Consider the following 144,179-nt stretch of genomic DNA (forward strand, 5'->3'; position numbering starts at 1 on the left):
TTATGGAAGGTGCGGGAATCGCTTCCCTTTAGGTGGTTGTAGATTTAAACGTCTATTTTCTGGAGTTAAACAATTAGAGGGTATCGGATGTGTCACGTTCTGACCTTAATTTTCCTTTGTTTTGTCTTTATTTAGTATGGTCAGGGCGTGAGTTGGGGTGGGCAGTCTATGTTTTGTGTTTCTATGTTTTTCTATTTCTGAGTTCGGCCTAGTATGGTTCTCAATCAGAGGCAGGTGTCGTTAGTTGTCTCTGATTGAGAATCATACTTAGGTAGCCTGGGTTTCACTGTTGGTTTGTGGGTGTTTGTTTCCGTGTCTGTGTTTGTCACCACTCGGGACTGTTTCGGTTTGGTTTACTGCCAAGTTCACATTTATTGTTTTGTATTTCTTAGTGTTCAGTTTATGTTTTATAATAAACGATATGGACACTTACCACGCTGCGTTTTGGTCCCTGCTACACCTCCTCTTCCGACGAAGAGGAGGAAATCTGCCGTTACATGATGATATTTCTGCAGAATTCTGCATGCAGAGTCTCAATTTGGTGTTTGTTGCATTTTGTGAATTATGCATGCATTGTACACAGAGGATATTTTGGAATAATTCTGCTTGTAGAGTCTTAATTTGGTGTTTGTCCCATTTCGTGAATTCTTGGTTGGGGGACCACATACCTCACAACCATAAAGAGAATGGGTTCTATAGCTGATTCAAGTATTTTTAGCCAAATCCTAATTGGTATGTCGAATTTAATGTTCCGTTTGATGGCATAGAAGGCCCTTCTTGCCTTGTCTCTCAGATCGTTCACAGCTTTGTGGAAGTTACCTGTGGTGCTGATGTTTAGGCCGATGTACAGTGCCTTGCGAAAGTATTCGGCCCCTTTGAACTTTGCGACCTTTTGCCACATTTCAGGCTTCAAACATAAAGATATAAAACTGTATTTTTTTGTGAAGAATCAACAACAAGTGGGACACAATCATGAAGTGGAACGACATTTATTGGATATTTCAAACTTTTTTAACAAATCAAAAACTGAAACATTGGGCGTGCAAAATTGTCTCTATCAGTTTTGCACATCGAGAGACTGACATTTTTTTCCCATTCCTCCTTGCAAAACAGCTCGAGCTCAGTGAGGTTGGATGGAGAGCATTTGTGAACAGCAGTTTTCAGTTCTTTCCACAGATTCTCGATTGGATTCAGGTCTGGACTTTGACTTGGCCATTCTAACACCTGGATATGTTTATTTTTGAACCATTCCATTGTAGATTTTGCTTTATGATTTGGATCATTGTCCTGTTGGAAGACAAATCTCCGTCCCAGTCTCAGGTCTTTTGCAGACTCCATCAGGTTTTCTTCCAGAATGGTCCTGTATTTGGCTCCATCCATCTTCCCATCAATTTTAACCATCGTCCCTGCTGAAGAAAAGCAGGCCCAAACCATGATGCTGCCACCACCATGTTTGACAGTGGGGATGGTCTGTTCAGGGTGTTGAGCTGTGTTGCTTTTACGCCAAACATAACGTTTTGCATTGTTGCCAAAAAGTTCAATTTTGGTTTCATCTGACCAGAGCACCTTCTTCCACATGTTTGGTGTGTCTCCCAGGTGGCTTGTGGCAAACTTTAAACGACACTTTTTTAAAGGCCAGATTTGTGCAATATACGACTGATTGTTGTCCTATGGACAGAGTCTCCCACCTCAGCTGTAGATCTCTGCAGTTCATCCAGAGTGATCATGGGCCTCTTGGCTGCATCTCTGATCTTGTCCTTGTATGAGCTGAAAGTTTAGAGGGACGGCCAGGTCTTGGTAGATTTGCAGTGGTCTGATACTCCTTCCATTTCAATATTATCGCTTGCACAGTGCTCCTTGGGATGTTTAAAGCTTGGGAAATCTTTTTGTATCCAAATCCGGCTTTAAACTTCTTCACAACAGTATCTCGGACCTGCCTGGTGTGTTCCTTGTTCTTCATGATGCTCTCTGCGCTTTTAACGGACCTCTGAGACTATCACAGTGCAGGTGCATTTATACGGAGACTTGATTACACACAGGTGGATTGTATTTATCATCATTAGTCATTTAGGTCAACATTGGATCATTCAGAGATCCTCACTGAACTTCTGGAGAGAGTTTGCTGCACTGAAAGTAAAGGGGCTGAATCATTTTGCACGCCCAATTTTTCAGTTTTTGATTTGTTTATAAAGTTTGAAATATCCAATAAATGTCGTTCCACTTCATGATTGTGTCCCACTTGTTGTTGATTCTTCACAAAAAAATACAGTTTTATATCTTTATGTTTGAAGCCTGAAATGTGGCAAAAGGTCGCAAAATTCAAGGGGGCCGAATACTTTCGCAAGGCACTGTATGTATAGTTTTGTGTGCTCTAGGGCAACAGTGTATTCGTGGTCCTGGTAACTGGTCCTTTTTTGGAAAACAATTATTTTTGTCTTACTGAGATTTACTGTCAGGGCCCAGGTCTGACAGAATCTATTCAGAAGATCTAGGTGATGCTGTAGGCCCTTCTTGGTTGTGGACAGAAGCACCAGATCAACAGCAAACAGTCGACATTTGACGTCAGATTCTAGTAGGGTGATGCCGGGTGCTGCAGACTGTTCTAGTGCCCTTGTTGATATAAATGTTGAAGAGGGTGGTGCGTAAGCTGCATCCCTGTCTCACCCACTGGACCTGTGGAAACAAATATGTGTTTTCTGCCTATTTTAACCGCACACTTGATGTTTGTGTACAGGGATTTTATAATGTTGTATGTTTTCCATCCAACACTACTTTCCATAAATTTGTACAGCAGGCCCTCATGCCAAATTGAGTCAAAAAAAAAATCTTTGTGTTGTTTGTTTACAGTTTTCCAATTTTCCCAGAAGTGGTTAGATGCTAAGGATTCTTCAATTACATTGAGCTGATTTCTGTTGTGCAAATCCTTATTTTTTCCGTAGTGTATATTTCTGTATTGTTTTAGTAATTCACCGTAGTGAAGGCTCAGGTTTTCTGGGTCTCTATGTTTTTGTTTGGATAGGTTTACAAATGTCCTTCTTAGGTTTTTGCATTCTTCCTCAAACCATTTGTCATTGTTGTTAATTGTCTTAAGTTGTCGGCTTGACATTTTCAGATTTGATAGGGAAGCTGAGAGGTCAAATATACTGTTTAGGTTTTCTACTGCCAAGTAAGTCTACACCGTCACTATTACAGTGAAACATTTGGTCCAGGAAATTGTCTAGAAGGTATTGAGTTTGTTGTTGCCTAAATGTTTTTCCTAACACTACTTTCCTTTCATCTTTAGAATGTCTTAACATTATTCAGTTCCTTTGGCTTTGATGCCTCATGACTGAGCATAGCTCTGTTCAAGTAGAGTGGGATTTGCTGTGATCTGATAAGGGTGTCAGTGGACTGACTGTGAACACTCTGAGAGACTCTGGGTTGAGGTCAGTGATAAAGTCATCTACAGTACTACTGCCAAGAGATGAGCTATAGGTGTACCTACCGTAGGAGTCCCCTCGAAGCCTACCATTGACTATGTACATACCCAGGATGTAACAGAGCTATAGGTGTACCTACCGTAGGAGTCCCCTCGAAGCCTACCATTGACTATGTTCATACCCAGTGTCCAACAGAGCTGCAGGAGTTGTGACCCTCTTTTGTTGGTTAGGTTGTTGTAGTGTCTAGGGGGCATGTGGGGGCCCTCTATTTTGTGGACAGTCTGCACATAGCCTGTCTTTTCTTGGGAGCCAAGTCTTGTCTACGGCGGCCTCTCAATAGCAAGGCTATGCTCACTGAGTCTGTACATAGTCAAAGTTGTTTAAGGTCAAATAGCATTCTAGTTTGCTGTGATGTCTTGTTAATTCTTTCCAATTTGTCAAGTATGTATCTCAAATCATATCAAATCAATATTTGTCACATGCGCCGAATACAATAGGTTACCGTGAAATGCTTACTTACAAGCCCAATAGTGCACTTCAAGAAAGAGTTAAGAAAATGTTTACCAAATAAACGAAAGTAAAAAATAATAAAAAGTAACACAAAAATAACAATAGCGTGGCTATATACAGGGGGTACCGGTACCGAGTCAATGTGTACATGTAGGTAAGGGTGAAGGGACTACAGATAATAGACAGCGAGTAGCAGCATTGTAAAAACCAAATGGGGGGGGGGGGGGTTGTCAATGTAAATAGTCCGGTGGCGATTTAATTAATTGTTCAGCAGTCTTATGGCTTGGGGGTAGAAGCTGTTAAGGAGCCTTTTGGTCCTAGTGCGGTAGCAGAGAGAACAGTCTATGATTAGGGTGACTGGAGTCTGACCATTTTTGTGGCCTTTCCTCTGACACTGCCTAGTATACAAGTCCTGGGTGGCAGGAAGCTTGGCCCCAGTGATGTACTGGGCCGTACGCACTACCCTCTGTAGCGCCTTATGGTCAGAGGCCGAGCAGTTGCCATACCAGGCGGGGATGCAAACGGTCAGGATGCTCTCCATGGTGCAGCTGTAAAACTTTTTGAGGATCTGGGGACCCCTGACAAATCTTTTCAGTCTCCTGAGAGGGGAAAGGTGTTGTCGTGCCCTCTTCACGACTTTCTTGGTGTGTTTGGACCATGATAGTTTGATGTGGACACCAAGGAATTTGAAACTCTCTACCCGCTCCACTACAGCCCTGTCGATGTTAATGGGAGCCTGTTCGGCCTGTCTTTTTGTTTTCTCATGATTTGTTGGGTTTAATTGTGTCGTTGTCCTGGGGCTCTCTGTAGGTGATGGCTTTATTGGTTGGTTGTAGAATTTAACATCTCTTTTCTGGATTTTGATAATTAGCAGGTATCGACCTAATTCTGCTCTGCATACATTATTTGGTGTTTGACGTTGTACACCAAGGATATTTTGGGGCAGTTTTGCATTATAAGTTGTCCCCTGCAGACTCTTAATTTGGTGTTTGTCCCATTTTGTGAATTCTTGGTTGGTGAGTGGACCCCAGACCTCACAACCATAAAGGGCAATGGGTGCTATAACTGATTCAAGTATTTTTAGCCAGATCCTAATTGGTATGTCAAATTTGATTTCCTTTTGATGGCGTAGAAAGCCCTTCTTGCCTTGTGTCTCAGATCTTACACAGCTTTGTGGAAGTTACCTGTGGTACTGATGTTTAGGGCGAGGTATGTATAGTTTTTTGTGTTCTCTCTCTCTCTCACACACACTTATCCCGTGCTTGAAGAAGAGAAGGTGTGTGTGACTTTGTGGGGGAAGGGAGGAAGGGGGGTTGAGGTCAAGGCTGTCTGTGAGGAACAGAGGGGGTCAGTCAGGACAGAAATTGTAGTAGGACAGTAGGATGACGTTGCCCCTAGACACTGATCTAAGGTCAGTGTTACGGTCCCCCATAATTATTAAGTGCAGGATTTGAGGAGGGTAAGCTGATCCTAGATCTGTGCCCAGGGGACAACTTATAATGCAAAACTGCCCATAGATTTGTTTCTAAGAGCAAATCCTCCTCTCAGTTTAGAGAGACGGAAGTCAAAGAGCCCAGCAGCCCATTGGCCCTTTCTTCTATGTGTGAGAGCTGCTTCCTGTCGATCTGTCCACACACTGACACATGGTATATGGAGCTAACCCCCCACTCTTCCCTCCTTCTTCCTCTCCTCACTCACCCCCTCACCCTCCACCCCACCCTCCTTCATTTGCTAATAAGGGCATGTTTGTGTGGGGAGGGGGGAGGGGGTAGGGGGGACTAGGAGCAATTTGGACATAAAACTGACCTCCTAAGTGACAATGGGGAACTTTATCCTGGTCCGTATCATAGCTTACACAGCCTAAAGGAGTAACGGAGATACTGACCCATACTGCACAGCAGGGAGGTAGTAGTAGAACACGTTATCATCCTGAACGGGGAAAGTGTTTTTCCAGAATCAGCCACAACCCTCTCCCTCTCTCTCACACACACACCAGAGTCGTGTGATTAATGACAAACTCAGTGAGCCAGTTAACTTCCCTGCTCTGCTTCACAGAAACAGTTTGACAGAGGACAGGAGAAGAGAGAGGAAGAGGAGGGGAGAAAAGGGTGCAAGAGAGGGGGGGGGTGTCCCGACAGCTATGTGCGTGCTGTGTCACTCTTTCAGTTGATTCACAGGGCTAACACTGCCTTCTCTGATTAGGCTCTATCTACCCAGCCTGCCTGGGGAAAACACACTTACTACCAACACGACACACACACACACCATCAACTCCCTCAGTGACTCACCAACTGCTACACAACCAACACACAACACACAATACAATACACCAGAGCACTAAGAGCCGGTAGAGCAGGCAGGCCTTGCAGTTGCCCATGTTGAACTTCTCTCCTCTAACCATCACATCTGCTTCGACCAGACAGAAAGGTTCATATAAATAACCTGTCTAGTAGGATGACCTGGGGTGAGGTATTCAGCGCTCTGTGTGTGTGTGTGTGTGTGTTCACACACTCTGAGACACTGAGCATCTGTTCCGGTCCTGTTCAGCCAGGCTCCTTCTCTCTGAATGTCTGTCGTTTGTCTGTAATTGGGGTTGTGTGAGCAGGCTTTGACACAATCAAACCCTTGTGAGAAAGTGTGCGTTAGAGAATGTGAGGGAGTGTGTGTGTGTGTGCGTGCGTGAGGCCATATGTGTGTGATTATGTATGTATCGTGCACGTGTGTGTCAGGCACTCAGGATCTAATGGCACAGCTGATTCCTAGGCAGGACGAGAGGAATGTTTGTCTGTCCAGGCCTCCCACGTTAAAATAGCACCCGCTGCCCTGTCAGCACACACACACAGACCTGCACAGATGCTCCAACAGCTGCCCTCACTCCAGATTTACAAACAGAGAAAGAGAGAGATAGAGAAGGGAAAGAAGCAGTGTGAGAAAGAAGGAAGAAAAAGAAGCAAATGCATGTGTGAGAGAGAGTAAAGAGATGTACAAAGAGGGCGCGAGACATGATAGGCCCATAGAACAGAGGAAGAGACCAATGCAGTGGAGGGGGAGTCAGGTTACCCCTACTATAGACTTCCTCCTGCTTCACATGACAGAGCTCACCCTCCTCTCCTAAGCCGACATGGCACATACTTTCACCAAATATCTAGGTCAAATAGGGGAGAGGCATTGTGCTGTGAGGTGTTGCTTTATCAGTTTTTTTTAAAACCAGGTTTGCTGGTCATTTGAGCAATATGAGATGGAAGGGAATAGCTCTATATAATGCTACACTCTGATCCGAGACCTGTGGTTAAGCACGTCATCCCTAGTTGAATTGGGTCTGATGGAGGCATACGGGTTCAAGATACATAGATGATACAAATCTACAGATACTTTGCTGTTGATAATGATCCTATCATCAGTGCAGACCTATCTCAAACACACATTTATTTAGACGCGCATTCTAATTCCTATTTCTACATTTACCTTGTGTTGTGGTGAATGTTTAGGCTGGAGATGTGAGTCTGTTTTCCGAAGAGCTCTTTCATTGACTGATGAAAAGCTGAGCACACGTCTACAACAGCTGCTGTGTCACGACTGAGATTCTGCTGGGGAGGAGACTGGAGACCACATCTTCACTAAATTGGCTGTGAGACTAATATATATATATATATATATTTTATTTGACTAGAACAAATTCTTATTTTCAACTAGGAACAGTGGGTTAACTGCCTGTTCAGGGGCAGAATGACAGATTTGTACCTTGTCAGCTCGGGGATTTGAACTTGCAACCTTCCGGTTACTAGTCCACCGCTCTAACCACTAGGCTACCCTGCCGCCCCATTGGGTTTGGTATCTCGAAGTGCAACAACAAAAAAGTGGCAAAGAATCCACACACACATTCTTAGCATCGTAAACCAATTGGATTACTAGGTACGTTAAATGCGTAACTCGATTGAGCCATGAATGTCAGGCAGCACTTTTTTATTGAACCTTTATTTAACTAGGCAAGTCAGTTCAAAACAACTTCTTTACAATAACGGGCTGCCAAACCCTGGGCCAATTGTGATACAGCCTGGATACGAACCAGGGACTGTAGGGACGCCTCTTGCACTGAGATGCAGTGCCTTAGACCGCTGTGCCAATCGGGAGCCCGAGTTTGCTTTTCCATGTACTTACAGTACACTATTTAGTAGTCTTTTCCAAGTACAAAAATAAAACCTAATTGCCTTGATGACAACAGGCAACATAATTAATGGCACAAGTTAAACGGAAGGCAACGTCAAGCTCGGAGTTTAGAATGTGTCATATGAAGGCTCCTACACGTCTATCCAACTAGTCCACATCCAACAAACTACCGGTGATGCGTTGGGCAGTCCCCTCCCCCCATCTCAGACCAATGGCCCTTGGCCGGTTCCACATGTTAAATGGGGAACAACTATGAAAAACAGAGACCAACTGGGACTACACACTGTGTCAATTATTCAAACTGACTGTAGGTTGATAGATGTGTAGGAGCCTAATAACTAATACTTAGAGGAACACTTGAGAGGATGAAGTGTCTGCCCGTTTCAACCTAAGAAGAGTAAGTGAACATTTCAGCAGCTACTGGTTGTGTTGGAGTGGGGAGGAGGGAGAGAAAGAGTTTTCTAAAGTATACAATCACAATATCTGTTGCATTAATATATTTTTTAATCACAGAAGTGTTATTTATTTCACTCTCTGGGAGAAAACCAACAAATGAAAGTGAGAATAAACAAAGAAAAAAACATGGACAATTATGTTTCATAAACCTGCGTTATACTTCTATAATTCATATAATTTTCCTTTTCTTTAAGGTAAAAAATATTGTAAGCTAGTTTTTTATTTATTTTTATCATCTCACTTATAAGCACCATTTTCTTTCAATATAGTTATCTTTGTAAACCATTCATCCTGTTGTTACTGTCCAGAGGTGTAGTGTAACGTCAGTGGTGTGGCAGTGCTGATGCCTGGGCTCAGACAGAGTGTTGGCACCTTATCATTGATGCCCTACACACTCTTGGCTGGCTGGGTGACAGTAGTAGTAGCAGCTCCTCTGGATTTCTCCCAGTGATCAATTCCAATGGCCATATCAGAAGGCTCCCGTGGTGTGTGGGTAAAGGTGTCCGCATGCTTCCCACCCAAAACAGTTTTGTTCATTTTGGCCTATTGGCAAGGGTTTTTCAGCTGTTCGTGCACAGTATGTCATTAATTTAGATGTTTTTTGCAGAGATGTTTTTACATCTAAGACATTTGGTGCAGTATTTCCCAAATAAAGAATTTGACATTAAAGCGATTAGTCTTTCGTTGAATGAAAACAATCACTTAATTGAAAAATCCCTACTGTTGTCCAATCTGTCAAAAGGGGCTACCGACTTCCCCCGGCTTGCATTAGAGAGAGAAAATGTGCACAAACAGCCCGAAAAAAAACCTTGCCAAACGTACAAAAAATTTCAACATTTTGGCATAATATATGTGCAAACTGTTCTGAAGTGGGAAGCAGGCTCCTGCAGCATGGGACGCCCACAGTAGGAAGTTGCCAATTGGTTAATAGGCCTGCCACTCTCTTGATACCAGGCCACATTGTTGTGGGAGGTGACACACTGCTCTGCTCCCATCTGACAAGATAAAATTAAGTTACTTTCAAATAAAATAAGTCCCAGGAAACAGACCTTGTAAATAATGCCAGGCATTTATATGTAAAAACAACAAAAGCATTCACTCATCTGCCATGTTTATGCCTACAGTATTTGTATGGAGGGTGGCATGACACTGTGAGCTAACTACGTTAGCACAAGTCTCCAATGTAGTCTCAGAGGCCTTCAGATAAGCCTGCAGATACAGTTATTCTCTCCGTAACATTTCTCATCATAAAGGCCCTGCTATGGCACAGCCAATGTTATATAGCTTCTTCCCCCCATCAATTAACACACCAAATATTAACCTCCAGAAAAATGACAATTGTTCTAGACATTCCTTTCTACTACTTTCACTAAAACTTGTAAGGTAACACACACTGCCACATAGGAGAGAGCTAGAACAGGGATACAATAATGGATGCTGGTTCTCTCCTTACAAGGAGCAATGGAAATAATAGCTGCATTAATGGTTTCAACTCCTTACTCTTAAATATATATCTATATTTTAAAGGAAACATTATAAAGATTTCATTGGCTTCTTATATTGTTATGAAAACCAAGTTGCTGGTTTTGGGGATATTTCTTTCTTTTTTTACAAAACATAATTTCATTTCTTTTTTTTAACCCATGAGAAAGGTCTCATTTTAGAGACTCTTTGCCCCATAACTTTCATTAAACTCCGAGTTTTAATAATACATCAATAATGGTTCCAATTTCAAACGTACTTTTTATGCCACGATATTTTTTTGTATTAAAGTTCGATTCCTCATGCACTTAAATCTGTAATTTCTGACACATATAATATTGCAAATCTCACTGTGTGAACTGAACTCTTATATCAGCCGTTTCAACTCATCAGTCATCATCCACCTCTCCCTCCGACTCCTCTTTCCTCTCGTACATTTTATCCCGCTGTCGCTCCTGGATCTCTTTCATTTCTTCGGCGTACCGGCTGAAAGCACCTCCGAACTTTCCCCATGCTTTGAACGGGATGGTGATAGAGTTCCTGTAGCTCGGTTTGACCTCGCTCACTCGCAGGAACACGCCGTATTTGTTTGACCCGACGTCAAAAAAGAACCGTTTAGAGTCCACCATGATGGATGTGCCCTCAGGAAGCTCCCCATAGCCCCCAACCGCCGTTCCACAGGCCAATTCCTCGTCGTCTCCACCATAATCATCTATAAGCTTTGCAAGGGCGTCTCTAAACTCTATTAAGCCTTGGGCCGGAAGGGCTATGGTCTGACCAGCCTGCATACCTCCTCCCGGCCCACCTACTCCGTACCCGGGCCCTCGGTTGACGGTCTGTCGGATCCGCAAGAACCTCCCCCGCTGGTTCTCCTTCAGATCAAGGTAGTATTTACGGTTCTCCCGGACCAAGAACTCGCTCTTCAAGGCTCGCCTGGGCCCACCGTCCTCTCCGACCGAGGACTGTGCGATCTGCTCCGGGCTGCTAGGCCCCAGTTGGGCGTAGTGCTCTATGAAATCCCCCAGGTAATCGCGAAACTCCGCCGCAACTGACATGGACAGGGTCAGGCGACTTTTGGAGCCCCCGGCCCCCACCTCGGCAATTTTGATGAACCTGCCCTTGTTGTTCTGCTTGACATCCAGGTAGAATCGCTTGTTCTGGATGTCCAGGCGCTTGGACGCCAGCTCCTGCGTCTCCTGTTCTCTCTGGAAGGGCTGGTGCCCGCTCCCACCTCCCCCTCCGCGGCTGCTGCCACCGCGCTCGCTCCCACTGTCACCATCCGCCATCTTCAGCACCGCCAGCCAGCTTCTCCCTCTTGTGAGTATCTCCCTCTCCGCGTGCACACCCCCTTCATGGTCACCACCAAAACCCTCCCCGAGCGCTCCCACATTGGCCTTGGGTCTGCCAATCACGCCAGGTTCAACGAGTTTGTTTTCTCATTGGTCGTTTTCCGCTGGCTATCACGCCTACGTCTTGACATTCATACATGTCATTGGTTTAGATGTAGGTTCTGTTGACGTAAATATCGTGGACCACATCACCGTCCAATCAACGGGCCACAATATTGTTACAACAATTTTTACTATGGAGTACCAATAAATTGTAGGAGATCCTTTTCTCTGCAGTTGCTATATCATTTAAGGCAAACTGGGCAAGCGTTAAATTCTAGACTGGGGTATACTACATACATAAAAGTAGTAATAAAAGCAACTCCTTATGTCATAACAATGTCACAAAAGAGCACTCATTTACACTGAGATTAATACATTTAACCTTGCACCTTTTCATTAACCTAATTTCCTCAAGTAGGCTACTATGGTTCTAAAATACTTAGCCATGTGACTCCTAATATTTTGCCTGTCACCCAGATATGAATGTGAATATTTGATGTTGCTATTAATTCCACCACAGTGGTGCCCATCACACCAATTATCCCATCAATCAGTCAGACAGTGTTGTAGCGAATTCAGAGGGGTTCTGATTCAGAGGCAAGCATCTTACCAAGATCGCTACACTATATATCACTCCTTCACTATCTCACTTCTGACACCAGTGGAGCGAATTCAGTGATGGGTTGGTTGAGACTCGAACCCAGGGCCCAGTTTTAAAAAAGACATTTAGTCCAGTTTTTTAAAAATCCTGTGCTGTTAAATTCTGTTCCCCCTTCAGATGTTGTCTGCCTCGTCTTTTATGCAGTTTAAGAATCACAGGGGTGCTCAAACCAAATTGACATTTCATTTCCTATGGAGGTGCCCTGATTTGTTATGCCCACCAACCCAGTTCCAACCCATTTCAAATCCCAGCTCACCAAAGCTGCACCGAAAGCAGGGGGAGATTCGTTCCACCACTGAGGGGTCCTGACTGGAATGGGCTTCTCTCACAAGGAAGAGAGGAGATCCAGGGGCTTTCCAAGGAGGGCATTATGGAGGCGGCAGGTAGCCTAGTGGTTAGAGCATTGGACTTGTAACTGAAAGGTTGCTAGATTGAATCGCTGAGCTGACAAGGTAAAAATCGGTCGTACTTTCCTTGAACAAGGCAGTTAACCCACTGTTCCTAGGCTGTCATTGAAAATAAGAATTTGTTCTTAACTGACTTGTCTAGTTAAATAAAGGTTAAAAAGAAAGTTCAGATAGAGGCACCTGCTTCTCTTTGGGTATATAGTCTAGCAATCTTTGGTAAAGTGATTGCCTCTGAATCAGAGACCCATGTTCAAGTGATTCATGATTCTTCAACTAGATACAATTAGAGTAAACCATTTTTCTAACGTTGCATCCTGAATATGCCCCAGGTGAAAGGACAGCAGCCGACAGAGTGCCTAGCCTGCTCACCTATTACACAGGTTGCAAACATCAAGGTCTAGGGCTTTCAGTCTACTGGCAGATGGGTCAAAAAGATATCAACTGTAAAGTAGACTAGTTGATGGGCACTAAATTTACTAGCTTGGATTTTGCACTTTCGGGACTTTTGTCATATTTCTATTGCTTCTATTCTGTCAGCCAAACTAAATTACAGCGCTCAAGTATTTAACCTGGGTTTTGCAGCATCAAAGGTGAACAAGTGAGAGGGGAATAGTGACATAGGATTCAGGGAGGTCAGATTTATTGGTAGTGTGGTGGCTGAAGGGAGTTTTCTTTGTTTAATGTAACACTCTGAGCATCTGGAAAAGCACAATATAAATCCCATCATTATTCATTTAAAAACCTAAGTACAAATGTGGCATACCCATTCTGAATATCACTGGAAAAGAAGACTAAACAATGTAAGACATTATCTCTCACAATTCATATAAACTCATTTACATGGATTATGTAGTTTAAACTTTTCCTTGCAAAATACGTTTTGTTATTTCATCTTAATTTACATGTCATCTACACTACTGTAGGCCTACCAGACTGGCTAACTTCAATTGGGGTTGTTATTTCATCTTAATTTACATGTCATCTACACTACTGTAGGCCTACCAGACTGGCTAATTTCAATTGGGGTTGTTATTTCATCTTAATTTACATGTCATCTACACTACTGTAGGCCTACCAGACTGGCTAACTTCAATTGGGGTTGTTATTTCATCTTAATTTACATGTCATCTACACTACTGTAGGCCTACCAGACTGGCTAACTTCAATTGGGGTTGTTATTTCATCTTAATTTACATGTCATCTACACTACTGTAGGCCTACCAGACTGGCTAACTTCAATTGGGGTTGTTATTTCATCTTAATTTACATGTCATCTACACTACTGTAGGCCTACCAGACTGGCTAACTTCAATTGGGGTTGTTATTTCATCTTAATTTACATGTCATCTACACTACTGTAGGCCTACCAGACTGGCTAACTTCAATTGGGGTTGTTATTTCATCTTCATTTACATGTCATCTACACTACTGTAGGCCTACCAGACTGGCTAACTTCAATTGGGGTTGTTATTTCATCTTAATTTACATGTCATCTACACTACTGTAGGCCTACCAGACTGGCTAACTTCAATTGGGGTTGTTATTTCATCTTCATTTACATGTCATCTACACTACTGTAGGCCTACCAGACTGGCTAACTTCAATTGGGGTTGTTATTTCATCTTAATTTACATGTCATCTACACTACTGTAGGCCTACCAGACTGGCTAACTTCAATGGGGGTTGTTATTTCATCTTAATTTACATGTCATCTACACTACTGTAGGCCTACCAGACTGGCTAACTTCAATTGGGGTTGTTATTTCATCTTAATTTACATGTCATCTACACTACTGTAGGCCTACCAGACTGGCTAACTTCAATTGGGGTTGTTATTTCATCTTAATTTACATGTCATCTACACTACTGTAGGCCTACCAGACTGGCTAACTTCAATGGGGGTTGTTATTTCATCTTCATTTACATGTCATCTACACTACTGTAGGCCTACCAGACTGGCTAACTTCAATTGGGGTTGTTATTTCATCTTCATTTACATGTCATCTACACTACTGTAGGCCTACCAGACTGGCTAACTTCAATTGGGGTTGTTATTTCATCTTAATTTACATGTCATCTACACTACTGTAGGCCTACCAGACTGGCTAACTTCAATTGGGGTTGTTATTTCATCTTAATTTACATGTCATCTACACTACTGTAGGCCTACCAGACTGGCTAACTTCAATTGGGGTTGTTATTTCATCTTAATTTACATGTCATCTACACTACTGTAGGCCTACCAGACTGGCTAACTTCAATGGGGGTTGTTATTTCATCTTCATTTACATGTCATCTACACTACTGTAGGCCTACCAGACTGGCTAACTTCAATTGGGGTTGTTATTTCATCTTCATTTACATGTCATCTACACTACTGTAGGCCTACCAGACTGGCTAACTTCAATTGGGGTTGTTATTTCATCTTAATTTACATGTCATCTACACTACTGTAGGCCTACCAGACTGGCTAACTTCAATTGGGGTTGTTATTTCATCTTAATTTACATGTCATCTACACTACTGTAGGCCTACCAGACTGGCTAACTTCAATGGGGGTTGTTATTTCATCTTCATTTACATGTCATCTACACTACTGTAGGCCTACCAGACTGGCTAACTTCAATTGGGGTTGTTATTTCATCTTCATTTACATGTCATCTACACTACTGTAGGCCTACCAGACTGGCTAACTTCAATTGGGGTTGCAAACACTGAGCTACACTACATGACCAAAAGTATGTGGGCACCTGCTCATCGAACATGGAGTTGGTCCCCCCCCCCCCCCCCCCAAGGGCATTAGTGAGGTTGGGCACTGATGTTGGGCGATTAGGCGTTCCAATTCATCCCAAAGGTGTTTGATGGGGTTGAGGTCAGGGCTCTGTGCAGGCCAGTCAAGTTCATCGATCTCGAAAAAACATTTCTGTATGGACCTCGATTTGTGCACCGGGGCATTGTCATGCTAAAACAGGAAAGAGCCTTCCCCAAACTGTTAACGCAAAGTTGAAGCACATAATTGTCTAAAATGTCATTGTATGCTGAAGCATTAAGATTTCCCTATCTGGAACTAAGGGGCCTAGCCCGAACTGTGAAAAACAGCCCCAGAACATTATTCCTCATCCACCAAACTTTACAGTTGCCACTGTGCGTTCGGGCAGTTAGCATTCTCCTGGCATCCGCCAAACCCAGATTCGTCCTTCGGACTGCCAGATGGTGAAGTGTGATTCATCACTCCAGAGAACTCGTTTCCACTGCTCCAGGGTCCAATGGCAGCAAGCTTTACACCACTCCAGCTGACTCTTGGCATTTGCGCATGGTGATCTTAGCCTTGTGTGCAGTTTTGAACTCAGTAGTGAGTGTTGCAACCAAGGATAGAAGATTTTTCACTAGCTATGTGCTTCCGCTCTCGATGGTCCCACTTCGCAGATGAGCCGCTGTTGCTCCTAGACGATTCCACTTGACAATAACAGCACTTACAGTTGACCAGGGCAGCTCTAGCAGGGCCGACATGCCAAGACGGTACCATTGCATGGCTGTGTGCTCGAATCTATACACCTGTCAGCAACGGGTTTGGCTGAAATAGTCGAATCCACAAATTTGAAGGGGTGTCCACATACTTTTGTATATATAGTATATATTATTATATTAAGAACAGTAGGGACGCACTAAGCATCACGAAAAGCACGGACCGCAGTAGTATTTCTCTGGCATTTATACTATCACAAAGCGTCCAATCCAGTTGCAGAGACAACCTACACTGTACAAACACTATTGCAATTGGTTGAAGAGACTGTTCGAACCAATAAACAGAGACGCTATTGGTTGGCTCTGAAAGCTCTCCTCATTCATTCGCTTGCCTTTTTTTGCTCTTCGGGTTTATTGGTTTTCTCGGTTTGGAAATACAACAGGGAAAACTCAACGGCGACATGGTAACGAGTTTTTTTTAAATAAAATATTTTATGTACGTTGTCTGTATTATAGGACAGATTATCGTAAATGTCATAACATTTTAGCATTGATATGCTAAACTGGCTAGTAAGAGTAACTAGGATTCACGACTGCTTGTTCCGTGCGAAATAGGACGTCGACGAACACTCGAAAACTAACGAAAGAGTGCCATCTAGCTACATCTACGCCACCTGGCATACAACCGACTTGCTTCTCATGCTTTTTCAAACATATATTTATATAATATACGTTAAGTCCCGTCTCTTTCTGATGTAATATTCCAAGATATTCGCAAAGTTTGGATTGTTTATTGAAGTACCTAGCTACGGTAACTAACGTTAGTTACCATCTCCTTACCGTAGCACTGTTAGCTAACTACAGTAACGTGGTAGCAAGCTACAAATGTACCAATATGTATTTCAGTTTTAGCGAGATACCTAAACCATTCTTCCTTCGTATTTGTATTGTAGTTAGCTATAGAAAGGCATATTCAGGCTTTTTTAGTTTTCAAAATTGTAATGAATGGTTTTAGCGAGAACTCAAATGACAGTTTGCCAGTTACATAGAAAACGTTGTGAACCGGAAGTTGTCCTTTATCTTTCAGTTGGTGGAGAGACGTGTGTGTGATGAATCAGATTACTGTAATGACCAGCTGCATGTGCCTTCGGTTTGCTTGTTATATTTACATTTTAGCTAGTCATTTGGCAGACGCTCTTATCCAGAGCGACTTACAGGAACAATTATTAAGTGCCTTGCTCAATGGGATTCGAACCAGAGACCTTCCGGTTACTGGTCCAATGCTCTTAACCACTAGGCTACAAAAATAAATTGGAGATTTATAGTGTATTAATCATTTTTCTTTTGTACACCTACACCATCTTGCATCTCGTTCAGCTTGGTCACAGTTATACATCGCTTTGAGAAGAAAAAAGTCAAAGAAAACACATTTAATCACATTCATGCATCAGCCATTTCACTGAATCTCGTTGTCACTTTCCAGGCAGGAGGAAAAGCTGGAAAGGACAGTGGCAAAGCCAAGGCGAAGGCTGTGTCTCGCTCCCAAAGGGCTGGACTCCAGGCATGTACCTACATCTCTTTCCCCCAGGGTTTCTTTGTTGTATTAGTCACAAGTGAATCCTGCAACACAGATAAATGGGCAACTTCTACCTATAGCATTTATGACTGTCTGTGTTGTAGTTCCCGGTGGGTCGTATCCACAGACACCTGAAGACCCGAACCACCAGCCACGGCAGAGTGGGAGCCACCGCAGCAGTATACAGCGCCGCCATCTTGGAGTACCTCACGGCTGAGGTGAAATGTTTTTATTTAACCATTTATATATATCTTTAAGGAGGCTCATTGAGGGCTCTGATGGAGGTCAATCAAGCAGGTTTTTACTCCAACCCTACCCTAATGGGCAAAGACTGAGACTATTGTGTCACTCTCAGGTGTTGGAGTTGGCAGGGAATGCCTCCAAGGATCTGAAGGTGAAGCGTATCACTCCGCGTCACTTACAGTTGGCCATCCGCGGAGACGAGGAATTGGACTCACTCATCAAGGCCACCATCGCTGGAGGAGGTGAGTTTTAAACCCTTGGATTGGATTCATGTATTGGTCTTCCAGGAACTCACATAGGCGCAAACACCTCTTCACCTACCAATGTGTAGCAATAGCATCACACATTCATAATGTTCCTTTCTCTCCCTCCTGCAGGTGTAATTCCTCACATCCACAAGTCTCTGATTGGAAAGAAGGGCCAGCAGAAGACTGCATAGAGGAAGTGACCTCACACCACCAGGAATTTTATTTATTTAAATAGGCAAGTCCAGAAGGAAAGGGGAGCCATATTGATTTTGTTTTGCATATTTGTTTGGGTAATTTTGTAACCGTAGTTGTAGTCTTTGAGGTATGTGTTGGTTTGTACTGTTTTAAAGGTGAAAGGTGGGATGTTTAGGGAAGTTTTCAGATTTTTTTTTTCTGACAAGAAACTTGTACATTTTGTACATAGACCAACAAATGCTGAAGTTCTTGTCATGTTCTGAAAAAGTTTGAGTTGATTGGATTTAGCTCCAAAAGTGTTTCATACTTAAAAGTTTAAAAATCTTTTAAACAACCTGTGTCTATTATTTTAGTCAAAGTGATTTCTTATTTAGCTTTGACCTTGCTTACCTTCAGAGATACAGTAGTTCTGAGATTATTTCATTGTATTCCATGAAGACAGAAGGTTGTCATTTTGTGGAGGGAAAGGAAAATTCGACAGATTTTTAAAATGTTATTTAACTAGGCAAGCCTGTTAAGAACAAACTCTTATTTACAATGATGGACAAACCTGGACAACACTGGGCCAATTGTGCACCGCCCTATGGGACTCCCAATCACAGCCGGATGTGATACAGCCTGGTTTCAAACCATTGACTGTAGTGGATGCTCTTTGCACTGAGAAGCAGTGCCTTAGACTGCTGCGCCACTCAGGAGCCCAATGAAGTCCATTTGGGTGTATTGCTTGTTCTGTCACCACAAGTTCATGTGTGGACCATCTCTCTCTCTTTTACGGGTTAGCTGCGTACTGACTCATCCACACAGTATGACCAAGTTCATGTGTGGACCATCTCTCTCTCTCTTACGGGTTAGCTGCGTACTGACTCATCCACACAGCACCAAGTTCTTTGTCGGGCACTAGGTGGCCATTTGTTTGAAATGACTACAACAAAAACAGTCCATATTCTGGCAATGGGATTGTTTTTCATTTTATTTTCACACAATACTTACAAATATATAAATCAAGTGGAAGAACTGAGATTATCTGATTTATAATGGGGGGGGGGACTTTCATTTTATCCACACATTTATACAGCAGCCACATGACTTGGAACCGATCCAATAAAACTAACAATTTTATACTTAAATAGAAATTACAGTATGACAAAAGGAGAGCAGAAACACATTCATTATTGCTCTCTACCCTGAGTGGAAAACTTTTTCTATAGTCAATACATTAGATGAGAAGTGGAAGCCAGTGAAAATGTATTGGGATGTGTCTCACTAGTCTAAAGTAGTTTCCTTAAAACCACTTTAGACTATTGAGATATCATCCAAAAGTTTTAATACTGGTGAGTGTACGGCTGGTAGGACCCAGTAGTGGGCATCACCAGGCCTGGGAGGCTGGAGTACTGGTAGAAAGAGTCCAGGGGGAGGTTGGGCAGGGCTGGACTGGCTGTGGATGAGCTGTAGTGTGGGTGGAGGTATGGGGTGGCAGTGCCCCCCTCTGCTCCTGCATGATGGGGGTGGTAGGCATGTAGCTCGGGGTAGTGCAGCAAGTGAGAGGCTACTTTAGCCTGGCACGCTTGGGCAAGAGCGTCCTGGACCATCCTCTTCATCCTCATACGCCTGTTCTGGAACCAGTTACGGATCTGAGGAGAAACAGACAGGCGTTTTAGACACAGCGATCAAAGAAACCTTTGATGACCATTGCAATAGAGTCCCTATATATATTTTTGTCTGCATTGCCTGCCTGTTTGTCTGAGAGGTTGAGTTTCTTGCAGAGCTCAACCTTGCAATAGAGTCCCTATATGTATTTTTGTCTGCATTGCCTACCTGTTTGTCTGAGAGGTTGAGTTTCTTGCAGAGCTCAACCTTGTCCCGAGTTCCCAGGTAAGCATTCCTCTTGAAGGCCCTCTCCAGACTGTTGATCTGTTCCGCTGTGTAGGCTGTACGTGGCCGCCTCCCCGTAGGGGGAGAAGAGGAGACATCCAAGGGGGTGGTTGGGGAGAGGGAGCGCCCGCCCTCACTCTCGTACCCTGACGTCTCCCCCTCTGTTCCACTAATGAAGCCAGTCTCAGCCACTACTGAAGAAAGAGGGAGAAGAGATTCCAAATCCATTCATATGCTACATCAGTGGTTTCCAAAACTTTTCTGTTCTCTGAACCTTTCAAACAACCATGTCTCCAGACATCAACTCAGTCTGAAGTGAGTCCTAACTATAGAGCTTTCAGCACTATAAGAGCAAAATCAGATGTAGCTATTTCTAAAGAATTCTGTTAATTCAATCAACACATAGCTCAAAACACACCCACAAACAACAGACACACTATTTCAATGAATGTATGGTTCCCATGTAAACTCAGATCCTGAGTTGATTTGAGGGAGAGTGAACCTACCTTGGTGCTTGTGGTGGAGGGGGCTACTCCTCTTAGCTGTCTCAGAGCCTGCCAGGCTGGGATTGCTGCGTAGGATCAGCCCATGTCCTCTCCTCACCTTGTTCTCTGTCTGGTTCTCTTTATTCTTAGGTCTCGGTCGGGAGTAGAACCCAGGCAAGCTCTCAGGGTGGGTCCCAGAGGTGCTGGTGGGTCCAGCCGCAACGGATGTCCAGGAAGAGGAGGGAGGTGAGGGGCTCGTGCTGCCCGATGCCCGACTACTCTGGGCCAGCCACTCAATGGAGAAATGTCCCCTCATGTTTGGATGATGGAAATATCCAACAAAATTAACCAAAATCCTGTTGTTGGGGTGGAGAAACTTGTCCTTTTGGATGGATAGAATCTAATGCATCTTATCCTTCAGGTTCCAGAAATGCAGACACAGTTCTCAGAGCTGGGTAAGTTTAGGGAAGAGTGTGTGTTCTTCTCTCTCAGTGGGTCATTGTCCTGATAAATGGAGTAATGATCTGAGTAGAGGCAGTATTTATGCAGGGCATACCTCCTCATTTTACAACTCACTCAGCCCAGGATCAAAGGACACATCCTTCTTCCCTCCCTCCTTCAGTTTTCACAACTGCAGAAATTAAGACGTCTCAATCGGCCTGAATGAGGCCATTACCCGCTGGCTCCAGTGAGTCTGGAGAGCCTCTCCCCCACACACAGTCACATCCTTGCTGTCCTCACCTCCTCTCTCAATCAGGGTTGTGCTCAATTCGAGTGATTTGAATTTGAAATTCAGAAATGTAAAAATGTTTTAAATAAATAGCTTCCACTTTTTACAGTTTATTGAGAAGTCATTGAAAATAAATTCCCTTTTTTCAATTATAGATTTGTAACTGTTAGTTTACTTCCGAATTGAACCCGCTGCTCTCAATATAGGTGTGTGTGTGTGTGTGTGTGTGTGTGTGTGTGTGTGTGTGTGTGTGTGTGTGTGTGTGTGTGTGTGTGTGTGTGTGTGTGTGTGTGTGTGTGTGTGTGTGTGTGTGTGTGTGTGTGTGTGTGTGTGTGTGTGTGAGAGAGAGAGCTCATTACTTAATCCTATTCATGTATTCTCAAAACGCATTGCGTATTCACTTCCTTTAACATGACATATTTCCCTCCTGCTCTCGGCTCTACCCATGGAATGAAAACAATATGAATATCATTAACTCTTCCAATAACACCTATTCTCGTGTATTTCGTAATAAAAAATTATAGGATGACTTCATACATTCTATGATCTGTCCTGTTGATGCTACCCACATGAAAAAAATATTATAGTGTATACTATGGTAGGAATAGCATAGTATTCACAGTCGTATTTTTTGCAGTATTTTTTTCTACTTTAATGTAGTATTTACATTATACTATAGTATAAATATTGTAATGAAATTGTTTTTGCATATACTTTAGTATTTACTGTAGTGTTTTTGCAGATTGTAATATACTTTAGTATTTACTGTAGCGTTTTTGGGGACATTACTAAAGTGTTTTAGTTTTATTATCTTTAACATATAAGTGGAGGGCTTTCTCCTTCAGGAAACCTACTGGAGAAATACTAAAATAGCAAATGTTCCATAATCTAGGTAGGTAGGTGACACTGGGTTCTGAATGGAGAATTCAGCCGTCTGCTCTTTTCTATAACCATAGGGAACACAATATGGTCTATACTTAGCATGGATGTTTCTCACTTATGGGTGGCACAAATTGGGATATAAGGAAGGGTGGTATGGGCAGAGTATACAGTATTTTCTACATTGTGTAAATAATAGTGAAGACATCAAAACTATGAAATAACACATGGAATCATGTAGTAACAAAAAGTGTTAAACAAATCAAAATATATTTTATATTTGAGGTTCTTCAAAGTAGCCACCCTTTGCCTTGATGACAGCTTTGCACAGTCTTGGTATTCTCTTAACCAGCTTCATGAGGAATGCTTTTCCAACAGTCTTGAAGGAGGTCCCACAAAGACACAGCGGTTGGAAACAACAATCTCAAATTTGGACTCATCAGAGCAAAGGACAGATTTCCACCATTTAGTAGTCAATTGCTCATGTTTCTTGATCCAAGCAAGTGTCTTCTTATTATTGGTGTAGTTTAGTAGCTGATTCTTTTCAGCAATTCGACCATGAAGGCCTGATTCACGCAGTCTCCTCTGAACAGTTGATGTTGAGATGTATCTGTTACTTGAACTCAGTGAAGCATTTATTTGGGCTGCAATCTGAGGTGCAGTTAACTATAATGAACATATCTTCTGCAGCAGAGGTAAATCTGGACTTTTACTAAATAGGCATATCTTCTGTATACCTCCCTACCTTCTCACAACTCAACTGATGTGCTCAAATGCATTACGATGGAAAGAAATTCCACAAAATAACTTTTAACAAGGCACACCTGTTAATTTAAATGCATTCCAGGTTGAGAGAATGCCAAGAGTGTAGAAAGCAAAGGGTGGCTACTTTGAAGAATATCAAATATATTTTGATTTGTTTAACACTTTTTGGGTTACCACTTGTTTCAATATGTGTTATTTCATAGTTTTGATGTCTTCACTATTATTCTACAATGTAGAAAATGGTGAAAATAAAGAAAAACCCTTGAATGAGTTGGTGTATCCAAACTTTACGACTGGTATTGTATGCAAATTAAATACTGTAGTATTTACTATAGTTATCAAAAAATGTTTTTGTTGTTTTTTTTGTGTGGATAATACTGTAATATATACTAAAGTATTCTACAGTATCCACTCTAAAAATAAAAGGTTCCTGAAGTATCCTTTAGGGGTTATTCAAATTAAAACTGTGGGGGAACCCCTATAAGTTCTTCAACGAACCCCATTTAATGGATCCTCCAAGAACCTTTTGAAGAACCGTTTGGGGGTTTATTTTTGAACTACCCCCCCCCCCTGTTATTATTATTATTGATAATAATATGCATAACAATAACAACAATAACTCTATTTTAGTTCTCAGTGTTTATTATGATTTTAGTGGCAAAGCAGAATTTAGAAATCCAAATATGAGGTAAACTCCCAGCAGATCCCCAAGTCCAATAGATATATCCTCTGGCGTGTTCATGTTATTGTGTTCTCCGTATCCATAGACAGAATGATTTTACAGTGTATGGTGATCGAGCAGGTTTCCTGTTATATTCATCAGAGGTGTAGGGAGGGTGAAGTCTGTGAATCCCCCAAAAAAAAAAAAAAGTGTTAAACAAATCAAAATATATTTTATATTTGAGGTTCTTCAAAGTAGCCACCCTTTGCCTTGATGACAGCTTTGCACAGTCTTGGTATTCTCTTAACCAGCTTCATGAGGAATGCTTTTCCAACAGTCTTGAAGGAGGTCCCACAAAGACACAGCGGTTGGAAACAACAATCTCAAATTTGGACTCATCAGAGCAAAGGACAGATTTCCACCATTTAGTAGTCAATTGCTCATGTTTCTTGATCCAAGCAAGTGTCTTCTTATTATTGGTGTAGTTTAGTAGCTGATTCTTTTCAGCAATTCGACCATGAAGGCCTGATTCACGCAGTCTCCTCTGAACAGTTGATGTTGAGATGTATCTGTATCTGAAATTAATTATACAGATGATTAACAAAACACATGACAATATTCATACCTTGGTTTTTGTGGTGAATGTGAATAAAAAAATATGTTTTTAGAATGGTGTTCATACACATACCTTGTCCATAATGTAGAGGTCTATTTGATATTCATTGAAGAGGTAAGGGAGGAGGATAGTAAATGTGATCTGCATAACATACCAATAGCAATTGACATACCTTTGTATGCCTCCTTGTCTGTATACCTTCAGACACAAAAGTGAGCTAGCTGTTCATCTACACCCAATACAGCTAGCCTTCAACATATTCTTATAGCCTGCATATTCTTACCTCTTTTTTGATTCACATCCATAGAATTTTATCCAGTCTCTTTTTTAGAAATATTTACACAAATATGAAAAGATAGATCCAGGCTGTTTCACATCCGGCTGTGATTGGGAGTCCCATAGGGCGGCGCACAATTGGCCCAGCGTCGTCCGGGTTGGGCCAGTGTAGGCTGTCATTGTAAATAATAATTTGTTCTTAACTAACTTGCCTAGTTAAAGAAAGGTTAAATAAAAAAATACAAATAAAAAAGATGGTATCATCATAAAACAATGTTAATTTAGATCATACAAGGGACAAACTTACATTGTTCAGTTAAATACCTTCAACTGCTATCCTTTCAAATTCCAATCCAAATGTTTCAGTTGGGCAGTTAGGTTCGTGCAAGAACCTCCACCAAGTAAAGAGGTTCCTCGATGAACTCCACCTCCTATGGGGTTCTTGGAAGAACCTTTTGGGGGCCATTTTCAGTGCCAGGGACCCTAAGGTTCTTCAAAGAACTTTGAGGATCTTAGAAGAACCCTTGTTGAACCCCTAATTTTTTGAGTGTACTACAAAATTATATACTAAGCACTACACATGATCAACATGATAGCCTACTACAGTGTGCATTATAGTATTCTACAGTATACGACACAATTCTAAAGTAAGTGCTGTAGTGTTCTATAGTAAACTGTAGTCTTTTTTATGTGGGTATAGGCCACATTCAACCAGTTGGATGGTGACCAGGATTGATTGGTTTAACATAATGCAATGATGGCTGATCTGCCTGATGATTGTTTAATAATTATCATTCTCATTGGATCTGTCTCTACTGATGAGAGAAAGAGGACTGACAGCTCTGATGATTAGGTTTTTGTCGATTTGTTTGCGCAAAAATGTGACGATCCCCTTGGTCTACGATATACACTACCGGTCAGGTTTTAGAACACCTACTCATTCAAGGGTTTTTCTTTATGATGGACTGTCGTTTCTCTTTGCTTATTTGAGCTGTTCTTGCCATAATATGGACTTGGTCATTTACCAAATAGGGCTATCTTCTGTATACCACCCCTACCTTGTCACAACACAACTGATAGGCTCAAACACATTAAGAAGGAAATAAATTCCACAAATGAACTTTTAACAAAGCATACCAGTTTATTGAAATGCATTACCTCATGAAGCTGGTTGAGAGAATGCCAAGAGTGTGCAAAGCTGTCATCAAGCCAACTGGTGGCTCTCAAATATAAAATAAACACTTTTTTGGTTACTACATGATTCCATTTGTGTTAATTCATAGTTTTGATGACTTCACTATTATTATACAATGTAGAAAATAGTTTTAAAAATGAAGAAAAACCCTTGAATGAGTAGGTGCCTAAAACTTTTGACCGGTAGTGTAGGCTTCTATTGGCCTAGTGTTACAGTCACAAATTAATGACAGTCACAAATATTAGGCTAAATATTAGGCTAATGAACTGCGGTATCGCTAAAAACCTGGAATTATAAAACTGTCCTTCAATCAACCACATCACTGTTTTACATTATAGAAACTATTTCCCATTTAATGGTGTCCCATTATGGAGTTGTGAAAGGCTACTAAACGCGATTTCTGTCTCTTAAGACGGTCGCCTCGAGACTTCCCTGTCAATCGGGAATGTGAGTATCAAAGAACCGCGGCCCTCTGAAGTGACCAGTCTACGTTAATGACCAATTAGCAAGACTACACCGAGCGCCATGGCGCGCGGAGACAGCCGTCTGGCGATGGAGAAGTGGAGAGATAGAACGCAGCAGCCCCCGGATCCATTCCACCCACCGGTCCGAATAACAGCCCGTCATTATCTTATCAATGGGTCGGTTTGTGATTGAGCCGATTAATCCCTAACACAATGTATCACTCACTCAGTCACCCTGCATATTATCCACATGCCACCCACTCCCTCCCCCACCCCTGGCTTGCAAGACGCAGTGGAGGAGATAGGCTAGCCTACTTCACAGCTTTGGTCTTTCAGAAAAGACAGGACCGTTTAGTCTGTTATCCGCCATAAAGGCGAACGATTGACTTGATCCCCTGATCCTTATTGTAACACTGAAAGAAAGACCATGAGGCTGGCAGAAACCCAGCTGAAGCACGAATCCACAGCAGCGCGTCACCGCTCCTGTCTCCAAACCCATCTACACTGCATAGTGCGCATTTGGCCAAATTCGCTCCCTGCCTGGCAGAAAGTGGGGGTTTTGTAAAGTAACCTAATACTGTTTGGAAATAGGTTTGTAATATATACTGGTTCTTACATTTTAAATATATCGTTTTTTAATTAAATGGTATCAGATATTTGACTGCTTTAAATGGATAGATGGCCGTAGGCCTATCCATAGGCAGGCAAGGTCACTATAGGCTTGTTCACCACATGAACATTCTCGAAAACCTCATTCCAAAATCAAGGGCTTTAATATAGAGTTGGTCCCCTCTTTGCTGCTATAACAGTCTCCACTCTTCTGGAAGGCTTTCCCCTAGATGTTGGAACATTGCTGGGGGAATTGCATCCATTCAGCATTAGTGAGGTCAGGCACTGCTCTTGAACGATTCGGCCTGGCTCGCAGTCAGCGCTACAATTAATTCCAAAAGTGTTCGATGGGGTTGACGTCAAGGTTCCGTGCAGGCCAGTCAAGTTCTTCCACATCGCCGAAACAGGAAAGGGCCTTCCACAAACTGTTGCCAAAAGTTGGAAGCACAGAATCGTCTAGAATGTCATTGTCTGCTGTAGCATTAAGATTTCCCTTCACTGAAACTAAGGGTCATAGTCCGAACCATGAAAAACAGCCCCAGACCATTATTCCTTCTCCACCAAACTTTACAGTTGGCACTATGCATTGGGACCGGTATATGCTCCTGGCATCTGCCAAACCCAGATTTGTCCGTCGGACTGCCAGATGGTGAATCGGGATTTGTCCCTGCTCCAGAGTCAAATGGCGGCGAGCTTTACACCACTCCAGCCGACGCTTGGCATTGCATATGGTGATCTTAGGCTTGTGTGTGGCTGCTATGATGGAAACCGATTTCATGAAGCTCCTGATGAGCAGTTCTTGTGCTGAAGTTGCTTCCAGAGGCAATTTGGAACTCGGTAGTGAGTGTTGCAACCGAGGACAGATTATTTTTTACGTGCTTCAGCACTCGGCGATCCCGTTCTATGAGCTTGTGTGGCCTACCAATTCGCTGCCTAGCCGTTGTTGCTCCTAGACATTTCCACTTACAGTTGACCGCAGCAGCTCTAGCAGGGGAGACAGTTTATGAACTGACTTGTTGGAAAGGTTGCATCCTATGAAGGTGCCACATTGAAAGACACTGAGGTCTTTAGTAAAGCCAAACAACTACCAATGTTAGTCTATGAAGATTACATGACTGTCTGCTCAATTTTATTCACCTATCAGCAACAAGTGTGGCTGAAATAGAAATAGAGAAAATAGAAATAGAGAATATAGAAATAGAGAATATAGAAATAGAGAATATAGAAATAGAGAATATAGAAATAGAGAATATAGAAATAGAGAAAATAGAAATAGAGAATATAGAAATAGAGAATATAGAAATAGAGAAAATAGAAATAGAGAATATAGAAATAGAGAATATAGAAATAGAGAATATAGAAATAGAGAATATAGAAATAGAGAATATAGAAATAGAGTTCAGAAAATATTTACTAAATAAACTAGAGTACCTCGTCTCCTCTTCATGGATCACTCACACACACAGGCACACACACAAACCAAGTGAGCTAATACAGTTGAAGACACACACACACACACACACACACACACACACACACACACACACACACACACACACACACACACACACACAGAGAGAATGTTGCAATCAGGGTCTTTGATGGTATCTGTATGGCAGTGGTATGGGAGATGGCCGTTCTGTCTGTTGCAGTACATCTCCCGCCTGTTTAAAACTCCTGTCTCTCTCTTTTCCCTATCTTTCTCCCTCTACCCCCCTCCCCCTCTCTTTCTCGCTCAACAGGTCGACATCAAAGCACAGCACCCAGCCCACTATCACTGATCAGGATGAGAGAGGGGAGACAGACAGGTGGGCTAGGCTGATACCCATCCCGCTCTAGAGAGACTGAGGGCCTAGCAGTGAAAGAGAGGGAGAGAGCGAGAGAGAAAGGGATGGAGATATGGAAGGAGAAAGTAAACAAAAAGATCAGGATCTTTGGAAGTCATAACTGTAATCAATGAGTCTGTGTGTAAGTTCCTCAGTGTCTGTGTGGATGACAGATCACTTGAGGAAATTAATCCTAGTAATGCGTCTCTGCACTACTACTTCTAATCTTAATGTACTTTATTTTATTTACTTCATTTATTGAATTACTATTTTATTCATACAGTCCTTGTGCAGAGTATGGAGGGAGGGAGGGAACTTGGAACTTAAGAATGAGGTCTTATTCTATTGATGGAAGCTCTCGGAACATTCTAATCTACAAAACAAATTATAACATTTTATTCATGACGACGCCCTACTTCCAGAGTCATAAAAATCTTGTATGTGATGATAGCACATTGCATTGAGTTAGTCTATCCAACACCACTCATACATACAGTGTTCAGGCATCTTCCTGGTTCTCATGATTGTTTGTTTTTCGCCTGTTTGCCTTGTTTAAAGGCCCATTCCATTAGGACTCTGTTAGTTTAGTCACTGATTGGTATTTTGTAGTGTGTGTCTTCAACTGTATTAGCTAGCTCACATATTTTGTTTGCTTTGCCATTACAGTTATTTATGAACCACACTGTTTTGAACTGGGTCAAACCCTACTACAATGTGTGTTAGTTTGTGTGTATGTGTCTGTTGGGCCCATAACTAGGCCCTATTGTACCTTCGTGTTAAATTAAACTCCCAATTTGAGATTTATCCCGTTGTCTCCACTTTCGACAAAATTAAATCGACCAACACTCTGCTGTATGTGTGTGTGTGTGTGTGTGTGTGTGTGGTGTGTGTGTGTGTGTGTGTGTGTGTGTGTGTGTGTATGTGTGTGTGTGTGTGTGTGTGTGTGTGTGTGTGTGTGTGTGTGTGTGTGTGTATGTGTGTGTGTGTGTGTGTGTGTGTGTGTGTGTGTGTGTGTGTGTGTGTGTGTGTGTGTATGTGTGTGTGTGTGTGTGTGTGTGTATGTGTGTGTGTGTGTGTGTGTGTGTGTGTGTGTGTGTGTGTGTGTGTGTCTTCAACTGTATTAGCTCACATAGTTTGTGTGTGTGCCTGTGTGTGTGAGTGATCCATGAAGAGGAGACGAGGTCATCCCATCGTGCCCCAGGCCAGGCCAGTCTGTCTGTGGGCTGACGGTCTCCAGCCGTGCCCCTCTTTGATTGGCTCAATTTACAGCCTTTCAACTCTAATAGCCCTGTTTGCTACTCTGTTATGGACACAAACTTTGCTCACGCCCCCCTCAGGACACATACACGCATGCAGAGGTGCACGCACATACGCACGCACCCACAGCCGTGGACGAAACACACGCATGCACACACACACAAACAGAAGTTGCTACTAGTCACTGATCCAGTGGCTGTGTGTGCGTAAAATCACTGAGGAAGCCAAGCCAAGCTAGTTAAAAAGCCATTTCACAACCTATGTTATGATAATTGCATTGTTCGCTCTATAGCCCATTCATTCATATGCCACCGTGATATACAATAAGGCCGTGACAACAAAAAGGCAATAGTCACACGGAGGCGGAATAAATTCAACAACACATACATTTGTTTCATCACAAAACCTGTGTTTAGCAGATGTTATTGCGGGTGTAGTGAAATGCTTGTGCTTCTAGTTCCTACAGTGCAGCAATATCTAACAAGTAATATCTAACAATTTTACAACAAATACCTAATACACACGAATCTAAGTAAAGGAATTAACACTATATAAATATATTGCTCATCCATATATTTAAATATTCTTAATTCCATTCCTTAACTGTGTGTATTAGGTATTTGTTGTGAAATTGTTAGATATTACTTGTTAGATATTGCTGCACTGTCGGAACTAGAAGCACAAGCATTTCACTACACCTGCAATAACATCTGCTAAACACAGGTTTTGTGATGAAACAAATGTATGTGACCAGTTTTGTGATGAAACAAATGTATGTGACCAGTAAAATGTTATTTGATTTGAAACCGGAGAACAACATCTGTATGGTGAAGTCCACAAAGCAAAAATTGCATGTAACACCCCTGACCTGCAGGATGGTCTAGCAAGTTAATGTTTCTGACAGTTCACTAAACAACTACTGATTTAAAACCGCATGTCAGCACAAAGACAAGAGGAGCACTACCTCAATTTAAACATTTAAAACACCATTAAATCAACAAGGCTATATATGCTTAGTATAATTCACTGAAAACAAACAAAGATACCAAAAACATGTGGCTGTCCATGACGTAAGAAGTGCCCATCAAACCAATCCAACTCGTGGGAGGGGCTTCAGGAAGCATGGGGTGAAATCTCTTCAGATTACCTCAACACATTGACAACTAGAACACCAAAGGTCTGCGAGGCTGTAATTGCTGCAAATTGAGGATTCTTTGATGAAAGGACACAATTATTATTCCAATTAAAAATCATAATTTATAACCATGTCAACGTCTTGACTATATTTCCAATTGATTTTTGCAACTAATTTCATGTATGTTTAGGACAAAACTAGGACAATTATAAGTGACCCCAAACTTTCGAACGGTAGTGTATGTCAAAATATCTCACATACAGTGGTGCCTTTTATTTCAATACTTCAAAAACCAAACCGACCAATCAGATGAAGAAAGGAAACACTGCTGATATAAACCCTCTGATTGAAGTTTTACATCAGTGAATCTGTCAGTCATGCCTCGTTTGTTAATGTTAGTGTGTCTGTGATGTAATGATTATTCAACTGTTTGGCTCCTGTTGTCCACTAGTGTCCCGCCCCGTCTGGCCTATGACAGTCAGTCAGGCAGTCAGACAGTCAGACTTCTTCTCCTTGTCTTAGTGATCCCTATCAGATCCTTCAAAGCCTCTTGGGGCTTTGATGAACTGGTCGTGGAGGATAAGCAGGCACCGTGGCTCCCATGATCGAATGGAGAAGGAGAGGAAGCGAGGAGAATGAGGAATAGGAGGAGGAGGAGGGTGGGGGAGCAAGCCTTTGGTTGTGAAATCCCCCCTTACGAAACCATTATTATCTACAGTGGGTAGGCCCCAGTCTCCTTTACCGTATCTGTAGAGGTGAGGCATTGGAGACGTACACTTTCTCTTACATACACACGCACAAGTACATGCATACATGAACCCACACACCAGTAGGCATGTGTTTAGTAGGCAACAAAAGGAAAGAATTCTAGGTTTCGCTACAGTATTCCCTGATGAACACGACCCAGTCCCATAAACCTCCAGTCACCGCTGCTCCCCTAAGAACAGGAAGGTGTTGTTGCTGTGTTCCCCTCCCTCCCAGTCATTAACTTTTGTTTCACACATGGTGACACTGGCGTGGGAACAGGTGACGTGCCAATGGGAAGCAGGTGTCGTGGTGGAAAACTGGTGCTCCGTCTCCCAATTCAATTTCAATTTCAATTCAATTTAAGGGCTTTATTGGCATGGGAAACATATGTTAACATTGCAAAAGCAAGTGAAGTAGATAATAAACAAAAGTGAAATAAACCATACAAATTAACAGTAAACATGGAACTCTCTCTCTCTCACAAACACACACGCACAACAGGAACACACACACACACACACACACACACACACACACACACACACACACACACACACACACACACACACACACACACACATTCTGAGATTAACAAACCCCTTTACATGCTTATCTAAATACATGATTATTTTAAAATGTATTCATGACAACTAGTTTGACAAACAGTCAGAAACACCTTTAGGAGGGGTATAGCCTAGGGGTCTTTCACTCTGTTCCGTTGAGTTTGTTGTGACAGAGAGGTCTGAGGTGAGGTGTTTATATATACGTGTGTGTGTGTGTGTGTGTGTGTATGTGTGTGTGAGAGAGAGAGAGAGAGAGAGAGAGAGAGAGAGAGAGAGAGGGGGGGGTGTAACAGAGGTGTGAGCGGTGACACTGCCTTTGAAGTTAAACCGGCTTTTAGAAGTTAATGAGGCTGTTAGGAAGAGGTGCTGGAATGCCTGTGAACACACACACGCACACACTCACAGACACCTCACACACACACACACACGCACACACTCACAGACACCTCACACACACACACACACACACACACACACACACACACACACACACACACACACACACACACACACACACACACACACACACACACACACACACACACAGGTTACATTTGACAAATTACCCTATGTTTCCAATAAACCTTTAAAATCCCATAGGAAGAGGTGGTGGTTGTGTAAACATTAGACATTATAGATGTTATAGATATTAGGTAGGGTTGCAAAGAGGAAGGAGATTTCAGTTATTTGACCCCTGTGCTAATAGTTTTTTCTCTCTCAAAATAACAGAATATTCACTTGTATATCAGCCGGTTTTGTATCTTGGGTAAATTTGTGTCATATTTAGTTGTGGTAGTTCAGCAGTCTAAGAAAGTAGATACTGTATATACACTACTGGTCAAAAAGTTTTAGAACACCTACTCATCCAAGGGTTTTTCTTAATTTGTGCTATTTTCTACATTGTAGAATAATAGTGAAGCCATCAAAACTATAAAATAACACACATGGAATTATGTAGTAACCAAAAAAGTGTTAAACAAATCATAATATATTTGAGATTCTTCAAATAGCCAACATTTGCCTAGCCAACATTTGCCTTCCAGCTTTACCTGTAATGCTTTTAAAACAGTCTTGAAGGAGTTCCCACATATGCTGAGCATTTGTTGGCTGCTTTTCCTTCACCCTGACTCATAAAAGCATTCCAGGTGAAGCTGGTTGAGAGAATGCCAAGAGTGTGCAAAGCTGTCATCAAGGCAAAGGGTGGCTCCTTTGAAGAATCTCAAATATAAAATACATGATTCCATATGTGTTATATCATAGTTTTGATGTCTTCAATATTATTCTACAATGTAGAAAATAGTGAAAATATAAGAGTAAAACCGTTGAATGAGCAGGTGTGTCCAAACCAAGCGTCGTCCGTGTTCTAAAACAGGGCGTGTTCTAAAACAGGGCGGTGTTCTAAAACAGGGCGTGTTCTAAAACAGGGCGTGTTCTAAAACAGGGCGTGTTCTAAAACAGGGCGTGTTCTAAAACAGGGCGTGTTCTAAAACAGGTCCAAAGTTTTGACTGGTACTGCATTTTGTTTATTTGTTCACATTTAAACTCAGTTTTTCACAATTCCTGACATTTAAGTACAAATTCCCTGTCTTAGGTCAGTTGGCATCACCACTTTATTTTAAGAATGTGAAATGTCAGAATAATAGTAGAGAGAGTGATTTATTTCAGCATTTATTTATTTCATCACATACCCAGTGGGTCAGAAGTTTACATACACTCAATTAGGTTTTAGTGGCATTGCCTTCAAATTGTTTAACTTGGGTCAAACGTATCGGGTAGCCTTCCATAAGCTTCCCAGAATAAGTTGGGCAAATCTTGGCTCATTCCTCCTGACAGAGCTGGTGTAACTGGTCAGGTTTATAGGCCTCCTTGCTCTCGCACGCTTTTCAGTTCTGCCCACAAATTTTCTATAGGATTGAGGTCAGGGCTTTGTGATGGCCACTCCAGTACCTTGACTTTGTTGTCCTTAAGTCTTTTTGCCACAACTTTGGAAGTATGCTTGGGGTCATTGTCCATTTGGAAAACCAATTTGGGACCAAGCTTTAACTTACTGACTGATGCCTTGATATGTTGCTTCAATATATCCACATAATTTATTTTCCTCACGATGCCATCTATTTTGTGAAATGCACCAGTCCCTCCTGCAGCAAAGCACCCCTGCCACCCCCGTGCTTCACGGTTGGGATGGTGTTCTTCGGCTGGCAAGCCTCCCCCTTTTTCCTCCAAACAGAACAATGGTGATTATGGCCAAACAGTTCTATTTTTGTTTCATCAGACCAGAGGACCTTCTCCAACAAGTCCTGGATTCCAAAAAGTCTGGATTTTTTACGTGGTTTTGGAGCAGTGGCTTCTTCCTTGCTGAGCGGCCTTTTAGGTTATGTCGATATAGGACTCGTTTTACTGTGGATATAGATACTTTTGTACCTGTTTCCTTCAGCATCTTCACAAGTTCCTTTGCTGTTGTTCTGGGATTGATTTGCACTTTTCGCACCAAAGTACATTAATCTCTAGGAGACAGAGCACGTCTCCTTCCTGAGCTGTATGACGGCTGTGTGGTCCCATGGTGTTTATACTTGCGTACTATTGTTTGTACAGGTGAACATGATACTACCTACAGGCATTTGGAAATTGCTACCAAGGATGAACCAGACTTGGGAAGGTCTCCAATATTTTGTCTGAAGTCTTGGCTGATTTCTTTTGATTTTCCCATGATGTCAAGCAAAGAGGCACTGAGTTTGAAGGTAGGCCTTGAAATACATCCACAGGTACACCTCCAATTGACTCAAATGATGTCAATTAGCATATCAGAAGCTTCTAAAGCCATGACATATTTTTCTGGAAATTTCCAAGCTGTTTAAAGGCACAGTCAACTTAGTGTATGTAAACTTCTGACCCACTGGAATTGTGATACAGTGAATTATGAGTAAAATAATCTGTCTGTAAACAATTGTTGGAATAATGACTTGTGTCATGCACAACGTAGATGTCCTAACAGACTTGCCAAAACTATAGTTTGCTAACAAGAAATTTGTGGAGTGGTTGAAAAACGAGTTTTAATGACTCCAACCTTTGATAAAACTAGGCAGGCTAGCTAACGTTAGCTAGTGTGTAAACTTCCGACTTCATCTGTATATACTGTATCTTATACCATCTATTGCACCTTGCCTATGCAGCTTGGTCATTGCTCATCCATATATTTATTTGTACATATTCTTATTCCATTCCTTTAGATTTGTGTGTATCAGGTAATTGTTGTGGAATTGTTAGATTTTACTGCACTGTCGGAACTAGAAGCACTCGCATTAACATCTGCTAACCATATGTATGTGACCAAAAAACATTTGATTTGATTTAACCTAAAATATGGCCGAGTTACAGTTTTGACTTGAATCTACTTGAAAATCTATGGCAAGACCTGAAAATGGTTGTTTAGCAATGATCAACAACAAATTTGACAGAGCTTGAAGAATTTTGAAAAGAATAATGGGAAAATGTGGGGTATTATGTGTAGATGGGTGCTGAAAATAATAGATTTAAGCCATTTTGAATTCAGGCTCTAGCACAACAAAATGTGGAGAAAGTCAAGTGGTATGAATACTTTCTGAATGCACTGTAAGGTTACATCTCTTCATGTAGGTAGCAGTATTTTGATAAAACTCGGCAGGCTAGCTAATGTTAGCTAGTGTCAGTGACGCAGACTAGCTAGCGTTTTAGTGAACGTTAGCGTAGCTAGATAACTAGCTTGCTAGCTACCTCATTACAATTTTAGTTCATTCGTAGCTCATACAAGTTGATTTTGTATTGTTTAAATACTGCTGGTTAAGTAACGTTATCATTTGATAATGCTAGCAGCTATATGCTAGCTAGCTAACATTAGCCTACAAGTAAAATTTGCAAGTTAGTTCGAAGCTCATACAAGTGTAGTCTGTATTGCCCATGGCAAAACTAAATAATGGATGCAGCTACCGTGGTAGCTAACTCATGTCTGAGTCTGACTAATACAGTGAACTATTAGAAATACACCGTAACGCTGTCACCTGCCTGAATCTAAACCAATCTGGAGCTACAGCTACAAAGCATAGAATTAGGGGTTTCCACTAGTTACCATAACCACAAAATCAAGATTGGATATATCATAAAAATTAATGAAAATAAAAAATGTGCTTTTTGGTATTAATTTAAGGTTAATATTTGGTACACGGTTAGCAGTGTAGTTAAGGTTAGGTTTAAAATAACATTTTAAGAAAATAAATTGTAGAAATAGGTGGGCTTTATGACTTTGGTAACTAGTGACGACCTAGAATTAGCTTGATTCGTTTATTGTCCTAATGACACAGACGGCTTCATCAATAACGGTAATGTGTGTTACGCCGATGTGAATTTTTAAAATATAAAATACTCGGTTTGATATAAAATGAAATGGATGACCTACGATCAAGATTACACTACCAACAGTGTCACGTTGTTCGTAATAATGGTCGGACCAAGGCGCAGCGTACATAGAGTTCCACATATTTTATTAGAAAGTGAAATGTAGAAAAATCTAAACAATAAAGAATAAACTAACCGTGACGACAATGTAGTGCTAACAGGCAACTAAACATAAACAATATCCCATAACCCACAGGTGGGAAAAAATTCTACTTAAGTATGATCCCCAATTAGGGACAACAATAACCAGCTGCCTCTAATTGGGAATCATACAAATCACCAACATAGAAATTCAAACCAAGAACACCATATAGAAAATATAAACTAGAACAACACGCCAGTCACGCCCTGACCTACTCTACCATAGAAAATAAAAGCTTCTATGGTCAGGACGTGACAAACAGGATATTATAAACTGTAATATCTTATATTTTATCTATTGCTCGCCTGAGGTAGAGTACCTTATGATAAGCTGTAGACCACGCTTTCTACCAAGAGAGTTCTCATCTATATTATTCTTAGCCATCTATTTACCACCACAAACCGATGCTGGCACTAAGACTGCACTCAACCAGCCGTATAAGGCCATAAGCAAACAAGAAAATGCTCATCTAGAAGTGGCGCTCCGAGTGGCCGGGGACTTTAATACAGGCAAACTTAAATCCATGTTACCTCATTTCTACCAGCATGTCACATGTGCAACCAGAGGGGAAAAAAACTCTAGACCACCTTTACTCCACACACAGAGATGCATACAAAGCTCTCTCCGCCCTCCAAATCTGACCATAATTCTATCTTCCGGATTCCTGCTTACAAGCAAAAACTAAAGCAGGAAGTACCAGTGACTTTCTCAATACAGAAGTGGTCAGATGACATGGGTGCTACGCTACAGGGCTGTTTTGGAAGCACAGACTGGAATATATTCCGGGATTCATCAAATGGCATTGGCCTCATAAATAAGTGCATTGATGACGTCGTCCTCACAGTGACCGTACGTACACAGCCAAACCAGATGCAATGGATTACAGGCAACATCCGCATCGAGCTAAAGGCTAGAGCTGCTGCTTTCAAGGAGCGGGACACTAATCCGGACGCTTATAAGAAACGCTATGCCCTCAGACGAACCATCAAACAAGCAAAGCATCAATACAGGACTAAGATTGAATCCTACTACATTGGCTCTGACGCTCGTCAGATGTGGCAGGGCTTGAAAACTATTACGGATTGCAAAGGGAATCCCATCTGCAAACTGCCCAGTGACTGGAACCTACCAGATGAGCTAAATGCCTTTTATGCTCATTTCGAGGCAAGCAACCCTGCAGCATGCATGAGAGCATCAGCTGTTCTGGACAACTGTGTGATAACGCTCTTGGTAGCTAATGTGAGCAAGACCTTTAAACAGGTCAACATTCACAAACTGATTACTAGGATGTATACTCAAAGCATGTGCGGACCAACTGGCAAGTGTCATCACTGACATTTTCATCCTCTCCCCGATCGAGTCCAGACTGACAAAAGGGTTTGATATTGATGTCTCTAAATGGAGAGAGATGTGGCACTTGGCATGACATTTTTACTTGTGTTGACTTTTTTTATTATTTAATTGAATGGTATCAGTAAATATGAGGAAGAAACCCAGTGTATTCTGCACCTGGATCAGGGAATTCCTGTTGTATACTAGACACCACACAGGAAGGCATAGCCCCTGGAAGTAGGGTTGCTGAGGGTGCTGGAGCACCCCCTGAAAAGTCTGAATAATAAAACAAATTTCATTAAAAATGAAACATTTGTGAGAAAACCTTTTTTCCTCATAAAAGTAATGCACTGGGCCTTTACTAGTCCTGTATTAGCGGACCTATATAGCCCTCTACATGCAATATTTCTGCCACAACCCCTCTTTTACTTATGTAAATGAGATATTTCTGTATTTAATTTTCAATCAATTTGCAAAAAATTCAAAAAATATATTTTTACTTTGTCATTATGGCATATTGTGTGTAGATGGGTGAGGAGGAAAATACATGTAATCTATTTAGAATTCATGCTGTAACACAACAAATATGTGGAATAAATCAAGCTGGATGGCTAGCTAGCTAGTTAGCTATGCTATTAGACTGGATCTAGTTTATGGTCATTATACAGACAGGCTTTGTCTCTTAGTGGCTAGGTCTAGATATTTAATATTCAATTAAAATTCAAAGGGCATCTCCATTTGTGTGAATGTGTCTGAAGACGGGGGTAAATTCCTTAGTGAAGACCATAGTCAACCGTAGCTAAATGTTTTGCAAAGTAAACCAGATTATTCTCTCTCTGTTTCAATCCACTTGCACTGTGAAATTAGAGAGAAAATGTTGCCATATTCAAGCTAATATCCTGTAATTTTGCAAATGTTTTCATGGGGCGGAAAGATTTTATTGTTGTTGCAGCTTTCAAGTTAATACCCTGCAATTCTACACATTTCCCCACGAGGCAGAGAAAAAACGTTGCATTTATGTAAATCAAAGAGTATTGAGTTGATATATAAAAAAACATGGTGCAGTACTGTGGATACCAATATCCCTGTGAGACTCCCAGTCCCATGTTGCCCAGGGCTAAGAACATAAATTGTAGATAGGTAATATGACACTCTAAATTTATTCCATGGATCTCTTGGTCAAAATTATTTTAAAGATATGTACCTTTGCAGTACCTCTGACCCCACACCCGAATAGGCTTTCGAGAGGTGTGGCGGGTGCACTCAGTAGCAACGCTGCACGCCCGACATCGACGGAGCTCTCAAACAAACAGCTATTACATTGAATGAAATTCGCAAAGTAAGGCACTCTTTGATAAACTGTACACCTGCATTTCATGCAACAGCAGTAATGGAGTTGTAGAAATGGACATGTTTGTACTTGGCGCATGTGGGGAATTGAGAACGGTAGTTTGAAGTGTTCGTTAGAACAGTAGACGTGAGCTCGCAATCGCATCGTGACATACACCGCAGTGTCTCATCAGTAGACTACTGAGTTCAGAGAGGACATTATTCTATGTTTTCGGAAAAATATTCTGTAGTAGTTTGATTAATCAGGCTGTACACAATTCATTGATATAGGCGCCAACCGTAAACCTATGCCTGTAAAAATGGTGTAAGTGTTCCTTACAAGTAAGAATTTTTTAAATAAAATGACATCTAAGTATACCGGTTGTCCTCTAGGTGCTTAGTTTAATATGGATTCGCTCTGAAAATGATTTTTATGACCTGAATGACAAAATATTCAAGAAATGAAGGTGCTCAAAGTTGACCCATTTTTGCAGAGACATTCATGTCAAATCAAATTTTATTTGTCACATGCGCCAAATGCAACATGTGGAAACTAAGTGAAAGGCTTACCTTTCACTTCAAATTAGAAAATAAAAGTAACAAATACTTAATCAGCAGCAGTAAAAGAACAATAGCAGGTTATGTACTAGTACAGAGTCAATTTGTGGGTTAGTTGAGGTAATATGTAATTTTTTGGGTATTTTTTGTTTAACCTTTAGGCAAATTCTTATTTACAATGATGGCCTAGGAACCTTGTTAACCTTGTTCAGGGGCAGAACGACAGATTTTTACCTTGTCAGCTCGGGGATTTGAGCTCGGGGATTTGATCCAGCAACCTTTCGGTTACTGGCCCAATGCTCTAACCACTAGACTACCTGCCACTCCCTCTACATGTAGGTAGAGTTAAATTGACTATGCATAGATAAAAAACAGAGTAGCAGCATTGTAAAAGAGGCGTCTGGGTAGCCCTTTGATTAGCTGTTCGGGAGTCTTATGGGGTAGAAGCTGTTAAGAAGCCTTTTGAACCTAGACTTGCCGCGCGGCAGCAGAGAGAATTAGGGTGACAAGGGTGGCTAGAGTCTTTGATTATTTTTAGGGCCTTCCTCTGACACCGCCTGGTGTAGAGGTCCTGGATGGCAGGAAGCTTGGCCCCGGTGATGTCCTGGGCCGTACACACTACCCTCTGTAGTGCCTTGCGGTCGGAGGCCGAGCAGTTTCCATACCAGCAGGCAGCATGCTCTCGACGGTGCAGCTGAATAATCTTTTGAGGATCTGAGGACCCATGCTGAATCTTTTCAGTCTCCTGAGGGGGAATAGGTTTTGTTGTGCCCTCTTCACGACTGTCTTGGTGTGTTTAGACCATGATTGTGTGTTGGTGATGTGGATACTAAGGAACTTGAAGCTCTCAACCTGCTCCACTACAGCCTCGTCGATGAGAATGGGGGCGTGCTCGGTCCTCCTTTTCCTGTAGTCAACAATTATCTCCTTTGTTTTGATCACGTTGAGGGAGAGGTTGTTGTCCTGGCACCCCATGGCCTTGTCTCTGACCACCTCCCTATAGGCTGTCTCATCGTTGTTGGTGATCAGGCCTACCACTGACATGATAATTGTGTTGGAGTCGTGCCTCGCCTTGCAGTCATGATTGAACAGGGATTACAGGAGGGGACTGAGCACACATCCTTGAGGGGCCCTTGTGTTGAGGATCAGCGTGGCGGATATGTTGTTAGCTACCCTTACCACCTGGTGACGGCCTGTCAGGAAGTCCAGGATCCAGTTGCAGAGGGAGGTGTTTAGTCCCCATATCGATGTGGTTCTGAATGATGTTTTACAACACTCTTTTACAACTCCTGTGGTGTATGTGTGGCAATGGCGGAATAACATTTAAACTCGTTCAACTATGATCGATGGTGCGGGTTGTCCTTGTTCGCTGTAACTAACAAAGTAGGAAATGGTTCCAGGAGTGGAAATCGTTTTTTTTTTTCTGTGGATGTTGGAGTTTATGGAAGTGCAATGGATGTAATCAAGCCACCAGAGGCTTTGTGCCTGGATGGGAATTCTGACACGAATTGGAAAACATTTCGGCAGAGGTTTTTGTTGTATATGTCTGCCATTGGCGTTACAAAGGAGCCGGAAGAATGTAAAGTTGCTCTCAATATATTCAATTCCTTCAAGTTTGCAAATATGGAGGATAAAGACGAGTTTGCGGAGGTACTGGTTCAGTTTGATGCATGTTGTTTGCCTAAGAAGAACCGGACATATGAACGTCGTGTTTGATGTTGTGTTTGACGTCTTTCCTACTGATTTGAAATTAAAAGCACAGACGTGTAATTTTGTAGACCTAATCTCATCTATGCTTCGAGATCAGATTGCTTTTGTTATAAATGACTCCAGAGCTAGAGAAAAATTGCTGTGGGAAAGTGAGTTACATTTGGACAGTGCAGTAGAAAAAATGTTATTGGACAAATGTGTTTTGCAAAGGACAGATATGGGAGACAAAATGTTCACACCATTGAGATGGAGGAGAATGAACAAAGATGTGTTCACAGGATTTGGAGCATTGCTTCTCATTCACTCTATTACCCTCAGAGAATGCCAAGCCAGTGACTTATGCACCACGCAGATTTCCGGTGCCACTATGGAAGGATCTAAAGAATGAGTTGGGAAGAATGGCAAAACTCTATGTGCTTGTGAAAACAGACAAGCCAACAGACTGGGTCAATTCCATGGTTTGTGTTCGGAAAAGGAATGGAGATCTGAGAGTCTGTATGGACCTCCAAGGACCTTAAATATATCAAAAGGGAGACTGTTCAGATTTCTAAGAGGGAGGAGATGGCGTGTGAAATGGCTGGCGCACATTATTTCTCCAAGTCGGATGCTTCAAATGGATTCTGGCAGGTGAGGTTGGATGCAGCCAGCACCAAGCTTTGTACAGTCAATACCTCCTTTGGAAGATATTCCTTTAAGAGGTTACCATTTGGCGTTCTGCCCCTGAGCTCTTTCACAAGGCCATGGAAAGTGTCCATTGAGGGGTTAGAGGGAGTTTGAGTGTATGTGGATGATTCTGTGGTCTGTGGGTCCACTTCAGGAACACAATGAGCGGTTGGAAAAGACTGCAGATGGTTCAGAAGCATGGTTTGAAGCTAAATCGGGCTAAATGTCAGTTCTGTGTGAAGGAAATCACATTTCTTGGATAAGCTATCCTCGTAGGGTGTGCAGCCTGATCATGCCAAGGTCAACTTAATAACACTCCTTCAGGACAAGAGAGTTCTCGTGGAACAGAGAACACGAACAGGGACAATGTAAAGAACATTTTGGCTGAAGAGCCAGTGTTTTTTTTTCTTTTTTCGAACCTGCCAGGCCTGCTAAGGTGTCCACGGACGCCTCTAAAGATGGCATTGGAGCTGCTTCCGGAGCATCAAGGTGTGTGGAAGCCTGTGGCTTATGTGGCCTGTTCTTTGACTTTGAGTTTCACTGTTACATTTATGGCTTACCAATGGTGATTCTCGAACAGCCCATAAACCCCTTATTCCAATCTCTCTCTAAAAAATCTGAATGGCATGCCTCCTCGTCTCCAAATGATGATGATGAGGTTGCAACGCTACGATTTTGTTCTAACCTATGTACCTGGGTCAACTTTAGTGGTAGCAGATGCCCTCTCAAGGACTCCACCAGTAGTGGCCCAAATCATCCTCAATCAGGAGTCTATTGCGGAGGAGGTTGCCTTACATGTGGATATGGTCATGGAGTCACTTCCTGTTTCTGAGCAGCAACTAAGGAGAATAGCTGAAGAGACCACAATAGATCCCAATCTTCCAATCTTTGCAAGGTGATTCATAATATGGAAAATGGCTGGCAAAAAGGCTCTTGTAAGCAGTACTTCCCACTAAGCGCAGAGCTGTCGATGGTGTGCTGTTGAAGAATAACAGAATGGTGATACCCACTTCAATGCGCCAGGAGATGCTAAAGAGCGTACATGAAGGACATCTGGGAGCTGAGAAATGTAAGGGCCAGAGTCCCTTTAAATATAAATTCTGACATTGAGCAAATGGTGGGAAATTGTGACACGTCTCAAATTTCAGTATAGACAGCCCAAGGAACCCATGGTTATGGGAGAGGTACCCACCTCAGCCTGGGAGAAGGTTGGAGTCGATAGTTTCTGATTTATGCACCTTAGTTTGCTTGCAGTGAGTTTAAGATGTTTGCAGCACATTAGGAGTTCAGACATATAACCTCTAGTCCGCTATATCCTAAAAGTAACCGAAGGCTGAAAAAAGTGTGCAAATCGTGAAGAGACTCTTAATTAAGTAAAAGCAGCACACTGATCCATACTTGGCTTTATTGTCATACAGAGCAGCTCCCTTGGAATGTGGACGGTCACCTGCAGAGATCTTAATGGGATGCAAGTTGTGTTCCTGGTTTCCTAGTTTCTACCTGAATGACTGCCCATTAGCTGTAAAGGATAGTGCCCTACAGCTGAAGGCAAGACAAAAATGATGCTACGACAAAACCGCTAGAGTTGCTGTTGGCAGCTCAGGATGTGGTTAGAATTCTAGGTCCGGATTCATGGGATAGAAAGGCTGCTGTATTAGAGGAGGTTGCGCCTCAGTCATATACAGTCAGGACAGAAGATGGGGCTGTGTATCGGCGCAATAGACAAAACCTTTTGAGAACACAGGAGACGTTTGGGGACACTCAGGACACCGGCATACTGACACTGGACGCACAGAAAAAAAGAAAGGAGAACAAGTGGGGATGTGACAGAAGGTACTGGGAGTGGGACAGAAGCTTCGGACACAGTGCCTCAGGTCTGAGAGGGCCAGCGGGTCTCCAGAAAGATTGAATATTCAGTGGTGATGTTTGTTTGATGGACCAAAGACTGACCAAAGACTGAGTTGTTGGGGTTTGTTACGATATGTTCATGATTGACTATTTGAAAACAGATTAATTGCTATTTGTGAATTGACATTGCTTGTTAATGATATGTGTATGTTTGCAAAAAAAAAAAAAAAGTATATATATATATATATATATATATATATATATATATATATATATATATATATTTAAAAAAAGGAAGATGTATTGATGGGGTTCTGAGTGATGATTTACGACACACTTTTACAACACCTGTGGTATGTGTGGCAATGGGTTGTCCTTGCTCGCTGTAACTAACAAAGTAATACAGGTCCAGGGTCCTTAACTTAGTGATTAGCTTTGAGAGCACTATGGTGTTGAGCTGTAGTCAATGAACAGCATTCAAACATAGAAGTCATTTAGCTTGTCTGGTAGGCTTGTGTCTCAGGGCAGCTCGTGGCTGTGCTTCCCTTTGTTGTCTGTAATAGTTTGCAAGCGAGCGTCGATGTGGTCAGATTCGATTATGCTGAGCACCAGGGGCACAATGATGAGGAACGGGAAAAAGTGATGAGGGAGGAGTGCCCTTTTCAAATCTTCTAGTAAACTGTGCTGCTTGGTGATGTTGTCAACAGAAGGCAGATTAAGTGATTTTGTCAAAAGCAATCACTTTTGCATGCAAACACAGACTCCTATTCATTACTCTTCATGCTTAATTACCTTTTTGTTTTGAGCTGACTTCACCGTGGGCTTTGAACAGGGCACCTGGGAGGTAGCCCGGTTCCAAAACGAATGCAATCAACTTTCACCCGGCGCAAAACACACCTACCCAGGCAGGCTCCCGGGCCGTATTAATCGAAACCCTCATTGTGGAGAACAACCTAACATCCGTGTCCGTAGTGCAAGGCCAGAGCTAGGAGTCTAGGTAGGCAGGCAAATATGTTCTAGCTTAGACCCTATTTCACATAAACTGAGGTTTTTGTGTTGTGCCTGCCATCGGTTGAGACAACATGCCCCTATATATATATAATTCATAGAATGGACCTATCCTTTCAGACAACTGCAATTGAGCTGTTACACCATTGAAGCTTAAATTGAAGTGACTTCTAACTTCTAATTACTACTAAAAAGATGCCGCGGTTGAATGTCAGCTTGTATGTTCTATTATTTGTATTTCTATGATTTCAATAGCTCCCCTGTGGAGGATTGGCAGTATAAGAGAGCATGTTGTCTCGACCGATGGCGGACACAACACAAAAACCTCAGATTATGTGAAATAGGGTCTAAGCTACAATACATGCGAATTTGAATAAAATAAGTGAGTGTTTTTAGATAATGTTTATGGTTAAAAAATGACCAAAAATAAAAACATTTCCCCATAAATTATAAAATAGTTTGCCAAACCTGTTTGTAAGCTTTTACATTTTTATCAATCTCAACCGTTTATCTTTTCCACTAATGAAGACATGGTTGTCTCATGGTATGGTGCGGTATGTAAAATGATTAAACTTTGAGCACCTTTATCACTTTAATGATTTGGCAATCAGGTCCAAAAAGTCACTTTCTGAGCACTTCTAAAATGGACAAATGTGTAAAGAAGGTTTTGTAAAAATCGAAAGGGGTGCTGTCAAAAAGTGATTAAATTCAAATGGATTAACCCTATGTAATAAAGTGAAATAAATATTAGGCTATGCAATCTTCTTACCATCGGCAAAGGCATCTGTTTTATCATTAGGCATTTTAATGTTATTAGCCTACCATTATTTCAATTCCTGTGCATCAAACACCAACAATTCCCACAAAGTAAAAATATTTGCTTGGAATACAGTTGATCAACCACTAGAAGTTGTGCGGAAGCATGGTCTGAGATGCGCAACACTTTCCCGTCAAGTTCAAAATTGACAATTGCCAACCTTTGTGGGAAAACTGATGCACGCAAGGTTTAGTCTTTCTAATAAAGGTTTAGTCTTTTTGATAAATGAGGCCCCTGGCGAGGCACAGTATATTATTCCCCACCAGACACTGGGGTTCAATCCCTGCTTCCACCCTTCCTAAGTGTAGGGCTACCTATTTTTCCTTCCTATTTTTTTTATATATATTTTTTTACTGTTTACGTTTTTAAAGTAGACTAAATGTATACTTCATAGTAATCTCTTGTGACAGATTGAATGCCAAATCGAGAGCTGGCCAGTGCTAGTGCTATTGGGTTCTTGGTTCTGAAATTAACTTTACAGTGAAATTTGATCCATTAGAAAGACGCTCGGAAAGAGGAATGGAGACAAAAAGAAAAAGACAAAAAAAAACTAATATATATATATATATATATATATATACACACACACACACACAGTACCAGTCAAAAGTTTGGACACACCTACTTATTCAAGGGTTTTTCTTTATTTTTTACTATTTTTCCACATTGTAGAATAGTAGTGAAGATATCAGAACTATGAAATAACACATATGGAATCATGTGGTTACCAAAAAAGTGTTAAATAAATCAAAATATATATTTGCGATTCTTCAAAGTAGCTACCCGTTGCCTTGATGACAGCATTGCACAGGAATGCTTTTCCAACCATCTTGAAGGAGTTCCCACATATGCTGAGCACTTGTTGGCTGCTTTTCCTTCACTTTGCGGTCCAACTCATCCCCAAACTATCTCTATTGGGTTGAGGTCGGGTGATTGTGGAGGCCAGGTCATCTGATGCGGCACTCCATCACACACCTTCTTGGTAAAATAGCCCTTACACAGCCTGGAGGTGTGTTGGGTCATTGTCCTGTTGAAAAACAAATAATAGTCCCACTAAGCGCAAACCAGATGGGATGGCATATTGCTGCAGAATGCTGTGGAAGACATGCTTGCTAAGTGTGCCTTGTATTCTAAATAAATCACTGACAGTGTCACCAGCAAAGCACCCCCACACCATCACAACTCCACCTCCATGCTTCATGGTGTGAACCACACATGCAGAGATCACCTCGTGTTGCTCGTGTTTCTTGGCCTAATCAAGTCTCTTCTTCTTATCGGTGTCCTTTAGTAGTGGTTTCTTTGCAGCAATTTGACCATGAAGGCCTGATTCTCACGCAGTCTGCTCTGAACAGTTGATGTGTCTGTTACTTGATCTCTGAAGCACTTGTTTGGGCTGCAATTTGAGGCTGGTAACTCTAATGAACTTATCCTCTGCAGCAGAGGCAACTCTGGGTCTTCCTTTCCTGTGGTGGTCCTCATGAGAGCCAGTTTCATCAAAGCGCTTGATGGGTTTTGCGACTGCACTTGGAGAAACTTTCATAGTCCTTGAAATGTTCCGGCTTGACTGACCTTCATGTCTTAAAGTAATGATGGACTGACCTTCATGTCTTAAAGTAATGATGGACTGACCTTCATGTCTTAAAGTAATGATGGACTGACCTTCATGTCTTAAAGTAATGATGGACTGACCTTCATGTCTTAAAGTAATGATGGACTGACCTTCATGTCTTAAAGTAATGATGGACTGACCTTCATGTCTTAAAGTAATGATGGACTGACCTTCATGTCTTAAAGTAATGATGGACTGACCTTCATGTCTTAAAGTAATGATGGACTGACCTTCATGTCTTAAAGTAATGATGGACTGACCTTCATGTCTTAAAGTAATGATGGACTGACCTTCATGTCTTAAAGTAATGATGGACTGACCTTCATGTCTTAAAGTAATGATGGACTGACCTTCATGTCTTAAAGTAATGATGGACTGACCTTCACGTCTTAAAGTAATGATGGACTGACCTTCACGTCTTAAAGTAATGATGGACTGACCTTCATGTCTTAAAGTAACGATGGACTGACCTTCATGTCTTAAAGTAACGATGGACTGACCTTCATGTCTTAAAGTAACGATGGACTGACCTTCATGTCTTAAAGTAACGATGGACTGACCTTCATGTCTTAAAGTAACGATGGACTGTCGTTTTTCTTTGCTTATTTTAGCTGTTCTTGCCATAATATGGACTTAGCCCTATTTGGTAAAATACCATCTTCTGTATACCACCACTACCATAACACAACTGATTGGCTCAAATGCATTAAAAAGGAAAGAAATTCCACAAATGTACTTTTAACAAGGCACACCTGTTAATTGAACTGCATTCCAGGTGAAGCTGGGTGAGAGAATGACGTGTATGTTAAGCTGTCATCAAGGCAAACGGTGGCTACTTTGAAGAATGTCAAATATATTTTGATTTAACATTTTTGTTTACTACATTATTCCATATGTGTTATTTCATAGTTTTGATGTCTTTACTATTATTCTACAGAAAATAGTAAAATAGTGAAAGAAAATAGTAAAAATAAAGAAAAATGAGTGTAATGAGTAGGTGTGTCCAAACTTTTGACTGGTGGTGTATGTGTGTGCATATAAACTCAGCATAAAAAGAAACATCCCTTTTTCAGGATCCTGCCTTTCAAAGATAATTCGGAAAAATCCAAATAACTTCACAGATCTTCGTAGGAAAGGGTTTAAAAACTGTTTCCCATGCTTGTTCAATGAACCATAAACAATTAATGAACATGCACCTGTGGAATGGTCTTAGGACACTAAAGAGGCCTTTCTACTGACTCTGAAAAACACCAAAGGAAAGATGCCAGGGGTCCCTGTTCATCTGCGTGAAAGTGCCTTAGGCATTCTGCAAAGAGGCACGAGGACTGCAGATGTGGCCAGGGCAGTAAATTGTCCGTAATGTGAGACGCCTAAGGGAGACAGGACGGACAGCTGATCATCCTCGCAGTGGCAGATCACGTGTAACAACACCTGCACAGGATCGGTACATCCGAACATCACACCAGTGGGACAGGTCCAGGATGGCAACAACAACTGCCCGAGTTACACCAGGAACGCACAATTCCACCATCAGTGCTCAGGCTGTCCATAATAGTCTGAGAGAGGTTGGACTGAGGGCTTGTAGGCCTGTTGTAAGGTCCTCACCAGACATCACCGGCAACAACGTCACCTATGGGCACAAACCCACCGTCGCTGGACCAGACAGGACTGGCAAAAAGTGCTCTTCTCTGACGAGTCGCTGTTTTGTCTCACCAGGGGTGATGGTCGGATTGGCATTTATCGTCGAAGGAATGAGCGTTACACCGAGGCCTGTACTCTGGAGCGGCATCGCTTTTTGGAGGTGGAGGGTCCGTCATGTTCTGGGGCGTTGTGTCACAGCATCATCAGACTCAGCTTGTTGTCATTGCAATCTGCAATCTCAATGCTGTGCGTTACAGGGAAGACATCCTCCCTCATGCGGTACCCTTCCTGCAGGCTCATCCTGACCCTCCAGCATGACAATGCTACCAGCCATACTGCTCGTTCTGTGCATGATTTCCTGCAAGACAGGAATGTCAGTGTTCTCACATGGCCAGCGAAGAGCCCGGATCTCAATCCAATTGAGCACGTCTGGGACCTGTTGGATCGGAGGGTGAGGGCCACCCCCCCCACCCAGAAATATCTGGGAACTTACAGGTGCCTTGGTGGAAGAGTGGGGTAACATCGCACAGCAAGAACTGGCAAATCTGGTGCAGTCCATGAGGAGGAGATGCACTGCAGTACTTAATGCAGCTGGTGGCCACACATTAATAATAAATGCAGTTGACAGTGAGAGGATGTTTCTTTTTCAAACCAAATACTTTTTCCACCACTGAACCTTACAAATAATTGTATGTGTGGGGTACAGAGATGAGGTAGTCATTAAAAAATCATGTTAAACACTATTGTTGCACACAAAGTCCAAGCAATTTATAACTGTATGACTTGTTAAGCACATTTTTACTCCTGATCTTATGTAGGCTTGCCATATCAAAGGAGTTGACTCAAAACACAGCTTTAAATGTTTTATTGATTAGTTCAATGTAAAAAAACAACATAATCCCACTTTAAAATTATGGGTTATTGTGTGTAGGCCAGTGACAAACTCTCAATTTAATCCATTATAAATTCAGCCTGTAACACAACAAAATGTGTAGAAAGTCAAGGGGTGTGAATACTTTCTGAATGCACTGCATACCTGTATACATTTCAGAAGGGGATACAGGCCGGTAGGAGAAACGGTGGGAAGAGGGGATGCAGGGATTGAACCCTGGTCTCCGATGGGGAGATCTGTATATGTGACGTGCCAAAAAGGTTCAAATCCACCACGGCTCTGCACGAACGGAGGCCCTCTTAACTGTTTCTGTGGCATTTGTGATGTCATCCCATCCACTATTCTTTCTTTGACTCGGTTGGCTTCCAGAAGGTGGCATCCAGCTTCTCAGTTCCCTGGGCAAGAGGATGGTGCTGGCTGGCGTGCTGCTTTCCTCTGCCCTCGCCCTGTTCGGATGTACCTTCACTCTTGGCATGCGCTACAACAAAGGTGAGAGGCCTGTGGTTACACGCATGCATGCATTCAGTTGACCATGAATTGTTCCTAGCCAGACTCAGTAACATTGGTCTCAGTGAAGGGGCAGTAAGTTGGTTTAGGAACTATCTTTCTGACAGAACACAATGTGTATATACTGACATTCACTGACATTCACAAGCTTGAAAAAAGCTTGTTCAGACACTTTTCTCTCTGTAATTGATTATGGTGACTTGTTGTATATCAATGAAACCTCCTCCGTCTTACAGAGACTGGACTCTGTTTATCATGCATCCTCCTCCGTCTTACAGAGACTGGACTCTGTTTATCATGCATCCTCCTCCGTCTTACAGAGACTGGACTCTGTTTATCATGCAGCCGCCTCTGTCTTACAGAGACTGGACTCTGTTTATCATGCATCCTCCTCTGTCTGACAGAGACTGGACTCTGTTTATCATGCAGCCTCCTCTGTCTTACAGAGGCTGGACTGTTTATCATGCATCCTCCTCCGTCTGACAGACAGGACTCTGTTTATCATGCAGCCTCCTCTGTCTGACAGAGACAGGACTCTGTTTATCATGCATCCTCCTCTGTCTTACAGAGACTGGACTCTGTTTATCATGCATCCTCCTCTGTCTTACAGAGACTGGACTCTGTTTATCATGCAGCCTCCTCTGTCTTACAGAGACTGGACTCTGTTTATCATGCAGCCTCCTCCGTCTTACAGAGACTGGACTCTGTTTATCATGCATCCTTGCACTTTATTACAAATGTCAAGTCACTCACAAATAGGTTGGATCTCAGATCCAGATACATTTTGTATGTGTTCATCTACAAAGCCCTTTTGGGTAAACTCCCTCTTTACCTCTGTAGTCTGGTCTTCTTCACCACCAGCAGTTACCATACCCGGTCTGCTAGGTGGTTGCTACTTAAAGTCCCCAGGACATTCACTGTATTAGGCAAGACTGCCTTCTATACTTGTGCACCAGACGCATGGAATAATCTACAATCCATGCTTCATCTCGATATGTTAGTGCTACTGAATGGAATAGTCTACAATCCATGCTTCATCTCGATATGTTAGTGCTACTGAATGGAATAGTCTACAATCCATGCTTCATCTCGATATGTTAGTGCTACTGAATGGAATAGTCTACAATCCATGCTTCATCTCGATATGTTAGTGCTACTGAATGGAATAGTCTACAATCCATGCTTCATCTCGATATGTTAGTGCTACTGAATGGAATAGTCTACAATCCATGCTTCATCTCGATATGTTAGTGCTACTGAATGGTATAGTCTACAATCCATGCTTCATCTCGATATGTTAGTGCTACTGAATGGAATAGTCTACAATCCATGCTTCATCTCGATATGTTAGTGCTACTGAATGGAATAGTCTACAATCCATGCTTCATCTAGATATGTAGGTGCCTCTGAATGGAATAGTCTACAATCCATGCTTCATCTCGATATGTTAGTGCTACTGAATGGAATAGTCTACAATCCATGCTTCATCTCGATATGTTAGTCTACAATCCATGCTTCATCTCGATATGTTAGTGCTACTGAATGGAATAGTCTACAATCCATGCTTCATCTAGATATGTAGGTGCCTCTGAATGGAATAGTCTACAATCCATGCTTCATCTCGATATGTAGGTGCCTCTGAATGGAATAGTCTACAATCCATGCTTCATCTCGATATGTTAGTGCTACTGAATGGAATAGTCTACAATCCATGCTTCATCTCGATATGTTAGTGCTACTGAATGGAATAGTCTACAATCCATGCTTCATCTCGATATGTTAGTGCTACTGAATGGAATAGTCTACAATCCATGCTTCATCTCGATATGTTAGTGCTACTGAATGGAATAGTCTACAATCCATGCTTCATCTCGATATGTTAGTGCCACTGAATGGAATAGTCTACAATCCATGCTTCATCTCGATATGTTAGTGCTACTGAATGGAATAGTCTACAATCCATGCTTCATCTCGATATGTTAGTGCCACTGAATGAATTTAAAATATTGATGGGAGACTCTGTTACAGAGGAGTGTTAATGCTTTATTTTAGGCTGGATCATGTTGTTGTATGTTTTGATTCTGTAATGTATTGATTGTTGTAGCCTTGGTCAGGTCTGCCTTGAAAAAGAGACTCTGGGTCTCAATAGGCTTTTTCCTGGTTAAACAAAATAAAAATATAATGGGATCATACAAAAGTCTTGTGGCAATCCATTATAACCACACCATTAAGCTTTAAGTAGAGCGTTACAGATTGCTGTTTTTCTACCTTCACACAAGACCAAGCACAGAGCCCGTGCCTGACCAAGGCCTGTTTCACGGTGGCCAGTAAGATCGTAGAGGGCCTGGACCGCAGCGCTGACCCCTGCCAGGACTTCTACCAGTACGCCTGCGGGGGTTGGGTCCGCAAGAACCCTCTCCCCGACGGACGCTCTGGTTGGAGCACCTTCAACAGCGTCTGGGACCAGAACCAGGCTGTCCTCAAACACCTGCTGGGTGAGTTGGAACCAAAGACATGTACACGCACACACGCAAGCATACACATGAAATGTTATTTGCCGAATGTGTAGACCTTACCCTGAAATGCTCACTTACAAGCCCTTAACCAACAATGCACTTTTAAGAAAATATTTACTAAATATACTAAAGTAAATAATTTTTTTGTTTAACTATTGGGGTGGGGGGTGTCAATTGAAATAGTCAGAGTGGCCATTTTGATAAATTTTTCAGTGTTAGCAGTTGATGTTAACGCAGAACACAAAGCAAATCAGGAAATAGGTTTATTCATAGAGAACAAATCATGAGGGGAGGTAAATGTTCATGCTCCCCTGTCCTCAGTGATTCTCTCCACGGAACAAAGAGACAGGATGTAGTTTTATAACCCAGCCCTAGCCTGTGGTTGACCAATTTAGAATTCCTTGATGGGAGGTAAATGTTCATGCTCCCCTGTCCTCAGTGATTCTCTCCACGGAACAAAGAGACAGGATGTAGTTTTATAACCCCGCCCTAGCCTGTGGTTGACCAATTTAGAATTCCTTGAGGGGAGGTAAATGTTCATGCTCCCCTGTCCTCAGTGATTCTCTCCACGGAACAAAGAGACAGGATGTAGTTTTATAACCCCGCCCTAGCCTGTGGTTGACCAATTTAGAATTCCTTGAGGGGAGGTAAATGTTCATGCTCCCCTGTCCTCAGTGATTCTCTCCACGGAACAAAGAGACAGGATGTAGTTTTATAACCCAGCCCTAGCCTGTGGTTGACCAATTTAGAATTCCTTGAGGGGAGGTAAATGTTCATGCTCCCCTGTCCTCAGTGATTCTCTCCACGGAACAAAGAGACAGGATGTAGTTTTATAACCCAGCCCTAGCCTGTGGTTGACCAATTTAGAATTCCTTGAGGGGAGGTAAATGTTCATGCTCCCCTGTCCTCAGTGATTCTTTCCACGGAACAAAGAGACAGGATGTAGTTTTATAACCCAGCCCTAGCCTGTGGTTGACCAATTTAGAATTCCTTGAAATAAAACTGGGCCAATGGCCAAATAACAAGTATCCTGTTTCAGTTCAATGCATAAACAATGTGGACCAATGAGAACTTGCTATCGGTCCCGGACTGTTCTTACAGCAGTTTCTTACAGCGGTTTTATGTCTTGAGGGTAGAAGCTGGAGCCTTTTGGACCTAGACTTGGCGTTCCGGTACCACTTGCTGTGCGGTAGCAGAGAAAACAGTCTGACTTGGGTGACTGGAGTCTTTGACAATTTTTTGGGGCCTTCCTCTGATACAGCCTGGCATAAAGGTCCTGGATGGCAGGAGGCTTGGTCCCAGTGATGTACTTGGCCGTTCACACTACCCTCTGTAGCACCTTACGGTCAGCTGCCGAGCAGTTGCCACACCAGGTGCGGTGATGCAACTGGTCAGGATGCTCTCGATATTGCAGCTGTAGTACTGTTGAGGATCTGAGGACCCATGCCAAATCCTTTCACTTTCCTGAAAAGGCGTTGTCGTGCCCTCTTCACGACTTTCTTGGTGTGTTTGGACCATGATAGTTTGATGTGGACACCAAGGAACTTGAAACTCTCGAAACATGCACGCACACACAGGCATGCATACTGTCAACATATTGTAAACATACACTTGTCATATACCATTTCTCCTGCTTTCGTTGCAACCCAGTCTCCAAATAAAACACCAATCTATGGCTTGACTGCAGTGACAGAATTACGCCATAGCTTGACGTTTTAATTACGCCATGTGGTGCCGTGTCTTAGCTGTCATTCAAACTCTGCAAAAGGGAATTTTAAAATGTAAGTTTAGCCATTCCTTCCGAATGCTCAGGGGTCGAGAAAGGCAGCTTTGATGCACCTGTACTGACCTCGCCTTCTGGATGATAGCGAGGTGAACAGGAAGTGGCTCGGGTGGGTGATGATATTTCTGACCTTCCCGTGAAATCGTGGGGTGTAGGTGTCCTGGAGGGCAGGTATTTTGCTCCCGGTGATGCGTTGGGCAGACCGCACCGCTCTCTGGAGAGCCCTGCGGTTGTGGGCGGTGTAGTTGCCGTACCAGGCGGTGATACAGCCCGACATGATGCTCTCAATTGTGCATCTGTAAAAGTTTGCGGGCGTTAGGGACCAAGATGGATTTCTTCAGCCTCCTGTGGTTAAAGAGGTCGCTGTTGAGCCTTCACCACACTGTCTCTGTGTGGGAGGACCATTTCAGATGGTCAGTGATGTGTATGCAGAGGAACTTGGAAGCTTTTCACCTTCTTCACTGCGGTCCCATCGACGTGGATGGGGTCGGGCTCCCTCTGCTGTCTCCTGAAGTCCACGATCAGCTCCTTCATTTTGTTGATGTTGAGGGAGAGGTTATTTTCCTGGCACCACTCCTCCAGGGCCCTCAACTCCTCTCTGTAGGCTTTCTCATCATTGTTGGTAATCAGGCCTACAACAGTTTTGTCGTCTGCAAACTTGATGATTGAGTTGGAGGTGTGCGTGGCCACGCAATCATGGGTGAACAGGGAGTACAGGATTGGGCTGAGTACGCACCCTTGTGAGGCCCCAGTGTTTAGGATCAGCGTAGTGGTGTCGTTTCCTACCTTCACCACCTGGGGGTGCCATTGGGACTGAGGCTGAGGGCCACTCACGGTGCTGTCCTGATGAATACCTTGTTGCCTCCGGTGCATGCGGAACTTTACGCTTCATTGACTGTTGAATTAAAACTAATCTCTTCTGGGCTGCCAGCCTCCTTCCACTGTACCAGAGGTTATTGTGATCCTGTTCCTTCCCCTTTAGCTGCATGATTTATAACTTCTGTAGGATAATTCTGCAGCGTTGGTCGGTCATACACTACGTGACCAAAAGTATATGGACATCTGCTAGTTGAACATCACGTTCCAAAATCATGGATATTAAGATGGAGTTGGTCCCCCCTTTGCTGCTATAACAGCCTCCACTCTTCTGCGAAGGCTTCCCACTAGATGTTGGAACATTGCAGCAGGGACTTGCTTTCATTCAGCCACAATAGTATTAGTGAGTTTTGGTGCTGATGTTGGGAAATTAGGCCTGGTTCGCAGTTGATGTTCCAATTTCATCCCAAAGGTGTTCGATGGAGTTGAGGTCAGGGCTCTGTGCAGGCCAGTCAAGTTCTTGCACACCGATCTCGACAAACCATTTCTGTATGGACCTCGCTTTGTGCACAGGAAAAGGCCTTCCCCAAACTGTTTCACCAAGTTGGAAGCACAGAATCGTTAAGAATGTCATTGTACTGTATGCTGTTGCGTTAACCATGAAAAACGGCCCCAGACCCTTTATTCCTCCTCTGCCAAACTTTACAGTTGGCACTATGCATTGGGGAAGGTAGTGTTCTCCTGGCATCTGCCAAACCCAGATTTGTCTGCCAGATGGTGAAGTGTGATTCAACACTTCCACTGCTCCAGAGTCCAATGACGGTAAGCTTTACACTTCTCCAGCCGACACTTGGCATTGTGCATGGTGATCTTAGGCTTGTGTGCAGCTGCTTGTGTGCGGCTGCCATGGTAACCCCTTTCATGAAGCTCCCGATGAGTGTTCTTGTGCTGACGTTGCTTGGCTGTGTGCTCGATTTGTAATACACCTGTCAGCAACGGATGTGGCTGAAATAGCAGAATCCACAAAAATGAAGGGGTGTCCACATACTTTTGTATATAGTGTGTGTGTGTATATATGCGTCAGCCTACTAATTATACAGATAGGCCGTATTAAAATCAAATTCTCTGGCCTATAGCTTACTTGTAACCTTATAGGCCTCGTGCTGCACCAGAATCACATGTTCTCTTAGCTTTAGCATGGTTTGAACGAGATGTGTAAATCCAGTCATATAATACAGTCCACACTGTTTAATTCATTTACCCATTTACTGTAGCTAGCTACATCTATGGGCTTTTGTTTTTCTGTCGTGTGTAATGCGCAGTAGTCTACTGTCTCTATCTGATTCAGAGGGGTTAGGTTAAATGCGGAAGACACATTTGAGTTGAATACATTGCTGGACAACTGACTAGGCATCTCCCTTTCCTTTATAATCATATATGTCTTGAATAAAGACACAATCATTTGGGCTTTGATTTCAAATGGTATTTTTAATGTAGGGCTCAATGTATTTAATGTATGGCTCATCAGGCTCGGGTAGCATCAGTTTTTAATTTTCGGTCAACGCTCCTAATCAAATCCTACTCCTCTTTTCTCTCCTCCTTCAGAGAATGTCACTTTCAACTCCAGCAGCGCGGCGGAGAAGAAGACGCAGTTCTACTATCTGTCCTGTCTCAATGAGCAGCACATTGAGGAGCTGGGAGCCACGCCCCTTATTGACCTCATCACAAAGGTCAGTTTCGCTTCAGACCCCGCCCCCAAATACACTCAGGTTACCTCCTAATGATCTCCGCTTTCTGCCAAAGTGTGTACCCTTCACGGATTTGAAAGGAAATGGTAAATAGAAACTCCCTCTTTTATGCATACACCAATCCAGTGCTTTTACATTAGTGGGGAGTAATGAACGAGTGCACACTTCATGAGAAAGGAGATATTCTTGGGAGACAACCACGTACTCCATGATTCAATGTCATTAACACATTATGCTCGTGACCACATGGGTTTGAATCTAGGAGCCCCTCCTACTTTGTCACAAACCCTCTTATCGCATCCCTTCTATACCAGGGGTGGGCAATTCCAGTCCTCGAGGGCCTGATTGGTGTCACAGTTTTGACCCAGCGCCAGCTAACACACCTGACTCCAATAATCACCTGATCTTCACTTTCGAATGCCATTTGATTAATCAGCTGTGTTTGTTAGGGATGGAGAACAAGTGTGCCACCAATCAGGCCCTCGGACTGGAGTTGCCCACCCATGATCTATACTGTTAGCTTAGCTGACACCCATCTCTTTTCGAAACAATATTTCATTTCTCCCTTGTGCTCACCAGAGATGTCGTACATTGTAAACAAGTCTAGCTGTTAGGTCAGTAACTGCTTTGTCAGTGCAACCTGGTATTTAGACTGGTTTATGGAATGAGTAGCTGTGGATGTGTTCCGTGTTATGTTTGGATTAGAGGTCGACCGATTATGATTTTCAACGCCGACACCGATTTATTGGAGGACCAAAAAAAGCCGATGCCAATAAATCTGGACGATTTTTATTTATTTTATTTGTATTTTTTAAAACATTTTATATATTTATATATTTGTAATAATGACAATTACAACAATACTGAATGAACACTTATTTAACTTAATAAAATACAACAAAATCAATTTAGCCTCAAATAAATGATGAAACATGTTTTAATTTGGTTTAAATAATGCAAAAACATAGTGTTGGAGAAGAAAGTAAAAGTGCAAAAAATGCTATGTAAGAAAGCTAACGTTTCAGTTCCTTGCTCAGAACATGAGAACATATGAAAGATGGTGGTTCCTTTTAACATGAGTCTTCAATATTCCCAGGTAAGAAGTTTTAGGTTGTAATTATTATAGGACTATTTCTCTCTATACCATTTGTATTTCATATACCTTTGACTATTGGATGTTCTTATAGGCACTTTAGTATTCCCAGTGTAACAGTATAGCTTCCGTCCCTCTCCATACTCCTACCTGGGCTCGAACCAGGAACACAATGACAACAGCCACCCTCGAAGCAGCGTTATCCATGCAGAGCAAGGGGAACATCTACTCCAAGTCTCAGAGCGAGTGATGTTTGACACGCTATTAGTGCACCCCGCTAACTAGCTAGACATTTCACATCGGTTACACCAGCCTAATCTCGGGAGTTGATAGGCTTGAAGTCATAAACAGCGCAATGCTTGAAGCATCGCACGAAAGTGCTGTTTGAATGAATGCTTACGAGCCTTCTGGTGCCTACCATCGCTCAGTCAGACTGCTCTATCAAATCTTAGACTTAATTATAACATAATAACACACAGAAATACGAGCCGTAGGTCATTAATATGGTCGAATCCGGAAACTATCATCTTGAAAACAAAACATTTATTCTTTCAGTGAAATACGAAACCGTTCCGTGTTTTATCTAACGGTGGCATCCATAAGTCTAAATATTCCTGTTGCATTGCACAACCTTCAATGTTAGGTCATAATAACTGGCAAACTAGTTCGCAACGAGCCAGGCGGCCCAAACTGCTGCATATACCCTGACTCTGTTGCAAGAGAAGTGACACAATTTTTCCTAGTTAAAAGAAATTCATGTTAGCAGGCAATATTAACTAAATATGCAGGTTTAAAAATATTTACTTGTGTATTGATTTTAAGAAAGGCATTGATGTTTATGGTTAGGTACACGTTGGAGCAACGACAGTCCTTTTTCGCGAATGCGCACCGCATCAATTATATGCAACACAGGACACGCTAGATAAACTAGTAATATCATCAACCAAATATGTATTTAACTAGTGATTATGATTGTTTTTTACAAGATAAGTTTAATGCTAGCTAGCAACTTACTTTGGCTTCTTACTGCATTCGCGTAACAGGCAGGCTCCTCGTGGAGTGCAATGAGAGGCAAGTGGTTAGAGCGTTGGACTAGTTAATCGTAAGGTTGCAAGATTGAATCCCAGAGCTGACAAGGTAAAAATCTGTCATCCTCCCCTGAACAAGGCAGTTAACCCACCGTTCCTAGGCCGTCATTGTAAATAAGAATGTGTTCTTAACTGACTTGCCTAGTTAAATAAAGGTGTACATTTAAAAAAAAATTGTTGTGACAACTTGAAATCGGCCCTAATTATTTGGCCATCCGATTAATCGGTCGACCTCTAGTTTGAATGATGAAGTTCGCATTTTTTAAATAAAAGGTGAATTTGAGGAATACATTTGAAGACCTTTCTTCCCCATCAGTACAAAACAGATGCTTTTCCGACAATGCTGTTTAGATACATTTGTGCATCATGCGTGATCGTACGCTGCAGGAACCACTCTTCAATGATCACAAATATGTGATCATACGCATCAAAGGGTTAAACACATTGCTTATATTTACAACAGGAGCCTACACACAAATTAACCACGAGAACGCTTCCTCCATTTTCTAAGTGCATAGATGACATGTCATTTTCCCCGCTGCCCCTGTTTTGATAGTAGTGCATTCTAAATCCGAACAGATGTCACACATAGACGACATGTCATTTTCTAAGTGCATAGACGACATGTCATTTTCTAAGTGCATAGACGACATGTCATTTTCTAAGTGCATAGACGACATGTCATTTTCCCCGCTGCCCCTGTTTTGATAGTAGTGCATTCTAAATCCGAACAGATGTCACACATAGACGACATGTCATTTTCTAAGTGCATAGACGACATGTCATTTTCTAAGTGCATAGACGACATGTCATTTTCTAAGTGCATAGACGACATGTCATTTTCCCCGCTGCCCCTGTTTTGATAGTAGTCCATTCTAAATCCGAACAGATGTCACACATATATTATTTAGTATATGTAAAGACCAAATTAAATCAAGAATAGTCTGATGGGTGACAATATTAGCCTATCACTTCTGAATGATATATTATCACCTGTGGATGATGCCCAGCATAAGAAACAATGTCTTTTTGGGGGGGGGTGACGTTTTTATATCATAGTTTCACACCTCATGTAGCCTAGCCCATGGACCTATATGTTCTGATAAGGATTGTATCAAATCAAAGTTTGTTTGTCACGTGCACCAAATACAACACGAATACAGTGAAATGCTTAGGCTCTAACCAATAGTGCAAAAAAGGTATTAGGTGAACAATGGGTAGGTTAAGAAATAAAACAGTAAAAAGACAGGCTTTATACAGTAGTGACTATGCATATATGATGAACAGAGAGTAGCAGTAGCGTAAAAGAGGGGTTGGCGGGTGGCGGGACACAATGCAGATAGCCCGGTTAGCCAATGTGCGGGAGCACTGGTTGGTCGGCCCAATTGAGGCAGTATGTACATAGTGTATAGTTAAAATAACTATGCATATATGATAAACAGAGAGTAGCAGCAGCGTATCACAACTATAACAACTAAAGTGGCCAAATAACTGCTTAAAATGAATCACCTTAATCCACTTTACAAGGGGTGTAGAGCCTTTTTGATATTAGTGGTTGTATTAATTTGGGATCAATTGCATCCCACAACTGTCCCAGACTATGGTTGGAATATTTATTTCTCACACAGAATAGGTTCACTTTTGCACTATGGGGGATAGTAGATTGGCATGGGCTAGTGCTTTTGCTGTTTGTTAGGCCTACTTATCATGTTGGCTGACCAAAAGTAAATGTGGACAGTTCTTTCAATATGCATCTTGGAATTGGATAAGGACGTGCGCAGTTGTGTCCCCGACGTGTCGGTCTTCACTTGTAGCCTGTGAGAGAGCCATGTGAGTGAGGTGATTGAGTGCAGTGAGAAGGGCACAAGGACCACGGATTCTTTTAGGGTGGATTACAGCCACACAATTTCCCAGGGGATGCTGCTGGGAAATTCTAGGCATTATCAAGTGCTTGTCACATTGTGAATGAGAGACTGATGTAGTGTGTACAGCCTGCGCAAAAAAAGCAGAGCTCATGCCTTTTTAAGCGACTCATTAGTCAGATCATGCAGCCTTATAATGTATTAACAATCAAAACATTGAGCTCAACGTTTGTATCACAACTAAAGTTCCATAAATAACTCTAAATTAAGCATATAGAACTACCTATTTCTTTGTTAACCGCTCAATACAGAATATCTGCATGTGTGCATTCCCTCAGATCGTTTGGAGAAAATATCCTTTCTATTTTATGTATTCTTCATACTATAAAATGCCACGGAATTCTAAGCATATCTTGTCTGCTAAATGAACTAGTGTAGCCCACGGCCATTTAAAATAGCCAGATCGGGACCGAACAGACTACATTTTCTTCATATCATGCTTCTTTTGACCTGTCTAAAATAATGGAATTTTTGTGAAGGTGTAGGCTATAGTACATGGATTTATTAGGCTGTAGATGTTCCAAAGGTCTGGATCAGTGACTTGTAGGCTGTGTGGAAGCCAGGAGATGCTACATGTGTTTGTTAATTAACGGTCAATTACCGTGAGGCCGACAGTTACTTACTTGACAATCACCGGCTGACTACATTTTGTTACCGCCACAGCCCTTGGCAAGATTAACCTGCCATCTTTGTAAATTTAAATATTCTACCCAACTACACTGCTATAATTGCACTCTACTAAGATGCTTCTCAGAATAATGTGTAGGCTTATTTCTCTTATTTCGCTAAGGCAAGATGAACTTGCCATCTTGGTAAATTAAAATCTACACTCCGCCGTAATCACGCCAATGAGATAGCTTCTAATATTGGACTGCACCCCAACATTGTAAAATCCAAATAAGGAGGATGAAGTTGGGCACAAGACATGGGATCATGATAGCTTTGAAGTTATATATAGAACATTGTGAATACAAGTCATATCAGAGATGATGCCTGCTTATTCATGTAACACACTAAAACATTGTTATACTAGCATACATAGCATAGCATATGAATGGGATTATGCTGTTGCTACAGTAATTACTACTGGTAGAACTAACGACTGAGGGATTAGGACTACCTATGTAAAATGCATGAAAAATGAGTAAAAATTGATAAAATGCACAACCCAGGCGAGTTTCAAACACCACTGTGGAACAGAAGCAAACAATTAGAACTAGCAGAACGCAGACAATGGAATAAATGGAACGGAGTCAAACGGTGTTCCCATATGTTTGATGTATTTGATCCCGTTCCATTTATTCCATTCCAGCCATTACAATGAGCCCATCCTCCTATAGCTCCTCCCACCAGCCTCCACTGGTACCGATCTAGGAATCAGTTCCCCTCACCTTAGTGGGGGAAAATGCAAAACTGACCAAAGGTAATACATTTATCTGTGCCTCTGAACTTGTTGTCCCTCTGTTTGGTCTGTGTGTGTTCAGACAGGGGGCTGGAGCATCACTGGGCCCTGGGAGAAGGACAACTTCATGGAGGTGCTGAAGACCGTGTCGGGCCCCTACCGCGCCCATCCCTTCTTCACAGTCAGAGTCCGTGTGGACCCCAAGAATTCCAATAGCAACGTCATCCAGGTCAGTTGCTCTGGGTCTATTTTAAATGAAAAGACATGGGCTAGCACACACACACACACACACACATAGGCATGCATGCATAAGGCTGTTACAATGACCGTATTACTGCCATACTGGCAGTCACAAGTCATAACTATAGTCAAATTCCATGTGACCAATTAGTCACGGTAAATAGGCTTCTCCAAGCTCTGATGCTGCTGGTGGTCATTAGTAGCTTACCAAACGTGCTAACTGCCTGGTCCTCAGCATTCCATTGTAGCTCTAATCAGTCTGACATCAATGAAAATCTAATCGAAAATCTAATCAATCACTTCATGACCTCATGTTACGCTACATTTCTATAGGCTATTGACTTGCCTGAGAAAACAGAGTGATGGCCTTTTAACTTCTTGAACCTACCGATACCGGATCCGGGAGCGTGACTACACCCTCAGGCTCATTACCATAACGCAACGTTAACGATTTCTAAAAATCGCAAATGAAATGAAATAAATATGCCTTTTCTTAACAACACTGTCATCTCAGATTTTCAAAATATGCTTTTGAACCATGTGTTGATGGCTACCTTAGCACTTAGCGTAGCATTTAGCACATAACATTTTCACAAAAACCAGCAAAGGAATCAAATAAAATAATTTACCTTTTGAAGAACTTCAGATGTTTCAATGAGGAGACTCTCAGTTACATAGCAGATGTCCAGTTTTTCCTGAAAGATTCTTTGTGTAGGACAAATCGCTCCGTTTTGTTACTACACATTTGGCTACCGAAACGAACCGAAAATTCAGTCACCAAAACGTCGAACTTTTTTCCGAATTAACTCCATAATATCGACCGAAACATGGCAAACGTTATTTGAATCAATCCTCAAGGTGTTTTTTCACATATCTCTTCATTGATATGCCGTTCGTGGAAGCATGGTTTTTCTCAGAATCCCATGGAAAAATACCAGCAGCTGAGTTTTGCGCACCAATTTCCACGCAGGACACCGTGCGGACACTTGGAAAATGTAGTCTCTTATGGTCAATCTTCCAATGATATGCCTGCAAATACGTCACAATGCTCCAGACCCCTTGGGGAAACGATAGAAAGGGTAGGCTCATTCCTGTCGCATTCACAGCCATATAAGGAGATGATGCAAACCGGAGCCTCAGAAATCATGTTCATTTCCTGGTTGCAGAAACATCTTGGTTTCGCCTGTAGCATGAGTTCTGGGGCACTCACAGTGAAAATCTTTGCAGTTCTGGAAACGTCAGAGTGTCTTCTTTCCAAAGCTACCAATTCCATGCATAGTCGAGCATCTTTTTGTGACGATATATTGTGCTTAAAACGGGAACGTCTTTTTATCCAAAAATGAAATAGCGCCCCCCTAAGCTCAAGAGGTTAATTAAAAGAAGGATCCCATCAGCTTTCTATAGGCTTGGCCTACTACATTTATTTCTCATCTTTCCTAATATTAAGCACATTGTTTATTTTTACAACAGGAGTGTAGCCTACCTGGCTGGCATGAAAATGAACCATGGGGAAAGCATCCTCCAGTTGGATTTTTCCCCCTCTCCCTGTTTCGAGACAGGTGCATTCTAAATCAAAACCAATTTCAGACATATATATATTATTTAGTATATGTAAAGACCAGATTAAATCAAGAATAGTCTGATGGGTGACAATATTAGCCCATCTCCTATTTTATTTAACCTTTATTTAACTAGGCAAATCAGTTAAGAACAAATTCTCATTTTCAATGACGGCCTAGGAACAGTGGGTTAACTGCCTTGTTCAGGGGCAGAACGACCTTGTCAGCTTGGGGATTTGAACTTGCAACCTTTCGGTTACTAGCCCAACGTTCTAACCACTAGGCTACCCCGCCGCCCCTATGAGTATATTATCTCTTGTGAATGATGCCCAGCTTTAAGGCAAGAAAATGCCTTTAAAAAAACCTTTTTCAGATCATAGTCGCACACCTCATGGAGCCTAGCCAATAGGCCTATATGTTTTTATATGGTTTGTATCACAACTGAAGTGGACAAATAACTTCTTAAAATGAAGCATGTTCATCCACTTTACAACCTGTGTAGAGCCTACCTGGCCTACATAAGCAGGGTGTAGAGCCTACCTGGCCTACATAAGCAGGGTGTAGAGCCTACCTGGCCTACATAAGCAGGGTGTAGAGCCTACCTGGCCTACATAAGCAGGGTGTAGAGCCTACCTGGCCTACATAAGCAGGGTGTAGAGCCTACCTGGCCTACATATGCAGTGAGTTTCAAGTTTGGGGAAGATAATTTTCACCATAAAAATGCACCTTTTATAATGAAAGCAATAATCGCATCTGCGGTCACTTTTGAGAACGGTGTTGTCCTGCTAATGGAATATTTGCGTGTATAGCATGTGTGCATTGCTGAGCTTATAATTTGAAGAAATGGCCTAATCGTTTAGCTTAATGTCGATAAACTTTCTGATCTGTTGCGTCATTACTTATATATATTTTTTATGCTAATGGTTGTATTAATTTAGGATCTATTGCATCCCACAGCTGTCCCAGACGGTTTGGAATATTTATTTCTCGCACAGAATAAGTCAACATTTGTACTATGGAAGAGATTAGATTGACATGCTTTTGCTGTTCGTTTGGCCTGCTCATCTTGTTGGCTGACATGAAGTAAATGTGTACAGTTCTTCCAATATCTTCAATATGCACCTTGAAATTGGTTTTAAGGGCGCGCGCAGTTGCATCCCCGGTGTATTGGTCTTCAATTGTAGCCTGTTAGAAAGACCTGTCATATGATGGAGAGCAATATGAGTGCCAGGTGCTTTGGAGCGCCCAGCCGGGAGAAGGGAATTATAATTATTATATTCAGCCCAAGGGCACAATGGCCACTTTCCTGCAAAAGGCATGGATTTTTTTAGTGGGCATTACAGCCACATAAAGGGGATGCCGCTGGGAAATGTGATTATTATTATTATTTTACATTTGTGAATGGGAGTGATAAAGTGTGACAGCCTTTGAAAAAACAAAGCAGAGCCTTTCATGCGACTTTCTTCAAATCATAATTAGTCGGATCATGCAGCCTTATAATGTATTAAAAATCAGAACATATACTCCGTTGGAATCGCAGCTAAAGTTACATTGTTATAGACCTACATCCATCCTGCCCTACCTTTCTAAAATCTTCAAAAGCCAAGTTAACAGATCACCGACCATTTTGAATCCCACCGTACCTTCTCCACTATGCAATCTGGCTTCCGAGCTGGTCATGGGTGCACCTCAACCACGCTCAAGGTCCTAAATTATATCATAACCGGCATCGATAAAAGAAAGTACTGTGCAGCCGTCTTCATCAACCTGGCAAAGGCTTTCGACTCGTCAATCACTGTATTCTTATCGGCAGACTCAAATGACTGCCTCGCCTGGTTCACCAACTACTTCTCAGATAGAGTTCAGTGTGTCAAATCGGAGGGCCTGTTGTCCGGACCTCTGGTAGTCTCTATGGGGGTGCCGCAGGGTTCAATTCTCGGTCCGGCTCTTTTCTCTGTATAGATCAATGATGTCGCTCTTGCTGCTGGTGATTCTCTGATCACCATTCTGTATACATCTGGCCGTTCTTTGGAGACTGTGTTAACAAACCTCCAGGCGAGCTTTAATGCAATACAACACTTCTTCCTTGGCTTCCAACTGTTTTAAAATGCTAGTAAAACTAAATGTGTGCTTTTCAACCGATCGATGCCCGCACCCGACTGCCCGAGTAGCATCACTACTCTGGACTGTTCTGACGTAGAATATGTGGACAACTACAAATACCTAGGTGTCTGGTTAGACTGTAAACTCTCCTTCGACTCACATTAAGCATCTCCAGTCCAAAATGAAATCTAGAATCGGCTTCCTATTTCGCAACAAAGCCTCCTTCACTCATGCTGCCAAACATACCCTCGTAAAACTGACTATCCTACCGATCCTTGACTTTGGTGATGTCATTTACAAAATAGCCTCCAACACTCTACTCAACAAATTGGATGCAGTCTATCACAGTGCCATCTGTTTTGTCACCAAAGCCCCATATACTACCTGCCACTACGACCTGTACGCTCTCGTTGGCTGTCCCTCGCTACATATTTGTCGCCAAACCCACTGGCTCTGGGTCATCTATAAGTCTTTGCTAGGTAAAGCCCCGCCTTATCTCAGCTCACTGGTCACCATGGCAACACCCACCCGTAGCACGCGCTCCAGCAAGTATATCTCGCTGGTCATCCCCACAGCCAATACTTCCATTGGCCGCCTTTCCTTCCAGTTCTCTGCTGCTAACGACTGGAACGAAATGCAAAAAATCACTGAAGCTGGAGACTTATATCTCCCTCTAACTTTAAGCATCAGCTATCTGAGCTCCTTACCGATCACCGTACCTGTACACAGCCAATCTGTAAATAGCACTACCCAACTACCTCATCCCCGTATTGTTATTTATCTTCTTGCTCTTTTGCACCCCAGTATCTCTACTTGCACATCATCATCTGCAAATCTATCACTCCAGTGTTAATGCTAAATTGTAATTATTTCACCTCTATAGCGTGTTTATTGCCTTCCTAATCTTCTACATTTGCACACGCTATATTGACTCTACGTTTGTTTGTAACTCTGTTGTTATTGTTGCACTGGTTTGCTTTATCTTGGTCAGGTCGCAGTCTAAATGAGAACTTGTTCTCAACTGGTTTACCTGGTTAAATAAAGGTAATATGAAGGAAAAAATGTGATTTGTGTTGAACGATTTGTTAATCGCTCAACACAGAATAGCCACATGTGCGCACTCCCTCATAATTTTGGAGAAAATATCCTTTCTATGTTATTCAGCTTTGTTCACTTATATTCTTCATACTATAAAATTCTAAGCAAATCTTGCCAGCTACATGAACTCTTGTAGCCCACATTCAGATCAGGGCCAAACATAAGGACAACTCAGAGTATGCTGTTCTGTTCTTCTGAAATAGACTACATTTTCTTTATATCATGTTTCTTTAGACCTGTCTAAAATAAATATATAATGGATTTATTGTGATGGAGCAGGCTATATTATATAGATGTATGATACGTTGAAATGTAGATGTTCCAAAGTCCTGCATTAGTGACTTGTAGGCTGTGTGTGGAAGCCAGAAGATGCTGAATGTGTTTGTTCATTAATGGTCAATTACCTTGAGACCGGAAGTTAATTGCTTGACAGTCACCGGCTGCAGACGCGGTTATCTGAGCTAGCCACCTGTAAGCCTATATGTATGTGTACTTGATTTACTCTCTGGGCCTGCGGGCTGTGGCACATGTTTCCAGGCTATACAGTGTGGGTCCATACTTGCAAACTTGTGCTTAGACTGGAGGTTTAGACCTTTGGTCTAAAGTGGCTAGCTCCTAGGTTTTCTCATAGGAAATCCTGGCACAAATAGCCACCCTGCTACCACGAGTCATTTTATGTCCAGTAACAAAATAACAAATCAACCTATCGGAGATGTTAAACGGTAGAGCCACCATCAAGTCACATTTAACAGGTCAACTTGGCCAACTTCAAGGTTGACTTTGTTACCCTTGGTCTGTAACAATAGGGTAAGTGTGCCAATATACATGTAGCTGCCAAAATAAAGGAACTCTTTTTTTATTTTTATAAAGCCCTTCTTACATCAGCTGATATCTCAAAGTGCTGTACAGAAACCCAGCCTAAAACCCCAAACAGCAAGCAATGCAGGTGTAGAAGCACGGTGGCTAGGAAAAAGTTCCTAGAAAGCCCGGAACCTAGGAAGAAACCAGGCTCTGAGGGGTGGCCAGTCTTCTTCTGGCTATGCCGGGTGGAGATTAACAGATCATGGCCGAAAATGTTCAAATGTTCATAGATGACCAGCAGGGTCAAATAATAATAATCACAGTGGTTGTAGAGGGTGCGACAGGTCAGCACCTCAGAAGTAAATGTCAGTTGGCTTGTCATAGCTGATCATTCAGAGTATCTCTACAGATCCTGCTGTCTCTAGAGAGTTGAAAACAGCAGGCCTGGGACAGGTAGCACGTCTGGTGAACATGTCAGGGTTCCATAGTCGCAGGCAGAACAGTAGCCAGGTGGACTGGGGACAGCAAGGAGTCATCAGGCCAGGAGAGCGAGAGAGATTCACACAGGAGAAATACTCCAGATATAACAGATTGATCCTAGCCCCCCAACACAAACTACTGCAGCATAAATACTGGAGGCTGAGAGGGGAGGGGTTGGGAGACACTGTGGCCCCGTCTGACGATACCCCCGGACTGGGCCAAACAGGCACGATATAACCCCACCCACGTTGCCAAAGCATAGCCCCTACACCACTAGAGGGATATCTTCAACCACCAATTTATCATCCTGAGACAAGGCCGAGTATAGCCCACGAACATCTCCCCCATGGCACAAACCCAAGGGGGGGGCGCCTAACCGGACAGGAAGATCATGTCAGTGACTCAACCCACTCAAGTGATGCACCCCTCTTAGGGACGGCATGGAATTTCATGAATTTATCACTGCTGAAGTGAAAGCCATCCTTTCTTGGGGAATGCTGCTTTTTAGTTAGCTTTGTGACAGTATCAAAAATACATTTTGGATTGTTCTTATTTTCCTCAATTAAGTTGGAAAAATAGGATGATCGAGCAGCAGTGAGGGCTCTTCGCTATTGCACGTTACTGTCTTTCCAAGCTAGTCAGGAGACTTCCGTTCCAATTTTCTGGAAGCTTGCTTCAAAGCTGGGGTATTTTCTATATTCCAGGGAGCTAGTTTGTTTTTAGGGTTGCGACTGCATCTAGGATATTACGTAAGGTTAAATTGAGTTCCTCAGTTAGGTGGTTAACTGATTTTTGTACTCTGATGTCCTTGGGTAGGTGGAGGGAGTCTGGAAGGGCATCTAGGAATCTTTGGGTTGTCCGAGAATTTATAGCACGGCTTTTGATGATCCTTCGTTGGGGTCTGAGCAGATTATTTGTTGCAATTGCAAAAGTAATGAAATGGTGGTCTGATAGTCCAGGATTATGAGGAAAAACATTAAGATCCACAACATTTATTCCACGGGACAAAACTAGGTCCAGAGTATGACTGTGGCAGTGAGTAGATCCGGAGACATGTTGGACAAAACTCACCGAGTCGATGATGACTCCGAAAGCCTTTTGGAGTGGGTTTGTGGACTTTTCCATGTGAATATTAAAGTCACCAAAAATGTGAATATTATCTGCCATGACCACAAGGTCCGATAGGAATTCAGTGAGGAACGCTGTATATGGCCCAGGAGGCCTGTAAACAGTAACTATAAAAAGTGATTGAATAGGCTGCATAGATTTCATGACTAGAAGCTCAAAAGATGAAAACGCAGTCGTTTTTGTGTGTAAATATAAATTTGCTATAGTAAATGTTAGCAACACCTCTGCCTTTGCGGGATGCACGGGGGATATGGTCACTAGTGTAACCAGGAGGTGAGGCCTCATTTAACACAGTAAATTCATCAGGCTTAAGCCATGTTTCAGTTAGGCCAATCACATCATGATCAGTTCATTGACTATAACTGCCTTGGAAGTGAGGGCTCTAACATTAAGTAGCCCTATTTTGAGATGTGAGAGATCACAATCCCTTTCAATAATGACAGGAATGGAGGAATTCTTTATTCCAGTGAGAAAGCTAAGGCGAACACCGCCATGTTTAGTTTTGCCCAACCTAGATCGAGGCACAGACACGGTCTCAATGGGGGATAGCTGAGCTGACTACACTGACTGTGCTAGTGGCAGACCTCTAAGCTGGCAGGTTTGCTATCTCATTGTGGAGCTAGGGGAGTTAGAGCCCTGTCTATGTCCGTAGATAAGATGAGAGCACCCCTCCAGCTGGGATGGAGTCCTTCACTCCTCAGCAGGCCAGGCTTGATCCTGTTTGTGGGTGAGTCCCAGAAAGAGAGCCAATTATTCACAAATTCTATCTTTTGGGAGGGGCAGAAAACAATTTTCAACCAGCGATTGAGTTGTGAAACTCTGCTGTAGAGCTCATCACTGGCCCTAACTGGGAGGGGGCCAGACACAATTTCTCGATGCCGACACATCTTTCTAGCTGATTTACACACTGAATCTATGTTGCGCTTGGTGACCATTTCATCCTAACATTGTTGGTGCCAACGTGGATAACAATATCCCTATACTCTCGCCAGTTTTAGCCAGCACCATCTTCAGATTAGCCTTAACGTCAGTAGCCCTGCCCCCTGGTAAACAGTGTATGATTGCTGGATGATTCGTTTTAAGTCTAATACTGAGGGTAATGGTGTCGCCAATGACTAGAGTTTTCAATTTGTCAGAGCTAATGGTGGGAGGCTTCGGCGTCTCAGACCTCGGGAGGAGGAGAGACCAGAGAAGGCCCACTTGAGTAAATGAAGGATGCAAAGTATTTTGAAAGCAGGTGCTTCCACACAGGTGTGGTTCCTGAGTTAAGCAATTAACATCCCATCATGCTTAGGGTCATGTATAAAAATGCCCAGTTGCTCATTATTATGGCTAGAAGAAGAGATCTGTGACTTTGAAAAAGGGGTCTAAAGGGAGCATAGGGGTTTAAAGTGTGTGTGTGTGTCACCAGATCTTAACCCATTTGAACACTGAGACGGCGCCTGAGACGGCATTCTCCACCATCAACAAAACACCAAGTTATGGAATTTCTCTTGTAAGAATGGTGCCGCGTCCCCCAATAGAGTTCCAGACACATGTAGAATCTATACCATGGCGCATTGAAGCTGTTCTGGCAGCTTTTGGTGGCCAAAGGCTAGTGCTGAGCGATTAACCAACATTTTTGTTATTGTTCGGTTTTTAAACAACTAATTGACCGACATTTGTTTAAATTATTTAAATTTCATTTAATTCCTTTTTCTTCTGTGAGCTCAATGCACATTTTCTCACTGTAGTTTCTCCATAGATAAATCAGGTCAAGCCTGAACTGTGCGATGTAGTAGGAATTTGTAGTTTCCAACATGCCAATATTCTACATAGTTTAGTGCAGAAAATGTGGTAATTAACAACAATGACCATAATCCATTGCGTGTCTAATTGTCCGGAGACGGAGAGAAGAGAATGCACGATCAAGAAGGATAAAGAACAGCTGCTTTGCAGGGTCTCTCTACCTGAAAACCCATGAGCTACAGTGCCTTCAGAAAGTACTCACACCCCTGGACTTCTTCCACATTTTGTTGTTACAGCCTGAATTGAAAATATATAAAATGTAGATTTAATTTTTGTCAGTGGCCTACACACAATACCCTAGAATGTCAAAGTGAAATTATGTTTTTAAAATGTTGACGAATAGAAAATGTCAAGCTGAACTGTCTTGAGTCAATAACTGTTAATCCCTTCGTTATGGCAAGCCTAAATACAGTTCCTTAAATTTACTTAACTAGTCGCATAAGTTGCATGGACTCATCTCTCATCTCTGTACCCCACACATAGAATTATCTTTCAGCCGATCAGTACATTTCAAACAGATTCAACCACAAAGACCCGGGAGGTTTTCCAATGCCTTGCAAAGAAGGGCACCTATTAGTAGATGGGTAAAAAAGCAGACATTTGAATATCCATTTGAGCATGGTGAAGTTATAATTGACACTTTTGGGATGGTGTATCAATACACTCAGTCACTACAAAGATACAGGCATTATTCCTAACTCAGTTGCCGGTGAGGAAGGAAACAGCTCAGGGATTTCACCACGAGGTGACTTTAAAACAGAGAACTCTAGATGGTTCAACAACATTGTATTTTACTCCACAACACTAATTGAGAGCGAAAAGAAGGAAGCCTGTACAAAACATGCGTCCTGTTTGCAACAAGGCACTAAAGTAATACTTTAAAATAAAAATGTCCTGAATACAAAGTGTTATGTTTGGGGCAAATACAACACATTACTGAATACCACTCCATATTCTCAAATATAGTGGTGGCTACATCCATGTTATGGGTTTTCTTGTAATCGTTAAAGACTGGGGAGTTTTTCCTGATAAAAAATAAACGGGATGGAGCTAAGCACAGACAAAACCCTAGAGGAATACAAATCTAATCAAGATAAACTCAGCAAAATAGAAACTTCCTCTCACTGTCAACTGCGTTTATTTTCAGCAAACTTAACATGTGTAAATATTTATATGAACATAAGATTCAACAACTGAGACATAAACTGAACAAGTTCCACAGATATGTGACTAACAGAAATGGAATAATTTGTCCCTGAACAAAGGGGGGGGGTAAAAATCTAAAGTAACAGTCAGTATCTGGTGTGGCCACCAGCTGCATTAAGTAGTGCAGTGCATCTCCTCCTCATGGACTGCACCACTCTTCCACCAAGGCACATGCAAGTTCCATGACATTTCTAGGGGGAATGGCCCTAGCCCTCACCCTCTGATCCAACAGCTCCCAGACGTGTTCAATGGGATTGAGATCCGGGCTCTTCGCTGGCCATGGCAGAACAATGACATTCCTGTCTTGCAGGAAATCACGAACAGAACGAGCAGTATGGCTGGTGGCATTGTCATGCTGGAGGGTCATGTCAGGATGAGCCTGCAGGAAGGGTACCGCGTGAGGTAGGAGGATGTTTCAACGCTGTCCGTTGCCTGCAATGACAACAAGCTCAGACCGATGATGCTGTGACACACCGCCGCAGACCATGACGGACCCTCCACCTTCAAATCGATCCCCCTCCAGAGCACAGGCCTCGGTGTAACGGTCATTCCTTCGATGATAAATGCAAATCCGACCATCACCCCTGGTGAGAAAAAAACGCGACTTGTCAGAGAAGGGCACTTTTTGTCAGTCCTGTCTGGTCCAGCGACGGTGGGTTTGTGCCTTTAGGCGACGTTGTTGCCAGTACTGTCTAGTGAGGACCTGCCTTACAACAGGCCTACAATCCCTCAGTCCAGCCTCTCTCATTCTATTGCAGACAGTCTGAGCACTGATGGAGGGATTGCGTGTTCCTGGTGTAACTCGGCAGTTATTGTTGACATCTTGTACCTGTCCCGCAGTTGTGATGTTCAGATGTACCGATCCTGTGCAGGTGTTACACGTGATCTGCCACTGCGAGGACGATCAGCTGTCCGTCCTGTCTCCCTGTAGCGCTGTCTTAGGCGTCTCACAGTACGGACATTGCAATTTATTGCCCTGGCCACATCCTCAGTCCTCATGCCTCCTTGCAGCATGCCTAAGGCACGTTCAAGCAGATGAGCAGGGACCCTGGGCCCTCATTTTGTGTTTTACCGAGTCAGTAGAAAGCCCTCTTTAGTGTCCTAAGTTTTCATAACTGTGACCTTAATTGCCTACCATCTGTAAGCTGTTAGTGTCTTAACGACGGTTACACAGGTAATTGTTTATGGTTCATTGAACAAGCATGGGAAACTGTTTTTAAACCCTTTACAAAGAAGTTCTCTGAAGTTATTTGGATTTTTACAAATGATCTTTGAAAGACAGGGTCCTGAAAAAGGGATGTTTCTATTAGTTTTATTTTTCATTAATGTTGCAATTCTCCTTCCACTTTGACAGAATATTCAATGTATTGACCAAAATTGACAAATAATTTTTAATCCTACTTTGTAACACAACAAAATGTGGAATAAGTCAAGGGGTATGAATACTTTCTGAAGGCACTAAGTGATTGATAGTTGGCATTCAGCTTTCATAAAATGATGCCTTATTCTCTGAAGAACTACTAAAATAGTGATTTTTGTCAGTCAGCATAGGCAGCAGCTCTATAGTGATGAGATGATGGAATGAAGTAATGTAGTGCCTTCTGAAAGTATTCACACCTCTTGACTTATTATTTTGCATAAATAATGCATAGTACCCTTTTTAATGTCTAAAACAATTCTCAAAAACAGACCTCTAAAGGTGCTAGAACCCAACGCCCTATTGAAGACGACACTTTGTTGGTGTTTTGGACCTGTATAATAATGCATCCTTGAGTTACCTAGCCGACTAGCGTTACACACATTTCAAAAGATGCATTTTCTCATGTGACCAAAATCATGGCCTTTGCCTATCCGTTCCCGACATGTGCTTTCACAGGAATAAAAATGTAGGAGGATTATACAATGAGAAGTTTATATTTTAACATTTAAATGGCTGTAATTTCCCCCTTACTGCTATAACTGACTGGTGGTGTGATCCACTAAGGTGGTAAGCCTGGAGATGACGAGGTACAAGAACTGTGAGTTTGAATCCCACTTGGGGCTTTTCTTTGTGGACAAAATGCCCCACTGCTGGTCCTCGAGTCCAATAACGCATATGTAACGAAGAAGATGATTATAAAAATGCATGTAAAATGTTGTAGGCCTACATTTAGGTATAATGTAGCCTGTGCATGTGCACAGAGACACATGCACGCTCGCACAACACACTGTCACTTTGTGGTGCTGGGAATAACAGTCTGGTAACACTTTAATGAAGCCAGTTCCTTATGTAAGAACAAAACCATACGTCAACCAAATCAGCAGTTCAGAGGTATGTGCAGGAGTATTTTTTTAATAAGGTGTTATGTTTCCCCTGAGGTCGGGATTCATTTGTTTGAGAATAAATATCCAATGGCTTTTAACAGGTGCCAAATGTGAAAGTGAATGGACTCTGCACACTTCAATTCATTCTCCCTTATGATTAGTGTGTTGGCTCACCTGTTGATGTATTTCGGCCAGGTGGGCCAATCAGGGTTGTTCCTCCCCCCGCGGGACTATGACGGCAACACAGCCAATGAAAAGGTGAGTAAAGTTTGGGTGGTGGCCAGTAAGGGTGGGTTCTTTGCCTATCCATGGCTGTCAAAATTAGGTACTGTAACAAATTAGATTGCAAACGTGATCAATCATATCGTGTGACACAATGCACACAAACGCTGTCAGGGTGGAATAGTCCATTATTATGAACCCGTGGGTGGGTGGAATAGTCCATTATTATGAACCCGTGGGTGGGTGGTTAATGACACTTGTTTCTACTTGCATGAGAAAAAACGTTGATTATATCCTCTCCCATGCGTTGAAGGCGTATCTGGATTACATGGTGGAGCTGGGCCTGCTGTTGGGAGGGGATAAGAACTCCACGCAGAGCCAGATGCAGCAGATCCTGGACTTTGAGACAACGCTCGCCAACATCACCATATCTCAGGACAAATGCTGCGACAAGGAGAAGATCTACCACAAGATCACCATCGCCGAGCTGCAGGTGTGTGTGCATCTGTCAGGTGGGGGTTACAGAGAGAGAGGGAGAGAACGTGAGCTTCCATGTGTGTGGGAGAGCGGGAAGGAGGTACATAAAGTGAGGTGGATTTGAGTGGACACGTCATCGGATCAGGCTGGAAAAACTTTACTCTTTAATCAATTATAGTCTGTTCTCACTTTTCCTCATGTCTCCATTTGTCAAAACATGGGTTTTTCACACATCCCATCCCCTACCAAATCACCACCACCACCATCTGAAACCTGTGACCTCTTCACAACCTTTGTCTGTTTTTTTCCTCCTCTGAGGACTCTTCTCCTCTGCTTCTCCTGCGGTCCTCTTTTTTATGAACACTGTCCAGGTCACCAAGGTGCCTCTTGCCAAGAGCTGTTGTTTATGAACACTGTCCAGGTCGCCAAGGTGCCTCTTGCCAAGAGCTGTTGTTTATGAACACTGTCCAGGTCACCAAGGTGCCTCTTGCCAAGAGCTGTTGTTTATGAACACTGTCCAGGTCGCCAAGGTGCCTCTTGCCAAGAGCTGTTGTTTATGAACACTGTCCAGGTCACCAAGGTGCCTCTTGCCAAGAGCTGTTGTTTATGAACACTGTCCAGGTCGCCAAGGTGCCTCTTGCCAAGAGCTGTTGTTTATGAACACTGTCCAGGTTGCCAAGGTGCCTCTTGCCAAGAGCTGTTGTTTATGAACACTGTCCAGGTCGCCAAGGTGCCTCTTGCCAAGAGCTGTTGTTTATGAACACTGTCCAGGTCGCCAAGGTGCCTCTTGCCAAGAGCTGTTGTTTATGAACACTGTCCAGGTCACCAAGGTGCCTCTTGCCAAGAGCTGTTGCTTATGAACACTGTCCAGGTCACCAAGGTGCCTCTTGCCAAGAGCTGTTGTTTATGAACACTGTCCAGGTCGCCAAGGTGCCTCTTGCCAAGAGCTGTTGCTAGACCTTTCTATCTCCACGGCCGCAGCAGAACTGCACATTGTCATGAAGTTGCCCTGTTGGGGAGGTTTATGACCCTCATAAATACCTTTCCCCTATTTTCTCTCTCAACTTTACATTTGACTCTTGGAAAGCCCTTTGTTAACATAGAGTCTGGTAACATCAAAAGGTTGGGAACGGAACCATATTTTGGTAACCCAACCAGTTGAAAATATCTGTTGGTACTTAAAGAATATGTCAGATCAGTTGTCGTCTGAGACATTATTACTGATGATAGGATGACATAAACTGTATCTTGGAAAGGCTACACATTCTAGTTATCAGGTTCACATGGACATTGTTGTGCAATTTAAATGTTTAAATATGAAACTATTTGTGACCAGATTAAATGTAATTTTAGCTTCTAAATGAGAGAATTGTTTTCATAAAGTAAACTCTGCTCACTCAGTGTCCCCGCCCAGGTGAACAGACATTGGTTGTAAACTCTGCTCACTCAGTGTCCCCACCCAAGTGAACAGGCATTGGTTGTAAACTCTGCTCACTCAGTGTCCCCGCCCAAGTGAACAGGCATTGGTTGTAAACTCTGCTCACTCAGTGTCCCCGCCCAAGTGAACAGGCATTGGTTGTAAACTCTGCTCACTCAGTGTCCCCGCCCAGGTGAACAGACATTGGTTGTAAACTCTGCTCACTCAGTGTCCCCACCCAAGTGAACAGGCATTGGTTGTAAACTCTGCTCACTCAGTGTCCCCGCCCAAGTTAACAGGCATTGGTTGTAAACTCTGCTCACTCGGTGTCCCCACCCAAGTGAACAGGCATTGGTTGTAAACTCTGCTCACTCGGTGTCCCCGCCCAAGTGAACAGGCATTGGTTGTAAACTCTGCTCACTCAGTGTCCCCGCCCAAGTGAACAGGCATTGGTTGTGAACTATGAAACACGCCCTTCTCTCCCCCACTAAAAAAGCCCATTGATGAAAGTCAACCTCTTGTGTTCCCAATAGGTGAGGACTGATATCCATACGTTTAAAAGGGCTAATATCAACTACAGAACTAAGCCAACCTCAGCGTGAACTCTGGTTGCGACTGGTTGAATGACTACAACCTAATTAGCATTGTCTTCACGGTGACGTGAGGACTGATCCATACGTTTAAAAGGGCTAATATCAACTACAGAACTAAGCCAACCTCAGCGTGAACTCTGGTTGCGACTGGTTGAATGACTACAACCTAATTAGCATTGTCTTCCCGGTGACGTGAGGACTGATCCATACGTTTAAAAGGGCTAATATCAACTACAGAACTAAGCCAACCTCAGCGTGAACTCTGGTTGCGACTGGTTGAATGACTACAACCTAATTAGTATTGTCTTCCCGGTGACGTGAGGACTGATATCCATATGTTTAAAAGGGCTAATATCAACTACAGAACTAAGCCAACCTCAGCGTGAACTCTGGTTGTGACTGGTTGAATGACTACAAGCTAATTAGCATGGTCTTCCCGGTGACGTGAGGACTGATATCCATACGTTTAAAAGGGCTAATATCAACTACAGAACTAAGCCAACCTCAGCGTGAACTCTGGTTGTGCAACCTAATTAGCATTGTCTTCCCGGTGACGTGAGGACTGATCCATACGTTTAAAAGGGCTAATATCAACTACAGAACTAAACCAACCTCGGCGTGAACTCTGGTTGCGACTGGTTGAATGACTACAACCTAATTAGCATTGTCTTCCCGGTGACGTGAGGACTGATCCATACGTTTAAAAGGGCAAATTTCAATGTGGAGGTGACGATCGACACGCTGGAAGGATGAATTTCAACTATACCAGCCAGAATATAGCATGAGCTTATAGTAATGGCAACTTGGTATGAACTTTGAACTCTTATTCACTAAAGAAGTGATACATTCTAGATGTTGAGCTAGCAGCAGCAAACACAGAAGCAGCTGTAAACGTGGGCTAGGAATGGACGGACAATCTCTTCAGAAAGACAGGGTACTACAACGTATCCGTTCTACCACACGACGACGGTACTACAACATATACTTTCTACCACAAGACATATTCTTCAAAGGACAAGAGAGATCTCTGCTGGGCAACCCAGCCTTCCATCTACGACCAATCTATCGAAGCACAGCTCAGAGTAAATATTTATTGCATTTTCCTTTTCCAAATGGGCCGTTATTTAGAATTCATTTGATTCTGTATTTACGATAGCATAGCTTCATAAGGTTTGATGGATTTGGCCTCTCTTTGTTCCTCAGTCTTCCCGCGCTTTCATTCAAACCCAACCCCCTTTCTTTGTGTAACCAGCCGTCATATCGGTTCCGTCCTCCAGGGACATTTTCTTGTATGGCATAATTAGTAAACAATGTATGATCCATCCTGTGTATATATAATTCTGTGATTATTTAGTAAATAAATAATTAAACCACATTTTCTATTGCCGATTCAACTTGTTAGCCAGGGTTCGTGAAGATAACCAAGAGTTTCACAATGTTCAGATAAGACTGAATAAGGTGACGATAAATAATTGACTGCTATTGATATAAAAGATATTACCAGGTCTTTAAGAGTTTATTCGGAAGACAACAGATCTATAAACATTCTTCCGTGCTGCCCTGACTTTCTAGTTAATTACATTTACATGATTAGTTAATCAGGTAATATTAATTACAGAGAAATTATTTAATAAAATAGCATGTCATATCACTTAATCTGGCATAGCAAAGACACAACAACAGAGATGGTGAAGGGTAGGAGGAAATGGAGGATCTTTTGTCAACAGAAAGAACGAATGGACAGGCCGTTTGAGAGTCAGGAATTGAAAGTCAGCATTTGTAGGATGGGTTGAATCATTAAAATGGGTGCTAATGGGTAGATTGTGTATACCACTGACAATTTTATGTGTTGTTCCACCTCAAAAAGCACTAGGTGGGTGTGTCAATCCTCTTCCATCTCAGAATGTTCTGAAAATCGTTTATGTTAGAAACTGATAGGATAAGCACTCCTGCAACAATACTTTGTTGAAATATACACTGAACAAAAGTATAAACGCAACATGCAACAATTTCAAAGATGTTACTGAGTTACAGTTCGTATAAGGAAATCAGTCAATACATTTGGTCCTAATCAATGCATTTCACATACACCTTAAGAAAAAGGTAGGGGCGTGGATCAGAACACTAGTCAGTATCTGATGTGACCACCATTTTCCCCATGCAGCGCGACACATCTCGAGCATTCCAAACGTGCTCAATGGGTGACATGTCTGGTGAGTATGCAGGCCATGGAAGAACTGCGACATTTTCGTCTTCCAGGAATTGTGTACAGATCCTTGCGACATGGGGCCATGCATTATCATGCTGAAACATGAGGTGATGGTGGTGGATGAACGGTATCTCTGTGCATTCAAATTGCCATCTATAAAATGCAATTGTGTTTGTTGTCTGTAGCTTATGTCTGCCCATACCATAACCCCACCACCACCATGGGGCACTCTGTTCACAACGTTGACATCCGCAAACCGCTCGCCCACACGATGCCATCTGCCCGGTACAGTTGAAACCGGGATTCATCTGTGAAGAGCACACTTCTCCACTGCAAGTGGCCATAGAAAGTGAGCATTCGCCCACTGAAGTCTGTTTTGATGCCGAACTACAATCGGGTCAAGAGGATGAGCACGCAGATGAGCTACCCTGAGACTGTTTCTGACAGTTTTTGCAGAAATTCTTCAGCTGTGTAAACCCACAGTGTCATCAGCTGTCCGGGTGGCTGGTCTCTAACGATCCCGCAGGTGATTTAAGCCGGATGTGGAGGTCCTGGGCTGGTGTGGTTACACGTGGTCTGTGGTCACGTGGTCTGTGAGGCCATTTGGACGTACTAGAAAATTCTCTAAAATTACATTGGACACGGCTTATGGTAGAGAAATGAATATTACATTCTCTGGCAACAGCTTTGGTGGACATACCAATACATCCATACTCTGTACATCCTTCAAATTGAACATAAAATAGAAATGCATAGTTTTTTAAACATCTGCATATCGATTGATTTCATTACCTTTCTTATTCTTACAGAGCATAGTATTCAATTACGCAAACTGGTTATTTAAATCTACCTTTACAAATATTGAATAGGGTGTTTTTTTCTTATAAAAATAGTTAGGTCGATATGATATTTAGCAATAATTTAATCAAATTCATCACATACTTTTCATTCATGGAGAATCGTGGACTATCAAAAACAAAAAGAACACCACAAGCTTGCAGATGGATGTCCTTACCAAATTGCAGATGGATGTCCTTACCAAGCTTGCAGATGGATGTCCTTACCAAATTGCAGATGGATGTCCTTACCAAGCTTGCAGATGGATGTCCTTACCAAATTGCAGATGGATGTCCTTACCAAATTGCAGATGGATGTCCTTACCAAATTGCAGATGGATGTCCTTACCAAATTCCTTTACCCAAGTCCAGCCTAAGATCCACCCAGAACATAGTCACAGACACACATTGGAAAGACAAATGCTCAAGTGATTGTGTCCCAAGTCGACAAAATTGATATTTCTCAATTTGAGGCATGAAACCTTTAACCCTGGCAATTTGACTGGTACACTCCCCAATGACTGCCTGCTATCATGATGCAATCATTTCCATGGTAATGTAGAATGCTCATTCAAATGATGTCAACTGATGTGGCTCATGCAATAGGAATGTCTTTTTTAAAGTCAGTTGTGTTGAATCAACAAATCACAGTACATATTTTAGCACATACTTTACTTCCTGCTTTGCTCTGTGGGTACACTTGCAATGGCAGCCAGTCCATCCATTATGCCATCATTGACTTGGGGATGCCTGTTCTATTCATTTTATTTCTATGGCAGCACTTAGTCAGGAGCGGAGTAGAAGATTATGGTTTTTTGTTGGTATTTGAACAGTTATTACGGTGACCCTGGTCATTTGGCTGGTCATTTACTGTCATCCAACCATGGCTGAAGGTAGTTTCCACCATATTCCTCACACCAGTCCATTCCTTTTACACTCCCCCTCATGGATTTAAGGGTTAAGGGCACGTTAAGGGAAGAGGGTAGGGATTTGGAATTGTTGCCAAAACCACCCAAAAAATCTACATTCAGACTGTTTCACACTGCTTTAAAAAACTATGTTGAGCTGTCTAATCATATAAAATTACTAGAGGGGCTATATCATGAAACCCACGAAGTTAGAAAATGGTAGCTATTGTGTCCGGGAGAAATCCAAACCATTTTAATTGGAATTGAATGGCAGAGGAGTAGGGGACGGCATTTCCTGATTTTTACTTACGCAGGAAAATAAAAGTAAGGCATGTGATATGTTTAATAAAGTTAATATCAACCTAAAACATCGTCATATACAGTGCCGATTTTAGAATGTAATTCTTGGTGGGCCAAAAAAATGAATAAATGTGGGATGCATGCCAGCAAAGCCACTACACAACACTTAACAATACATTAATTGCACTATAACGGTGACAAACAGTGCCCACAAACTGTTAGTGCCTACATAAAGCTGTCCCAACAGCTGAGTCCCAACACCCCCTACACCTGGCTATCAGCAGAGCCTTGTGTGGCAGTCAAACATTTAATTCAGACTAATTTACCTCCTTTAAAAAAAACATGGCTGATATGGCTGACTTGCTTAAACAAATGTGGTTTCTACTGACAATTGAGATGTACAAACTACGGCATAGGGGGACAACAAGCGGATAAGAGGCAATCTGTAATTTCGATTAAGACACTGAGCGAGCTAGGACGGACGTAGTCAATATAACTATTTGTTCAGCACTTTTGAAATGTACAGCGACAGAATTCAGAACATGGGCTGTTCTTACAGTGTTCTTCCTGTACACCAAGTCATAGCTGTAGGATAAATAAAGGCATATAAGCAGACAATGAAAGCTCTTTACAAAATTAGATGATTACATTTTTCAAAACGGGTTATAGGCTACATGTGCACCACTAAGTCAGAACAGTAGGTGAAATAGACCATTTTAGGGTGAGGCACATTGGCTACTATACATATCTCCCATTTTTGAACTCACCTTGTTGTGCTGTGCTCACTTGAAACGTGGGCAAATTTAGTCATGAAACTGTTATCAAAGTCTGCCATTCTCTGGATTGATAGTGCTTTCAAGACAACTGGGAACCCGAGTTACAGATTTACAATTTCGAGTTGGAGGAAAGTTCTAACGTATTTTCCCATGCATACCTCGTTTTCCCCCGTGTTCTCAGTAGTTTTGAACTCACTAAAGTCAGTTTTCGCAGTTGCGAGTTAAGTTGTTATGAGCGTGACACAGGTCATGCTTCATTTGACAGCATGGCCAATGTTGAATGTTTATAATTTTAAACTAGGAAAGAGACCCTTAGACTTGGGACCACACAGCTACTCCACTGAATAGCAGTCTGATTGCTTTTCAATGCTTGCAGTTAGCCACTGATTCCTTCCAAACCACTCATTGTTGAATTTGCGATTTCCAACTTGTTGTGTAATGTTTATGTCCAATGGCCGTTGAGCACTGATACGTTTAGGTGTAATTTCTCTTAATTATTTATCTTCATATGACAAGGATTAAAAAGGATTTGCCAGTAGATTGTCGATGATGACTGCTAGCTATGATTTTGAAAGTATCAGTCCAATCAAAGCTTCTGTAGATATAACATGATTTGACATAATTGTATTTGTGGCCAATGACCTTGAACCTTCTTGGATGGGCACTTCTAATGTAACTCTATGGCAGCACCCAAGTGGCTTGAATTTTCGAGCTCTACCTTTTAGCCTTGGTGGTGACGTACTGTCCCCATGAGTGACAGAACACTGAGCCAATCACGGCGCAATGCTCTGGATTTTCTGCTGGCTTGCCCCACCACAGAAAGCACTGAGCTAGGCTGAACCTCCTGCATTCTGGAGCTGGCTTACTCAAGGAAACAAAAAGAGGCCGTGTTTGTATGCAGTTTTATTAACGCTCTTATTTATTTGCAAACTGATATGTGACACGTGTTAATGCAAAACAGGCTAAGCCCCCCCAAGTTTTTAATTTGATAAATTAATGGAATAATTTCTCTAAAACTGGCTGGCTTGCTAGCTAAAAAAAACTGTGCAGATAGTTTAAAACAATGAATTTGAATATTATCTTAACACAGCACTGGCAAACCATGATTGACCAACTGCCTTACCAAAATGGCTGACCTTAAGGTTAATGTCCTGTCTATTATTCTAATTCCTAATTCTGTCTGCCTCCTGTTGTGCGGATCCAACAATATGCCTCATGAATTGGATCGATTGACACAATTTTGTGTGTGAAATCATGAAGCTATGTGGGACACAGACTCGACGTGAGGCCACTTTTGGATTCTGAACATGTCTGAAAATGTAGTTTTTGTGGTGAACTTTCCTTTTCACAAAAGTGACCTCTGACCTTTAACCTCTCTCGCCATCAGCTGCTGGCTCCGGCGGTGGACTGGCTGGACTACCTGTCCTTGGTCCTGTCCCCTCTGGACCTGAATGACACGGAGCCCGTGGTGCTCTATGCCAAGGAGTTCCTGCAGCAGGTGTCTGACCTGATCAACAAGACTGATCGCAGGTAAGGACCTGGACGGGAGCCAACCTAGTCGTCCCCCTACAGCCAAAGGTGCCGTCACGTGGTTATGAAGTACTACAGGGCCTTCCATAGCTGCAGGAAATAGGAATAGTGAAGGTGCTGTAGCACCCCCTGATAAGTAAAAAATTATTTTTCAAAAAACATAAAAATATATTTAAAAAATGATTTAACTCTTGTCGTCTGAACAGACATAGAAATAAAATAATTCAAAATACTACACCAGCGAGCATACTTTAGCCGCAGAGGATCAATAGCTGTGGAAGGCCACATTTTGGGCACCATGCAGGCCAAACAGCTTGTTGCCTTGTGGACATAGACATATAATCCATAGAAGGATTTTGGAACCTCGAACCCTGGAAATTTGACCAATGAACTCATGGGTACACTATCAATGGCTGCCGGTCACTATCAATGGCTGCCGGTCACTATCAATGGCTGCCGGTCACTATCAATGGCTGCCGGTCACTATCAATGGCTGCCGGTCACTATCAATGGCTGCCGGTCACTATCAATGGCTGCCGGTCACTATCAATGGCTGCCGGTCACTATCAATGGCTGCCGGTCACTATCAATGGCTGCCGGTCACTATCAATGGCTGCCGGTCACTATCAATGGCTGCCGGTCACTATCAATGGCTGCCGTATTGTATTTATATATATGTATATGTGTGTATATATGGTTGGTCGCGGCTGTCAGTTTGTCTTTGGCAAATTTCAAAATGCAAAAATGTTTTGGGGGAAAGCAAATGCCTACTGCTGAAAAGAGAAAATCTGTCTGTAGAAGCTAAAATAATAATAATTGAGTTTTCAGCGATTCAGAACAAACTGCACTGTTTTTAAAAGTAGCTTATCTTTGGATAGGCTATTGTCACTAGAGCATTTGCCATCCCTGAGTATGCTAGGTTTCATAATTGGGCGAGTCAGTGCCACTGGCGAGTTTATTTAGTAGCCTACTGTAGCCTATACAGGGCATTCAGAAAGTATTCAGACCTGTTGACCTTTTCCACAGTGATTCGAAAAAAATATTCTCATCACATCTACACACAATGCACCTTAATGACAATGCATAACTATTCAGACCCTTTCCTAGAAGACTTGAAATTGAGCTCAGGTGCGTCCTTCCATTGATCACCCTTGAGATGTTTCAACAACTTGATTGGAGTCCTGTGGTAAATTCAATTGATTGGACATGATTTGGAAAGGCACACGCCTGTCTATATAAGGTCCCACAGTTGACAGTGCATTTCAAAGCAAAAACCAAGCCATGGGATTGAAGGGATTGTCTGTAGTGCTCTGAGACAGAATTGTGTCGAGGCACAGATCTGGGGAAGGATACCAAAACATTTCTGCAGCATCGAAGGTCCCCAAGGACACAGTGGCCTCCTTCATTCTTAAATGGAAGAAGTTTGGAACCACCAAGACTCTTCCTAGAGCTGGCCCCCCTGGCCAAACTGAGCAATCGGGGGGGCAAGAGCCTTGGTCAAGGAGGTGACCAATAAGCTGATGGTCACTCTGACAGAGCTCCAGTGTTCATCTAAATTGGAGTTGCTTACCAAGGAGACATTGGATGTTTGCCGAGTTACAGTTTTGACTTAAATCTATTTGAAAATCTCTGCCAAGACTTGAAAATGGCTTTCTAGCAATTATCAACAACCAACTTGACTGAGCTTGAAAAATGTTAAAAATAATAATGGGCAAATATTTTACAGTCCAGGTGTGGAAAGAGAGACTAACCCAAAAACACTCACAGCTGTAATCACTGCCAAAGGTGTTTCTACATGTTCTTTCTCAGGGGGGGTGAATCTAACAAGATATTGTTTTATTTTTAATACATTTTTATTAAATGTTAGATCTTTTCTTCCACTTCAACAGACTATTTTGTGTAGATTGTTGACCAAAAATGACAAATCTATTTTAATCCCATTTAAAAAAAACACATTTTTAAGGTTGTGATACTTTCTGAAGGCACAGTACAACCAATATACAGTCTGACCATAATGTAATGGAAAAACGTCATAATAACATCCTGTTTCCTCTTCCTCCTCATCTCTCCCCGTCTCTTCTGTCTCTCAGCCTGCTCAACAACTACATGATCTGGAACCTGGTGCAGAAGGGAGCGTCCAGTCTGGACCAGCGCTTTGAGAGCGCCCAGGACAAGCTGCTAGAGAGCCTGTATGGAACCAAGAAGGTGTGTTTAAAAAAAAGTCTGAATCCTAAATGGCACCCTAATCCCTATGTAGTGCACTACCCTAGACTAGGGCCCTTAGAGCCTGGTTAAAAGTAGTGCACTACCCTAGACTAGGGCCCTTAGAGCCTGGTTAAAAGTAGTGCACTACCCTAGACTAGGGCCCTTAGAGCCTGGTTAAAAGTAGTGCACTACCCTAGACTAGGGCCCTTAGAGCATGGTTAAAAGTAGTGCACTAGGTAATATGGTGTCATTTGGGACGCAACCATATTCTTACTTATGCCATTGATTAACCCTGCTTTGTGAAATACCTGGTTAGGTCTGGTTTCCCGGACACGTATAAAGCCTAGTCGAGGACTAAAGAGCTATTTCAATGGAGATCCTCTGTTGAGCTGCTGGACAAGGCTTGATCTGTGTCCGGGAGACCAGCACTTGCAATTTGTATGTGAGACTTTTTGGGCTCCTAGCAAGCAATGTGTGCTACCTCCACAAACTTGCAGTACACACACTTTTCACAACCAAAATGATAGATTAAACAGCTGGTGTGAGACTTGTCTGTCTGTCTGTCTGTCTGTCTCTGCGTGTGTTCGCTCAGCCCCGCACACCTCGATGGCAGACCTGTATTGGGAACACAGATGACACGCTCGGCTTCGCCCTGGGAGCGCTCTTTGTAAAAGCGACGTTTGATAAACACAGCAAAAAGATTGTGAGTTTGATAGGCGTACAACTGCATTTATGTCTATTCAAGCCTGTGGTGTTTTTTAAAAACCAGATGAATGATGTATGACTGCCTCCTAGTGGTTACCATGTGTAGTGAAATGTCATGGGGTCTCACTGTAAACACATCCATCATAAAATGACCCTATTTGCTAGCACTGTATTATAATAAGCTATTTTAAATTCTTATCGATGTTTATGAATGCCTATAAATGCTTTGAATGATTTTATAAATGCTTATGAATTGTAACATTAATAATGCTGATCGCTTATGCTAATTTCTTATGTTTACAATGAATTAAATACTAATTTAGTAATAGTTCCCTGTCCTGTAGAGGGGAGGGAGATATATAGGGGAGGGAGATATATAGAGTGATAAAGAAGAGAAAAAGTGGACTATTAAAAGGAGAGATTGTTATTGGGTAGAGAAAAGAGGGGCAAGTAGAAGAGGGAGACATGGAAGCGGAGAGGCACAGTGTGAGGACTGGCAAGGGGGTTATAGACTGTCACTCACAATTGTTCATATTTATAGTGGTTAAATATTTCTATTAAAACTTCCTTATGTTTGAGGGATGGACTGGTTCAGATTGCTGTGGGTATTTCATTACATATCAGAGTCTATTTGTAGAAGAATGATCTTCCTTCTTACATGTAATGTATGTCTCTCACCCCACTATCAGGTAGAGGGGATGATCAATGAGATCCGTACTGCATTCAAAGATGCTCTGGATCACATCAAGTGGATGGACAAACAGACGCGGACGGCAGCCAAAGACAAGGTCAGGGAGGGATGGATACTGGATAGGCTATGCATGGTTGCATGGTTGCCACAGGGTATCGTGTGTCTGCGTTTCTGCGTGTGTGTAAGACGACAGGGAGGGATGGATACTGGATAGGCTATGCATGGTTGCATGGTTGCCACAGGGTATCATGTGTGTCTGCGTTTCTGCGTGTGTGTAAGACGACAGGGAGGGATGGATACTGGATAGGCTATGCATGGTTGCATGGTTGCCACAGGGTATCATGTGTGTCTGCGTTTCTGCGTGTGTGTAAGAGGACAGGGAGGGATGAATACTGGATAGGCTATGCATGGTTGCATGGTTGCCACAGGGTATCATGTGTGTCTGCGTTTCTGCGTGTGTGTAAGACGACAGGGAGGGATGGATACTGGATAGGCTATGCATGGTTGCATGGTTGCCACAGGGTATCGTGTGTCTGCGTTTCTGCGTGTGTGTAAGACGACAGGGAGGGATGGATACTGGATAGGCTATGCATGGTTGCATGGTTGCCACAGGGTATCATGTGTGTCTGCGTTTCTGCGTGTGTGTAAGAGGACAGGGAGGGATGGATACTGGATAGGCTATGCATGGTTGCATGGTTGCCACAGGGTATCATGTGTCTGCGTTTCTGCGTGTGTGTAAGAGGACAGGGAGGGATGGATACTGGATAGGCTATGCATGGTTGCATGGTTGCCACAGGGTATCATGTGTGTCTGCGTTTCTGCGTGTGTGTAAGAGGACAGGGAGGGATGGATACTGGATAGGCTATGCATGGTTGCATGGTTGCCACAGGGTATCATGTGTGTCTGCGTTTCTGCGTGTGTGTAAGAGGACAGGGAGGGATGGATACTGGATAGGCTATGCATGGTTGCATGGTTGTGTGTAAGAGGACAGGGAGGGATGGATACTGGATAGGCTATGCATGGTTGCATGGTTGTGTGTAAGAGGACAGGGAGGGATGGATACTGGATAGGCTATGCATGGTTGCATGGTTGCCACAGGGTATCATGTGTGTCTGCGTTTCTGCGTGTGTGTAAGAGGACAGGGAGGGATGGATACTGGATAGGCTATGCATGGTTGCATGGTTGCCACAGGGTATCATGTGTGTCTGCGTTTCTGCGTGTGTGTAAGAGGACAGGGAGGGATGGATACTGGATAGGCTATGCATGGTTGCATGGTTGTGTGTAAGAGGACAGGGAGGGATGGATACTGGATAGGCTATGCATGGTTGCATGGTTGTGTGTAAGAGGACAGGGAGGGATGGATACTGGATAGGCTATGGTCAGACGACAGGGAGGGAGTATTATAGGGTTACAGGTTATAATACAGTAGTTTGAATAGATAGCCCTCTTTGTTTAGATCTCCAGATAATGGAACTAGGAGGTTTTCCGGCCCCATTCCTCCATCTTGCCCTCTCTCTCTTATCCACTTTGTCCCCCTGATCTTTAGGCGGACACCATCTACAACATGATTGGATTCCCTGACTTTATCCTGGACCCCAAAGAACTGGATGATGTTTACGACGGGGTGAGCGGGTGCATTTTTGTTCAGTTGTCATGATTGACGAGTTGAAGGTCAAACTACAAGGGCCCCGTAGATCAGTGAGTAATTATTTATTTCTCTCTGTCTGTCTTTGTTTGTATATCCATCTCTGTCCACAGTATGACGTCTCAGAAGACAACTTTTTCCAGAACACGCTCAACTTCTATAACTTCTCCGCCAGGGTGATGGCCGATCATCTCCGCAAGCCACCCAACAGTGACCAGTGAGTCTTCATCAGCTACACACATCATCACCACCACCATCACTATACCTCAGTGCATATTTGTACTGTAAATTAACTTGATTCTTGACCTTAACCACGATTGGGTAGGTTACTTTCTAAATGTAATCCTATAGTTACTAGTTACCTGGCAAATTGTAATCAGTATTGTTACTTTCAGTTACTTTTGGATTACTTTCCCCTTGAAGCTTCATTAGAAGAAGACAAATAGGATCCATCAAACGCGTTTGGTGTGTCATCATAATGATCTCTGACTTGTGGTCAGACCTGCTAAGGTGGAACGAATTTAAACTTGCACCTTTTTTCAATACTGAATTGAATGACAGTAGCTAGGTTTCCATCCAATTAGACAGATTTTCATGTGAATATTCTAAAAACAATATGCACATTTTCCCACCAGAGATGTTTCCATCAAATTGACTTGTTGCAGGTAAAAGGCTGTGCGAGATGACGTAGGGCACATGAAATAACATTTGCAGTTAAATTCCCATATACCGTACAGACTCGCATTTTTAACTCTACTGAAGGGTTTTCTAACAAACATTTTTGCGTTATATAGCTCTGGGATTGGCACGTGCACTGTAGCCAATAGCTCTGATTATTATTATGGAAAAAAGGCAGGCAAACATAGATTATACTGTCCCCAGAATAAGGCCATCGATATTTATTGGAAAGGTGCATCAAGCTCATCTTGAACATTCACCACCCTGTGAAGTTCATCATTTAAAGGTGCACTATGCAGGAATCGCTCCGCCATTTCCTGGTTTCTAAAACTGTTAATTGTTCGCCTAGTTTCAGTTTGTGACTAGATAAGCTAGTATAGTGTAGAGAGTCATTGTATCATCTAAACCACGTTGAAATATATTTTCTATAACCAATGATATTGTTGTTTCAGCTGTTTTGACGCTGGTGTACAAAACATCAAGTAAAAGACACAAAAACAAAATGTAAGAATGGGAAGCATAGAAATGGCCCCCCAATAACAGATCTACCTCATTTTAGACTTGCTTTCAAGTAGAATGATAGATCTAAAACTCCCATTTCTATGTGAATTGGGTCAAATCGCCCAAAAAGGTACATATTGCTACTTTAATCCTAATAAGTTGTAGTGGGAGGAGTTTACTTCGATATGATGGTTATTATATCAATATTTGCGCATAAAAGCTTTTCCACTGAAATTTGAGTACTTCATTTTACCAACACATAAAGATCCCACCTTGTCTGGTGTATTTTTTTCCCCATCAGGCCTGTCATTTTTTATCCGACATGTACTTTACTACCATAAAAAACTAAACCTTCCTCGAGAGAACTGAAAGGTGTCCTAATGTATTTTTTTCTCTCGCTAACATCCTTTCTAAATGCAAAAGTAATTTGAAAAGTAAGCATCCAGTTTATCAAAAGTATTTGTAATCTGATTACATTTAAAAAATATATATTGTTTGATATTCTCATGGAGCAAATCCAAATAGCACTCTATTCGCTATAAAAAACAAACACATACTATACCACTCCATACTACATTCCATTCCAGAAATGACTATGAGCTGTCCTCAAGAGCCTCAACTGGTCTGCTCTCTTACACTAGTCTCCGCCACCTCCCCCTAGATGGAGTATGACCCCTCTCACAGTCAACGCCTACTACATGCCCAACAAGAATGGGATTGTCTTCCCAGCTGGAATCCTTCAGGCACCCTTTTACGCCCAGCATCACCCCAAGTGAGTGTGTGCATATGAGTGTGTGCATATGAGTGTGTGCATATGAGTGTGTGCATATGAGTGTGTGCATATGAGTGTGTGCATATGAGTGTGTGCATATGAGTGTGTGCATATGAGTGTGCATGTGTGCTTGCATTTCTGACCTCATGTGAATTCTCTGCAGAGCACTGAACTTCGGGGGGATCGGAGTGGTGATGGGACATGAACTCACTCATGCCTTTGGTGTCCAGGGTTAGTGTCCACCTTTAACTTACACTTCACAGACCTCATAAACACACCCACTGACCAACACACACCGGCATGTATACATATACTGTACATGATCACCAGGTGTGCTTTTAAAAAATATATATATTTGTATTCCTTAATCAGGCAGGGAATACGACAAAGATGGGAACCTTCGGCCATGGTGGCAAAATTCCTCTGTGGACGCATTTAAGAATCGCACGGAATGCATGGTAGAGCAGTACAATGGGTTTACCATCAATGGGACGCATATAAATGGCAAGCAGACGCTGGAAGAGAACATTGCTGACAACGGCGGCCTAAAGGCAGCCTATAATGTGAGTGGGTCTCCCTACTTGATAATACATTACATTTAGTTGCTCACATGTCTGTCTAGTAACTCTGTAATCACTGTAGTGAATCTGAACTGTAGTAATGGACAGTGATGGGCTTGAGTGGTTATTGCCCAAATCCATTACTATGTAATTCTACTGCAATTACATAGTTACTGCTATGTAACATGTTACTTATATGTTACCACACAGGACTCTTATTATACTATTACTATACTTCACCTCAGGACCAGCAGAGTGGTAGTTAATGTTTCTATAGTATCAAATTGATTTATATAGCCCTTCTTACATCAGCTGATATCTAAAAGTGCTGTACAGAAACCCAGCCTAAAACCCCAAACAGCAAGCAATGCAGGTGTAGAAGCACGGTGGCTAGGAAAAACTCCCTAGAAAGGCCAAAACCTAGGAAGAAACCTACAGAGGAACCAGGCTATGAGGGGTGGCCAGTCCTCTTCTGGCTGTGCCGGGTGGAGATCATAACAGAACATGACCAAGTTCATAGATGACCAGCATGGTCAAATAATAATAATCACAGTAGTTGTCGAGGGTGATAAAACATTACAGCACCTCAGGAGTAAGTCAGCACCTCAGGAGTAAGTCAGCACCTCAGGAGTAAGTCAGCACCTCAGGAGTAAGTCAGCACCTCAGGAGTAAGTCAGCACCTCAGGAGTAAGTCAGCACCTCAGGAGTAAGTCAGCACCTCAGGAGTAAGTCAGCACCTCAGGAGTAAATGTCAGTTGGCTTTTCATAGCCGATCATTGAGAGTATCTCTACTGCTCCTGCTGTCTCTAGAGAGTTGAAAACAGCAGGTCTGGGACAGGTAGCACGTCCGGTGAACAGGTCAGGATTCCATAGCCGCAGGCAAAACAGTTGAAACTGGAGCAGCAGCACAACCAGGTGGACTGGGGACAGCAAGGAGTCATCATGCCAGGTAGTCCTGAGGCATGGTCCTAGGGCTCATGTCCTCCGAGAGAGAGAAAGAAAGAGAGAGAATTAGAGAGAGCATACTTAAATTCACACAGGACACCGGATAAGACAGGAGAAGTACTCCAGATATAACAGACTGACCCTAGCCCCCCGGCACATAAGCTGCTGCAGCATAAATACTGGAGTCAGAGACAGGAGGGGTCAGGAGACACTGTGGCCCCATCCGATGATACCCCCGGACAGGGCCAAACGGGCAGGATATAACCCCACCCACTTTACCAAAGCACAGCCCCCACACCACTAGAGGGATATCTTCAACCACCAACTTACCATCCTGAGACAAGGACAAGTATAGCCCACAAAGATCTCTGCCACGGCACAACCCAAGGGGGGGGGGGCAAACCCAGACAGGAAGATCACGTCCATGACTCAACCCACTCAAGTGACGCACCCCTCCTAGGGATAGCATGGAAGAGCACCAGTAAGCCAGTGACTCCAGCCCCAGTGACTCCAGCCCCTGTAATGGGGTTTGAGGAAGAGAATCCCAGTAGAGAGAGGGGAACTGGCCAGGCAGAGACAGCAAGGGCGGTTCGTTGCTTCAGAGCCTTTCTGTTTACCTTCACACTCCTGGGCCAGACTACACTGAATCATATGACCTACTGAAGAGATGAGTCTTCAGTAAAGACTTAAAGGTTGAGACCGAGTTTGCGTCTCTCACATGGGTAGGCAGACCATTCCATAAAAATTGAGCTCTATAGGAGAAAGCCCTGGCTCCAGCTGTTTGCTTAGAAATTATAGGGACAATTAGGAGGCTTGCGTCTTGTGACAGTGGCGTGCGTGTAGGTATGTACGGCAGGACCAAATCGAAAAGATCGGTAGGAGTAAGCCCATGTAATGCTTTGTCGGTTAGCAGTAAAACCTTGAAATCAGCCCTTGCCTTAACAAGAAGCCAGTGTAGGGAGGCTAGCACTGGAGTAATATGATCACATTTCTTGGTTCTAATCAGGATTCTAGCAGCCATATTTAGTACTAACTAAAGTTTATTTAGTGCTTTATCCGGGTAGCCGGAAAGTAGAGTATTGCAGTAGTCTAACCTAGATGTGGATACATTTTTCTGCATCATTTTTGGACAAAGTTTCAGATTTTTGCAATGTTACATAGATGGAAAAAAGCTGTCCTTGAAACAGTCTTGATATGTTCTTCAAAAGAGAGATCAGGGTCCAGAGTAATGCCGAGGTCCTTCACAGTTTTATTTGAGTCGACTGTACAACCATCAAGATGAATTGTCAGATTCAACAGAAGATCTCTTTGTTTCTTCGGACCTAGAACAAGCATCTCTGTTTTGTCCGAGTTTAAAAGTAGAAAGTTTGTCAGAAGACAAACCATTCACAGAGACAAACGGATATCTTTCCGACAGATAAGATCTAAACCAGGCCAGAACTTATCCGTGTAGACCAATTTGGGTTTCCAATCTCTCCAAAAGGATGTGGTGATCGATTGTATCAAAAAAAGCACTAAGATCTAGGAGCACGAGGACAGATGCAGAGCCTTGGTCTGACACCATTTAAAGGTCATTTACCATCTTCACAAGTGCAGTCTCAGTGCTATGATGGGGTCTAAAACCAGACTGAAGCATTTCGTATCCATCGTTTGTCTTCAGGAAGGCAGTGAGATGCTGCACAACAGCTTTTTCTAAACATTTTGAGAGAAATGGAAGATTCGATATAGGCCGATTTTAGTTTTTTATATTTTCTGGGTCAATGTTTGGCTTTTTCAAGAGAGGCTTTATTACTACCACTTTTAGTGTGTTTGGTACACATCCGGTGGATAGAGAGCCATTTATTATGTTCAACATAGGAGGGCCAAGCACAGGAAGCAGCTCTTTCAGTAGTTTAGTTGGAATAGGGTCCAGTATGCAGCTTGACGGTTTAGAGGCCATGATTATTTTCATCATTGTGTCAAGAGATATAGTACTAAAACACTTGAGTGTGTCTCTTGATCCTAGGTTCTGGCAGAGTTGTGCAGACTCAGGACAACTGAAATTTGGAGGAATACGCAGATTTAAAGAGGAGTCTGTAATTTGCTTTCTAATGATCATGATCCTTTCCTCAAAGAAGTTCATGAATTTATTACTGCTGAAGTGAAAGCCATCCTCTCTTGGGGAATGCTGCTTTTTAGTTAGCTTTGCGAAAGTATCAAAAATTAATTTAGGATTGATCTTATTTTCCTCAAATAAGTTGGAAAAATAGAATGATCGAGCAGCAGTGAGGTGATGGTGTTTTCTGTTCTGTTCAGGCGTACCAATCATGGGTGCAGGAGAACGGTGAGGAGAAGAGGCTGCCGGCGGTCAACCTGACCAATGACCAACTGTTCTTTGTGGGATTCGCCCAGGTGGGTCATGGGACTGTCAACAGAATGCATTACACGCATCCTGTTAGAGTTCAAGTCAAATACACTACATGACCAAAATTTATGTGGACACCTTCTTGTCGAACATCTCATTCCAAAATCATGGGCATTAATATGGCGTTTGTCCCCCCATTGCTGCTATAACAGCCTCCACTCTTCTGGGACGGCTTTTCACTAGATGTTGGAACACACACTGCTGCGCCACTGACGCTGGGCGATTAGGCTTTGCTTGCAGTAGGTGCTCCAATTCATATCAATGGTGTTTGAAGGGGTTGAGCAGGCCAGTCAAGTTCTTCCACACTGATCTCGACAAACCATTTCTGTATGGACCTCGCTTTGCATGGGAGCCTTGTCATGCTGAAACAGGATCTTCCCCAAACTGTTGCCACAAAGTTGGAAGCACAGAATTGTTTAGAATGTCATTGTATGCTGTAGCATTAAGATTTCCCTTCACTGGAAGTAAGGGGCCGAGCCAGAACCATGAAAAACAGTCCCAGACAATTATTATTCATCCACCAAACTTTACAGTTGGCACTATGCGTTCGGGCATGTAGAATTCTCTTGGCATCCACCAAACCCAGATTCGTCCGTCAGATTGCCAGATGGTGAAGCGTGATTCATCACTCCAGAGGACACGTTTCCACTGCTCCATAGTCCAATGGCAGCGAGCTTTACTCCAGCCAACGCTTGGCATTGCGCATGGTGATCTTAAACTTGTGTGTGGCTGCTCGTCCACTGAAACCCATTTTCATGAAGCGCCAGATGAACAATTCTTGTGCTGACATTGATCCAGAGACGGTTTGGAACTCTGTGGTAAAGACAGACTACTTGTACCCACTTCAGCACTCGGCAGTCCCATTCTGTGAGCTTGTGTGGCCTACCTCTTCGCGGCTGAGCCGTTGTTCCTCCTAGACGTTTCCACTTCACAACAACAGCACTTACAGTTGACCGGGGCAGCTCTAGCAGGGTAGAAATTTTACAAACTGACTTGTTGGAAAGGTGGCATCCTATGACAGACATTGAAAGTCACTGAGCTCTTCAGCAAGGCCATTCTACTGCCAATGTTTGTCTATGGAGATTGCATGGCGGTGTGCTCGATTTTTTTTACACCTGTCAGCAATAGGTGTGGCTGAAATAGTCTAATCCGTTAATTTGAAGGCGTGTCCACATACGTGTATGCAGGCATATACATATGTATAATGTACTTGCAAGGATTTTGCCTGACCACATCATAGGTTGTAAAAGTTTTTCCTAGTCAGGCCCTGCTCAGGATGAATTTATGGCCCTGCTTCATGGAATAAGACACGGGGGTGAATGTGTTCTGGGGTGGTAGTAAGAGTGGACTATTACAACTACTGTTTGAGAGAAGTGTCAACCAAACTGAGTCCAAGTGGATGAATTACACACAACAGTTGGAAGTCCAGAGAGGAGAACACTAGCTACGGTCTGACTTATCGGGGGACCCTCTCTTCTCTCAGGTGTGGTGTTCCGTGCGAACCCCAGAGAGTGCCCACCAGGGACTCATGACAGACCTCCACAGCCCCCCAAAGTACCGCGTCATCGGCACCCTCTCCAACTCGCCAGCCTTTGCAGAGCACTTCCAGTGCCCCACTGGCTCCCCGATGAACACTGGTCACCGCTGCACAGTGTGGTAGGGCCTGGCAAAACCACAGGGGGGCGCTGTCTGTGGAGTCTGCATGGAGAACCAAGAGGAGGAGTTGATCTCTGCATTGGACCTTTTTTTCTATTTGTATTCTTTGTACATAATGATGGACTACTAAGTGGTGAGTAGAGCAGCACAGACTCCAGGTTAGCGAGAGGGAGGCGTGTTGAGAGAAAAGTTGTCGTCTGCTGATGCATGTGTAATTCCAGAGCCCTCTTTTGACTGAGGGATCTCCCTGAAACCACTATGACCTCACAGGAAGTGGTCATCACCCTCTGACCTCGCAGGAAGTGCAGGAACTTCACTCTGACATCCCATGATGGAGGTTCAGGTGCCTTTGTGACCTCACAGGAAATGCAGAACCGTCGCTGTGTTTGGACATTGCACATGGTTTCATCTCGATTGACATCTATATTCCCTATATAGTATACACAAATGTACTATTAGGGCCGGGATGACACCAGTATTTCAATACTCGTTAATATTGTGGCAAGGAAACAAAACACAAAGCGGATTTAACTTCTTTAGGGAAACAGCCCTGATGGAAACAAACATCATTATGTTATCCAGAGTGAAATGTTTTTATTTTCCAAGCTATAGCGCACAATATTTTACATACAGATTGGTTTTAAAGGACCAAAGAGTTGGGTCTGTTTTGTGTTTTCATTTTTGCCAGTATCGTCCCGGCCCTATGCAGTATATGTGTGGCTCTGGTAAATAGTAGTTCCCTATATGGGGTGTCATTTAAATAGGGTGTAATTTGAGATGGAGCCATATACTCGCTTCTCCTTTTTCTCATTGAACTATGCTACTGTTTTCTATGACTCTCCAGACTGCCAGTCTGCAGAGCCATAGAAAGAGAACTCAGCTGTTCAATTTCACAACAATAACGAACACCATGATGATGCATTCGGCTAGTTCATTATAACGGTCTCGTTCGGCACATTTTGTGAAATCAAATATCTAACAGAGTTCTAAATGTGTTGTGTACAATAGACATAGCTAACTATCTGAGCGTTGTGCCCATAGAAATGCAGTGAGCTCCAAAACAGTGAAATAGTTTTGGTTGTTTTGGCTCTGTACTTCAGCACTTTGGATTCGAAATGACACAATGACTGTGCCTTACGTCTGTCAGCTTTAATTTGAGGGTGTTTTCATCCATGTCGGATGAACCGTTTAGAAATTACAACACTTTTTGTACGTAGTCCCTCAATTTTAGGAGACCAAAGGTATTGGGACAAATTCTCTTGTGTATTAAAGTAGAAAAAAATGAAGTATTTGGTCTCTCATTCATACGATGACTACATCAAGCTTGTGATTCTACAAACTTGTTGGATGCATTTGCTGTTTTTGTTGTGTTTCAGATTATTTTGTGCTCAATAGAAATTAATGGAAATTTGTGCGTCTAACTTTCTCACAAATCATTATTCACGATTCATTCAGGACTATCTGTATTCTGTAATTGTGGAAGCACCCACATTAATGTAGAATTGTTTAGAAACACATATTCTTATTTATAGTAAAAGTGACTCCAAAATGACACAACATACATTATTTACCCTAAATTTATATTGGCCACAAAATAATCTGAAATGCAACCAAAACAAACAGCAAATGCATCCATCAAGCTTTTAGAGTCACAATCTTGATGTAGTCAATGTGTGCTGTGAATATGGGACCAAATACTTCTCCCAATACTTTTGGTCTCCTAAAATTGGGGTACAATAAGTGCTGTAATTTCTAAACGGTTCACCCGATATGGTTGACAATACCCTCAAATTAAAGTTGAGGGTCTGCACTTTATCCTCATTCAAATCAGAAGTGCTGGCATAGAGCCAAAACAACAAAGAAGGTGTCACTGTCCCAATACTTTTGGAGCTCGCTGTAGATAGAGGACTCGTCTTTGTATCTGTGCCATTATCGCATCTGTGACAGCTTTGGAAGCATCTCCATTTTGAAGTGGTCACTTTTCTTCTTCACGATTGGCTGATGACCCAGTTGGACATGACTCCGACAGGGTCACTAGGAAGGATCACCAATGAAGTTGGAAGCCCCACCAAGTTGACTACATTAAAATGGTGGAAGCCCTCAATGGTGCTACCCATGCTAATATGGCCATTTGACCAGAAGTGTGAAAAGGGTATGACAGCCTGGCGAGAGCGATATCATTTATCTTACTTACTTAGTCCTTTTCATTCCTATGTGGAACATGCTTCATCAAGAAAAGTCCACCTCTACAAGCTACTGGCTTAGCGGAACAACATTTGTGGGAGATAATTGAAAAGTCAGCATAACTTAACTTTAGAGACTTTTAAGGCACATTGTTGAGCTCTGATTAGTAGAAACCGGGCTGATTAACTAAACACCAGGGTTGTGTTCATTGGGTCATGCAACAGAAAAAGTTTAATAAAATGTTTTACAACTGAAAATGAGCATTTCTTATTGACACGTCAAAAATCAACAACGCCCTCCTTGTTTTTTTGTCCATTTTGTTCCATTTGGTGCCTAATGAACACTGTCCTATCAGTCAGCACCTGCCTAGCAACCTGCTACCACCTCTCCCCATTTCTGTGAGCAACAAATAAGGCAGTCTGCTAACCTTTCAAGCGATCTCTGTAGGAAAAAACCTCTAAGGACAGGGAGCGTACATGCATACAGCTGGCGGTCACTTTTGTGCCTTAAGTATGTCATTGTGCAGTGTTCTAGATGCCAGACTCCTATTCGCCTGTGGCTGTGGAGCAGACTGGCCTCTCAGCTCCTCATGTCACTGTACTCCAGCCAGGGTTGGGGTAGATTCCATTTAAATTACATTGAATCAGGAAGTAGACTGAAATTGAACATTTTCCCCATAGAAAAGCATTGAGGAGAATTGGAATTAGAATTTCACTTTATTGACTGACTTGAAATGGAATTGACTCAGACCCTGCTATACAATGGAATGGAAATGACCCCAACCATTCTGCAGTATTTATTTTGACCCATCCATCAGACTTCTGAACTTTCTTGATTAGCTACATTTATTGATTTATTTTCTTTTCTTGATGTAGGTGCTGCTAACACCTTTGCATCCTCCACTGTCCAACTGCCCCATACTGGGCTCGAACCAGTGATCCTCTGCTTCGCAACAAGTGACCGCCCTCCTTGACAAACTGATTGGATGGCTCCTTTAGCATTTGTGGCGCAAATCCCACCCCGAACCAGTGATCCTCTGCTTCACAAACAAACGTGACCCCACCCTCCTTGACAAACTGATTGGATGGCTCCTTTAGCATTTGTGGCGCAAATTCCACCCCGAACCAGTGATCCTCTGCTTCACAAACAAACGTGACCCCACCCTCCTTGACAACATGCCAATTGATTTTACCACACCAAAGGTAGCGACTGGATGGCTCCATCAGCTAGCTGTGAAGTGAGAATATGGCACGTTCTGAAATAAAACTCAAGTCAATTTATATCTGTAAAAACAAGAATGTTCAACTTGACCTTGACTTTACAAATTTCAGTATTCCCCCCCCCCCCCTCAAAATATATAATTTTGAAAAGATAAACTCTTGCATCTTGTGTGCTGTGTGTGCATGCATGTAACGGTATGTCTCAGGGGGTGTGGGGTGAAAGTAACTCAAGCTTCACAGCCAACAGCCTTCTCCTTCCCTCGCCCCCCTCCCTTCCTTGTTAATGTTTCTTCTCTCCCTCCCCCTGTATCCTGCAGTGCCTCTGGCAGTAGGGACAGTTCGGGCAGTTAATAACAACTACTATGGTAGAGGAGTAGAGTACAGTAGTTGCTGCTGCTGGAGAGACACCACAGGAACCAAGCCTGTTATTCTGGGGAGAACATTAACAGAGTAGGACTGCTGAGGAGATCCTTCACTTCCCATCTATAGTATCTGGACTGAGGAGGGACACCACCTGTGATGGTAATCGAGTGAAGGTTCTAACCTGGTTGTGCACCATGTGAAACTGGATGAACACAAGTGAGAGGAGAGAAAGAAGCAGTAGCTTCATCTGTCCGGTGAAGTCCCACAAAGCATATTGCATGTAACAACCAGTTACATGACCTACAGTCAAGCAAGTTAAGGTTTCCAACATTATTAGACTAAGCATGGGGCGGCAGGGTAGCCTAGTGGTTAGAGCGTTGGACTAGTACCCGGAAGGTTGCAAGTTCAAATCCCCGAGCTGACAAGGTACAAATCTGTTGTTCTGCCCCTGAACAGGCAGTTAACCCACTGTTCCCAGGCCGTCATTGAAAATAATAAATTGTTCTTAACTGACCTGCCTAGTTAAATAAAGGTAACATAAAATAAACCCATCAGACTATTCTTGATTTAATCTGGTCTTTACATATACTAAATAATATATATATGTCTGAAATTGGTTTTGATTTAGAATGCACCTGTCTCGAAACAGGGAGAGGGGGAAAAATGCAACTGGAGGATGCTTTCCCCATGGTTCATTTTCATGCCAGCCAGGTAGGCTACACTCCTGTTGTAAAAATAAACAATGTGCTTAATATTAGGAAAGATGAGAAATAAATGTAGTAGGCCAAGCCTATAGAAGGCTGATAGAAGTATGTGTTATTTTACTGTTTCCTTGATTTTTTTGAGCAGGGTATATTTTATATTTGAGATTCTTCAACGTAGCCACCCTTTACCTTGACAGCTTTGCACACTCTTCGCATTCTCTCAACCAGCTTCATGAGGTAGTCACATGGAATACATTTAACAGCTGTGCCCTGTTAAAAATTAATTTGTGGAATTTCTTTCCTTAATGCGTTTGAGCCAATCAGTTGTGTTGTGACAAGGTAGGGGTGGTATACAGAAGATGGCCCTATTTGGTAAAAGACCAAGTCCATATTATGGCAAGAACAGCTCAAATAAGCAAAGAGAAATTACAGTCCATCATTACTTTAAGACATGAAGGTCAGTCAATACGGAAAATTTCAAGAACTTTGAAAGTTTCTACAAGCGTAGACGTAAAAACCATCAAGCGCTTTGATGAAACTGGCACTCATGAGGACCGCCACAGGAAAGGAAGATCCAGAGTTACCTCTGCTGCAGAGGATAAGTTCATTAGAGTTACCAGCCTCAGAAATTGCAGCCCAAATAAATGCTTCACCGAGTAACAGACACATCTCAACATTAACTGTTCAGAGGAGACTGTGTGAATCAGGCCTTCATGGTCGAATTTCTACCACTAAAGGACACCGATAATAAGAAGAGACTTGCTTGGGCCAAGAAACACGAGCAATAGACATTAGACCGGTGGAAATCTGTCCTTTGGTCTGATGAGTCCAAATTTGATATTTTTGGGTCTAACCGCTGTGTCTTTGTGAGACACAGAGTAGCATGGAGCATGAAGCATGGAGGAAGATGTGTGATGGTGTGGGGGTTCTTTTCTGGTGACAGTGTCAGTGATTTATTTAGAATTCAAGGCACACTTAACCAGCATGGCCACCATACCATTCTGCAGCGATACACCATCTCATCTGGTTTGCGCTTAGTGGGACTATCATTTGTTTTTCAACAGGACAATGACCAAACAGACCTCCAGGCTGTGTAAGGGCTATTTGACCAAGAAGGAGAGTGATGGAGTGCTGCATCAGATGGCCTGGCCTCCACAATCACCCGACCTCAACCAACTTGAGATGGTTTGGTATGAGTTGGACCGCAGAGTGAAGGAAAATCAGCCAACAAGTGCTCAGGATATGTGGGAACTCCTTCAAGCGTGTTGGAAAAGCATTCCAGGTGAAGCTGGTTGAGAGAATGCCAAGAGTGTGCAAAGCTGTCATCAAGCCAAGGGGTGGCTATTTGAAGATTCTCAAATATAATTAGTAGTAGTAGTAAAGCAGCCAAGAAGTGCTCAGCATACAGTTGAAGTCGTAAGTTTACATACACCAAATACATTTAAACTTTTTTTCACAATTCCTGACAATTAATCAGAGTAAAAATGCTCTGTCTTAGGTCAGTTAGGATCCCACTTTATTTTAAGAACGTGAACGGTCAGAATAATAGTAGAGATAATGATTTATTTCAGCTTTTATTTCTTTCATCACATTCCCAGTGCATCAGAAGTTTACATACACTCAATTAATATTTGATAGCATTGCCTTTAAATTGTTTAACTTGGGTCAAACATTTCGGGTAGCCTTCCACAAGCTTCCCGCATTAAGTTGGGTGAATTTTGGCCCATTCCGCCTGACAGAGCTGGTGTAACTGAGTCAGGTTTGTAAGGCCTCCTTGCTCGCACACGCCTGTTCAGTTCTGCCCACACATTTTGTATAGGATTGAGGTCAGGGCTTTGTGATGGCCACTCCAATACCTTGACTTGGTTGTCCTTAAACCATTTTGCCACAAATTTGGAAGGATGCTCGGGGTCATTGTCCATTTGGAAGACCCATTTGTGACACAGCTTTAACTGTTGCTTCAATATATCCACATAATTGTCCCTCCTCATGATGCCATCTATTTTGTGAAGTGCACCAGTACCTCGTCCAGCAAAGCACCCCTACAAGATGATGCTGCCACCCCCGTGCTTCATGGTTGGGATGGTGTTCTTCGGCTTGCAAGCATCCTCCTTTTTACTCCAAACATAGTGATGGTCATTATGGCCAAACAGTTTTATTTTTGTTTCATCAAACCAGAGGACATTTCTCCAAAAAGTACCATCTTTGTCCCCATGTGCAGTTGAAAACTGTAGTCTGGCTTTTTTATGGCAGTTTTGGAGCAGTGACTTCTTCCTTGCTGAGTGGCCTTTCAGGTTATATGTCGATATAGGACTCGTTTTACTGTGGATATAGATATTTTGTCCCTGTATCCTCCAGCATCTTCACAAGGTCCTTTACTGCTGTTCTTTTCGCACCAAAGTACGTTCATCTCTAGGAGACAGAACACGTCTCCTTCTTTAGCGGTATGACAGGTGCGTGGTCCAATGGTGTTTATACTTGTGTACTAATGTTTGTACAGATGTGTGGTACCGTCAGGCGCTTGGAAATTGCTACCAAGGATGAACCAGACTTGGGACGGTCTCCAATATTTTGTCTGATGTCTTGGCTGATTTCTTTTGATTTTCCCATGATGTCAAGCAAAGAGGCACTGAGTTTGAAGATAGGCCTTGAAATACATCCACAGGTACACCTCCAATTGACTCAAATGATGTCAATTAGCCAATCAGAACTTTCTAAAGCCATGACATTATTTTCTGGAATTTTCCAAGCTGTTTAAAGGCACAGTCGACTTAGTGTATGTAAACTTCTGACCCACTGAAATTGTGATACAGTGAATTATGAGTGAAATAATCTGTAAACAATTGTTGGAAAAATAACTTGTCATGCACAAAGTAGATGTCCTAACCGACTTGCCAAAACTATAGTTTGTCAACAAGAAATTTGTAGAGTGGTTGACAAACGAGTTTTAATGACTCCAACCTAAGTGTATGTAAACTTCCGACTTCAACTGTATGTGGGAGTGTGCAAAACTGTCATCAAGGCAAAGGGTGGCTACTGGTACTGTATATTCAGAGCCATATTCCTGTAATGCTTAGAGAGGATCTTATGTCTAATGTTTTTGAGTTGTTGGTTCACCTCATCTAAAGCTTCTTCTTTTGGGGTGCTTCTATAAGGCCACCAAGTACTAATAGTCTGGATAATAAACAAAGCTTCTATAAGGCCACCAAGTACTAATAGTCTGGATAATAAACAAAGCATCTATAAGGCCACCAAGTACTAATAGTCTGGATAATAAACAACAAGTACTAATAGTCTGGATAATAAACAACAAGTACTAATAGTCTGGATGATAAACACCAAGTACTAATAGTCTGGATGATAAACACCAAGTACTAATAGTCTGGATGATAAACACCAAGTACTAATAGTCTGGATGATAAACACCAAGTACTAATAAAGTACTAATAGTCTGGATGATAAACACCAAGTACTAATAGTCTGGATGATAAACACCAAGTACTAATAGTCTGGATAATAAACACCAAGTACTAATAGTCTGGATAATAAACACCAAGTACTAATAGTCTGGATGATAAACACCAAGTACTAATAGTCTGGATGATAAACACCAAGTACTAATAGTCTGGATGATAAACACCAAGTACTAATAGTCTGGATGATAAACACCAAGTACTAATAGTCTGGATGATAAACACCAAGTACTAATAGTCTGGATGATAAACACCAAGTACTAATAGTCTGGATGATAAACACCAAGTACTAATAGTCTGGATGATAAACACCAAGTACTAATAGTCTGGATGATAAACACCAAGTACTAATAGTCTGGATGATAAACACCAAGTACTAATAGTCTGGATGATAAACACCAAGTACTAATAGTCTGGATGATAAACACCAAGTACTAATAGTCTGGATGATAAACACCAAGCACTAATAGTCTGGATGATAAACACCAAGCACTAATAGTCTGGATGATAAACACCAAGCACTAATAGTCTGGATGATAAACACCAAGCACTAATAGTCTGGATGATAAACACCAAGCACTAATAGTCTGGATGATAAACACCAAGCACTAATAGTCTGGATGATAAACACCAAGCACTAATAGTCTGGATGATAAACACCAAGCACTAATAGTCTGGATGATAAACACCAAGCACTAATAGTCTGGATGATAAACACCAAGCACTAATAGTCTGGATGATAAACACCAAGCACTAATAGTCTGGATGATAAACACCAAGCACTAATAGTCTGGATGATAAACACCAAGCACTAATAGTCTGGATGATAAACACCAAGCACTAATAGTCTGGATGATAAACACCAAGCACTAATAGTCTGGATGATAAACACCAAGCACTAATAGTCTGGATGATAAACACCAAGCACTAATAGTCTGGATGATAAACACCAAGCACTAATAGTCTGGATGATAAACACCAAGCACTAATAGTCTGGATGATAAACACCAAGCACTAATAGTCTGGATGATAAACACCAAGCACTAATAGTCTGGATGATAAACACCAAGCACTAATAGTCTGGATGATAAACACCAAGCACTAATAGTCTGGATGATAAACACCAAGCACTAATAGTCTGGATGATAAACACCAAGCACTAATAGTCTGGATGATAAACACCAAGCACTAATAGTCTGGATGATAAACACCAAGCACTAATAGTCTGGATGATAAACACCAAGCACTAATAGTCTGGATGATAAACACCAAGCACTAATAGTCTGGATGATAAACACCAAGCACTAATAGTCTGGATGATAAACACCAAGCACTAATAGTCTGGATGATAAACACCAAGCACTAATAGTCTGGATGATAAACACCAAGCACTAATAGTCTGGATGATAAACACCAAGCACTAATAGTCTGGATGATAAACACCAAGCACTAATAGTCTGGATGATAAACACCAAGCACTAATAGTCTGGATGATAAACACCAAGCACTAATAGTCTGGATGATAAACACCAAGCACTAATAGTCTGGATGATAAACACCAAGCACTAATAGTCTGGATGATAAACACCAAGCACTAATAGTCTGGATGATAAACACCAAGCACTAATAGTCTGGATGATAAACACCAAGCACTAATAGTCTGGATGATAAACACCAAGCACTAATAGTCTGGATGATAAACACCAAGCACTAATAGTCTGGATGATAAACACCAAGCACTAATAGTCTGGATGATAAACACCAAGCACTAATAGTCTGGATGATAAACACCAAGCACTAATAGTCTGGATGATAAACACCAAGCACTAATAGTCTGGATGATAAACACCAAGCACTAATAGTCTGGATGATAAACACCAAGCACTAATAGTCTGGATGATAAACACCAAGCACTAATAGTCTGGATGATAAACACCAAGCACTAATAGTCTGGATGATAAACACCAAGCACTAATAGTCTGGATGATAAACACCAAGCACTAATAGTCTGGATGATAAACACCAAGCACTAATAGTCTGGATGATAAACACCAAGCACTAATAGTCTGGATGATAAACACCAAGCACTAATAGTCTGGATGATAAACACCAAGCACTAATAGTCTGGATGATAAACACCAAGCACTAACAGTCTGGATGATAAACACCAAGCACTAACAGTCTGGATGATAAACACCAAGCACTAACAGTCTGGATGATAAACACCAAGCACTAACAGTCTGGATGATAAACACCAAGCACTAACAGTCTGGATGATAAACACCAAGCACTAACAGTCTGGATGATAAACACCAAGCACTAACAGTCTGGATGATAAACACCAAGCACTAACAGTCTGGATGATAAACACCAAGCACTAACAGTCTGGATGATAAACACCAAGCACCAACAGTCTGGATGATAAACACCAAGCACCAACAGTCTGGATGATAAACACCAAGCACCAACAGTCTGGATGATAAACACCAAGCACCAACAGTCTGGATGATAAACACCAAGCACCAACAGTCTGGATGATAAACACCAAGCACCAACAGTCTGGATGATAAACACCAAGCACCAACAGTCTGGATGATAAACACCAAGCACCAACAGTCTGGATGATAAACACCAAGCACCAACAGTCTGGATGATAAACACCAAGCACCAACAGTCTGGATGATAAACACCAAGCACCAACAGTCTGGATGATAAACACCAAGCACCAACAGTCTGGATGATAAACACCAAGCACCAACAGTCTGGATGATAAACACCAAGCACCAACAGTCTGGATGATAAACACCAAGCACCAACAGTCTGGATGATAAACACCAAGCACCAACAGTCTGGATGATAAACACCAAGCACCAACAGTCTGGATGATAAACACCAAGCACCAACAGTCTGGATGATAAACACCAAGCACCAACAGTCTGGATGATAAACACCAAGCACCAACAGTCTGGATGATAAACACCAAGCACCAACAGTCTGGATGATAAACACCAAGCACCAACAGTCTGGATGATAAACACCAAGCACCAACAGTCTGGATGATAAACACCAAGCACCAACAGTCTGGATGATAAACACCAAGCACCAACAGTCTGGATGATAAACACCAAGCACCAACAGTCTGGATGATAAACACCAAGCACCAACAGTCTGGATGATAAACACCAAGCACCAACAGTCTGGATGATAAACACCAAGCACCAACAGTCTGGATGATAAACACCAAGCACCAACAGTCTGGATGATAAACACCAAGCACCAACAGTCTGGATGATAAACACCAAGCACCAACAGTCTGGATGATAAACACCAAGCACCAACAGTCTGGATGATAAACACCAAGCACCAACAGTCTGGATGATAAACACCAAGCACCAACAGTCTGGATGATAAACACCAAGCACCAACAGTCTGGATGATAAACACCAAGCACCAACAGTCTGGATGATAAACACCAAGCACCAACAGTCTGGATGATAAACACCAAGCACCAACAGTCTGGATGATAAACACCAAGCACCAACAGTCTGGATGATAAACACCAAGCACCAACAGTCTGGATGATAAACACCAAGCACCAACAGTCTGGATGATAAACACCAAGCACCAACAGTCTGGATGATAAACACCAAGCACCAACAGTCTGGATGATAAACACCAAGCACCAACAGTCTGGATGATAAACACCAAGCACCAACAGTCTGGATGATAAACACCAAGCACCAACAGTCTGGATGATAAACACCAAGCACCAACAGTCTGGATGATAAACACCAAGCACCAACAGTCTGGATGATAAACACCAAGCACCAACAGTCTGGATGATAAACACCAAGCACCAACAGTCTGGATGATAAACACCAAGCACCAACAGTCTGGATGATAAACACCAAGCACCAACAGTCTGGATGATAAACACCAAGCACCAACAGTCTGGATGATAAACACCAAGCACCAACAGTCTGGATGATAAACACCAAGCACCAACAGTCTGGATGATAAACACCAAGCACCAACAGTCTGGATGATAAACACCAAGCACCAACAGTCTGGATGATAAACACCAAGCACCAACAGTCTGGATGATAAACACCAAGCACCAACAGTCTGGATGATAAACACCAAGCACCAACAGTCTGGATGATGAACACCAAGCACCAACAGTCTGGATGATGAACACCAAGCACCAACAGTCTGGATGATGAACACCAAGCACCAACAGTCTGGATGATGAACACCAAGCACCAACAGTCTGGATGATGAACACCAAGCACCAACAGTCTGGATGATGAACACCAAGCACCAACAGTCTGGATGATGAACACCAAGCACCAACAGTCTGGATGATGAACACCAAGCACCAACAGTCTGGATGATGAACACCAAGCACCAACAGTCTGGATGATGAACACCAAGCACCAACAGTCTGGATGATGAACACCAAGCACCAACAGTCTGGATGATGAACACCAAGCACCAACAGTCTGGATGATGAACACCAAGCACCAACAGTCTGGATGATGAACACCAAGCACCAACAGTCTGGATGATGAACACCAAGCACCAACAGTCTGGATGATGAACACCAAGCACCAACAGTCTGGATGATGAACACCAAGCACCAACAGTCTGGATGATGAACACCAAGCACCAACAGTCTGGATGATGAACACCAAGCACCAACAGTCTGGATGATGAACACCAAGCACCAACAGTCTGGATGATGAACACCAAGCACCAACAGTCTGGATGATGAACACCAAGCACCAACAGTCTGGATGATGAACACCAAGCACCAACAGTCTGGATGATGAACACCAAGCACCAACAGTCTGGATGATAAACACCAAGCACCAACAGTCTGGATGATAAACACCAAGCACCAACAGTCTGGATGATAAACACCAAGCACCAACAGTCTGGATGATAAACACCAAGCACCAACAGTCTGGATGATAAACACCAAGCACCAACAGTCTGGATGATAAACACCAAGCACCAACAGTCTGGATGATAAACACCAAGCACCAATAGTCTGGATGATAAACACCAAGCACCAATAGTCTGGATGATAAACACCAAGCACCAATAGTCTGGATGATAAACACCAAGCACCAATAGTCTGGATGATAAACACCAAGCACCAATAGTCTGGATGATAAACACCAAGCACGAATAGTCTGGATGATAAACACCAAGCACGAATAGTCTGGATGATAAACACCAAGCACTAATAGTCTGGATGATAAACACCAAGCACTAATAGTCTGGATGATAAACACCAAGCACTAATAGTCTGGATAATAAACACCAAGTACTAATAGTCTGGATAATAAACACCAAGTACTAATAGTCTGGATAATAAACAAAGCAAAAAAAGAAGCGTCACTTTTTCAGGATCTTTCAAAGATAATTCGTAAATAACTTCACAGATCTTCTTCATCTTTGTCAATATACCCAATAACTTCACAGATCTTCTTCATCTTTGTCAATATACCCAATAACTTCACAGATCTTCTTCATCTTTGTCAATATACCCAATAACTTCACAGTTCTTCTTCATCTTTGTCAATATACCCAATAACTTCACAGATCTTCTTCATCTTTGTCAATATACCCAATAACTTCACAGATCTTCTTCATCTTTGTCAATATACCCAATAACTTCACAGATCTTCTTCATCTTTGTCAATATACCCAATAACTTCACAGATCTTCTTCATCTTTGTAAATATACCCAATAACTTCACAGATCTTCTTCATCTTTGTCAATATACCCAATAACTTCACAGATCTTCTTCATCTTTGTAAATATACCCAATAACTTCACAGATCTTCTTCATCTTTGTAAATATACCCAATAACTTCACAGATCTTCATTGTGAAGGGTTTTAACACTGTTTCCCATGCTTGTTCAACTTTTTTAAATTATATTTTTATTTCCCTGTTATTTATCTAGGCAAGTCAATTAAGAACAAATTATTTTATTCAATGACTGCCTAGGAACAGTGGGTTAACTGCGCTGTCCAGGGGCAGAACGACAGATTTTTTACCTTGTCAGCTCTGGGATTCGATCTTGCAACCTTTCAGTTACTAGTCCACTTGGCTACCTGCCACCCCAAATGAACCATAAACAATGAATGAACATACACCTGTGTAACCATCGTTAAGACACTAACAGCTTACAGACGGTAGGCAGACGGTCACAGTTATGAAAACTTAGGACACTAAAGAGGCCATTCTACTGACTCTGAAAACACCAAAAGAAAGATGCCCAGGGTCACTGCTCATCTGCATGAAAGTGCCTTGCATGTTGCAAGGAGGCATGAGGACTGAAGATGTGGCCAGGGAAATAAATTACAATGTTCATACTGTTCATACCTAAGACAGCGCTATAGGGAGACAGGACAGACAGCTGATTGTCTTCGCAGTGGCAGACCATGTGTAACAGCACCTGCACAGGATCGGTACATCCGAACATCACACCTGCGAGACAGGTACAGGATGGCAACAACAACTGCCTGAGTTACTACAGGAACGCACAATCCCTACATCAGTGTTCAGACTGTCCACAATAGGCTGAGAGAGCCTGGACTGAGGGCTTGTAGGCCTGTTGTAAGGCAGGTCCTCACCAGACGTCACTCGCAACAACGTCGTCTTTGAACACAAACCCACCATGGCTGGACCAGACATGACTGGCAAAAAGTGCTCTTTGCTGACGAGTCGCGGTTTTGTCTCACCAGGGGTGATGGTCGGATTTGCGTTTATCGTCGAAAGAATGAGCGTTACCCTGAGGCCTGTACTCTGGAGGGGGATCGATTTGGAGGTGGAGGGTCCATTATGGTCTGGTGCGGTGAGTCACAGCATCATCGGACTGAGCTTGTTGTCATTGCAGGCAATCTCAACGCTGTGCGTTACAGGGAAGACATCCTCCTCCCTCATGTGGTACCCTTCCTGCAGGCTCATCCTGACATGACCCTCCAGCATGACAATGCCACCAGCCATACTGCTCGTTCTGTGTGTGATTTCCTGCAAGACAGGAATGTCAGTGTTCTGCCATGGTCAGCGAAGAGCCCAGATCTCAATCCCATTGAGCATGTCTGGGACCTGTTGAATCGGAGGGTGAGGGCTAGGGCCATTCCCTCCCCAAGACATGTCCGGGAACTTGCAGGTGCCTTGGTGGCAGAGTGGGGTAACATCTCACAGCAAGAACTGGCAAATCTGGTGTAGTCCATGAAGAGGAGATGCACTGCAGTACTTAATGCAGCTGGTGGCCACACCAGATACTGACTGCTACTTTTGATTCCCCCCCCCCCCCCCCTTTGTTCAGGGACACATTATTCCATTCTGTTGGTCACATGTCTGTGGAACTTGTTCAGTTTTTTTCTCAGTTGTTGAATCTTGTTATGTTCATACAAATATTTACACATGTTAAGTTTGCTGAAAATAAACGCAGTTGACAGTGAGAGGACGTTTCTTTTTTTGCTGAGTTTGTGTGAAATGCTTGATTGTGTGTGATTTTAACGTAGATGTCTATATTCTAGGTGCCCCGAATATAGACTGTAGCTGTTTTTCATCAAGCTGTCCATTCAAGAGGAAGCTGACTGTAATCAATGCCTGTAATCTGTGTAAGGTTATCAATCAACGTAACAGTGTTTACAAACAGTAGAGGAACTACATCATTCAAGTGTATTGATCATATCTTTACTAATGCTGCAGAACTTTGTTCTGAAGCTGTATCAACACCCATTGGATATAGTGACCATAATATATCCATAAAAGCAAAGGTTCCAAGGGCTGGGCCTAAAATAGTGTATAAGAGATCATACAGAAGGTTTTCCAGTGATACCTATGTTGAAGATATAAAAAATATATGGCACTGCGCTGCATTTATGAAATTGTTTCTTCCAGTTATCAATAGGCATTGTTAAGAATGTTATTTTCTGAGGATTATTCCCTATTGGAATTTGGTACCCTCTGTAAGGCCAGAGGTCACCATAAAGCAGGTCTCGGTAACTGGTATCTGGGCCCCTGAGCCATAAAATCGGACATGGGTGTCCTTATGCGATTTAAGATGTTTCAAATGTATAGTCTATCCTACCCCAAGGTCGCTACCTTGATTTAATGCTTTGGCACATGGCACAGAAGGGTGAAACAGCGAACATACAAAGAGTATTTAGCTCAGCCCTCCCCTCGATCTGGCCATGAGAGTACATGGCCAGATCGTTCTTCAAGATGTTCAAACGTTCATAGATGACCAGCGGGGTCAAATCATAATCATAGTGGTTAAAGGGGGTGCAACAGTTCACCATAAAGGGGTAGGCAAGAGAATGGTCATGGACAGGCAAAATGTCAAAACCAGATCAGAGTCCAGGAGGTACAGAGTGGCAGGCAGGCTCGAGGTCAGGGCAGGCAGACTGGTCAGGCAGGCAGGTACAGAGTCCAGAAAACAGGCAAGGGTCAAAACCGGGAGGACTAGCAAAAGAGAGAATAGCAAAAGCAGGAGCACAGAAAAAACACGCTGGTTGACTTAAAACAGACAAGACGAACTGACACAGAGAGACAGGAAACACAGGGATAAATACACTGGGGGAAAATAAGAGACACATGGAGAGGGTGGAGACAATCACAAGGACAGGTGAAACAGATCAGGGTGTGACACACCACCTCAGGAGCAAATGTCAGTTGTCTTTTCATAGCCGAGCATTCTGAGGTCAAGACAGCAGGTGCAGTAGAGAGAGAGGGTCGAAACAGCAGGACCGGGATAAGGTAGGAGGTCTGGTGACAGGGTTCCATAGGAAGAACAGCAGAAACTGGATTAGCAGCACGACCAGGTGGGATGGGGACAGCCAGGAGTCGTCAGGCCAGGGAGTCCTGAGGCATGATCCTAGGGCTCAGGTCCTCTGGCAGGGGAGAGAGAGATTGAGAGATGGGAGAATTAGAGGGAGCATACTTAAGATCACACAGGACACCAGATAAGACAGGAGAAATACACCAGATAGGAGAGACTGACACCAGCCCTCCGGCACACATACTATTGCAGCATAGACACTGGGGACAGAGTATAGCCCACGAAGATCTCCCCCACCACACGGGCCTAAGGGGGTGCACGACCAGACTGGAAAATAACGTCAGTGCCTCGACCCACTCAAGTCGAGTATAGCAGAAAAGCCTGGCAAGACATGATGCAGCTCTCCTAGGGACGGCATGGGAGAACACTAGCAAGCCAGTGACTCAACCCCTATAATAGGGTCAGAGGCAGGGAATCCCAGTGGAGAGAGGGGAATAGCAAGGCAAAGACACCAAGGGTAGTGTACACCCCTGGGCAAGAATACCCTCAATCATAGGGCCTACTGAAGAGTTGTCTTCAGTAAAGACTTAAAGGTTGAGACTATGTCTCTTACATGGATCGGCAGGCCATTCCATAATGAATTAAGCTCTATAGGAGATAGCTCTGCCTCACGGTGTTTGCTTAGAAATTCTACTAACAATTAGCAGGCCTGTATCTTGTGGCTGTATAGTACGTGTAAGTATACACCGCAGGACCAAATCGGAGAGATAATGAGTAAACAGATGATGAATTTGATATAGTTGCACCACCTTACATGTAGAGTTAACGTAAGTACAGTCACTTGTATCTGTGTGTGATTCCACCAATTTGGTAGAGAACTTGAAGTGAATCTGATAACTGTGTGTCTCCTTTTTGGGTTGCATGCGCTGCATGATGGTCTGTTGGGTGTAGTGTACTGCAATACAATCACAGTTGCTGAGGTGAAGGATTAAATTGAAGCCTTAGCAGGAGGAAACTATCTGTATGTTGAAAATCATCTCTGTTCATTCATGAGCAGAGTGAGGATGACGGACTTCGGTGAAGCCCTATCTTAGGTTTAGAGTTAGGGCTGGGTTTAGGGTTAGGATAGGGATTAAGGGCTGGGATTAGTAGAGAGTTAGTTGAAATGTTCATGATAGTCTGTAGAGCGTCTTCAGATGGACAATCCAAATGAAGTGTTACTGTTATATTAGACAACATGACTGAAATCCAGTTCCAAGAGGAGAACTGAGGTGGCAAAACCCAATGGGGCCTGTTTTTACTTATTTCATTTAACCTTTTTTTAACTAGGCAAGCCAGGAGGCTGGGATTCAAATATATACAAATATATAGAAAGCACACATCACAACGAGAGACAACACAACACTAGATAAAGAGAGACCTAAGACAACAACAGCAAGGCAGCAACACATGACAACACAGCATGGTAGCAACGCAACATGACAACAACATGGTAACAGCACAACATGGTTTATTTGGCACAGACAACAGCACAATGGGAAAGAAGGTAGAGAGAACAAAACATCACACAAAGCAACCACAACTGTCAGTAAGAGTGTCCATGATTGAGTCTTTGAATGAAGAGATTGAGATAAAACTGTCCAGTTTGAGTGTTTGTTGCAGCTCGTTCCAGTCGCTAGCTGCAGCGAACTGAAAAGAGGAGCGACCCAGGCATGTGTGTTTTTTGGGGACCTTTAACAGAATGTGACTGGCAGAACGGGTGTTGTATGTGGAGGATGAGGGCTATAGTAGATATCTCAGATAGGGAGGAGTGAGGCCTAAGAGGGTTTTATAAATAAGCATCAACCAGTGGGTCTTGCGACGGGTATACAGAGATGACCAGTTTACAGAGGAGTATAGAGTGCAGTGATGTGTCCTATAAGGAGCATTGGTGGCAAATCTGATGGCCGAATGGTAAAGAACATTTGCCACTCGAGAGCACCCTTACCCACCGATCTATAAATTACGTCTCTGTAATCTAGCATGGGTAGGATGGTCATCTGAATCAGGCTTAGTTTGGCAGTCGTTCAGGAGACATAATGTTACAGAACATTCAGAAACAAATGTATTGTTGCCTGGGGTGGTGTGGCGGTCCTTTCCATCACCCAGAGCTCACATGCCTACCAGTGTCTGCATGGATTCGAATCTGACCCAAACCAGTGTCTACATATATGAAAACAGCACGTTAATATGATCTGTGGTTAAAAAGAAAAGGTCCTAAAGAAATGCTTCTTTGTGACATCACAGGCTAGGTTTAAAAGTTTAAAAAAACAATGATCAGGCCTTCCACTGTCATGTTGTTGGCACTGTGTTGGAGTTGTGTGCGGCCACACAATCGTGAAAGAACAGGGAGTACAGGAGCGGACTAAGAATGCACTCCTGAGGGGCCCCGGTGTTGAGGTTCAGTGCGGCGGATGTGTTGTTGCCTACCCTCACCACCTGGGGTTGGCCCGTCAAGTGTTCAGTGTTCAGTCCCGGTCCTAAGTATAGTGATGAGCTCCGAGGGGACCATGGTGTTGAACTCTGAGTTGTAGTCAAGGAACAGCATTCTCTCTGTCCAGGTCGGGAAAGGGCAGTGTGGAGTGCAATGCAGATTGCATCATCTGTGGATCTGTTGGGGCGGTATGTGAATTGGAGTGGGTCCAGGGTGTCTGGGATGATGGTGTTGATGTGAGCCATGACCAGCCTTTCAAAGCATTTCATGGCTACAGATGTGAGTGGTACAGGGTGAAAGTCATTTAGACAGGTTACCTTGGCATTGTCCGGAACAGCTGGTGCTCTCATGCAAAGTTCAGTGTTTCTAGCCTTCAAGCGAGCATAGAAGGCATTTAGCTCTCCTGGTAGTCTCGCACCACTGGGCAGCTGGAGGCTGGGTTTCCCTTTGTAATCCGTGATAGTTTGCAAGCCCTGCCCCATCAGATGAGCGTTAGATCCGATGTAGAAGGATTCAATCTTAGTCCTGTATTGGCACTTTGCCTGTTTGATGGTTCGTCAGAGTAGCGGGATTTCTTATAAGCGTCCGGATTAGTGTCCCGCTCCTTGAAAGAGGCAGTTCTAGCCTTTAGCTCAGTCCCGAAGTTGCCTGTAATCCATGGCTTTTGTTTGGGATATGTACGTATGGTCACAGTGGGGACAACGTCGTCAATGCACTTTTTAATGAAGCCGATGACTGATGTGGTGCCCCTTCTCAATGCCATCGGATGAATCCTGCAACTTATTCCAGTCTGTGCTAGCGAAACAGACCTGTAGTTTAGCAGCCGCTTCATTGGACCACTCCTTTATTGAGTGCATCACTGGTAATTCCTGTTATTAGGAGGATAGAGTTATGGTAAAATTTGTCTAATTTTGTATGCGTATCTGTGTGTGGAGTAAAGGTGATCAAGTTTAGTTGCACAGGTGACATGCTAGTATAAATGAGGTAAGCCTGATTTCAGTTTTCCGGCATTAAAATAACTGGCTACCAGGAGAGCGTCCTTTGGGTGAGCATTTTCTTGTTTGCCTATGGCCCTATACAGCTCGTCGAGTGCGATCTTAGTGCCAGCATCGGTTTGTGGTGGTAAGTAGACATCTAAGAAAAATATAGAAAACTTTCTTAGTAAATAGTATGGTCTACAGTTTATCATTAGGTATTCTAATTCAGGCGAGCAGAACCTTGAGGCTTCCTTTATGTTAGAGATTGCGCGCCAGCTGTTGTTGACAAAGAGACGCAGACCACCCCCCCTGAGTTTACCCGACGCTGCCTTTCTGTCCTGCCGATGTATAGAACAACCAGAGATGTATATTTTCCATGTCCTTGTTCAGCCATGACACGGAGAAACAGGATATTACAGTTCTTCATATCACGTTGATAGTCTCAAACGGAGCTCGTCCAGTTTAGAACTTGAGATCAGTGCACAAAAACACACAAAATAGCACAATTGGTCAGGAGCCCGTAAAACGTCTGCTTTTCCCTCCAGCACCAACTCAATGTAGTCAAGCGGGTCGAGAGCTTCAAGTTCCTCGGTGTCCACATCACCAAAGACCTATCATGGTCCAAACACACCAACACAATTGTGAAAAGGGCACGACAACACCTCTTTCCCCTCAGGAGGCTGACAAGATTTGGCCCTCAGATCCTCAGAAAGTTCTATAGCTGCACCATTGAGAGCATCACTGTTTATCCCAGTACATCACTGGGGCCGACCTCCCTGCCATCCAGGACTTCTATACCAGGCGGTGTCAGAGGAAGGCCCGAAAATTTGTCAAAGTCTCCAACCCAAGTCATATACTGTTGTCTCTGCTACCGCACGGCAAGCGGTACCAGAGTGCCAAATCTGGGACCAAAAAGCTCCTGAACAGCTTCTACCCCCAAGCTATAAGACTGCTGAACAATTAATCAAATGGTTTCTCTTATTTGCATTGACCCCTTTTTTATTCACACTCACTGGACTCTATCAACCGACCAACACATATTACACCCACACTCCAACACACTCTGTTCACACTCACTGGACTCTATCAACCGACCAACACATATTACACCCACACTCCAACACACTACATACGACTACATATCCTCACACACACTTTCACTCTACACATACAGTATGCTGCTGCTAATCTGTTTATTATATCATGTTTGCCTAGTCACATTTACCCCTACCTACAGCACATGTACATAATTACCTCAACTACCTCGAACCCCTGCACATTGACTCAGTACCGGTACTCCTTGTATATAGTCTCGTTATTTGTTACAATTTTTTTGGGGGGTCATACTTTTTAACTGTGCTTTGTTGGGAAAGGGCTCGCAAATAAGCTTTTCACAGCAAAGTCTACACCTCTTGTATTTGGTGACCAATATCATTAGACTTTCAGAACATCCAATGAGTTTCCAAGGGAGGGTATTTTCTTGCTCCCTACGTAACTCAAATCAAATCCAATTTTATTGGTCACATACACATGATTAGCAGATGTTAATGCGAGTGTAGCGAAATGCTTGTGCTTCTAGTTCCGACAATGCAGTAATATCTAACAAGTAATCTAACAATTTCACAACAACTACCTAATACACACAAATGTAAAAGGAATGAATAAGAATATGTACTGTACATGTAAATATATGGATGAGCGATAGCCGAACGGCATAGGCAAGATGCAGTAGATGGTATACAGTATCGTATATACATATGAGATGAGTAATGTAGGGTATGTGAACATTATATAAAGTGACTAGTGATACATTTATTACATCACATTTTTTATTATTATAGTGGCTAGAGATTTGAGTCAGTGTGTTGGCAGCAGCCACTCAATGTTAGTGATGGCTGTTTAACAGTCTGATGGCCTTGAGATGGAAGCTGTTTTTCAGGCTCTCAGTCCCAGCTTTGATGCACCTGTACTGACTTTGCCTTCTGGATGATAGCGGGATGAACAGGCAGTGGCTCGGGTGGTTGTTGTCCTTGATGATCTTTTTGGCCTTCCTGTGACATCGGGTGCTGTAGGTGTCCTGGAGGGCAGGAAGTTGGCCCCCGGTGATGCGTTGTGCAGACCTCACTGCCCTCTGGAGAGCCTTAAGGTTGTGGGTGGAGCAGTTACTGTACCAGGTGGTGAAACAGCCCAACAGGATGCTCTCGATTGTGCATCTGTAGAAGTTTGTGTGTTTTTGTTGACAAGCCAAATTTCTTCAGCCTCCTGAGGTTGAAGAGGCGCTGTTGCGCCTTCATCACCACACTGTCTGTGTGGATGGACCATTTCAGTTTGTCTGTGATGTGTACGCCAAGGAACTTAACTTACTACCCTCTCCACTACTGTCCCATCGATGTGGATAGGGGGGTGCTCCCTGTGCTGTTTCCTGAAGTCCACGATCATCTCCTTTGTTTTGTTGACATTGTGTGAGGTTATTTTTCTGACACCACACTCCGAGGGCCCTCACCTCCTCCCTGTAGGCCGTCTCGTTGTTGTTGGTAATCAAGCCTACCACTGTAGTGTCGTCTGCAAACTTGATGATTGACTGCGAGCGAATCTTATAAGTGTTTGATGTCATCGGCTAGAACTTATTTTCTACAAAACTTAGAAATGGGAACATTTTCACATATGCTGACATTGGTATTGTGCTGGAGATCATGAAATGTTGAAAAGTGGAGGAGTTGCGCATTAACTCAATTTGTATTTAAAGAAATGTATTGTGTTGCACCATAGAGAATATAAAAGACTGATATGATTGCCTGCCATGTAGAATAGAGAAGCATATCTGTTTCTACACATTAATATGCTAAGTTCTGAACGTTTCACCAGAATGAATACATCCAATAACACTATCTGGTACAGTCTCCATAGACGGGTTGGTTGATTAGCAACAAAACCATTGTGTGTGAAACTATGGGGCAAACCGGACAGGGTTGGCTTAGATTTTTAACATGTAAACTATATTTCGTCTCCAATGTTTATTGAAAACATAAGTACATTTGCACAGTGAGCATTTCTCTCAAATACATTGTTGCAGTTGTTGGTTAGCTAACTAGCAGATTTGAGCCATATTAGCATAGGCATGACAGTCAAAACAAGACATGGTATAAAGAACAAGATAAAATAGCCACCTACAATTCCCCAATCACCACTTCTTGTCATTGTTGCTAGCCATCTGCCCATCCAGAATAAGACTTCTGCCCCATTAAATTGCGTGCATCGTTTGTGACGTTGTCAGCTAACCCGCCTATTCCTTCCTACTGTGAACAGCCAGCGCTGAGGCAGTTGTTTAACACACACAAGGTAAATAAATGCAAGGCATTCCATGTGAAAACAGATTTCAATAGACACGTTCAAATATTCTTTATTCAAAGGTTTTTCACCCAGGGTAAAGCTAGTCTGGGAATCTGGTCATTTAAAGTCTTGACACTTACAAGTTATAAGATACCCATTGACTCTTGAAGAATATATAGCCTCATGAGCCTATCCCAAAATATAAGGTTTTATTCACTGGTTACAAACAAGGACATAAACCCCTCACAATATGTTTAAAATTATCATGTGGATGTCATGGACTGTCAGTGAGTCAGTCCATGCATCTAGGGTGTGATTTATGAATTTGAGAAATGTTAGTTTCCTAATCTCATCCCTCAGCTATTTACCAAAACAAGTAGTGTGGTGGCCATTTTGTTGTGTTCGGTTCCCAGAATGTAGCTTTAACAATGGTAACTATTGTGTCTAAGTCCTTCCACAAAGTCCTACATGACCAGTCTCCTGTCAGCAGTTCCTGTTCCTCCTCAGAGGTACTTGTAGACAGCCTTGTCCGCTAAGGTCTGGACCTCCATCTTGACGGGACACTTGTAGAAGTGGGAGAGCAGCGTCTCTGTGTAGCCAATAAGGAAGTAGAACTTCTGAGGAGGGAGTTTCTGCACCATCAGGGCACACACCACCAGCATGTTCCCTCGCCGCTTTATCACAACCTCATTGGCTAGGCAGTTATGGAAGGTGCCAAAGATGAAACGCCGCACAAACATGTCCTCTACTGTACGATCGGATGCTCCTGCCTCTCCCTGTAAGTTGCCTAGTAGATAAAGAGGGACGAATAGAGGATGGAGGGAGAAGAGACCAACATTAGGAATACTTGAACAATTATGAAGTTTACTTAGCTGCATAATTAACTGATGAGTTGAAGGCTAGCCCCTAGGACAGCATATTTGCTAATACGGTTGGGGTTGTCTTTACATATAAGATCAGATAACTCAGTGTGTAGGATTGTTTTTAAACTCACCAGTGTGCTGGGAAAGCCAACCTTTGCGGTGGCCTATGTGGTGGGGGTGGAGGGCTTGCTCGTAGGTCAGTGGTCGGTCTCCTTTCCCCACTCGGATACGGGCTGCCCGATTCTAAGACAAAAGAAAGGTACAGATGTTTAGTTGAAAGCAGCCTTGTCAGCAGCAAGTGAGTGACTAGGTAATGTCCAATGTGGAGGAGGGAAATGCTGTAACGTTTGTCTTCGAATTAAAGATACCTTGCAGCATATTGCAGTGGCATGAAGTGTTCGTGTTCCAGAGTTGGCGCATATCGAAGTACCGACTCTGGCAAGCGCGATCTGTGAGGCAAAGACATGAATGCAAAGACACCGAGAAACAGACAAGTAACATTGACAGCTAACGTTAGCTACATCGGCTAGCCAGCCAGAAACACACTTTCTCCAAGCCCACACACGTATCTAAACAAAAACGGTTCATAGTTCAAATGTAACAATACTTTAAAGTATAATGTTGTCAAATTATGGACTAAATGTAAACATGCTTCTCACCGATAATTTCACACCCCGACAGCTCAAAGACGCAGCCATTTTGACTAACGAAAGTGTTTGTGGGAAGGGCCAATGGCATGGCTAGAAGGGGTACAGCTTTTGTCAAATGAACGTTAGATTAGACTTTTCGTAGCAGTTTAGGATAATTAGGTTAGTTTAAGGGTTAGCCAAAATGCTAAACGTTTCAAATTTGGACAAAAGTGGTTAATCCATCAAGCCCAGTGACCAGTGGCGATTTCATCATATAAATCTTGGTGAGGCAAAAAAAATTTAAAGTAGAGGGATGCATGCCAGCAAACCACTACGCAACACAAAACTAAACAATGCATTAATTGCATTATAACGGTGACAAACGGTGCCCACAAACTGTTTGGGTCTACATAAAGCTGTGCCAGCAGCAGTCCCAACATCTTACCACTGCTACACCAGACTATCAGTGGAGCCTTGTCTGGCAGCGAAACAGTTCATCCAGCCTCATTTACTGCCTTAAAATTTTTTTAACCGCTGTAATGGCTTACTTGCTTAAACAAATGTGGTTTCTAATGGCAATTGATATGTACAAACTATTGCATTAGGAGACAACAAGCGGATAAGAGGCTATATGCAATTTCAATTAAGACAATGAGAGAGCTAGGACGTAAGTAGTCAATATAACTATTTGTTCAGCACTTTTGAAATGTACAGCGACAGAATTCAGAACATGGGCCGTTCTTACAGTGTTCTCCCTGTACACCAAATCAGAACCATAGGATATATAATGGGGGCATATAAGCAGACAATGAAGGCTCTTACAAAATGTGATGATTACATTTCTCTAAAACAAGTTATAGGCTACATGTGCACCACCAAATCAGAACAGTAGGTGAAATTAAGAGGGGTAAATAGACCAAATTATTAGGGTGAGGCACATGGGCTACTAACAGCTTACTACACAACATAGTGTTACTTTCTTAGCTACAGTATACATATCTCCCTGGCATATTACATCATTTATGCAGCAGCATACAATACATTTTTGGACTGACCTTGTTGTGCTGTGCTCACTTGAACAGGAAGGTGACGCGGCGGTCCTTCGTGGGCAAATTTTGTCATCAAAGTCTGGTATTCTCTGGATTTATGGTGCTTTCAAGACAACTGGGAACTCTGAAAAAAACCAGGTTGAATCATGATGACGTCATTGAGCTTCAGGTTGTAGCTCTAGAAAGAGGCCAGAGTTCCCGACTTACAGTTTCGAGTTGGATGACCGTTCAAAACATATTTCCCAGTTGGAGCTCTTTTTCTCCCGGAATTCCCAGTTGTCTTGAACTCACTGAAGTCAAGTTTTCGCAGTTCCGAGTTAACAGTTGTTTTGCGCATGGCACAAATCATGCTTCATTGACAGCATGGCCAATGTTGAATGTTTGTTCCAAGTTAAAATGATAGAGACACTTAATCCCAAATGTGGGACCACACAGCCACTCCATTGAATAGCATGCTAGTGATTGCTTTGCAATGCTTGCAGTTAGCCACTCGTTGTTGAATTTGCGATTTCCAACTTGCTGTCTAATATTTATGTCAAATGGCCAATGAGCACTGACACATTTTATCTATAATTTCTCTTAATTATTTATCTTCATATGACAAGGATTAAAAGTAGATTGTCGACTTGATTCATGATGACGACGGCTAGCTAAGATTTTGAAAGTATCAGTCCAATCAAAGCTACTGTAGATATAAAATGACGTCAAATTACGTTATATGTGGCCAATGGCCTTGAGCCTTCTTGAGCCTTCTTGGATAACTGCCATATAACTCTATGGCAGCACCTAAGTGGCTTGACTTTTCAAGGTCTACCCTTAGACATACTCTCCCCAAGTGACAGAACACTGAGCTAATCATGGCACAACTATTTTTTTTAAATTTATTTTACTAGGCAAGTCAAATTCTTATTTTCAATGACGGCTTAGGAACAGTGGGTTAACTGCCTGTTCAGGGGCAGAATGACAGATTTGTCAGCTCGGGGATTCAAACTTGCAACCTTTCGGTTACTAGTCCAACACTCTAACCACTAGGCTACCCTGCCGCCCCACTAGAGAACCTTACCAACACCTACGCTCTATATTTTCCATAAGCTGCCCCACCACCATAGAAAGCACTGAGCAAGGCTGAAACACCTGCATCTTTGAGCTGCATTACTTAAGAAAGCAAAAAATAGATCATGTTTGAATGCTGCTTTATTAACTAAATATTTTTTTTTTTTTACATTGTTTGCAAAATTATACGTGATATGTATTAATGCCAAAATGACATGCAAAACAGGTAATCCCCCTCCCCCCAAAATATATTTTTTAGCTAAAAATGTGGGGCTGAAAACAGGTGGGGCTCTGCCCTGAATAGAGCCTAACCCTAACCCATACACGGCCATCGCTAGTTACCACAAACACAATGTCATAAACCCCATTTCTACAATTTATATTTTTTAAATGTGATTTTAAAACTAACCTTAACCACCCTGCTAACCTTATGCCTAACCCTAAACCTAAATGAATAATAACTGACTTTGTCAGTTTGACTTTGTGATTGTAGTAACTAGTGGAAACATTTATACTCACCAATGTTCTCCATATATTATTCATATTATTTTAACTGTACCATTTTATCAACAGTCTTATATAAACACCAATTCTATTTGTTAATGATATATATGATTGTATTATATGAAATCATTTTGATAACATTTTGAAATAGGAACCTTGATTTGCGCATGGTGTTCCCTGCGGACAATTTTCAGTTCCTACATAGAAATGACAATAAAAGTAACATATTCTTAGTCAGCGAACAACTTTAAACGTTTGCGATAAATTTTATTTAATTGAAATATAACAGTTTGTGGCATATTAAAAAAAGTTCAAATCTACAATGCCGTCGTCTATGGAAATGATAGAGTTGTATGACAACGCTCTACTTGGAATCTTGCAGCATGTTGGAAACATCCATAATTTCCTTGAGGTCTACTTCGGTTTTCTGTACCGCAAGACAGACTTTTCCCGCCTGCTGTCAACCCCCATTGACCGTATGGGCTTCTCTCCAGGGGTGGCCGAGAAGATGGTCCTAAACGTAATGTAGTTAACTACAGTAGCTAGCTAAACATTTTACACGTTCTGTGTTAGCCATGTAGGCTAGCCTGTTTTCTCCCTATAATTCTGTTCTCCTGTTTAGTTTTAAAGGTAGACTCAGTAAGATTGTCATCAAACAACATACATCAACCAAGACTGCATTCATTGGCACTGCCCCTTGCATTTAAGCTCATATGTCAGTCTTTGCTGTGTTGGTTACTAGTTAGACAAGGAGCCGATATTCTATGATGTAATATTTTAAATTCGATTTTTGTATTTATTTAACCTTTATTTAACTAAGCAAGTCAGTTAAGAACAAATTCTTCTTTACAATGATGGCCTACCCCAGCCTATGCGCCACCCTTGTGATACAGCCTGGAATCGAACCAGGGTCTGTAGTGTGACGCCTCTAGCACGGCGATGCAGTGCCTTAGACTGCTGCGCCACTCAGGAGCCCATCTTGCAACATACATCAGCAGTGACCTAATTGGCCAAGACTCTCATCATTGTTACTTCCCCTTGCATTTAAGCTCATATGGAAAATATTGGTAGTCTTAGCTGAGTTGGTTACGAATAGCATGCCTATGCCCACTACCCTGCCCTGAACATTTGTCACTGTTACTAGCTGACTACCACCCGGTACTCAACCCTGCACCTTAGAGACTGTCGTTGAACAATGTTTACTTTAATTATGTTAACACAGTTTTACCTACTTCGTGTATATATATATATATATACACACACACAGAGTACACTATTCTAGTCAAGGCTCATCCTATATAACTACTGCTGTACACCTGTTCATATACTGTTCATACACACCATGTACATACATATTTATATGCTGATTTTGGGGATTTTCTTGTACTGTTAGGTATTACTGCACTGTTGGAGCTAGGATCATTAGCATTTCGCTACACCCGCGATAACGTCTGCAAAATATGCATACACAACCAATAAAATGTATTTTATTTTACTATTTGGAATATCGGCCCCTTGTCTATGATGTCATCTTGCAGACTCCACCCTTTAACGTACTCAAAAAGTGATTAAGGGTTGATTATGTACTTGGCTCATTATCTGCACAGTCCTGTCTGTTTGAGCATGTGGTGTAGTAGGACGGAGAGAGGCAGCAGAGGGAGCTGCAGCAGAGACACACGGCCTGGGTAGCGCCCCCCCATGGTGCAGGAGCTAGAGATACAGGCCACCAAGCAGCCGGTGGAGCCCAGGGGAGTCAGGACAGAGCCTGCTGCCCAGAGAGAGTTCTGTCTCGGGTTCTGGAGAGCCCAGCACAGCCTCTAGTACGAGGCCTACCTCTTCCAGCCATGCCTCAGCCTCTAATCCACAGCCCCAGAGCAGCAGCCCAGCATTCATCACAGGGAGACCTGGCAGCAGCCGGCTCAGCCTCTAATCCACAGCCCCAGAGCAGCAGCCCAGCATTCATCACAGGGAGACCTGGCAGCAGCCGGCTCAGTCTCTAATCCACAGCCCCAGAGCAGCAGCCCAGCATTCATCACAGGGAGACCTGGCAGCAGCCGGCTCAGCCTCTAATCCACAGCCCCAGAGCAGCAGTGCAGCCCAGCATTCATCACAGGGAGACCTGGCAGCAGCCGGCTCAGCCTCGAATCCACAGCCCCAGAGCAGCAGTGCAGCCCAGCATTCATCACAGGGAGACCTGGCAGCAGCCGGCTCAGACTCTAGAGCAGCCTTTCATATGGGTCGCGGACCTGTTAATGGTGGGTCGCGGACCTGTTAATGGTGGGTCGCGGACCTGTTAATGGTGCGTCGCGGACCTGTTAATGGTGGGTCGCGGACCTGTTAATGGTGGGTCGCGGACCTGTTAATGGTGGGTCGCGGACCTGTTAATGGTGGGTCGCGGACCTGTTAATGGTGGGTCGCGACGTGTAAATGTATAATTGTTAAATGAATTACTGGAATTGATTTGGCCAAGTGCATCTGTGCTCTCTATTCAATGTGCGCTATGCTCAGCAGCGGTCTCTGCTCAGTTTGGCAGCTGTGTGAGAGGGAGATGCCCGTGTGCTTCTCAATGTATTTTTCTGCAGTTTTCTTGAAGATCACTCAATTGTCATGAAACGTATATACAGCGATGAGTTTCTCTCTCTTTCATACAAACTTATAACGCGGAGCACTCACAATGTGTTTTGTGTGTGGAAGTGCTTAGTAATGCGTCTCGCATAACGAACAAATTATTAAAACGATACGTCCTGACCAAACATCCACAGCATGACGGTAAACCCAGGGAGTTCTTTCAGAACAGGGCAGAATGCTTCAGGGAACAGTGCCTCGACAGTGGAAAAGTCAGCTAGCAAGGCATTGTCATTTTATAACAGGTGATGATAAGCAGAAATAAGGGAGTACTAACTGACTCTCATAATATTTGTGAGTTTGTCTTTCATACAATCCCCTGTCCTTGTACACAGATAATAGCTAACATTTGCCAAAGCAAGCTAAGCTACTGATAGTGCAACCCTAGTAACAGTACAGATGAAGAAGGACAATGATCAGGCCTACTGTACAGTTTACTGTATAGATTATTGTTGAAAACTAGTCTAGGTTGGAACTGTTGATCAGGCCTACTGTACAGCTTACTGTAGAAATTATTGTTGAAAACTAGTCTAGGTTGGAACTGTTGATCAGGCCTACTGTACATCTTACTGTATAGATTATTGTTGAACACTAGTCTAGGTTGGAACTGTTGATCAGGCCTACTGTACAGCTTACTGTAGAAATTATTGTTGAAAACTAGTCTAGGTTGGAACTGTTGATCAGGCCTACTGTACATCTTACTGTATAAATTGTTGTTGAAAACAGCAACAGTTCCAACCTAGACAGATATGTAAGAGTCTTTTTAATGGGGGAAAATAAACATTAATAGATTTTTATATGGATATTTAATATCATTGTTATTTGTTTTTGTCTCTATTGCATTTGTTTTAGGTATAAGGGCAATGAAATGTACCGATATTTATGTAAAGTTGCATATTTTCCTAAGCTTGGGTCCCTGGAAAACACAGAATTTCTCATTTGAGTCCCAGGCTGAACATTTTTAAGATCCCCTGCTCTAGAGCATCTGCTCCTACTGAGTTACAGTAGTATTGTACTGCCTGTCTTGGTCATACCAATAGGACTAGTTCTTTCTTAGTGCTTCTTCAATGTTTTAGCAAAGGGTCCGCAAAGTAATAGGTGGTAGGTGACCTGTTCTACATGGGACACTTGCTTTATATATTTGCACAATTACCCTACAAAATAGACGTTGGCAGTTTTGAATTTGGTAGAATCTCCCTGTTGGGATGGAATCGATTTGTATTGAGTAGGCCTATTCATTTGTGTGTTTGTCTGTCTATCAGTGGTCATGTGGTGCCCCAGGCCAGTCCAGGCAGTTGCAACGAGGCGGTGAGGGACACCTACAGCTGGTCTCAGGACTACACTTGGCGACTACATGGTTCCTCTTTCTACATATTTCCTTTTTAAAATCTTTATATTATAACCTTCATCTGTGTGAATTATTTGTGTTAACTTCTCTGGGATATGTGGGATGGTAGCATCCCACCTCGCCAACAGCCAGTGAAATTGCAGGGCGCCAAATTCAAAACAACAGAAATCCCATAATTAAAATTCCTCAAACATACAAATATTTTACACCATTTTAAAGATAAATTTGTTGTAAATCCAGCCACAGTGTCCGATTTCAAAAAGGCTTTACGATGAAAGCACACCAAACGATTATGTTAGGACAGCACCTAGTCACAGAAAAACACTGCAATTTTTCCAGCCAAAGAGAGGAGTCACAAAAAGCAGAAAAAAAGATACAATTAATCACTAACCTTTGTTGATCTTTATCAGATGACACTCATAGGATGAAGTTCATATTTATATCCAAAAATCTCAGCTTACATTGTTATGTTCAGTAGTTCCAAAACATCCGGTGATTTTGCAGAGAGCCACATCAATTTACAGAAATACTCATAATAAACATTGCTAAAAGATACAAGTGTTATGCATGGAATTTTAGATCCACTTCTCCTTAATGCAACCGCTGTGTCAGATTTTTTAAAAACTTTACGGAAAAAGCACGCCATGCAATAATCTGAGTACAGCTCTGACACAAAAACAAGCCATACAGATATCCGCTATGTTGTGGAGTCAACAGAAGTCAGAAATAGCATTATAAATATTCACTTACCTTTGATGATCTTCATCAGAATGCACTCCCAGGAATGCCAGTTCCACAATAAATGTTTGTTTTGCTCGATAAAGTCCATCATTTATGTCCAAATACCTCCTTTTTGTTAGAGCGTTTAGCCGAGTAATCCAAATTCATGAGGTGCGATCACTAGGTCCAGATGAAAAGTCAAAAAGTTCTGTTACAGTCCGTAGAAACATGTCAAACGATGTATAGAATCAATCTTTAGGATGTTTTTAACATAATCTTCAATAATGTTCCAACCGGAGAATTCCTTTGTCTTCAGAAATGCAATGCAACGCAGGTCGCTCTCACGTGTGCGCGCGTGATCAGCTCATGCCACTCTGGCAGATCCCTGACTCAAACAGCTCTCATTCGCCCCCACTTCACAGTAAAAGCCTCAAACAAGGTTCTAAAGACTGTTAATATGACCCCATAGACACTGTATATTCGATAGGCAATGACTTGAAAAACTACAAACCTCAGATTTCCCATTTCCTGGTTGGATTTTTTTCTCAGGTTTTTGCCTGCCAGATGAGTTCTGTTATACTCACATACATCATTCAAACAGTTTTAGAAACGTCAGAGTGTTTTCTATCCAAATCTACTAATTATATGCATATTCTAGCTTTTATGTCTGAGTAGCAGGCAGTTTACTCTGGGCACCTTTTATCCAAGCTACTCAATACTGCCCCCCAGTCCCCAAAAAAGTTAATGTGATGAACTTCATGTGTCCAGTCTATGTTATTCCTGAGTTAAACATGTCTCCAGGGGTTGAAACATATATGCGAAGTATTAATGCTGTACCTTTACATATTTGCTAAAATGCCCTACAAAATACATTTTGAGAATTTAGAATTTGGTAGAATCTCCCTATAGGCATGGAATTGACCCCAACAGGGCTCTACAGTGCGACCATTATAGTCACATATGCGACCAAATATTTTGCTGTGCAACCTGGAATTTTAAGTGCACCTAGAAAAATGAATGGTTCTAGCTTTGATATCTCAAATATTTTTCATTGTGCACCTACATTTCTTTGTGTGCGCCGACATTTGTCAATTTAGGTGCACACGTGCTTCTTGTAAAAAAGGTCAGTGTAGAGTTCTGCACAACCCTGTTTATATTGAGTAGGTCTATTAATTTGTGTGTGTGGGTGGTTCTGTCCAGGTGTGTGTGAACATGCAGCCAGGCAGTGTGTGTTTGAAGGAGGGAACAGGAGAGAAGGTACTGATGGAAGGAGAACAGGAATGGGCATTTTAATTATTTCACTATTCAAATAATATTATGAGTCTAAGAAGTGGTAGATCTATTCAATGTGTGCTATTTCTATGCTTCCCATTATTAAGTTTTGTTTTTGTGTCTTACTTTCGGTTATGTACACCAGCTTCAAACAGCAAAAAAATATAATATATGATTCTCTACACTAATACTTGCTTGTTTGGTCACATAAACTGAAATTAGGCGAACTATTCGAGTTTTAGCAACCAGGAAATGGCGGGGCAATTTCAACATATTGCACCTTTTTTAAATAGCTCTATTATCTATTTAGCCTTATACACATGTGCACTACCAAGGGACTTATGACTTGACTTGTGACTTGAGTATAAAGGACTTGGACTTGAACACTCTATTATCTATTTAGCCTTATACACATGTGCACTACCAAGGGACTTATGACTTGACTTGTGACTTGAGTATAAAGGACTTGGACTTGAACACTCTATTATCTATTTAGCCTTATACACATGTGCACTACCAAGGGACTTATGACTTGACTCGTGACTTGAGTATAAAGGACTTGGACTTGAACACTAGGGACTTGGGACTCCACTCAGATTCGAGGTTTAGTGACTTTACTAGATCACTGCAACAGCGGACATGCAGCAACAGTGAACGAGAAGTCTGATGTTTGCCATAATAGAACTAATACAAAAACAAATTCTGTTGAATGTTTTGCATTGATCTGTGTTTTTGTCCTCTGTTAGGTGTCGCTAATCGCTATATGAATAGGGGAAAATAGCATACTGTTGTCAGGGCTGGAGGGAGGACTAAATGCCCAGCAGTAGCTCAACACACCGTCATAAAACCGACATTCAGAAGTGCATTTTTATTAAAATGAATATTATAAAATATCATGGTATATCCTTGTATGTAACAATGTCACAAGGATAATTGAATTAAGACGAAGCTTTTTAATTGATGATAAAGGCCTAAAAAAAATATATTCGAAATTGAACGCTGACACAAGACCGTTCAGGTGTTCAAATAACCGTGCCCATCCCTAACACGCACATGCACTGATAGTCAGACACACACACACAAATATGTATAGACTCCAACACACATGCTGACTCTCCCTAACACGCACATGCACTGATAGTCAGACACACACATACACAAATATGTATAGACTTCAACACACATGCTGACTCTCCCTCTCTCTCTGTCTGTAGTTGTCTCTCAGTAAGAGTTGTGTGGTGGAGTGCAGTGCAGGAGGGAGAGAAGGAGATTGATGTGAACCAGATCAACAGGGAGCGCTCGATGGCCACTGTGGATGAGGAGGAGCACTCCCCTATGACTACCGCCAGAAACTACAAGCCCCAGAGCCACGAGATGGTGAGAGCACACATTCACACATACGGATGCACGTACATACGTAAGCACACACAGGGTCTCATATTCTTGAAAAGGGTATAGGGGCACGTGTATAGAACAGTGTTTCCTCTGGAAAAACACAGTGAATATAATATAGGCTTACCTGTTAGGTTAACTTGGTGTAACCCACCACCCGGGGCAACGCGCTCCTTGCCTGTACTTCTCACAGAAACCTCTTAATGTTAAGCATTTTTCACCCAACACTTCCCCTGGTTGCCACTACTCTTGCTCATCTAAAAATGTAATCTGTCTCATCACAATTTAAGATTTTTAGGTAGGGTGACAGTTTAACCCAAGTTACCATACAATTGACGCATTACATTTAGCCCACTCTCCCATGCACACTCACAGGGAATTGCAGAACATGCTTAACCATGACGCTGCTAAAAACTCTGGGGTTAAAATGGTGCAGTTTGCATATAGTTTTTTTTGAGAAATGGATCAAGTAGGAATAGAAAGCTGAAAACCCCCTCTTTTTAACGAAGACCATTAAAACAGCTGTTTTGCCCACGATTGCAAGAATTGGTGAGCATTACCTGCTTGTCAAAATGCAGGTTTCCCTCCCTATGGCACTCGTAAGAGTAGTTAGAGGAATATTTATCTTGCATTGAAAACACAACAACAAGCCTTATTAGGTAAAGATACTAAACAAAAATACAAACGCAACATGCAACCATTTCAAAGATGTTACAGAGTTACAGTTAATATAAGGAAATCATTCAATTGAAATAAATAAATTAGGCTTTAATCACCATTTGCCTCATGCAGCGCGACACATCTCCTTCACATAGAATTGATCCGGCTGTTGATTGTGTTCTGTACAATGTTGACCCACTCCTCTTCAATGGCTGTGCGAAGTTGCTGGATATTGTCAGGAACTGGAACACGCTGTCGTACATGTCAATCCAGAGCATCCCGAACATGCTCAATGGGTGACATGTCTGGTGAGTATGCAGGCCACGGAAGAACTGGGACATTTACAGCCTCTAGGAATTTGTACAGATCCTTCCGACATGGGGCTGTGCATTTATCATGCTGAAACATGAGGTGATGGCGGCGGATGAATGGCACGACAATGGGCCTCAGGATCTCGTAACGGTATCTCTGTGCATTCAAATTGCCAGTGATAAAATGCAATTGTCTGTAGCTTATGCCTGCCCATACCATAACCCCACCACAACCATGGGGCACTCTGTTCACAACGTTGACATCAGCAAAATGCTCGCCCGCAAGATGCCATACACGTGGTCTGCGGTTGTGAAGCCGGTTGGACATACTGCCAAATTCTCTGAAATGATATTGGAGGTGGCTTATGGAAGATAAATTAACATTAAATTATCTGGCAACAGCTCTGGTGGACATCCTGCAGTCAGCATGCAGTCAGCACACCCCCTCAAAACTTGAGACATCTGTTGCATTGTGTTGTGACAAAACTGCACATTTTAGAGTGGCCTTTTATTGTCCCCAGCACAAGGTCCACCTGTGTAATTACCATGCGGTTTAATTAGCTACTTGATATGCCACACCTGTCAGGTGAAAGGATTATCTTGGCACATGAGATATGCTAACTAACAGGGATGTAAACAAATGTGTGCACAACATTTGAGATAAATAAGCTTTTTGTGTGTATGAACAAATTCAGGGAGCTTTTATTTTAGCTCATGAAACATGGGACCAACACTTGTTGCATTGATATTTAATATATATATAAATCAGACAACCCCATAGTATACTAGTTTTTCAGTGTAGATAAATCAGACAACCCCAAAGTATACTAGTTTTTCTATTCATTACTTGTTTTCTTTTCAGAGGGAAAGTAAATGTGGACTGTTTTAGCATCATCAAAGTGCACCTCAAAATACATCTTTTTTTAAATGTTTAATGTTTTGGGGGCAATGATTTTGCTGTGGCGCAGCACCACAGTTAAATGAGTGCAGTGGAAACACTGGTATAGGGCACGGGCTGGAGGTGAAGGATTGTGGTGCTGAACTATGTTGCGCCCAAGAGTGTTATTGTTAGACAAAATGCAAGACCAATTGTGCAGTTTTGTATTTGGATTGTATACACGTATGTATGTGCACATTCCATTCTTACAATGCACTCTCTCTATTTCTCTCTCCTACCCATCTCTCTCTCTCTCTCTCTCTGTGTGTAAAAGGTATATGATATGCTGAGGGCGCTCCCTTTAAAGGACAACAGTTTGATCCCTCCTTGTTCGACATCCCCACCAGCGCCGTACAGATGTGAACACACACACACTGCTTATGTTGGGAATTGGGTTTGAGACTGAGCAGAATTGGCTATTTATTCGGTGGAAACAGCCTGGTATTTTAAGACCACACACACTGCTTATGTTGGGAATTGGGTTTGAGACTGAGCAGAATTGGCTATTTATTCGGTGGAAACAGCCTGGTATTTTAAGACCACACACACTGCTTATGTTGGGAATTGGGTTTGAGACTGAGCAGAATTGGCTATTTATTCGGTGGAAACAGCCTGGTATTTTAAGACCATTTTCCTTCTTGTTTTGCTAACTTTGAATAGAAGGGAGAGAAACCCTGTGGAAGCTTTGTTACTATGGGAGAGAACCCCTGTGGAAGCTTTGTTACTATGGGAGAGAACCCCTGTGGAAGCTTTGTTACTATGGGAGAGAACCCCTGTGGAAGTTTTGTTACTATGGGAGAGAACCCCTGTGGAAGCTTTGTTACTATGGGAGAGAACCCCTGTGGAAGCTTTGTTACTATGGGAGAGAACCCCTGTGGAAGCTTTGTTACTATGGGAGAGAACCCCTGTGGAAGCTTTGTTACTATGGGAGAGAACCCCTGTGGAAGCTTTGTTACTATGGGAGAGAACCCCTGTGGAAGCTTTGTTACTATGGGAGAGAACCCCTGTGGAAGCTTTGTTACTATGGGAGAGAACCCCTGTGGAAGCTTTGTTACTATGGGAGAGAACCCCTGTGGAAGCTTTGTTACTATGGGAGAGAACCCCTGTGGAAGCTTTGTTACTATGGGAGAGAACCCCTGTGGAAGCTTTGTTACTATGGGAGAGAACCCCTGTGGAAGCTTTGTTACTATGGGAGAGAACCCCTGTGGAAGCTTTGTTACTATGGGAGAGAACCCCTGTGGAAGCTTTGTTACTATGGGAGAGAACCCCTGTGGAAGCTTTGTTACTATGTTCTGACTTATGTGAAATACCTGAGTCCTGTTCATTAGGTACCAAGCGTAAGAACAGACTAAAACTGGGAGGTTTCACCTGGTCTCCCTGAACACTCATTTTCTGTTGTGGGCCCTAATGAACATAACCCTGAACGTACCTGTTTATGAATCTGTCTGCCCGCTGAACAGACCTGGAAGATAGCTATACAGTCACAGAACTAGGATCAGAGTGCTTTCCCAAATCCTAACCTTCATCATTGAGGTGGAGGATGCAAAACTGGCCTTAGATCAGTGTCTACGGGTAACTTCCAGGTCCAGATATGTCTGCGTTGTTTTACATGTAGATGACTTTTATTAGTCGGCTTAATAACTCTCTGCTGTTTCCTTTTACTGAGGTGTCTATCTAATAAATTAAATGAAGTAAATATGCACTGTTGTGTTCTCTATGTGTGTAGGCTGTGTGCGTCACAGGAGGTTGGTGGCACCTAAATTGGGGAGGACTGGCTCGTAATGGCTGGAGCGGAATAAGTAGCAGGGTATGATGATTTCCATGTGTTTGATGCCCTTCCATTTGCTCCGTTCCAGATATTATTACGAGCCGTCCTCCACTGGTGTTTGTGTGATGTTGAGCGGCACTAAAACCTATGCGGGTTTTAGATCTACAGGAGTGCCAAGGCTGGCAGTCGACTTGAGATTCAGCAGTAGTGCCACAGGAGGGCGCTATCCCAAGATTTCTGATTCTCAGTGCAGAATAATATTCCTTATTGTCTTGATAATGGCTGTATCAGATGAATAGGTCGATAAGGATGAATATCAGAACTGATATAGCTAGAGCTAGTATGATGCTTACAGACAGAAATCCTAGACACTTGCAGACAGGTCTTTGAAGTTCAAAAGGATTCTCTTTCTTTTTCAGATCTGAAGTGTAGATGCTTTGTTCCTAAGAATACTGTTAGTGATGACAGTGCAGAGGAACAAGCCAGGAATAGAGACTGTAGACAGTAGTTGCCTATGACTGTGCAGATCTCTTCTTTACACTGGTACTTGATTTCACCCAGTTCTCCCAGGTGGACTGAAATAGGTGCCGGTAGGCTACTTTTTTATTTATTTAGGTAAAAGTATTCATACTTCAGAGCCAATTCTATAAGAGGGGACAGTTTTTTTTCCAGGAGAAAATTTGGGGTACAGCGTTGAGCACTGGTTCACTTCAAGCTCTGATGCCATGGACCAGACCTTGCTTTAAATTGGAGATGTAGGTGGTGTTGATCATCCTGAAAATACCATAATCCAAGCAGGCCTAATGCAACCACTAAAATGGACTTTTGTTTGCATATTTTTATTTGTACAAATACCAGTTTAGGGATCTTTGCAGTCTATCAGTTTGACACACTAAAACATAATCCATTTTATTTTGGTAGGCTAGATCAACAACAAACAAGAGAGACGTAAATCAATTGTATAGCCTGTAGGCTGGCTATACCTGTTCCAGCAGCTACACATGATGATGGTTCCATGATGCTGATGCTGCCAAAGCCTGTTATGTCAGTCTATAGAACGTCTGATGCTGTGTTTTCAGTTGTTATCGAGCAATGCCCCCTGGTGGTATGAAAAATGTGTTGTATTTACAGCGCGCTCGGTGGTGTAGAAACGGCGTGAAAGGCGATTGAACGACACACTTTGGGAGAGCGAAAGAGTACCACCACTGCCTCTCCTCCACTCGAATAGCCTACATCTCCTCTCGAATACATATCTGTAGTAGATTATAGTGCGCTCTGGACAGAAAACGCATTACACCGCGGTATTTTTTTAACATAAAATAACTGGGCAAGTCAACGGATACATCCTGTTTCAATTCACTTGAGGACCGGACTATTTAGGACGCTCGACCCCCGCGAATAAACGGACGATGGCGGTTACTACCTGTACACGTTTTACGGACGATTTCCAACTATATGAAGAACTCGGAAAGTATGGCTTTGCTATATTATTGCTTTACGTTATGGCACAGATGCGGTAACAACATAGGCTTCTGTATCGTCCTTACCCTGTTATTATTCTATAGTTTATTTGCGTCGTTGCATATCTGCAGTTGTGAGTGGGTAGTACGAGCGGCGGAATGGGTGTCAGAACTCATCTCTGCTGATGATCTGTCACGTTCGGCGCTACTCAGCCCTCTCAACAAGACGCATGCTGTCGCTCTGCTTTGAGGTGTAGCCCCGAGACGACCCGATTTAAACGTATAGATTAAAATATAGACTACATTTGATCCATTTGCTGCATGTTCTGTACCGGTAGCAGCAGTGATGGGGACTGGGGACACGCTGTAGCGATCTAGAGAGTGACAATTTGAGCTGTCGCAGAGCGGGATGTGCTGTTTTGTAATTGGGGTCTTTAGAGCAATGGGAGACTGCTGAGGGGAGAACGGCTCATAATAATGTCTGGAACGGAGTGCATGGCATCAAACAAATGGAAACGTGTTCAATGTATATGTTGCCAATCCACCGACTCCGCTCCAGCCTTTACCATGAGCCTGTCCTCCCCAATTAAGGTGCCACCAAGCTCCTGTGCTTGAGAGAGAGAGAAAAATTGGACAGTGAGTTTATGTGCCACAGCAAGATAGGTGTGTCAGGCTGTGTGTGGGTGGGACTGGGTAGGGGGTGGTAATTCTCCTCATTCTCAAACAGGAGGAGAAACACATTTTCTAGATCAGGATGCATCTTTATGCAAACACAACTGCAGAGATTAAGAACCAAACGTTTGTTGTATGTATTAGCATACAGCAAATATGTAAGTTTAGCCTACTACTATGAGTTCTACTGAAAGATCTTGACCTTTAGGGCACCGCATGTAGTACACTTGTACATGTAACTGCAGGGTCACTGGTGTGTGTATGTGTGTGTTCTGGCCTGTGTTATAAGCCAGAGACCATAACCATGCTGTGGTAGCAGCAGCTGCCCAGTAGATAACAGGACCTTCACTACACCACAGTTCCTGTAAGGATGGCAGTTTGTCCCTTTTTGGTGTGTCTATGAGTGGGTGTGTGAGAGACGTGGGGTCAAGTGTATGCCTGAGAGTGTGTGAGACACAGTGGACGGGTAAGAGTGTGTGTGTGAGAGACGTGGGGTCAAGTGTATGCCTGAGAGTGTGTGAGACACAGTGGACGGGTAAGAGTGTGTGTGTTATTGTGTAACAGTACTAAGGTGTAACGTCTATATATTGCTCAGAGAAACGACAGAGACAGTTACTGCTGTTTTTCCCTGCTGAGTTAGTTATGCAAGCACTCCCCAAAATACCAGCACTGCTACAGTACACACATGCACACCGTGTCTCGCTCTCTCACCGTGTCTCGCTCTCTCACCGTGTCTCGCTCTCTCACGGACACGTGAATACATGGACACACAGAGAGACAGTTTTGTTGTTTTCTCTTGAGTCGTCTCATTTGTATATATCCTAAGAAGGATGTGCTGCTGTGCTGTGTGTCACACTCTAATGACTCCATACAGGAGAAATGTCTTCACTCATGACTGGCAGATGTGAAATGACAGGATACTAGGTTCAATTCAAATTTCTTTATATAGCCCTTGGTACATCAGCTGATATCTTAAAGTGCTGTACAGAAACCCAGCCTAAAACCCCAAACAGCAAGCAATGCAGGTGTAGAAGCACGGTGGTTAGGAAAAACTCCCTAGAAAGGCCAAAACCTAGGAAGAAACCTAGAGAGGAACCAGGCTATGTGGGGTGGCCGGTCCTCTTCTGGCTGTGCCGGGTGGAGATTATAACAGAACATGGCCAAGATGTTCAAATGTTCATAAATGACCAGCATGGTCCAATAATAATAAGGCAGAACAGTTGAAACTGGAGCAGCAACACGGCCAGGTGGACTGGGGACAGCAAGGAGTCATCATGTCAGGTAGTCCTGAGGCATGGTCCTAGGGCTCAGGTCCTCCGAGAGAGAGAAAGAAAGAGAGAAAGAGAGAATAAGAGAGCACACTTAAATTCACACAGGACACCGAATAGGACAGGAGAAGTACTCCAGATATAACAAACTGACCCTAGCCCCCCAACACATAAACTACTGCAGCATAAATACTGGAGGCTGAGACAGGAGGGGTCAGGAGACACTGTGGCCCCATCCGAGGACACAAACAGGAAGGATATAACCCCACCCACCTTGCCAAAGCACAGCCCCCACACCACTAGAGGGATATCTTCAACCACCAACGTACCATCCTGAGACAAGGCCGAGTATAGCCCACAAAGATCTCCGCCACGGCTCAACCCAAGGGGTTGGCAAGGGGTTGGCAACGGGTTCCTGCCAACCCAGACAGGAAGATCACATCAGTGACTCAACCCACTCAAGTGACGCACCCCTCCTAGGGACGGTATGAAAGAGCCCCAGTAAGCCAGTGACTCAGCCCCTGTAATAGGGTTAGAGGCAGAGAATCCCAGTGGAAAGAGGGGAACCGGCCAGGCAGAGACAGCAAGGGCGGTTCGTTGCTCCAGAGCCTTTCCGTTCACCTTCCCACTCCTGGGCCAGACTACACTCAATCATATGACCCACTGAAGAGATGAGTCTTCAGTAAAGACTTAAAGGTTGAGACCGAGTTTGCGTCTCTTACATGGGTAGGCAGACCATTCCATAAAAATTGAGCTCTATAGGAGAAAGCCCTGCCTCCAGCTGTTTGCTTAGAAATTCTAGGGACAATTAGGAGGCCTGCGTCTTGTGACCGTAGCGGACGTGTAGGTATGTACGGCAGGACCAAATCAGAGAGATAGGTAGGAGCAAGCCCATGTAATGCTTTGTAGGTTAGCAGTAAAACCTTGACATCAGCCCTTGCCTTGACAGGAAGCCAGTGTAGGGAGACTAGCACTGGAGTAATATGATCACATTTTTTGGTTCTAGTCAGGATTCTAGCAGCCGTATTTAGCCGTAAGTTTATTTAGTGCTTTATCCGGGTAGCCGGGAAGTAGAGCATTGCAGTAGTCTAACCTGGAAGTGACAAAAGCATGGATTAATTTTTCTGCATTTTTGGACAGAAAGTTTCAGATTTTTGCAATGTTACGTAGATGGAAAAAGATGTCCTTGAAATGGTCTTGATATGTTCTTCAAAAGAGAGATCAGGGTCCAGAGTAACGCCGAGGTCCTTCACAGTTTTATTTGAGACGACTGTACAACCATTAAGATTAATTGCCAGATTCAACAGAAGATCTCTTTGTTTCTTGGGACCTAGAACAAGCATCTCTGTTTTGTCCGAGTTTAAAAGTAGAAAGTTTGCAGCCATCCACTTCCTTATGTCTGAAACACATGCTTCTAGCGAGGGCAATTTTGGGGCTTCACCATGATTCATTGAAATGTACAGCTGTGTGTCATCTGCATAGCAGTGAAAGTTAACATTATGTTTTCGAATGACATCCCCAAGAGGTAAAATATATAGTGAAAACAATAGTGGTCCTAAAACGGAACCTTGAGGAACACCGAAATTTACAGTTGATTTGGACAAACCGTTCACAGAGACAAACTGATATCTTTCCAACAGATAAGATCTAAACCAGGCCAGAACTTGTCCGTGTAGACCAATTTGGGTTTCCAATCTCTCCAAAAGAATGTGGTGATCGATGGTATCAAAAGCAGCACTAAGGTCTAGGAGCACGAGGACAGATGCAGAGCCTCGGTCTGATGCCATTAAAAGGTCATTTACCACCTTCACAAGTGCAGTCTCGGTGCTATGATGGTGAAAGCAGTAGAGGGGTTGTGGACAAGGATATGCCTTCAACCTGTCCAGTTCTTTCAGATCAGTGGGAATGAAGGAAAGGAAACAAGGAGACAGTAGAGGAATTGACTCTAGAATACTGAGATGCTGCCAGTGCTATATGATATCTAACACCTGTTTTTACCTGCCTTTGTTTCACAGGGGAGCGTTTTCAGTGGTGCGCCGCTGTGTCAAACTGTGCACTGGCCAGGAGTACGCTGCCAAAATCATCAATACCAAAAAGCTCTCAGCCAGAGGTGAGACACATACACCATCCCACACACAAAAACTAAGTGCCAACTGTAGAATATCTGCACAGTGGGTAAACTGTGTGGTATCTGGTTAAATTAGACACTCTAACGTTTGCTTAGTCCCTATCTCTATGCTGTGTGTGTGTGATAGAGCGAGAGAAGGAGGGATGGAGAGAAAGAGGGTACGTCTGCTCATCAGTGGCTGAAGCTAACAGGAGAAAGCAGAGGCGTTTGGCTGATTGTTCCTCCTCCTCACACTGCCTCTAAGTGTATATGTGCTTGCATGCGTGTGTGTGTCTGTGTGTGTATGTGCTACTGCTGTCCCAGATTTGCAAGCTTACATTAGCATATTTTAGCTGATGCTTGATTCTAAAGAGTGAGACAGTAATTTATGCTCCTCTTGAGAGAGAGCACATGAGAGAGAGCACATGATAGAGAGATAGAGAGCACATGATAGAGAGAGAGAGAGAGCAAATGATAGAGAGACATAGCGAGAGAGGAGAACCGTTTCTACTGCCAACAGATATGGCACGATAACCACCGAAGCGCTTCATTTAGAGACAAAGGCTGCATCTCAATAGTCTACAGTTGCTACCTTCCGTCATCGTCATCTCCTCCTCCATTTGCGCTGAAAGAGCTGAACATCTTAAAGAGCTGGTCCTCCATATTCTATTCTTAGAGCAGACGTTGGAAAGAACAGGAAGAGAAGAGGCAAGGAGAGGACACAAGGAAATGAGGACACACACACACGACAGCATGCCCCCCCAGCCTGAGGGATCTAGTTCCTCATCTCTGATTTGGTCTGTTTTGTCACGAAACCAAAGCTGCTCGCTCCATGTCCTCATAGAGAGGGTTCAGGCTGTGTGTGTGATGTGTGTGTATGTGCTTCCTGTCTGGACAGGAACAGGAAGTCTCAGAGGCCAGTCTCAGGATGTGTATAATAGGATATAAATAATGAACAATTAACAGTTTCCTCGAGAAACCTGTAAGATACACACACACACACACCTCACATGAGAATACTGAACAACACCAAGGATGCTTTTCAAGTCAACAGTCTAAATTCCCCTTGTCTCCTCTCCCTCTGAGCTGACGTGAGAGAAGAGGACAGAATACAAATGGAGGAGGGGAGGCAAGAAGAGGAGGACATCTTAAACTATTCAGATACACCTGGTTGTCAGCTGTTGCTAGCCAATAGTAGATATCTGATGAAGAGAGAGAGCGAGCCTGGGGTGTATTCAGCCGATGACATTCCCTAATCTTCATGGCAGACTATATACAGTTGAAGTCGGAAGTTTACATACACTTAGGTTGGAGTCATTAAAACTCGTTTTTCAACCACTCCACAGATTTCTTGTTAACAAGCTATAGTTTTGGCAAGTCAGTTTGGACATCTACTTTGTGCATGACACAAGTCATTTTTCCAACAATTGTTTACAGATTATTTCACTTATAATTGACTGTATCACAATTCCAGTGGGTCAGAAGTTTACATACACAAAGCTGACTGTGCCTTTAAACAGCTTGGAAAATTCCAGAAAATGATGTCATGGCTTTAGAAGCTTCTTTTAGTCTAATTGACATAATTTAAGTCAATTGAAGGTGTACCTGTGGATGTATTTCAAGGCTTACCTTCGAACTCAGTGCCTCTTTGCTTCATATCATGGGAAAATCAAAAGAAAGAAACCAAGACCTCAGAAAATGCTTTGTAAACCTCCACAACCTCCACAAGAAATTTCCAAATGCCTGAAGGTACCACGTTCATCTGTACAAACAATAGTTCACAGGTATAAACACCATGGAACCAAGCAGCCATCATACCGCTCAGGAGGAGACGCAATCTGTCTCCTAGAGATGAACGTACTTTGGTGCGAAAAGTGCAAATGAATCCCAGAACAACAGCAAAGGACCTTGTGAAGATACTGGAGGAAACAGGTACAAAAGTATCTATATCCACAGTAAAACGAGTCCTATATCGACATAACCTGAAAGGCCGCTCAGCAAGGAAGAAGCCACTGTTCCAAAACCGCCATAAAAAAGCCAGACTACGGTTTGCAACTGCACATGGGGACAAAGATGGTACTTTTTGGAGAAATGTCCTCTGGTCTGATGAAACAAAAAT

At 42.7% G+C, this 144,179-nt stretch overlaps 6 protein-coding genes across 23 annotated transcripts in view; 3 read left to right on the forward strand and 3 right to left on the reverse strand.

Annotated features, from left to right (window-relative positions):
• Positions 1 to 8,582: 8,582 nt before the first annotated feature.
• LOC109873827 (transcriptional activator protein Pur-beta-like) lies at positions 8,583 to 11,390 on the reverse strand. Its single transcript, XM_020465549.2, has one exon. It carries the CDS (start codon positions 11,318 to 11,320, stop codon positions 10,424 to 10,426), a length of 897 nt encoding a protein of 298 aa, XP_020321138.1. The 5' UTR covers positions 11,321 to 11,390; the 3' UTR covers positions 8,583 to 10,423.
• A 4,905-nt stretch (positions 11,391 to 16,295) lies between these two features.
• On the forward strand, positions 16,296 to 18,554 carry LOC109874190 (histone H2A.V). Its single transcript, XM_020466002.2, has 5 exons — positions 16,296 to 16,422; positions 17,442 to 17,519; positions 17,639 to 17,752; positions 17,890 to 18,019; positions 18,155 to 18,554. The coding sequence occupies exons 1-5, from the start codon at positions 16,420 to 16,422 to the stop codon at positions 18,214 to 18,216; spliced, it is 387 nt and encodes a 128-aa protein (XP_020321591.1). The 5' UTR covers positions 16,296 to 16,419; the 3' UTR covers positions 18,217 to 18,554.
• Positions 18,555 to 19,163: 609 nt separating this feature from the next.
• LOC109874189 (homeobox protein vent1-like) lies at positions 19,164 to 21,522 on the reverse strand. Its single transcript, XM_020466000.2, has 3 exons — positions 20,599 to 21,522; positions 20,036 to 20,286; positions 19,164 to 19,851 (listed from the first exon to the last, which is right to left on the reverse strand). Exons 1-3 carry the CDS (start codon positions 20,891 to 20,893, stop codon positions 19,543 to 19,545), a joined length of 855 nt encoding a protein of 284 aa, XP_020321589.1. The 5' UTR covers positions 20,894 to 21,522; the 3' UTR covers positions 19,164 to 19,542.
• A 17,879-nt stretch (positions 21,523 to 39,401) lies between these two features.
• On the forward strand, positions 39,402 to 102,202 carry LOC109874170 (endothelin-converting enzyme 2-like). 2 transcript variants are annotated; one of them, XM_031809151.1, is made up of 18 exons: positions 39,402 to 39,541; positions 50,647 to 50,766; positions 53,064 to 53,279; positions 57,505 to 57,629; positions 63,235 to 63,381; positions 76,055 to 76,117; positions 76,395 to 76,574; positions 84,985 to 85,127; positions 87,218 to 87,332; positions 87,925 to 88,035; positions 88,727 to 88,825; positions 90,275 to 90,352; positions 90,487 to 90,590; positions 92,214 to 92,324; positions 92,488 to 92,555; positions 92,697 to 92,887; positions 96,125 to 96,220; positions 97,717 to 100,330. In XM_031809151.1, exons 2-18 carry the CDS (start codon positions 50,685 to 50,687, stop codon positions 97,891 to 97,893), a joined length of 2,106 nt encoding a protein of 701 aa, XP_031665011.1. In that variant the 5' UTR covers positions 39,402 to 39,541; positions 50,647 to 50,684; the 3' UTR covers positions 97,894 to 100,330. The 2 variants fall into 2 exon arrangements, with proteins under 2 accessions (XP_031665011.1, XP_031665012.1); XM_031809152.1 differs by lacking the exon at positions 97,717 to 100,330 and adding an exon at positions 100,949 to 102,202 and having other exon boundaries at positions 39,403 to 39,541.
• A 19,274-nt stretch (positions 102,203 to 121,476) lies between these two features.
• mrps24 (mitochondrial ribosomal protein S24) lies at positions 121,477 to 123,075 on the reverse strand. The gene is made up of 4 exons (XM_020465834.2): positions 122,945 to 123,075; positions 122,654 to 122,734; positions 122,417 to 122,528; positions 121,477 to 122,209 (listed from the first exon to the last, which is right to left on the reverse strand). Exons 1-4 carry the CDS (start codon positions 122,981 to 122,983, stop codon positions 121,926 to 121,928), a joined length of 516 nt encoding a protein of 171 aa, XP_020321423.1. The 5' UTR covers positions 122,984 to 123,075; the 3' UTR covers positions 121,477 to 121,925.
• Positions 123,076 to 125,737: 2,662 nt separating this feature from the next.
• The window catches only part of LOC109873539 (calcium/calmodulin-dependent protein kinase type II subunit beta), a 95,612-nt gene continuing 77,170 nt past the window's right edge, over positions 125,738 to 144,179 (forward strand). For 9 of the 17 annotated variants that reach the window (XM_031809155.1, XM_031809160.1, XM_031809164.1 and 6 more), the window contains exons 1-2: positions 137,691 to 138,024; positions 141,969 to 142,063. In XM_031809155.1, coding sequence (XP_031665015.1) covers positions 137,963 to 138,024; positions 141,969 to 142,063 — 157 coding nt within the window. In that variant the 5' untranslated portion in view covers positions 137,691 to 137,962. Of the gene's footprint in view, positions 126,041 to 132,699; positions 132,863 to 137,689; positions 138,025 to 141,968; positions 142,064 to 144,179 lie in introns of those variants that run through there. The other 8 variants (XM_031809153.1, XM_031809158.1, XM_031809161.1 and 5 more) reach the window with 2 other exon arrangements.

Source organism: Oncorhynchus kisutch, linkage group LG29 (assembly GCF_002021735.2).
Source record: "Oncorhynchus kisutch isolate 150728-3 linkage group LG29, Okis_V2, whole genome shotgun sequence".
NCBI classification, from domain to species: domain Eukaryota; kingdom Metazoa; phylum Chordata; class Actinopteri; order Salmoniformes; family Salmonidae; genus Oncorhynchus; species Oncorhynchus kisutch.

Bases quoted from the DNA above. Each gene is read 5' to 3' on its own strand.
- LOC109873827 (XM_020465549.2), bottom strand. From the start codon at position 11,320: ATGGCGGATGGTGACAGTGGGAGCGAGCGCGGTGGCAGCAGCCGCGGA.
- LOC109874190 (XM_020466002.2), top strand. The intron at 17,520-17,638 runs GCATGTACCTAC...TCTGTGTTGTAG, and splicing joins CCCAAAGGGCTGGACTCCAG to TTCCCGGTGGGTCGTATCCA. The intron at 17,753-17,889 runs GTGAAATGTTTT...TGTCACTCTCAG, and splicing joins TGGAGTACCTCACGGCTGAG to GTGTTGGAGTTGGCAGGGAA.
- LOC109874189 (XM_020466000.2), bottom strand. From the start codon at position 20,893: ATGAGGGGACATTTCTCCATTGAGTGGCTGGCCCAGAGTAGTCGGGCA. The intron at 20,287-20,598 runs GTAGGTTCACTC...CTCTTTCTTCAG, and splicing joins CCTCCACCACAAGCACCAAG to TAGTGGCTGAGACTGGCTTC. The intron at 19,852-20,035 runs GTAGGCAATGCA...GTTTCTCCTCAG, and splicing joins TCAACCTCTCAGACAAACAG to ATCCGTAACTGGTTCCAGAA.
- LOC109874170 (XM_031809151.1), top strand. From the start codon at position 50,685: ATGGTGCTGGCTGGCGTGCTGCTTTCCTCTGCCCTCGCCCTGTTCGGA. The intron at 53,280-57,504 runs GTGAGTTGGAAC...CTCCTCCTTCAG, and splicing joins TGTCCTCAAACACCTGCTGG to AGAATGTCACTTTCAACTCC. The intron at 90,591-92,213 runs GTGAGTCTTCAT...ACCTCCCCCTAG, and splicing joins AAGCCACCCAACAGTGACCA to ATGGAGTATGACCCCTCTCA.
- mrps24 (XM_020465834.2), bottom strand. From the start codon at position 122,983: ATGGCTGCGTCTTTGAGCTGTCGGGGTGTGAAATTATCG. The intron at 122,529-122,653 runs GTATCTTTAATT...CTTTTGTCTTAG, and splicing joins CCACTGCAATATGCTGCAAG to AATCGGGCAGCCCGTATCCG. The intron at 122,210-122,416 runs GTGAGTTTAAAA...TTTATCTACTAG, and splicing joins TTGGCTTTCCCAGCACACTG to GCAACTTACAGGGAGAGGCA.